This window comes from Pristis pectinata, chromosome 5, assembly GCF_009764475.1.
Source record: "Pristis pectinata isolate sPriPec2 chromosome 5, sPriPec2.1.pri, whole genome shotgun sequence".
Taxonomy (NCBI): Eukaryota; Metazoa; Chordata; class Chondrichthyes; order Rhinopristiformes; family Pristidae; genus Pristis; species Pristis pectinata.
In genome coordinates, this window is record NC_067409.1 from 79,368,200 (window position 1) to 79,512,378 (window position 144,179).

At 39.9% G+C, this 144,179-nt stretch overlaps 4 protein-coding genes across 10 annotated transcripts; 1 reads left to right on the forward strand and 3 right to left on the reverse strand.

Moving 5' to 3' along the window:
* Window positions 1-204: 204 nt before the first annotated feature.
* LOC127570223 (E3 ubiquitin-protein ligase NHLRC1-like) lies at window positions 205-3,478 on the reverse strand. The gene is made up of 2 exons (XM_052015527.1): window positions 1,485-3,478; window positions 205-267 (listed from the first exon to the last, which is right to left on the reverse strand). The coding sequence occupies exon 1, from the start codon at window positions 2,970-2,972 to the stop codon at window positions 1,782-1,784; it is 1,191 nt and encodes a 396-aa protein (XP_051871487.1). The 5' UTR covers window positions 2,973-3,478; the 3' UTR covers window positions 205-267; window positions 1,485-1,781.
* Window positions 3,479-3,566: 88 nt separating this feature from the next.
* LOC127570226 (probable thiopurine S-methyltransferase) lies at window positions 3,567-28,969 on the reverse strand. The gene is given in 10 exon segments (XM_052015530.1): window positions 3,567-6,395; window positions 7,342-7,386; window positions 10,583-10,668; window positions 11,513-11,587; window positions 12,428-12,448; window positions 12,450-12,478; window positions 14,097-14,229; window positions 18,204-18,296; window positions 21,925-22,069; window positions 28,799-28,969. Coding segments are annotated over 10 exon segments (906 nt in total). The 5' UTR covers window positions 28,950-28,969; the 3' UTR covers window positions 3,567-6,267.
* Window positions 28,507-97,994, forward strand: LOC127570222 (lysine-specific histone demethylase 2). Of its 6 annotated transcripts, none has more exons than XM_052015522.1 (21): window positions 28,507-28,727; window positions 37,792-37,895; window positions 38,628-38,749; window positions 41,430-41,519; window positions 43,894-44,005; window positions 44,631-44,747; window positions 49,507-49,545; window positions 52,878-53,091; window positions 58,086-58,270; window positions 60,929-61,105; window positions 61,385-61,459; window positions 67,137-67,271; window positions 68,123-68,294; window positions 69,654-69,781; window positions 70,767-70,898; window positions 71,754-71,828; window positions 72,615-72,731; window positions 78,530-78,643; window positions 85,545-85,667; window positions 94,918-95,070; window positions 96,378-97,994. In XM_052015522.1, the coding sequence occupies exons 1-21, from the start codon at window positions 28,667-28,669 to the stop codon at window positions 96,459-96,461; spliced, it is 2,529 nt and encodes an 842-aa protein (XP_051871482.1). In that variant the 5' UTR covers window positions 28,507-28,666; the 3' UTR covers window positions 96,462-97,994. The 6 variants fall into 6 exon arrangements, with proteins under 6 accessions (XP_051871482.1, XP_051871485.1, XP_051871481.1 ...); XM_052015525.1 differs by having other exon boundaries at window positions 28,510-28,731; window positions 78,518-78,643; XM_052015521.1 differs by having other exon boundaries at window positions 28,510-28,727; window positions 78,518-78,643.
* An 8-nt stretch (window positions 97,995-98,002) lies between these two features.
* On the reverse strand, window positions 98,003-118,373 carry dek (DEK proto-oncogene). Of its 2 annotated transcripts, none has more exons than XM_052015528.1 (11): window positions 118,217-118,373; window positions 111,968-112,102; window positions 111,772-111,885; window positions 110,269-110,378; window positions 109,552-109,646; window positions 107,351-107,471; window positions 105,568-105,741; window positions 103,562-103,703; window positions 101,369-101,517; window positions 99,647-99,715; window positions 98,003-98,643 (listed from the first exon to the last, which is right to left on the reverse strand). In XM_052015528.1, the coding sequence occupies exons 2-11, from the start codon at window positions 112,086-112,088 to the stop codon at window positions 98,632-98,634; spliced, it is 1,107 nt and encodes a 368-aa protein (XP_051871488.1). In that variant the 5' UTR covers window positions 112,089-112,102; window positions 118,217-118,373; the 3' UTR covers window positions 98,003-98,631. The 2 variants fall into 2 exon arrangements, with proteins under 2 accessions (XP_051871488.1, XP_051871489.1); XM_052015529.1 differs by having other exon boundaries at window positions 111,968-112,099; window positions 118,217-118,332.
* Between the last annotated feature and the right edge of the window lie 25,806 nt (window positions 118,374-144,179).

The window sequence follows — 144,179 nt, forward strand, 5'->3', positions numbered from 1 at the left end:
ATTGGCTAAACTGTCATCTGACAGGACTTTGCGCTTGCAGTTCAACCGAATGTCACTGTTGTCGTTCTGGATAGCATGTTCCCAGGAGTATCCACTGCTGTCCGGCAAAGCCGTCAATGTTCTGTTACCATTTGCAACCACTTACTTGTGTGAAATAGCATTTTCTGCAGTCACTGCCATGAAAACCAAATACAGATCAAGACTGAATATTGAGAATGACACGTGTATGTTTGTCCCACATACCACCACGTTTGGATAAACACTGCACTGCAAAACAGGCACAACCGTCACATTGAACTGAACACTGAAAGACACCACTGGTAATTATCAGTGATTGAAATAGTCATTATTTCAATAGGGCCCATGTGCAGTAATTTAAGTGTTGTATGCATGAATTATCGATTGTTTGATTTTGTGGGCTTTGGGGGTCGACCATCTAACAAGGACATGTTCTGGGGGTCTACAGCATGAAAAAGATTGAAAACCACTGGTCTAGAGAACTGATCTCTGGGTGAATACTTTCAGGTGTGGAGGAGATGATAAACCCACTAATCTGAATATAAAGTACAGGGTTATGGACACCTAGCCAATGGTTCACCCCAATTTCATTGTTCAGCTTTAAAGTTGTCCAAAATTCCCAACATAAGCTAAATAAACATTATGCCAACTGAAGCAGGGAAAAATGTTTGCCATCCAGTCACTACTTGGGACTCAATTGAGAGGTTCTCCAAAATCAAATATCTGAAGACATTGAACCAAACTCCGCCAATTGCAGTCTCCTAGGGGACGAGATACTCAAAAGACTGACATCATCTGTGGCAGTTTGGTTCAACTGACAGTGCTCTTGCCTTCAGATTAGGACACTGTGGCTGCAATACCCCAGTGTGAATCTGAGTGTATGACCTAGTTTGACATACAGGGAATGCTGCATTGTCTCAGACACACTCTTTCAAATGAGACTGCTCCACGGTCTGCCTGCACAAGATATTATGGAACTTTTCAAAGTGTTCTACTTATGTCCTTACCATTCACCACTCAAACCCCAAAACAGGAGTCTTCTTATTCATTTGTCTGCAAGTTCTAGGATCTTGATTTGGGTAAATTGGCTTGTATGCCTATACGGCAATGACTATGGTTGAGAAGTTATTAAATTGGCTTTACAGAAATTTGTATTCTGACAAATCCGTTCCTTCTTTGTTAAATGTAAACTTCAGTTGAGAAAAAATGGAGTAAATACAAGAATGTTCTAAGTAGCGACGATGTAAATAGATCATTCAAATTAACCTTTCGTTAGAAATACTGCATGCACAATAAGTAAGTCACTGGCGTTATAGCTGATATAGTAGAACAACGCTCGACTGGGCTTTACTTTATAACGTTCAAGTTCCCCACCCACCCCAACACTGACGCTAGACTCACACCAAAGTTATTTTATTTCTTTAAATGTGCAACTGCATGACATTCTCATAAATAATGCTGCTTACATCTCTGCAAAGTGTCAAGTCAAAACCTAGATTCCTTTGTTGTATCTTAAAGGTTTCTTGAATGGCATTACAGATAGATGCACCACAATTCAAATAAATTAAAGTGTTCCAGTTCATAAGAAAATTTTACAGCAGTCAAAATTCGGTTCGATAGCACCGGGCTGCAGATTCAGATTAGATTATTGTCATATGCACCAGGGTGTAACGAAATTCCTTGCTTACGTGAAGCTCCACAGAGTAAACGGTATACATGGTAATAATAAATACAACAATAAATACAGCGAAGGCGGGATATCGTCAGGGCAGCTCTCCAGCGGGAGGCGTGGGGAGATCGAGAGCGGCGTACACCTTCCACGTGTGGTCTCCGCCGTCCAGCACCATCAGCTCGCCGTCTGCGGTGCACGCCAGCCCCGCTGGGCGGATCAGCCCCCGGTCCACGAGGATGCTGTACACCTGGGCTCCAGGAACACCTATACGACCCACCGTGCCACCCAGCCCGTCGGCGATCAGCACGTTGCCCTCGCCGTCCACGGCGATGGCGGAGAGTCCGGCGGGGATGCGGGCGGCCGGGCTGAAGCCGGTGCTGTCAAGCTGGCGGATCAGTTGGCAGCGGCTGTTGAAGGTCTTGAGGCGAACGGCGGCGGATCCCGGCGGCAAAAGGTGCTCCACCACGTGGATGCAGCCGTGCCGCGGGCACACGGCCACCTCCCGGGGGCAGCGCAGCCCCTCGCACACGCTCTCGGTGCCCAGTAGTGCGCCGCCGGGCAGCCGCAGGCTCAGCAGCAGCAAGGAGCCTCGCCCAGCGTCCGTCAGCGCCACCTGGCCGGTGCCTGGACCAGCGGCCACCCCCCACGGGAGGCCGAAGCCGCCCCGGACGGCCGCCGGGCTCCGGCCGTCCCCCAGAGCGAACACTTTGAGCGACAAGTCGCCGCCGTCCGTCACCACCAGCAGCCGCCCACCGCCGGCCAGCGCCACGCCCAGCGGGTACACCAGGCCCGCGGTCTCGGCGTCCAGCCAGCGCCCGCCGCGATCCCACAGCCGCACCGGCCGGGAGCCGTCATTAGCCACCGCCAGCAGCCCGGAGCACACGGCCAGCGCCCTGGGGTTGAGTAACTGGCCCCAGCCCCCATATACTGCCGTCAGCCGGGGCTGTGAGAGGGAATATGGCCCGTTGCCGCCGCCACTCTCATGCTCCGGGCCCAGCAGCTCCGCGAGCTGCAGCAGGGGCAGGCAGTCGGCGACCAGCGACGGCGGCCCGCAGCGCCGACAGAACGGACACTGTAGTTCCCCGGCCCGGGCCAGTGCCCGGGCGCAATGGCGGCACACGGCGTGCCCGCACGGCAGCACGCAGGGTCGGTGCGCCGCACTGTCGCCGTAGTACTCGAAGCAGACTTTGCACTCTAGCACATTGACCCTGATGTCCCGCACCAGGCTGCGAGCGGTATGCAGGGACATTGGCTCGGTGAACGCCGCAGCCGGACTCTCCATCGGCGGCCCTCCCCATTCCCTGACGTCCTCGCATGGGCACGGATCCCACAGGGCAGACAGCGTTCAGCCTCTAGGAAAGGGACAGAGCGGTACCGTGACCGCGAATGGCAACCAAGCCATCCTCCTGTGTGATTTCGTCAACGAAACACAAGAAACAAAGTTGCATTGGAAAAATGATACAAAACAAAAAAAACCTGCAGATGCTAGAAATCCTTTCTCCCACTTGTTCCTGTCCCTGTGCTTAAAGGTTCTTATGATCAGACTCATTAATCCAGTGGCATGAGATTTCCTTTTTCTTTAATTCTTTTACCAAGGTTAGCAGACAGCATTTCCTGCACTCCTACTCTCACCCCTCTTTCTGCCCAGCTGGAGCAATGATACGGCTCCCCTCGAGATATCTTTCCACCCAACCAGCCTCCACGTTTGATGTATAATTTTCAGTTTTTGCTGCCATCTTTGGTGAGATGCCACCACGTGAGACTTGCAATGGTATATATAGATGGTCCTTGCTCATCAAGTTGACCATGGGAGCCAAGAAAATCCTACACACTTTGTACCTTGACTATTGAATAATAATGATTAAATGTACAATAATAATTGTTATACATTTTATTATCTCTATACTCCTAAGATCTACAATGTTATTAAATGTTATTAAATTCTGACTTGCATACATGTAGACTGTCTGGATATCAGTTTGCATTGATATAATTTTCAACCTCTCAATCTAAAAATGACCAGAAATTTCCAAAAGTGATTTTTAAATCATTACAATGCACTCTTCTGAATATCTGATTTTGATCAACTTAAAAAGTAGTGCAATGGTGATCTGTTGATTTAAGCTCTGGTTATGACATTCATCATGAGAACTCAATGGTTCTCAATCCATGCACGATTGATTTAAAGATACAAGGGTAAAAAAAAATGCATTGGAACAAAACTGTGCCTCTTGCCCCCTTGCACTTGGCTTATACTTGATCTGCACAACAACACAATTTACACCTCAGAGCCATATCCAGTGATACCATTACTTATGAAAAGCTTTAAAAAAAATGGAAGATTTTTGTTTATATTCACTCAGTGTCCACAGACTTCTGGCTGAGTGATTTTAAGATTTCTATTGATTATTCAAAGAAATGCTTCATGATACTTCTGAATGGCTTGGGTCTAATTTTAAGATCACATTCTGTTACCTACTCAAATTGAAATACATTATTTTAAAAACCTGAATTCTGCCATTCCCTACTTCTCCTGTGCAGGGGAACACAAGCCTAGTCTAAGAAACCAGTGTTCATAACCTAGTCCAGCATCACACTAAATTCTCAAGCACGTTTCTTTCTATGCACATAATTGTAGGTTCTTCCATTTTTCAATGAAAAGGCAGTAATCTAATAAACAGCACAGGTTAAAACATGGCAAGGAATTAGCAAAGTTTTTTAGAATTGTTTTTCCACTGGCATCTGATGGGACACTGGTAACACAGTTGTCAACATTTCATAGTTGTACACAGAGAAAAACTGCATTTAGAGCCAGAACTGGAAATAGGACGGATTTAGGGTGGTAATTTAAGGGGTGGAACTTTTTAAACAATGTGGAGTGTAGGAGCTATGGTGGGTCATAGGGGGGTACAGTCAGCTGATGATGAAAAGATGTACAATTTGGGAGGTATTGGGGCTTATAAATGGAAAGAGATGGGTGATGGTAACTTTAGGTCACAGAAGGAAGTTGAAACCATGAAAGGGACTGAAACACAAGGATAATAATATTAAATGAGATGTTGGGAAAGTGGAAGCCAACTTAAAGGAGGCAAGGTTATAGATGACTAGGATTTGGCAACAGATATTGGCATCAGAGTTGAAAATGAGCTTTTACAGATGGACCAGGATACTATTAGAATAGTCATGCTTGAAAGAGGACTTAAGCAGCAGATGAGTTTAGGTAATATCAGAAACATACAAATGGGTGGTCAGGGTGAAGAAGGTACAAGTGGAGACAAAAAATGTCGAGGTTATGAACAAGCTGGTTTAGAGACAGTGAGGGGGGTGGAATTGATATCAGTAAGAATTTGGGTCAACACTGAAGACCATGGCTTTGGTCTTCTGTGCTAGGGATAACTGACATCTGAATATTGAACAGTTTGATATTTAAGAAGAGGCAGCAGAGAAGTTTCAAAGCAGTGCTATAGAGGAAAAATTGTGTCATTGAGACATGGCAGTTGGCCTCATGTCATGATGTTTCCTAAAAGGCAGGAAGTAATTTAAACAGCAATGGCCATTCACACTTCAAGTAAGAGTACACAGTGCAGAAGGGATGCCAATGATGGAAATGTTCTGGGAATAACTCAATAAATGGTGTACATCAGCAATCCCATTGAGCAGGTAAATAAGAGGTGTGCCCTTGAAAACACCCTTGCTACAGTCAATCATACTGATGCTGCAGAGAAATGGAATGCAAGCACGGAAAGCTATTTAAGTATACGTGGTAGAGAGTAACACAAAGCTATGGTGATGGGGTTTGATGAGAATAGAGTGATTGAGGCTCAAATGGAACATGAACATCAAGACTGAATGGTTGTTTCTGTGCTGGAAATTTTATATATGGGATGTAATAATATTGCATGGAAAAAGTCAAAACTGATGCCTTTTCAATTCTGATTTGGATTTTTCTGGTACTTGATGCGGAAGTATCCCCACTTGTAGAGTTTCAAACACAATTATAGGAAGGAAGGGCACAGATCTGGGAAGCTGAAGTATAAGAAAACTTAGTTGGATTTGGGGTGAGGGTTTGCAAGGGTATAGAGGGTCAAGATTGGGTTAAGAGAAAGTGAGCAAAAGGTGTTTGAAAAGGAGGGTGATGGAGAACTATTTGCAATAATGAATGCAGTACTGCCTAAATCTATATTTGATGTGTGTAGACCCTTAAAAACAGAACAGAATATTTATACAAGTCCTGCTACAAAACGATTAACAGTCCGATGTTTTGATTACCTTAATTAGATTCACTTGCGTTTTGCAAAATTAATGATAAAGTTTATGTACCTTGTGTCCTTTCATGAAGAAAATACTGGAAAAAAACAGATCAGAATGCATACTATACATGGCAAAAGGAACAGTTAATATTTCAGGTTTAAAACTCTTCATCACAAGTTCAGAGTTCTAATGATAGGTGCTTGACTGAAAATGTTAACTCCTTTTCTCTTTCCACATGTGCTATCTGACCTGCTGAGTTTTCCCAACATTTTCTGGTTTCATTTCAGATTTCCAGCACCTGCTGTTTCCAAACCTTGCATGAAGGATCAGGACTGTGTATTGGTCTTCAGTGTAATTAGATAGATTTCTTGAATGAAGGAATCCAGTCCCCATGAAATCTGACGTTCAGTCAAAGCATCCAATGATTCTATCAACTGAATGTTGCATGATTGGCCTGTAAAGTACCCAAAAATAAGTACACAGAGCTAAATTCAAAGTGGCAGTTTTTTTTTTAAAACAAGGTTCAATTTGTTAAAATACAAATGTGAAAGGTTATTCACATGAAGTACCAGAAAACAACCTATAGATGAATAATTCAACAAAAGACTTGGAAAGAGATGCTGGGGCAGATGAGCAAAAGATTATTCGAAGAGTCAGGTTTTATGTAGAGTCCTAACAGGAAGAAAGAGGGAGGGGGGTGGAGTGGTCAAGGGAGGGAATTTCTGGGGTCTTGGCAGCTGACACCACAGCTACTAACACAGGAGTATAAAATTTAGGTACAATGGAGCATCAGAATTAAAGCAGCAAAGCAATCTTGGAGTGATGTAGGACAAAGGAAGATTATAAAGACAAAACACTATTAACATAAAACAAAATCTTAAAGATAGTGAGAACTGTGGATGTGAAACCTGCAAATAAAAGGTTTTAAATAACATAGACACAGTTATCAAGCATCTATTAAAATTATCTTAACCAGTTTTTCTCTTTGTTCTCATCTTCTATCAATTTATGAGGAAATAGAAGCAATTTCTTTCTACAATTAAGTTTCACTCCTGGCTGCACTGAAACAATATATAATAATGGACTAATAATGGAATAAGTAGTAATTGCAATCAAGGCAAAAGTACCAGAATTTCTTGGAAATGAGCTGTACTGGTGAAAATTGACTGCCTGACTGGGTGCTAGCTCAATCTATGCAGAATATGATGTAGTGCAAAGCCTTAAAGGTCTGTTACAGCACCAATTCTAGCAGTATTTTCCTGGGAGCATTTTAAAACCTATCATCCAGAATGATTTCCACAGGAATTATCACAATTTTACATCAATAATGTGTGAAACTACATGCATTTTAAGATTCTTTTATTTATGAAAATTCTTAATAAAGTAGATTAAAAACTCACCATACAGGTCCCCAATTTTATCTTTAGGGACAGAAAATGGTGGGCCTGCAAAAGCAAACCAACATTTCATTCTGTTATTGATTTAAAGTTAGTGACAAAAATGTTAATATATAAATAATTTACAGACCTGTACACAAATAAACAACCAACTTTCTTGGGCTGAAAAGATGTGGGTAAAAGAAATTCTCCAAGTACCATAGCAAAGCTCAACCTCTGGAGAGGAAGAGCTTTAAGAATTTTATTGTAATGAAGTTTTATTCCTTTTAATTCATTGGCGGGCAGTGCAAAGTGACTTCCAGAGCCATTATCAATCATTGATCAAGAATTAATTGACTTGTGTTGACATCCTTACATGTAGGCTGTTGGCTTCATTTTTTAAGTTTTCTTTCTCAAAGGCTTAGAAGTTGTAGACTGTATCTTTTTCGATTTGAAATCTCTTATCCTTTTTGTTTAGTAAGTGCACAGAGTCTAGAACTAACAACTGTCCCAGATGCAGTATTTTTACTTAATGTAATTCAGACTGACAACGCACAGAAGTTCTATAAGTTAAAGGAAAATGATGTCCCAGAATTTCCTTCCATTGAAGAGTCTGTTGTATTTGCTGCCAATCCACCCATTTAACTTTCACTGATCTCCCAGCAGCAACATTCTTGATGTCAGCTTCAATCTCAGTGAGAGGCCCTGCTTTGCAAAATGGCTTTCCATCTACAAATATAAGCCACACCCATTAAAAAATTGGGGAAAATTAAACTGATGGCTGGTTAAGCCACCTTCTCGCTTAGCTAGATGAGGGAATAGAAGCAATTCATTAGGCTCCAGTGGTATTGGACATTCAGAAAGTGAACAGCTATCAGAAACTTCAGAACTTGTGTATTCCAAATTTACTGACACTTATGTACTATACAACAGTAGTCTAATATTGCAATACACTGCAATATCACATACAATGACCACAGATATCCTGTTGAAAGGTGATCGATCTTATAAGCCCTAGGCTGACAACTACCCACAATGAGAGGTCATGTACTCAAACTGCCAATCCTCCCTCAACAATCCCCACAGATGTTACCTGAACTGCTAAGCACCCCCAGCATTTCTTGCTCTTACACCAGAACCAGCCAATTCTCACATAAATGCTAGTTCTGATGCGAGAATGAGGAAAGTCTGGTTATCTAAAACTCAGTATTGAGCCCCAAGGGCCAAGGCATGCCAACTCAGAAGATGTTGCTCCATGAACTTACAATGGACTTTGTTGGAACAACGTGAAAACTGGAAGAGTGCAGATAAATCCATGAGTGGACAGACTGAGACATTAGGACATTTCCTAGAGCATTGGGATCCACTACAATGGAAGTGGGGCCTGTACAAGTCTCAGCAGGGCTCAGACTAATAGTTACACAGAGCTTTTCTATTGCTATTGGAGTGAATATAGTTTAACAATGCAGAAAGAACCAGAGGACAAATTCAGAAGAGATAGAAGACAAGAACTGGAAATCAGAAAACTAACAAGTCTGACTGTGTTTAAATGTTATATACATCATTGCAAAGAGTTTATTATATTAGATGGATAACCTGATGGCACAAATAGACATGTGGAAATATGCTATTGTCATACTCATAGAATCAGAGGGATACAGCATGGAAACAAGTCCAACAACCCACTGAGCCCATGCCAACCATTAAGCACCCATATCTACACTAATTCCACCCTACCCCATTTTATCCTTCTGACATTCCCATCAACTTCCAGATTTTATCACTCATCTACACACTAGAGGGATTTTACAGTGGCCAATTAACCTACCAACTCACACATTTTTGGGATACAAAAGGAAACAGGAGATTTTGGAGGAAACCTGCACAATCATAAGGAAAACACACAGTCAACTTGAGGTCAGGATTCAACCTAGATCACTGGAGCTGCGAGGCTGCAACTATACCAGCTGCATCACCATGCCACCCTTAATTGTATAACAGTTATCACCAAGGCCCTAGCTAAATTACAATATTGCAGATGCTACAATATCAGGCCTCTACTGCCATAGACTGAATCATCAACTAGCTCATGCCTCTGGGATCTTTCACCTTCATCTCAGCTGCAGTCAGTATTTCTAACCTCCCTCCTACAGCTCACTCTGCACCCAAACAATCCCACACCCAAGACTCATCCAATTGTGCAGCAGACTCCACAAAACAAACAAGTCACATCGCAGGATTGGAGCAGTGCACCACGGGATGCATATAGGAAAAGACAAAAATAGTTACTTACATTAAACACTTCACATATATGATTGAATGGCATGAGTTATATGTTTGAAAAATGTATAAAAATATGCATGTACTTTCAGCTTCTTACTCTCTGATCCCACTCCAGAAGTAAATACATCCATTGACTTTTGCAAATTATCACAACAAATTTGTCACCATATCTGCAGCTCAGATGGAATATTTTGAAGTTCATTCAGCAAATTACATAGGACCTTAGTTATTACTGGAGGATACTATTGTGAAAGTCATTGATGGTTCAGCATTTGGTCCACCTGGTTTTGTTTCCCACATTCCCTTTAAACTCACTAGGCCCCGTTTCCCACACTCCTTTAAACTACTGGGACCCTGGTTCCTGAACTCCCTTTAAATTCATTAGGTCCTCCAATCTGTGCTCATTTTAAACTCCCTGGTACCCCATCCCCACACTCCATGTCAGCTCACAGTTCCACACTCCTATTAAACACACCAGGGTGTCATTCCCATCCTCTCTTTAAACTCATTGGGTCCCTTTTCCTGCGTACTTTGAAATTCACCAGAGCTTTGTTCCCAAGATCCCTTTAAACTCACCAGGGCTCCATTCACACACTCCTTTTAAACTCACTGCTTCTTTTAAACACTGGGCTATGTTCCCTTTAAACTCACACGGCCCCGTTTCCCAGAGTCACTTTCAAACTCACTGGGGTTCCATTTCCTGTGCTCCCTTTAAACTCACTTGGTTCACTTAAAAATTTATTACACTACTCTAACTTTTAATTCAAAAAAGTGAATTAAAAGTGCATTGGTGTATTAACAGGAGTATTAAAGTCCCAAGGGTGCCAGATTATCAGTTTTACTGTACTTTTCTAACTTTCTCCAGTGGGCTTAACTGTACTACAAGAAGTTTTTATTATTTTGTAGAAACCCATGTAAATGCATGTTATTCTTCATATCTTAAAACTCAACTAGAACAGGAGTAGAACAATAAATAACTTACCAATACTTTGGCTTTGGTTGAATGTGTAAGAATCAAGAAGGTAGCAGCATCCTTCAGCCATAAGTGTGATCATAAACTTGACATAACTAAAATAATTTTCAGAATGAGTTCAATGAATGCAATTTCATTTAGTAAATAGTCTTCCTTACTTAGTTTTTAATTCACTTTCAGATTTGCTTTGCTCTTTTATTGTTCAATGAAATTTTTTAAATTAATCATAGTATTTTCACATGCTGTACATTTAACTTTATTGCCTCGCTTAGTTGTTATACTGGGGCAGGAAAGGGAACATTATTCATGTTTAAGCATTGACTGTTCTATTGTGAAAGATGCCATCTTTTGGACAAGAACTGGCCTAAAACATCAACTTTGACTCTCTCCCACTGATCCTAATTTGCTATGTTTTGCCAGCATTTTCTACCTTCATTACAGATTTCCCACATCAATAGTATTTTGCTTGACCATTATATTATTCAGTATATTTTCATTTTTATTAAACAAGTATTTAAAAAATATACTATCTGTAATGTAATATACTGCATTCTGTGGGCTACTTAGTGCTAATAACGTATACCACAATACAAGAAGGATGGAAGTCTGCTCATCCAGCACCTACAATTTCTGATCTCAGTTATGGCTTGGAGATGCCAAATGCATTCCTTCAGAATACAGCCTTTAGAAGGCACTGCATATTTGCATTCTAAACCAAATGTAAATCAGGGGTTAATAGCTAATAGTTGAGGGAGCTAGCTAATCACAAACTCTCAGGTTCACTTAAGTGTGGGAGATCCATTATGCAATTACAAGCATGAATCATGTTCAAAAAACTAATTTTTTTCCCCCCACAAAAAATTGAAATAATGTTTTTTGTTTATTCCTGATGTTTCAACTGAATGCTAATTCTTCCTAAGACAGCAAAGAATTACTCACCGTTGTTGGTCAGGTGGGTTGATAGCTACCAAAGAATTACTGTCCCAGATCCCATCAAATTTTCCAGCAATCAAACTATACATCAGAAACAAAAATGCACAAGTGTTTGACAATCTTGGAACAGAACAAGCAGACAAAATGTGGCACTGACATTATAAAATCAATTTCTAACTATGCAAAAACAATAAATACTGTAGGACATGTACAATTAGTAGGACACTAAGGAATGTTGCTGAACAGCGAGACCAAGGGGTCAAAGTTCATAGTTCCCTGAAAGTGGCAACACAGGTTAATACCGTGGTGAAGTCAGCATATGACATATTGTCCTCATAGGACGGGGCATAGCATATAAGAGCTGGGATGTTATATTGCAACTTTATAAATGCTGGTTAGACCATACTTGGAGTATTATGTGCAGTTCAAGTTACCACATGATAGGAAAGATGTGATTACATAGGACAGAGTGTAGAGGAGATGCAGCACGATTTTGCTTGGATATGGGAACTTTAGTTATGGGGAAGAAATTGGATAGCATGGATTTGTTTTCCCTGGAGTGAGGAAGGCTGAGGGGTGACCTGATAGAAGTATATAAAATTATAAAGGGCACAGAGAGGGTAGTCAGAATCTATTTCCCATGGTAGGAGTATCAAGAGGGTATAGAGAGGAAGGAGTTTTAAAGGGAAATTTTTGTTTTTACACAGAGTGGTTGATATCTGCCAGAGGAGGCGGTGGAGTCAGATATGATCACTATGTTTAAGAGACACTTAGTCACTTGAATAGGCAAGGCATAGAAAGATAAGGACCTAAAGTGGGTAAATGGAATTAGTTTAGTAGGGCAAAAAGTTCAGCACAGATTGGTGGGTTGAAGGGCCCATCTCTATGCTAGACAACTCTATGAATCAATTTAGACCTCACCTTGAGAAATTAAATATATCAGTTATACAAGGAAATGCGTCCATCAGAACTCTGGAATAAAAACACAAAAGGAAATTAAGCTTTCTTCTCCCCCCAGCTGTATTTTGATCAGAAGAAGAGCCTGATAAGTATATGCCTTTCTTTGGGTGAAAATACTGACCTCCCCCACCCCACCCCCCCATTGTCAAAAAGAATTAAATACAAGGCTTAAATACAATAATTGGTGTAAATTATTCCCTTCTCTCTAGTCCCCTCACCTGTCTCCTACGCAGGTAATACACTCCTAAAGGATGACTTATTTCAAATTATTGGGCCATTTAAAATTGGCAGAATATGTCTAAAGACGGGGTTCCTTGGACCATAAGACATTTTAAAAAAATAAACTGTACAAAAATATAATTTTAGTATCTTACTCATCATAAGTATCAAAATTCTGCAAGTTAATACATCCCTTTACAACTAAATCATTCTGTATCTTGGTGGATGGAATGAAATAAAGTTATAAATCTTAATGTTAAATGTTGTAATATTACTAACAGTTCTCAACATAGTCCTACCGCACAGATTTCATGACGTACATGCCTTTATGTGGACTGAAATTTTTTTTTTATATAAAGAGTAATTACAGTATATTTTGTTTAGCTTTTTGCTACTTAACTAATGGAGTTTCCACTTTTAGCAGTGGATGTTGCAAAATGCATTGTCTTATCGCAGAAATAGTATCGCTGACAAATTGATACCAAAAGGTTATGAATTGTAATCCAGCAAAATCACACAGTTGCTACAAAGTCCATACATTATTGCTACAAACATTGTTAGTCATAAAATCCTGAAAGCTAAAACCAAACAAGTGTTAAACTAAAGCAAAAATAAAATAGTATGAAAACAGAAATACAATAAAATTAAGCAAGCAATGCTGTTTTTGTAAACAAAAGTACACGGAGTTCAGCTGCTTATTCCTCTCAAACAATGGGAACATACAACATGTTACAGAAATTAAGTTATACATTGCAATATTTGATTCAATCACAATCCCCCAAATTTAATCACTTTATATTTAGAGCAAACAGTGAAATTAAACAAATCAGCAGCCATGGTGGGGAAAAATAGTGGAGAAAGTTGGCAAAAACAAAAAAAAAATCTTCACATACGGCCAGACAGCCCTAGAAATACTGCAACTTCAGCCTACATTATACAATCCATATCTTGTTGCCACAGAGCTTATCTGATGTTGAAAACATAGCAACCAGTAGTACCGACCATCAGTCTTTGCCAACTATTTTATTTTGCTACCAGAGGTTCACAAGGCCACCTCACAAACCTCAGGCAAAAATGACACTGACTTTCTTCTTTGCAGCTGGAGCTTCATTGATCTTGATCTGAGATCCACTGTCAATTCTGAGGAATCTCAGTGAGTTCCTGCTCCATTGTTGACTTCCATGCAGGCACTAGCAGCAGAATGCTGCCAGGTAATAAATAACAGAGCTCACCCAGTAGTTCAGAACTTCTATATTTAATCTGATACCGACTTGCAGAAATGTTTAGCAACATAATATTACAAAAAAAATTAACAGATTATAGATCCATGTTATTACTTCCCTGAGATAAAATAACTAACCTTAATACATTTTTGGTAAGATGAAATATACAAGAAGAGAATTAACCTAACCTTAAATACTTCTGCACCTGGCATTTCTGGTACAGGCTCCCGAGTATAGGCCAGATTTTGCTCTGTGAAGAATTCTTCTATTGCTACTTCAGAAGCTTCCACACCAACAACATTGTGTCCTTGGTCATGAAGCCTAGAGACAATTAATGATATGAAGAGGCATGATATGAAGAGGCATAACTTTATCTAAAAAACCCAAACTTTATTTATGTACATAGTGTCCTCAAGAATCCACCAAAATACTTTTGAGGTGAAATCACAGATATGTGGGGTAAAATATCAGCTAATTTACAATAAGCAAAGATCTACAAAGAGCAATGAAGTGACAAGTTCATCTGTTTCACTGATAAAACAGAAATCAATAATTCTCTATTTAGTCTAATAAAAACATTGATTACAGATGCTTACTTTTGTTTCACAACAGGGCTCTATCATTCAAATTTCCTTGTATCCATTTGCATGCAGGTTTTGGCTCAGACACCTAACAACTCATGAAAGTCACATGTTGGAAATCTGAAATAAAAACAGAAAATGCTGGAAACAATTAGCAGGTCAGGCAGCATCTGTGGAAAGAAAAAGTTAACATTTCTGGTCTGAAACCCTTCATCAGAACTGCGAATGAGAGAAAGCAAGTTAGTTTTCAGTTGCAGAGAAGATGGTGGAATGTTGAGTAGAAAAAAATGAATATTTTTGATACACGAGACTAAATAATATGGAATAATAACAGACGGAATAATAACATATCACTGATTTCACCTCAAAATATAGCAACTGGAGTAGCAGTTAGAACATTAACTGTTTTCCTTTCCACAGATGTTGCCTGATCTCCTGAGTGTTTACAGCATTTTCTGTTTTTACTCCCATCAATTTATTTTGTTTTTATAATGCTCCTCTGAAGTGCCTTGGGGTAATTGATCTTAAATGCATTGTTATTGAGGCTTGAAAAAAATGTTAAGAGTCTAAGAGACTGTGTCTGGAACAATTTTCCTCCAGCCCCTCCTTTTATTTGATATTGCAGTTGCGCAATAAAATATGTTCAATGTCTGCAACCCTTAATTTACTTCCACAACAGAAATTAAACATCCATGGCAAAGGTTCCACCAAGGCTCAAATTTGGCTATCTTGTTATAAAGGGAGTAAAAATAACTCAGGAAGACTTTCATCTTCAATTAAACTCAGCAAATCCAATAAATAAAACAAACAATTTGGAGGATTATTTCATGTTATAGAATGCAATGCAGCAGATTACTGGAAAAGGTGTTATGGAACTAATGAGAAAACTTGATATTTTAGGTCATGTCTTATGTAATGAATTGAATTTGATTTGTAATCTCATGGCAAGTGATCCTGTAGGAAAAAGTGATCACAGTGCATAAAAAATTGCAGCTCACAAAGGGATTGATTCCATTGGAAACCAGAGTGTTAAACTTGAAAAAAAAAACAAGCAAATTCAAGGGTGATTTAGCATTTTTCTTAAATGTTGCCACTATATTAATAATGGCAATTTAAGAGCAATTCAATAATTCTCAACAAAATGTACAGTCCACTGAGAATTAAAAACTTGATGGGAAACATTATTAATCTGTGGTTAGCTGAAAAAGGTTAACACTTTAAGAAAAGAAAGAAATTGGGAATTACAGACCAGCTTAGATAAAATCTGATCTTGGCAAAATACTGGAAACTATTATTTAGGATATTACAACAGATCCTATAGAAAACTATTTTAACACTATGCACAGCCAAAATGGTTTGATAAAAGCAAAATCATGCTTGACTAATTCAGCAATTTTTTTTTCTGAGGATGTAACTAGCAGAGTTGATAAGAGGAGGAAAGAAGTCAATGGATGTAGTATGACTAGATTTCCATTTCACCTCCCTTCTTTAGAGTCTTGTTTGAGGAATATTTTCTTTATGTTTTCTAATTTCAATGTTCCTAAATCCTTCAACTAGTTCTTTTAATTATTTAATCTTCCCACATTCTCCTTTGTCATTCCCTCTCCTGTCGCATACTTACTGGATCTCTTGCTTTAATTTAATTTTTAATTCGTCGTCCCTCACAAGCATTCAGTTGATCTTTTCTCCCCCACAAAGTGTATTTCCATTCTCCCATCCTGCTCCACTCCTCACACTCTAAACTCTACTCTAAATGTTATCCATTCATTGTTTGCCAATACCATTGCTCATTCTATTTCCCCCATTCTCCTGGTCTTTATATTTGTGCCCTTCTCAATTATTACCTTAATTTCATATCAGGGCCATAAAAATAAAAAGAAATTGAAAGTAAAGATGGGAATGGGATTCCAGATATACTGCATCAAATGGTTTTCCATGCCTTGCCTTTCCTCTACTTTTACTTCCCTTCTACGGAGTGATTTATTGCTCATTACACATACTTGTCAGGCTTCTGACATACTGGGTTATTTCTTTATCCTCCTCACCCTAATCTTTTTACCAATTAATTTTAAAGCATTTGAAATCCCCATGAGCTTGATTTTTTTTTGAATATCTCATTTTTCACAAATATTTTCATCATCTCCCTCTTTCTTACACTAGCCCTTCTAGCTACATGATAATTTACATGCTTGATGTGTTTCTATGGCAACCTGCATAAAGCACAGGCAACTAATGCTGAAATTGTCAAGTTCCTGCTTTAAAATGTTATTGTCCAACCGGTAAATTGATTTATTGTCACATGTACCAAGATACAGTGAAAAATTTGTCTTGCATACCATTCATACAGATCAATTCATTACACCAATGCATTGAGGTAGAACAAGGTGAAACAATAACAGAGTGCAGAATAAAGTGTTACAGTTACAGAGAAAGTGCAGTGCAGTTAGACAATAAGGTGCAAGGTCATAACGAGGTGAATTGTGAGGCCAAAACTCCTGATCCTTATTCAAATGTTTTTAATGATATTGTTTGTTCTGATATGAATTTTGTCAACCAGATTTTTCCCCTTCCTTTCCAAATTCCTCTACAATTGCTAATGGAAATCTCTTATTCTGACACAGGATGGGAAATACACCATTCAAGGCTCTCATTTCTGAATGAAGTCTCTAAGCCCTTTATTATGGGATTCCCTATCATTACCTGCTCTTTCGCACCCATTCTACTTTAGACAGCATTCACAACCATGATAATTTCCTCTCTATAGCCTGTTTCCTTATTCTTGCAGGTAGCAAACACAAAATACTTGCTCATCAAGCTGAATTTCTGCAGGAACTCTTTCTCAATCTTTCCCCAGTTCTGCAGTTAGATCTGACAGTTAAAAATTCTCCTTTTTCTCAGCCAGTGCTTTCTTCTGGGATGTCATTGTGTCAACTGTTATTGTTTTACCTTGTAGTACCTCAATGCAGTGTTGTCTTGCATACCGCTCATATAAATCAATTCATTACAAGTTTTTCACTGTACCTTGGTACATGTGACAATAATAAACCAATTTACCAGTTGGGCAATAACATTTTAAAGCAGGAACTTGACAATTTCATAAAAAGCATTTCATAAATTCATCCCCTCTGATCTTTCAGAATATCCCTGCTTCACACTGTAGCTTAAACCAGAGTAATTGATGGCAGAAATATTTCCAGCACATGGGAATCTGGGATAGTCTCTGTCCAGTAACTACAAGAAACTGCATTCTCAGCATATCTTGGATCTTTATTAAATAGCAAGATATTAAGCCATAAAGTGCATAAGAAACTGAACTCTGATTTACCCACTAATCCTGGCTGCATAATATATTGGGGGTGGGGCTGGTGTTGCCATCACTACTTCTAAATTTCTTCAGTGTTCCACATTCAAATTGTGCTCAGATTCATCACTATATACAAATTTTCAGCTGCTGGTTCTCCTGCTTTGGATTTGTTGTTTCCTGCTCACATTTACACAATTTATTGAGCTTCCCAATTTAGCCTCTGCTACAAATTTAGACTTATTGGTTAGAATGGCAACATTTCCCAGTTTCAAACGAAGATCAACATTAGATCTCAAATGTTCCCCTCACTTCAGCCAGTCAGGGAACACTTCTGATTTTGTAACATATACCCTGGAATAACCAATGACCAAACAAGCTAAAATGTAATTCTTGAACATGAATTTACTCACCATTTTATATCTAATGATTTTCCACAAAGTGGAAGAAAAATGCTGATTTGCTTCCTTCCATTTAGAATGGCATCCAGGTGTTTTTGCAACAATCTACAAAAATACAATCAGTTAAGAAACAAATACCTACTGATAATTGCTTCCAATTCAGAACACAAAATAGAGCATTAATATTATATTTTAAAACACAGAGCTTAATAAAGCCATTCAAATTAAGAACTTGATGATCGGGTTCAGTGAATTCATACTTCCAGTCAATAAAATTCACCAAAGCATGATGGTCCTGAGGGTCTTGAGTTTGAAGAAAGACAGTATGCAAAGCAGGATTGGAAATGAGCAGTTAGAGGAAATCAGTGGAATCAAATAAAGCACAAGCAAAAAAAAGAGAAATAACATTTTCAACGATCAGGTGGCAATCCAATATTCTATTCTATTTAGGCTGAATTGAACACTCTGTTCAATTAATCATGAACTGAGTAAATAATTCTCCTTATATTTTTTTTCTTTTTGGAGCCTTAGATTGTATAAATCTCAATGAAAAAAAATCTTTTGTATAGCACCTTCATCATTGCAAAATATTTCATGGTGCTTTGCAGAAGCAAAGTATAGCATAAAGTGAAAGAAGTAGAGAGATTTAGGGAGTGGAACAACAGCCACCAATAATAGTTAGATTATGGGATGTGCAAAAGGCCATAAATGGAATGCTAAAATCTCAGAAAATGGTAGCCTACAGAATGACAATCTGGATAATGATTCCATATAAATACTCCAGTCAGGCAGGAAAAGGTTCATTATACATTTCTGACACAGTTTAAAACAAAACAAACAGTAATGTATTGCCATTGTGCAAGTTACCAACAGTCACAGCTCACCATGTCAAATCAATAACTGGTACACCTATCACATGGATGTTGTAGTAAGATGAAATACACAAAAATTTATTTTTCCTGATCATACTAATCAAATTTTGAGTGCACACTTGGTCAAGTCAATATGTTCATGAAGTTTTAATAATTTGTGGAACAAGGTTGTTTGCAACTATAGATTTTTCTACTAAATCTATTGAGTGTGATAATGAAGGTACTGATTCATTCTTGAACAAATTAACCAGATTTCTCACAGATTGGGATTGTGCGTATGCTCAAGAGAAGAGACTTTGAAACTATGGTTTCAAACTCTTTCATTGGCCCTTGTCAGAGTTTGCAGCAGACTAATTAGTAATGATTAACTCAAAAATCAATCATCAATTCCAGTATTGTTGTTTTGTATAATTATCAGGGTCGTAAATAGACAACTAGGAGGACCTTGGTCTTCCATTTTCTGGCAATTCCTATCTTGCTGCTATGAACCATACAATAAATAAAATCTTCAAGATGCACTTCTCTCCCTCCTCAATGAAGTCAACCAATAAGTACCAGAAATTCAAGGGCTACAGTAAAATAAAAGCTGCCCTTCATTCCAAAGATTAGATAGTGTTCAACTGCAGGTTAATCAATCATAGAAAGCTGGTGCATGTCAACTCTTAATCTGCTTCCAATTCACACAATACTTATAGGCTGCATTTTCAATCTTCCCTGGCCTCAGCATTCCACTCTCAACTGTGGCACCCATTTTAGGGGTGAGTATTCAAACAAGGTGAGCCACCCAAGTCTCCCCCATACCTCTGCTCCATTTTTCCAGAAAATATTATATTTAATCCAGACAATACAATATCTCACTGTATCACAATGTGACCATTAAGTCAGAACAACAGCCCTCATTTTATCATACTGCTGTATATTGCTCATATCTTCTGATAGTCAGGCCATTGAACTTTTTGGTCAAATAAATCCAATGGTAGATTAACAAGTATGTTTATTTTGCATGCTGTTTATCAATTTCTTAAATTCAGTCTCTTTCATGATGTTCTTTGCTAACGTGGAGCTGTTCGTAGAAGTTTCCATACCCACAAAAAGATGTACTCGCCTAAGAGTTGGTGCACTGTACATTCACAGTCATAGAATAAGGGGATTTGTCTGTGAAGAGAATGGGAAAGAGCAACCTAAATTCATTGGAGTTCAGAAGAATGAGAAGTGATCTTCTTAAGACATCTTCTGAGGGACTGACAGTGCAGTTGCAGGAAATAGTTTCCTCTAGCTTGGAGCCTAGAGCTACGGGGCACAGCCTCAGGCTAAAGGAAGAGTTATTTAGAAGAAGGTATTTATTTTAGCAACGGGTTGTAAATCTTAAGAATTCTCAAGTCAAGGGCTGTAATGCTGGAGTTACAGAACAAGTCAAGGTCAGGATCAAATAATTTTTGAACTGAGGGAATGTGGATATTAGGATCAGTGGAAAAATGCACAGGATCAACCATAGTCTTATTGAAAGACTGAGACGCAGGCCCTCAGGCATGTTATTTTGTATGTTCAAATCAAATATGCCACGTTATTCTTGTTAATCTCACTTTCTCAATGAGCAAACCACAAATGGTTAGAGATTCTGTTCAGGTCAAACTGTACTGGAAGCCAATGATCTTTTTCTAGCTAAGCTGCAAATTAAACTTACTATTATCTTTATGTGCAAGTTCCTGTAAACTGACCCGACTTTCCCTTCTCCACTGGCACTTCATGAATAAAGTTATTTCAACATAATCCCACCATTATCTTAAAAGTGTATTCTATGAAATAATTGCCAATAAATTGAATTTACTAAACCTGATACCAACAGTAAAATTAATCAAAACTGATTTCCAAATCAAGGAGTCAAAATCCTGAACTATTACTGTCCCAGTTGAAACAAACTGGAACACTGTTGGCCTGAAGCATATGTAGCAATATATAATAGCCCAGATATTCCTGAGAAACACCCATAGTTCCACATGAAGCCTTCCGGTGAGTAACAAACTGGTCCAGAATTTCCTGGGTGTGGCAAGTTCATGTGAATATCAAGGTCCCAATTTTTAATTGTTGAGGAAAGTAAAGGTAATATAGACATAGTGGGTTAGAGGACAGCAAATGGGAACAACTTGCCTGTGCCAGGAAATTCTGGACTGGATGCTTCCCTATTAATGGAATTCTTTTCTGTTGACTCTAATACCAGATTATTATTACTGCAGGCACAACTGTTCTTAATAACTCAATGCTAGCTTTCATAATTACCCAGAGAATTGTCTGCGTGGATACAATTTTTAAAATGCACAAATACTTGATATCAAGGCTAGAATTATTCCAGAGTATTTCCAGATGTTGAAATTAGTTTAATATTTCAAATCATGATAAAAATGTCAAAAAAGATTATAGTGAAATGAAAAATGATGATTAAGAACATGTGATGGCTATAGAATCATAAAGTACTTTAGGGACAATGTTCTACCCATAAATAGAATGTATCAAGAACAGAAACTCCTTTGCAGAAACGAGGACTAAGACGCATAATAAATGTAAAATAAACCCACTACAACACCCAATACCTGCTCATGCAGTAACAACAGATGGTATTTGGATAATTTTACTCTGTGAATGTATCAGTTCATCTTATGCCACCTTGCTCTCCTCATCCCTTGTGAATGGCTTTTAAGATAAACAACATAACCATGTCACGCAGGAACAACTGGCTAGACCTCAAAGAAGAACTTATCAAACTGCTAATAAATGCACATCATGTGGAAAATGAAAAATGAAATCCTTAATATGAAAACCTAATTTGAAAAACTTGTAGTCTGGAAATGAAAATACACTCTCACCTGTGAACCTCATCCTTATGAAAACCAATATGTTTCTTCTCCCAACGTGCAATCCAGTATTCCACAGTCAATTCAAGGTTTTCTAACTCTCCATATTTGTTCAACTTCATTCCCTTTGGTATATCTACTCCAGTACTCATGACTGCTTCAGGAAAACAAATATGATGATGATATCACACAAAAACCAGAATTTTATCTGAAGGGGAAAAAAAATCTTCATTTTAAGAAAGCAAAAATTTTATGAATTTTCACTGCTGCTTTCTTATTTCAATCAAAGAAATACTTGAAATTCAGGGGCAACACACAAAGGAACTGAAGGAACTCAGTGGATTTGTGGAGGGAAATGGACAGTCGACATTTCGGGTCAAGACCCTTCATCAGGACTGGAAAGAAAGAGGGGAGAGAGCCAGTAGAAAAAGGTGGGGGGGGGGGGGGGAAGGGGTGGAGCAAGAACTGGCAGATGAAAGGTAGATCCAAGTGAGAGGGCTGATAGGCAGGTGAGAGAGGGGGGAAAGTGGGAATGATACAAGAAGCTAGGAGGTGATAGGTGGAAGTAACAAAGGGTGGATGCAACAAAGGGTGGAAGCAGATGGAATCTAATAGGACAGTGGACCATGGAATACAGGGAAGGGGGTAAGGAGGAGAACTGGTGGGAGGAATGTGAGAGTGATGGGCAGAGCAAGAGGATGGGGAGGAGAAAGATGGGGTGATGGGAGCCAGTGGTATAAGGAAAAAAGGGACAGAGGGAAGTGGTTACTGGAAGTTAGAGAAATTGATGTTCTTAAATTTAGGGTTGTGATTAATTTTTAATAATGTTTGAAAGCTTTTGGATGTTTTTAAATATCAGAGTTTTAAACAAAATATATACAATTTCAGTTTTGATGTTACTTTCCCAAAAATTAGTGCTGCAAGTTAATTACTGTAACATATATAATTAACATGAATACAAGTAAATGGATTATTTTTAAATGTGTCAATCATACAGCAAGACAGAAACAAAGACAGCTTAGACTGAACATTTAAAATAAGCTGCTCAGACTGCCTCAAAATTGGATCTTAACCAAATATTTCCATATTTCATAATTGTTGTATTTTCTTACAACATAAGAGGTCACTCAGCCCATCAAGTCTATGTGAGTAATAACCTTTCAATTTAGAGGAATGGAGTTGACGACATAATATTGCTCTGTTTCTATTGAGAAATTTTAGTCCAGTTTTTTTTTCCCTGTTTTTTAAAAAATTTTTTCTTTAGCTTAGTTTGGTTTGATATATTGTTTATAATTTTTCTTATTGTTTTGGGGATTTTTTTCTTTTATATTTTATAATAAATCTTTTTATTTTATATTATATTCATTCACTAACAGATCGTTGGATTTACAGTTTTTTTATATACTTTATTGTTCTTTATGATTATCCACGTCACGATTGTTCTCCCGATCTCTTTGTATTACATGTATAAACATTGATACATTAATCTGTATTAATTTGAAAACTAATAAAAAGATTGAAAAAGAAAGAAGTAGTCTATGAGCTTTCAGGGCATATCCATCAATGCCACTTCCCTACTTATTTCCATGTTACCTATTCTCTCTCAGATAGTCCGAATCAGGCATTATAGAATTGTATAGCATGGAACCAGACTACTCGCCCAACTTGTCCACACTGACTAGTGGGCACCTTCCCTATTAATCCCATCTCTCAGCCCTTGGTCCATAGCTTTCTATGTTCAAGTGATTCAAATGTTCATCTACACATTTCTTAAATGCTGTCAGCAAACCAGCTTCAACCACTCTCTGTCAGTGCATTTCAGGTACTTACTACTCTCTGGGTGAAGAAGGTCCCCCTCATAGCCCCTCTTACCCCTTACCCTAAATATATGTCCTCTAGGTTTATCAGGCTCGCATAAGGGAAGAGCTTCCTGGTGCCTAGTTTTTCTATATCCCTCACAATTTTATACACCTCATCATGTCCACTTCCAACCTCCTCTGCTTCAGGGAGAACAGATTTAGCTTCTCCAGTTTTAACCTCCCTGCATCTGTATTCAATGACCCAACTAATAAAAGGCCATTATTCCATTTGCCTTCCCAACAAGCAGATCTATTATGTACACTGCCACCTTCAAGGATCTATGAACTTGTCGTGCAAGGTCCCTCTACTCCTCAATGTTTTCTAAGACCCTACCATTCACTGCATATGCCCTAGCCTCATTAGTACTGCCAAAATGCACCACCTCACATTTGTCTAGATTAAACTCCACCTGCCATTTTAAAATCCATTTCATCAACACACTGATATCCCTGCAGCCAAAGACTACCTTCCACCCTATCAACAACTTTGCCAATCTTCACGTCATCTGCAAACTGACTGATCTTGCCTCCCATATCCACATTCAAGTCATTCAAACAGCAAGGGTGCCAGCACCAATCCTTGTGGGACACCACTAGTTACAGGCATCCAATCACAAAAACAACCCTCTGTACCTGTGGAGTGACCAGCTCACTAAACATACTGCCTTCTACATTTTCTGCATACTGAATGCTCTTGCCACTCCATCCACAGCTCCACCTGCTCTAGGCAGTCTGCCAGGAGCTGCAGCTAGACACTTCCTGCAGGTATAGTCATCAAGGACACTGGAAATGTTGCCAATCTCCAACATCGTGCAGTGAAACATACCACTGCTCTAGCTTCCATAAGCTTTTGACTAAGACATTAAGATGGAGAAAAAGAAATCCTGACCTTGTCACTACCCACTCTGGTCACCAAAGCCCACACTTTAATCTCAGCAGCAGCACTTTGACCATGACAGATCCCCCCCCCCCCCCCCCCCCCCCCCCAAACTGGCCACTCCTGCTGGAGCTCACCTCCCTTTTATATGCTGCCAGTTAGAAAAAAAAACTTTCTTTACATGGACCCTGCCTTTTTGAATAGTTGCTTCTATACATCCTTCTTTCTGCCATGCCTGCCAGTAGATTAGAAAAAACAAGCTCTTACTGGATCCCTGCTTTTAAACAGTCATGGCTCCTCCTCCTTGCTGTTATGCCTGTTGGTAGGTTCGGCAGAGCTCACTCTCTTACCTGAACCCTATCTTTTTAAACTGACACAGCTGCCGCTCCTTCTTGCTGCTAGGCCTGCTGATAGGAAAAAAACCCACTCTCTTACTTGGACTTTTCCCTTTTAAACTGTTGCTGCTGCTCCTCCTCCTCGCCTGTTGCTGACATACACATCAACTTCCCAATGCTCCTGCTGCTCACATACACTGGTAGCCAACTAATCTACCAACCAGCACGTCTTTGGAAAGTGAGAGGAAACCAGAGTACTCAGGGGAAACCCATGTTGTCACTGGGCAAACATGAAAAATCCACAGAGAAAACATCCTAGAAACTGGATCGAACCTGTATCATTGGAGCTACCCAGCAATGCTGTGCATGCCATTGTGTTGCTTAGTCAAAGCTGATCACATTTAGAACCAGCAGCCTAGCAGATGCAGCAATGCAAGGAACACATGTCTGTGTGGTTTAACTCTTACCCACCAAGCAGTTGCATAACAGTTTCAATTCTGTGTTTCATGCAGAATCCCATTGTAATTGTGAAAATTTCATTTAATTGCTTGGGATACATGTCTAAATAGTGATTTTGTAATATTAAAAACTATATCAAAGAGCTAAGACAGATATCAGGCAGGGGAAAAGTTGAAGCCTATTTGCTGAGGCCACAAAAAAAGATTGGGAGGAGGGGAAAGAAAATGTGAAAGTAGGGTTTTATCTAAAAACAAAGGTCTCTCAGTCACAAAGATGCTGCAGTCGGGAAAGGTGATCTAGTGAGTCACCAGATGCCTCATTGGTTGCATATCACAGCAGTTTTGTTGCTGGCAAATGTCAGTTACCCCTTGTGGTATCTCATCTCGATCAACCTTCTTTCCTTCTGTGCGAGCTTACCACCAAGTGTAAACAAGCTAGTTGATAATGGATTACATGGTCACTGATGGTGGGAGGCATGAGAAATTGGGGTGTACAAGAGGCTGGAATTTGGTGGAATACAGAGCTGAGGGTTGTAGGATTGTAGATGGTTACAGGGTGATGGAGAGGAAACATGATGGGAGCCACAAGAAAAGCAATTTGAAACTGCAACATTAGTGGTTATAAGAGGTAAAACATTCAAAAATATTACTACAGTTTTATTGTTTAACAGTGTAATTAAAACAGTGATTATTTACAATTTTTTATCTCATGATGAACTTTGTTTTGACCAGTTGAATAAAAATAGTTGGATTTGTGAGAGCAACTCGTCAAATTGTCCTTTCAAAATTTTCTCCGTCCTCTATGCATGACTTGCATAGCCATTGGGCATGCTGAAAGTCATCTGTGTTGACTATTTCAATAGATTCCCAGCCAATCTCTCTTGTTCGACCCTCTAAACTTGAGTTCATCCAAAATTCTAATGTCTATATCTGAATCCAAGTTCAATTCTCTCAGCGTCGCAAGTGCTTGCTAGCTGACATCCTGATTAAACAACACAATCCTCCAGGGTATCTCCAGCTCTGGTTTCTTGATCCCTCTCAATTTGACTGTTCACCAATGGCACTATACCTGCAGCTGCTAAAGCTCCAAACTCAGGCTCTCAGTCCAAATCTCTTGGCCCTTTAATCCATCTTTTTTCCCTTACAGCATCCCACATTGTACTTCTCCATCAATAGCACACAACATAATGCAGTGGCAATAACTTTTTGACAATGCACCCGAGAGGCTGTTTGGGACTTTTAGCTTTGAGAAATGCACCATATAAATACAAGATATTTCCCTAAAAAAAAACCCTAAGTAAATATAAATGTGATCAAGATTTATAGAAATAGGCAAGTTAAATTTCTGGGAAAGTCAGCATTAATTTCCAGTTAGAAAAATATGGATTGATCAAGGACAGTCTGAATGGATTTATTAAATAAATCAGCCAAGTGTTAACAAGGAGGGATGAACAAACTGGTGATGTTGATATGGTTTATGTGAACTTGTATCAAGGTTTTTGACAGGATCACATAATGATAAGACTCAGCAATAGTCTTTGGGAACTGTGAGATTGGAAACGAGATAAAAAAATTAAGTTACTGTCAGAAGGCAAAGTGTATGTGTCAGTGGGTCTTTTATGATTGGTACAGTGGGGATCCTGAGTCAGGAACACAACCTCATTTAATGGAGCTACATAAAATTTTGTCTGGAGAGAATGGAAAAGACAGATTTCTCTTAGCGGAGAAGGCAATGACCAGATTTAAACTAGTTGGCGGAAGGATTGCAAGGATGATGAGAATTTTTATTTACACCTGGAGTTTGGTAAAACCAGAAGCCCTCAGCACATGAAGTGCAAGGAACTGCAAGGCTGCAAACACTAATCTGGAATGTGAAATTAAATGTAAGTTTTTGCTTCAAATTAAAAAAAAGTGCTGGAGGTTGTGGATAATGAAGAAGGTTGCTGTAGATTACAACAGGACATTGATAGGATGCAGACCTGAGAAGTGGCACATGGAGTTCAACACAGAAAAGTGTGAAGTGATACACTTTGGAAGATCGAACTTTAAGGCAGAATACAAGATTAACGGCAGGACTCTCAGCAGTGTGGAGGAACAAAGGGATCTTAGGGTCCAGGTCCATAGATCCCTCAAGGTTGCCGTGCAGGTTGATAGGATTATTAAGAAGGCATATGGTGTGTTGGCCTTCATTAGTTGGGGTATTGCGTTCAAGAGCTGCGATGCAGCTCTATAGAACTCTGGTTAGACCACACTTGGGGTATTGTGTTCAGTTCTGGTCACCTATTATGGGAAGGATGTGGAAGCTTTAGAGAGGGTGCAGAGGAGATTTACCAGGATGCTGCTTGGATTAGAGAGCATGTCTTACGAGGATAGGTTGAGTGAGCTAGGGCTTTTCTCTTTGGAGAGGAGGATGAGAGGTGACTTGATAGAGGTATACAAGATGATGAGAGGCATACATCAAGTGGACAATCAGAGACTTTTCCCCAGGGTAAAAATGGCTAACACAAGGGGACATCATTTTAAAGTGATTGGAGGAAGGTATAAAGGATGTTTTTTGTTACATAGGGAGTGGTGGATGCATGGAACACACTGCCGGCAGAGGTGTGCCTACCTGTAAGAGACAGGTAGGCACACGAATGACAGAAAAAGAGAGGGCTATGTGGGAGGAAAGGGTTGGATAGATCTTAAAGCAGGATAAAATGTTGGCACAACATCGTGGGCCGAAGGGCCTGTTTTGTACTGTAATGTTCTCTGTTAACTCAGCGGGCGAGGCAGCATCGATGGCGGGAAATGGACAGTTGACGTTTCAGGACCATTTCCCTCCAGCATTTTGGTTTTTTTCGCTCCAGATTCCAGCATCTGCAGTTTTTGTATCTCCAGTTTTTGCTTCAACCAGCACAAACATGAATTGCTCCTGCGCCACAAAACTTTATGAATCACAGCACCTCGAGGCAATCAAATGCCGGCTCCAAGTGGATACAGCGTTGCCTCTTCCAGGCTCCGTGCCAAGCAGTAGGCAAGTTCACCAAAGACCTTGAGCTACAACGTATCGCTGGGAGTTTCGAAGTGACGAGGCTGAACCGTAGGCAGACAGTACTGACAGCAGGAGGAGCACTGGCACCAAACTGAGCGGCTCAGGAGCAGTTTCAGTTAAGAAACCCGCAGAGAGTCAGTTTATTTTGGCAAGACATTGCGGGCGCCCCACATCGCTACGAAGTGTGCGTCATGCAGCCCGCCCCCCGAGCAGGGGCAGGCCATCAGAGGTCACGGGCGAAATCCCACCCAGGCAGGTGAAACCCGCACCCGCAACCTGAAACTCGCAGCGGGAAGCAACGGAAAATAGGAAATCAAACTCACTCGCTGTCCGTCTGACCGTCCGCCTCGCCTCGCCTCGCCTCGCCTCGCCGCCCCGCCCCACCCCAGGCAGCGAGCGCGCGACATCCGGCTGATTCAAATCGATCGTTAAATGAGGAGGGGGTGGGGGGGGGGAAGCGTGGAATGCGCGCATGCGCGCGAATCGCCCGAGCCTTCAGCTCGTGGGAGGAGTGGGAGGAGGGGGAGGGAGAGGGAGAGGGGGCGGGGCCTGGGCTGGGCTGGGCTGGGCTGGGCGAGGCGCGTTCCTGAACGTAGTATGTGTAAGAGTAAGAGTGACGCATGCGCACGGAGAGCGAGTCTGAGCTGGCGTGGCGGACGTGCGCGCGAACCTGATCTCGAGCTGGTTCGCGGCAGCGGGGGAGGGGGAACGAGGGGGCGCGCGCGCTGGCCGGGGACGAGAGCGCGAGCGCTAGGCAGGGATGCGCGCGCACGGATGAGCCAGCTGGGACCTGGAGAGGGAGACAGAACAGAGGGGGCGGAGCCGAGTGGTGATCGGCGGAGGGGACCGGAGGGAGAGAGGGACGGCAGGCAGGAGCCGCGCCACCATGTATTATTCAGACACAGGTGAGTGCCGAGTAGACGCCGTGAGTTCAGCTGCCCCCTTCTCGTCCATTTTAAGCGGGTGAGTGGCCGACAATTAAAACAAAATAGGGCAGCTGGGTTTCGCCCGCCGCCCGTTCCCTCTACCAACCTTGTAGTTACCGGGCCCATTGCCGGGGCCGGCCTCTTTGGCTGTCGTTCGCCCTCCCCTCTAGCACCGTCTGTGAGGATCTGTAATCACCGGCCTTGGGTTCAGGCATTAGAGTCCCTGAGCTGCCCTGTCTGAGCGCCGAGGAGGGTTGAAGCTACGCTGTTATCACCAACAAGGCAAGGTCAATGTTAACGAGGTGGGTGATTGCTTTTCTTGACATTGACCAGCCGTTCCTATTGTCTTGAATCGGCATTTGCTATAATTTAATGGAGACTTTCTCCATTGCTTTCTTCAAAGGTTATTTTCTTCTGGCGGTACTTTAATGTGGCGGCTGTAATCTGATCGTAATACTCCGCATACATGCTTTTGTTTTTGAGTCATTGTTGTGTGGAAGGTATTTAACAGCAACAATGGAAAGGTTTTGGGCAAAAAACCTCTTTGGTGGTGACAGATGCAAATACGGAGGAAACTGAAGACAACTCATCATAAATAATTGTCGTTAGTATTAGTGGGTAGGAAGTTACTTTTGACAATTGATTAATTTCGACGTAATAGCCTTTTCTCCCAAATTTAATGTATTGTACTTTTAGAGTCTTGGAAGAAATATAAAATCGTTTTAAGCGTTAGAAAGTTTAGTGTCCTGTCTGATGTTGTTATTCAGTTAATTTTTTTTCTGTAAACTAAGCGAATGATAGAAATCGTGGGAAATAATTGACATTTTGTTTTTTATTTATGCCGGTTTTGTTTAAAAATATCTGTAGAAACTACATGCATTAAGCTTCCCAATAATTGGGACAATTTAACCTTGCTCAATCAGGAAAATTAAGTTGTGTGCAGTAGAATAACACCATCTCTTGTATATCAACTTGTATCCCTTTTTGGCAATTGTGCTTTATTGGAAGGGTTTAATATATATTGCAGTATTGACTGTCAATTTTTGTAAAAAATTGATTTGTTGTTCCAGATATTTCTGGTGAGTTGCTTTTCTGTAATTATAAAATAGGGATCCTTGAATGAAGCTAAAGGAAGAGGAAATTGTGGAGGAATTATGTCATCCAAATACCTGTAAAGGCATGGATTTTGTGAAAGGATTAACAGCACCCATCATAGGTGCTCTGCATTATAATGAGATAAATTGGACAGCAAATACTAGCCACATCTGCGTCTGGTGAAGTTTAGAAATTGGGAAGTTCTGTCTGATTTACGCTATTCTTCCCATGTCCTTTGAACTTGAATATTTTAGTAAACAGAGTGAAGATGTAAAGTTGCAACATAGTTGCAAAGTATGCAAGTTAGTGTGTCTATATATTTTTTTAAATCCTTTTTTTCAAATTTCTACGGGCCTTCCCCATCTTTTAATACCTACACTACGTATCTAGTCTCTTGAAAATCCTCAGTTTTATCTGTTTCACTATTGGCAGCTGCAGCATCAGCAGCCATGGCCCTAACTCTGGAATTCCCTCACTAAATTTCTCCAGGACACCATTTTTTCCTTTCAAAACATTACCTATATTTGTCCATCTGACTTAATGTATTGCTGCTTTTGAATATTTTGTTTGATAAATCTCCATTAAAGAGCCTTGAGGCCTTTAATTTTTAGGACCATGCAAATACAAGGATAGTATTTATTGGCTATTAACCTATTGCCCTGAAATTTTACATTTCCTCGTTATTTTGCTTAGTCCATCATTTATGTTTTAAACATTTTGATTCATACCTACCTCTTTAGACTGCTTGTTTCACCTGAGAATTTTGCAATCTGATAGAAGAGCTACACTTTTTGTTCCACTCATAAGCCAATGATTTCCTCTGTGCACTGTGCAAAACAGAATGGCAAATAATCTTAAGTTGTCTCTCAAATCTACATGTTCAAGCACGATGAATGGCAGATGCCATTCCTTTGCCACATGCCACAAAATGGAGACTATTTGCAATAATCTCATAAAAGGTCAATTTCCCACACTTAACTCAATTTCACACCTTTTCTGCAAACTTAAATAATGCCACTGATGTGTGCATTAAATGCATTCACTGAGTGTGACTTTTTAAAATGAAACAATAATTTCCTTTCAGGATATACGTAACAACAAACCTTGAGCCAGAGCTTATAAAGATAAATCTTTTGGCAAAATATCTTAAGTTGAAACAACAAGGTGGGGTCATTTTTTGGATTAGTGGTGAAACAACAGTTCTTGTCCTGACAGTGGAGAAAGCTGCCCAAATAAATCTAGTGATTACTGACATGTGCTTCTCCATCTCTGATATTGGTTCCTTTCAGATATCAATTGGAAGGGATTCCTGGCATCCAGCAGCTCTGATGTCAAGCACGTTGAGCATCTTACAAACAGCAAACATTTTAAAATTACATTTTAATCATTTGAATGTTAAATCAAGATTGGAACTTGGGCATAATTGAGATAATCCATAAATTTTAAATTAATAATCATTATATTGAAATATTTACGAGAACCAAAATACTCATACCTACATATTTTTAGGGTCAGGGAAAATGCTGAATGATAAATATGATTTAGTGCACCACTAAAAATTTACTTCAACCACATGCAGCAAAGGTCAATGTACAACTGGTTCTCCTTGATTCCACCAGAGAGAAGGTAGATGAAAAAGCAATGCCTTTGAGGGAGGCCTGAATCACTGATAATAGCTTCAGGATTTTTATTTTTAAATTGTGTATACATATAAATCCTTAGACTTTTATCGCTTTCATGATGTAACAACAAGTTTAATATAACTATAACCACAAAATCTGTGGCAGTATTCATAAGAGTTCTGTTGGTCAGTTTAAAGAATGAGTGTACAATTTGTGAGCTCTTTAGAATTCTAACTAAAATTAGCTGCAGATAACAATCATTTAATTTTAGCTCCTTATAAATGGACTGTTTTGAAAAATGTCAATGTCAATAAATTTGCTGGATAGAAATTCAACCTGAATTGATTGCTAGTATGTTACACATTTAATGCAGTGGCAGTGCACTGTGCTATGCTTCCAAAATTTGATTCGGTTGTCTTCAATTGAATCAAATTTCAGAATTGGAATACAGTGCACACCCACTTTGCGTCTTTGTTTTGCATGAGAGGCTGTGGATGAATTTCTAAACTTAAAAGCTAAATTGCAATCCCAGCACCCATGCCCAGACTGACTTTGTCCAGATGTGCCAGGTCAATCTCATTGACTCAGTTGTCCTGGACTCCAGATGTGTGGACTGAATGGCAGCAGGGCTTCCAGTGTATTGTGAGAAAACCCTGCCTGTGAAATGCCCTTAAAGACTTTGACAGCTGACTGAATTCATGTTTATCAATTATTCCAACTGGTTGTAAATATCCAAATTTTTATTATTTGCCCAAAATTGTATGAAGCTCCAATTTATCTCTCAAGCTGCTGATGTGATTATAGCTTTGAGCTTAGGAAAAATAGCTAAGCTTTACTGAATTAACATAATTGAAGTGAAACCTATTTATTTCATGATGGTACAATTTTAGATTGTTGGAGGACAGCTGCAATAAAAATAGATGTACAAATCCTAACTCCTTGTGTAATTTTTTTAAACAGCTTGGTACACATTACAAGTTCTGAGTAGAGTACTTTTTAAACTTTAAAACAAGTTTCATTCTTCAATTGCATTTTTAAATTGCCTACGCAGGCAGTCCTGGGTTACATAAGGGTTCTACTCTTGAGAACGCTCTGTAAACTAATATTTCAGTAATTCAAAAACAATTTCAGTGGAAGTTGATTACATTTATTTATTGTCTTCCTCTGTGCAGTTACAATGGTACAGAATCAGAATATCCCAGATCCAATGGCTACTTTTGATGGCCTTAAAGTGTCAATGGATATTACATTGTTTGATGAAGTATTTTGTGTGTCAATAGAAGAGATTTCCATGTCAACTTCCTAAGCAAATCTCTTGTGTAGCCTCCTGCTGAGAACCAGCAGCTTCTGTTATCAAAGACAATGTATCTGTTTGATTACTGCAGGGAGGTTACATGTAAACAGTTTTTTTAAGACTGGTCAGTTTTTGAATTAACTAGTTGCTACCCCATTCCAAATTTCCGGAAGATGTTTGCATTTCTGTAAATAACTTCCTATCTAAGAAAAAACTTCTTTTAAAAACTTATGGGAAATTTGCATAAAGATGCATTTCCATAAATCAGGTCTTCCATAACCTGGGGAGCCCCTGTATCTGCTAGGGTGAAATGCAGCTGATTTTTGTATTATGGCTGATAGCAGCAACGTAGAGCTGCTGAATTTGTGGCAGTCTTTCTCGCACTAGGGAATGAAGAGTGGGGAGGTGATTGAAAGAAGAGGTAGAACTTCCAAAGGTATGTTGACCTGGAATTTTTACATAATGTTCCAGAGAATTACCATCCTTTTCTCATTATTTTGACTCTGCAGTAAGAAAAAAACCTTTTTTCATAGAACAATGCAATTACTAACACACTCAATTCAGCAACTAGTCTACTTATAACTTCCAGTTCATTTAATTTATTGGAAGAAGATGCATGTTTAATGATTAATCATAATTAGTTTACATATCTGACTTTTATTGTAAAGCATTTGTTATTTTAAATATTAAAATATTAAGTTTATAATTATACAGTTTTACTGGTGATGCACATGTTATTTGTTGTACATTTTTTAAAAAAAAACTTGGGTGCATGCAACTGAAAATATTCCCAAATTGCTGGTTGGCTTCCCTGATCTCAGTTTGTATTATTTGGACAGTTGTTCTTATGGAGGGAACAAAATTGACACACAGTTCCTATTACTTGGCTGTATATTAGCTTTGTTAGCATAATTGTGCCACAACTTTTATACTTTCTCACATGGTGTGGAGTGTACATTTAATTCCAAAATAAATTTGAGGATTTATCTCAAATAAATTAGAATTGCGCTAAGTTCTAGCCTTGCAATCTTTCAATCTTTCTGGCTGTTTGATCATATAAGTATTTAACTCGCCATTGGTGGCCATGCCTTCAACTATCTAAGCTCTCTAATTCCCTCCCCCTCCCCCAAGGAGCTCTTTCAACATTTTTGTCATCAACTCTAATATTCCTTGGGCCCTTTTTTTTTGTTAGATAATGCTTCTGTCCATCCACAGTAGATGCTTCACTATGTTGAAGTCTACAACACAAGGATGTTATATTTGTGAAACTTCTCAAACTTCAGCCAATATAAACAGGCAAAGGTTCTTCATCAATGAATTTTGTGCTTGAGCCTATTTTTCGTAGCTGTGTATTTGCTTACGATCTGATGAACTATGTTTAATTTTTTTTACCCTCTTCTCATGCAGGCAATTGAAGCAAATGATTAATTTGGTCCCTCTTTACAAAGATGCAGTCTGAAACTGTTGAGTGTTCACATTTATATTTTGGACTTGCAGCACCTTAACTCAATGATAGAGAAAAAAAATGCAGGTTTCCAAACTCATAACTGTTGAGCAGGAATCAGATTTTGGTGTTAGAGCACATAAAAGGCTCGCAGTCAATACCATAAAACTATATTGAAACCAAACAGAAGTGGTTCCTGCACTGTGGTGACGAATAGTTTGTGACACTTAAGAAAACTGCAACCCTTGTTTCTGTGATCAAATATACACATTCACTAGTGAGCACGATGATGATGAGTGGTTGAACATGATGTAAAACAATGGTTGTTTTCTTTATTGCTACGTGACAAGTATCAAGTTTGGAGTCTGCTGCAAATTACTGCATGTCTCTGAGATGACAACAACTCGTAATGTTAGATCAGTAATTTGGATGCATTCTTTTAAGCTCACTCACTGACAAGCTTGTATTCACTTAAAGGAATTGAATTGCTCTTATTCATTCTCATTCACGAACTCTTGCAATAACTTGCCTAGATTCCTGTTTTATTCTCTCACACTGGATCAGAAATTCTTTTGTGAAGCTCAATTTTTGTGCACTAGCTGAAATGATCAGGCCCCTTGTGCAAAGGTTGCTCCAAATTGCTGCAGTTTCTCTGTTTGAGCACAGTCCCAGAGGCTGTCAGGCATACAGGGTAATATCAAAAGGTGCTTAACGCATATTTTGATGTTGCTTGCATAGAAATCATTTGCTGATCTGCTGTCCATGAATGGAGTAGGCCAGCCATACAGAAAATGGTCTTAACTGGAGAGTTGCAGACCAGTGTTATCTGGAAAGTCTGAGTTTTTGATCTCATCACAGATAAGTCTTTTAGAACCTTGATGTTAGCAACCAAAGGAGAGGTTGCTGCAGGTATACTTTGGGCCCAAATTGTGCACTGACCCTCAGTTGCCCATCCCTTTCTCACACCATCCCCAGACTCTAAGTCGGACCCTCCCTTGGCCAGCAGTGTGAGATACTGTTATTGCCAGAATGCCTTGCACAAAACAGGCATGTGCAATAGACATCGCCCTGCACAATGCCAGTGTAATGTGCTTTTATAGCTGCTGCTGAACTTCTAGTTCAACCTCACTTGCTGTCTTTTTTTGAAAACAAAAACGTTGTTGATCATTTTAGAATAAATTGCCTGCTTGTGCAGTACTAAATGTTTATATAAAATGAAGACGGCCAAGTTTCTGGCAATGCCTGGTCTAATTACATGGTAAATGTAATTGTGGGTGAGGCATCTGATGGTTACTGTTGTATTCCAGGCTTTTAGATTGCCTTTGTGAGTGCCGTGATATAGACAAGAACTTTTTTTACAAGGCCCCGGAATTAGCCTGACATGTTTTTGACAGGGATGGAAGATTACGTGACTGTTTGGTGGAAGCATTTAAAATGGTGCTTATTTGCAGCATTACTGAATGTATGACATGCCCTTTATCCATTATCATTCAAAGATTCCATAAATCTACAGAAGTTATTCTGTTCTTCCTCTCAAAAACCCTTCTGGACCTCTTCACACTCTGTTGTCAAGCTGCTTGTCCAGCAGTAAACATGAGTGAGCTGTTTATTTTCCCAATGACAAACTGTTCCATAATCATTAATTCCCTTCCCTGGTCACCATCTCAAAATGAATCTGAAGCTTAGCAACCTTGCCAGCTGATTGATCCAGGGTTGAGCTTCTATTGTTACATTTAACTTAAGGCCATATATCTGAATTATTTTTATAATGTTTCTGTGCTGCCTCAAGATATGTTGTTGAAATATTTACCCATGCTTTTATTACTTTTGTTTGATTACTTTAATATTTTACTACCTGCCATTCAATTTTCTAGCTTCCATAAATCTGAGGTCATCCAAAAGTTGCTGATTAGATCCTGTACACTACACCCATCACTTGAGCTCATACGTTGGTCCTACGTTGTACATTGGTATTTGCCTATGTTGGTACTTTGCCTGCTAACCTTTCAGATTTAAATTATCAATCTCTGAAGTCCCTCCACATCCTTGTCACTCACTCCTATTAACTTCCTTCAGCACCATGACCCCTGAAGGCTCTGCATTCTTAAATCCTAACCTCAAGTAAACTCTGTAGACCATTTTCCTAATGATTCATGGCCTTGCCTTCTGATGGAGAATTCATAATCTTGGAATTTCCTAGTCTGTCTATATCTTTTTTTTATAAGATTTTTGACATTTGACCAAGTTCCTATTAGCTTGTAGTCATTTCTTTGAGTAACTTCTGTGAGGTGCTTTGGGATGTCGTATGGTTTACTGGTGTTCGGCCAGGTGGGATTGATGGCTTTGGAATAAAGTCCTTGCTGCCATTTTCAGATACTTATTACTCAAGAAGGTACTGTTAAGTGGTTTCCTGATTTTTAAATTGGAATCCTAATTAGGAGTTGGCAAAGTGGAGGCAAATCCTGTAAACCAGAGATATTTATTCAGTATGGTTACCTTTGTCCTTGCTGCAAATGCAATTGCACTTCAGTTTCAACAAATGCAAAATGTTGTAATGTCTCGCTGATGCCTTTGTGTAATGTTTTCTGAAAAATGGGAATAAATTCTGCTCTTCATGTATGACTACAATTTTTTTAAAAATCTTTTTTAAGTGTTTGATTTTCCTTTCAGTTTAATTATTACTTCAGTTCTTCTCCAGCAATGTTGCATAAAGTCTTTTTCCCCAAATTTCTTTGTTGAGTCACATCAAAAACATTTGAGGATTATTACACTTCAGCTTGCTTTGTAACCAGATTCAAAATGATAACACTCATTTAATAAACAATAATTGTACAATTGGTGAATGGAGGTTTGTGTCGTTCTATTTAGTTTTCTAAAGTATATTCAAGGATGAATATTTCATTTCATGTGTGTTTTGTATGTTGATTATTTGCAGATGCCTTGGGTGGCATAAGTGGGCGAATGCGAGCAAAGAAAAGGCCAGCTATTCTTGAAACTTCAATGGATAACAATCCCCCCTTGAGATCATCTGGAAGACAGGTGTTGTACAGAGCTATTGAAACCAATATCTGTTGCAGCTTTCAATTTAATTCATTCTGTTACCTCAGAGATTTTAAAAGATTTGAATTAAGGTGAATGCCAATTTGCCTTTTGTGTTAATACAACGCTACAAAGCTTTGTTTAAAAAGGTGATGTGCACAACTATAGGTGACTGCTATAACTTAAAAATTTTAGGGGATTTAACTACTAAAATTAATATTAAATTAAAGAATGTTTCAAGAATAAAGCAACCTCTGAAGAAATGAGGGAATAATGCATATTTTAAGTTGGAATATTTTGATGTGCAGTGCAAGATGATCACTGTGGTCCTGCAAGGCTGCAAATATCCTCTTAAGAATTTGTTGTATTTGCACAGAATTTTGCTTTGTTTTCTATTGAAGATACCATTTCCCATTGTTCTATTTGCAATCCCCAGCCTTGGGAAGATGCAAGATGGATGTCATTGCAGCTTTGCAGATGGATGTGAGCTGTAGTAAGTGATATGCCACTAATGGTACATATGGTTTACATTCCATATTATTTTAAAGATGGCTATAGAAAACTTAGCATTTGATGTATCTTAATACTTTTTGCATTGTACTCCAGATTGTAATAGTTAAATTTATCATTTTTTAAAATAATACCATGGTGAGTGATTTTGTGAAACTATTGTGATAATGCTGCAATCCATTAATATAAATTCATTTTGCCTTTATTGGGGATGTGATAAAGGTCAAAAAGAAAACTTTTGAAACTGAGGAAGAGGAAGAAGGTTGTGAAAAGAAATATAGGAAATGTGAAAAAGCTGGCTGCACTGCAACACACCCTGTTTGCTTCGCAAGTGCTGCAGAAAGGCAAGTCAAATTGATTCTATAAGTTTATCGCAAGGACACTTTGTTACTTATTATAATACAGAAAGAGGCCACGCAGCTCATGAGGTTCATATTGACTCCTAAAAGAGCAATCCCATTTGTCTCACATTACTTTCTTGTGTCCCTCTAAATTATTCTCTCCCATATGCCCATCAGCTTTTGATTCATTTGCCACTTAATTACACAAAGGGATAAATTAAGAGTAGTACCAGCAAGTTTTTGGGATGTGAGAAGAAGCCAGAATGCCCAATAGAAACTCACATGCAAACTCCACACAGACAGCACCGAGGATGAAAAGATACCAAGAATAATGAAGTAGTGGCATCACCCTCAAAAGTTTAAAAAAGATCTGTTGTATTGCTGCTCCTTGAATAGTAATATGCTGGTAACTCTAATTTAAAGGTTCAGGAAAAGGAATTTACAGATTTTGAACTTTTAATAAATGACAATTTATTATTTATGTCAGTGGAATTATGTTTTTATTTTAAACTAACAGAGATCAAATGCTATCATCTGATTACCTTACCAGGTGATAGTAAATCCAGGACTGGGGGGAAAAAAATTACAATTAGCATTATAAGTGTTGTTTGCATTTTCTGAGGGTGTTGTATGTTAAGGTAGGACTTATGGTTCTGTTACCTTTTTAAGTCATAAAGTGAAAATCTGAAATGTAAATTGAATTTTTAAAAGTTTCTTAGTAACCATTTTGAAAATTCCTTTCTTTGACGTAAACACGTTTTGTTTTCTTTGTTTACATCATGTGGAACTTCCATTCTTTGTGATTTTTGCTCTAAATATTGTTAAGTTGAAGACTGCTAAGAAATACTAAGTTCTTGTTGATTGAGTGGAAAGAATATTTTTTTTCTGCTAGCCTATTCTAAAACATTGTAGTTCCTGAATCAGTATCCAAGCCTTTGTCATCAAACCACCACAGTACCATGGAATACTTTCCACTTGCCTAGATGAGTGCAGAGTCAACATCACCTGAAAATCTTGCCACCATCCAGATCAAAGCAGCCGGCTTGATTGCTGCCCCATCCAGCATCTTCAACATATATTTCCTCCACTACTGGCACACAGTGGTTTCAGTATGTACCCTCAATAACAGGCACTGCAGTTACTCACCCAGGCTATTCAAACAGCTCTTCCTAAGCCATGACCTCTATCACTAAGGTGGTTAAGGTGAACACCACCATGTGCAAGTCCCTTCCCAAATTTCACACCATCCTGACATATGTTGCAGCTCCCTCATTGCTACTGGGTTTCAATCCTGGAAACCCCCATGGGCAGCATTCTGGGAGTACCTTTGCCAGAAAGACTGCAGCAGTTTGAGAAAGAGACTTGTTGTCACCACCTTCTCATGCCAGTTATAGATGGACAGTAAATGTTGGCCAAGTCGGTGTTGCCCATATCCCCCAAAAAATTAAAGAACTGGGCTTCGTGATGTATGAAGAGATTACAGCTTGCACCCCTCCCCCACCCCCCTCCGTAATTACACCATCAACATACACACTGGGGAAAGTTACAGAGTACAATTAACATACATTTTTGGGATGTGAGAGAAAACCCATGCAGTTGCAGATAAAATATGCAAATTCCACACAGACAGCACTGGAGTTCATGATTAAACCCAGGTCATTGGAACTGTGACGCAGCAGCTCCACTCGCTGCACCACCATGCCCCTCTAAAGTTCTTCAGTCATTCAGTAATGTTATTCCACTTCCTCCTCCTACAAATCAATATATTACTTTAATTTGCAGATACATGCTTAATTAAAACTCATTTGAAATGTGTGCTGGATCAAACTCAAAAGTTAACCATCCTTTTATGCAAATGTCTTAAGCCCTATCACAATTTTCATTTCCTTGCCACTCCACAGTCAGATTACTTGGTTATTCCAGCTGAACCAACCTGTTAACAATACTGGCAAAACTGCTTGGCTAAATGCTGAGCTTAAGATTGCTATTTTATCTTTTAACTATTGCCTAATTTATCCATGCCTTAACTTCACGATTTAACTTTCCTAATGTTCTCCTGGGTGGTCTCCAGTTTTCCACCTCCGTAAACATGCCGTGATGATCATGTCCAACACCTTACCAAGTTTTGTTCACCCATCTGTACTATGCATTGGCTCTTCATCTACCACTGGGGCTAATTTAAAATTCTTATCATTTTGCTCTTGACCCTCCTTACCTATATAGTCCATTCCACCCTACAACTGAGAACTTTGCTCTACTCTTTTGGGTGTGTTATTTCCCAGCTTCCTTTGTTACACATAGTCATATGTTCCTTCAGCTTGTTAGGCACCAAGTTCTGGAATTTCCTTCCTTTTTTTTAAGGCCTTCATTAAAATTTGACTTTCTTTTAAGCTTTTGTTCATAATCCCTTTTGTCTCCTTTGTAAGAGGCTATTGCCTTGGTGCCACTTTCAGTCTGATTATCTTCTGTTGAGTGCTTTGGTGTAATTTACTGCCTTAATGATTGTGTGTTGTTGAGTATTCTCCATTTGTAATGGTGTATTATTGGCATGCGGATAGGGATTTCTCCGTACATTTTATAATAGTATGAGATTATATTTGTCATCTAAAGTTTGCAAACTTTGAACATTTATTGGATTGGAAATTTGGAAATGTAACTGCTATATATCTTTTGGCATTTTTAGGTGTGCAAAAAATGGCTACACGTCACGCTGGTACCATTTATCTTGTGGGGAACATTTCTGCAATGAATGCTTTGACCATTGTTATCGCAGGTAAATTTCTGAAGGTTTTGTTTTATTTTGAATTATCTCTTTTTTTTGAAATGCTTATCATACCTTTGAGAGACTTTCAGGTAATCCTGTTTTTAAGTATCTTGAATGGAATGACAAAATGTTATATTTTTTCTCTTAACTATTCTGGTGGCACCCAGTTTCAAATTCAATGTTTTCCAAACACTCATTTGAAAATAGACATCTGTTCAGGCTACTTGCAGCTGTGCAAGGAACTTGGTGCAATATGCTGGACTTTCTTGGCAATAAAACAGAGCCTGATGTGGAACAAATAGAAATGTGAAATGTAAATGTATTTTCAAGATTTTAGGTGCTTCAATTATTGCAAAGCAAAACTCCATTTCCTACTGATAAACTAACATTTAATATATTGCATGTAATGTAAGAAATTCTAGAAACAGTCCATGGTCAGCTTTTTCCCATATTTTGGTGACGGATATTATTGTGAAGTGACATATTCCTGTAATTTTGACTGTTTGCTCTTCATATTTTTGTAATGTGGCAACAACAGAACCTGAAATCTGTTGAAATTTATTGATGGAACGTTTTGATAGTCTGGTAGTTTTTTTAAAAATCTGCTATGGTATTTCTGCTTTGTTTCACGGTGGTGCTTAACATTTTAAACAACTTTATGAATTGTGCTGCATGGTTGGAAAGATGTGTTACGTTTTCATTTGGGGGCTTGTGATAGGGTGATGTTTTTGCACAGTATATTTCATCTGTTAAGTATCATGAAGGACCTGTAATATGGTCTCCCCTCAATGGCAGTTCCTCCTCCTTTCCAGGCCACTGTGCAAAATGATAGCTCAGAGAAAGAAGAATCACTCATATGTTACATAGTCAGAAATTTTAATAAAGTGGTGATAAGGGGTTTTGTCTTTGATCTGTGCTAATGAGATGAGTTGACAATCAAAATTCCACAAATGGCATTAGGATTTCTTGACGTGGTGGGAAGTAGTAGCCAGGATTATTATTTCCAATTGCTGTTCAAGCGAGCATGTATGGATTTTGGACAAGGATGTTAACATACTCCTCAACGATGTTCACAGATGATTTGGTATGCTGTATTTGACTTTCAACCTGAGTTTCAAAATTTCTTACCGTGCATTTCTCTGTAGATGGACTATCTGTGCCTCTATTCCACATATTGGTGAACCCTGAAGACATTTGGCCATCTTCATACTTGATCACTACAATACATGACTTGTTACTTTTGTATCTTGTATCTTCAACAAGCTCATCCAAAATTCTTGTATTTTATGTCATCCATTTGTCCCATACCTCTGTCTATATTCTTTTCTTTTAAATCTTGTTGCGTAGTTGTAACACAGTTCTATATTTCTAACTTACATTATCCTTTGCTCCCATATTGCTTTGTCTCCAACCACCTCATGAATGTCCTTATCATATCACACCATTGGTAATTACCTGAAGTCTTCCCTATATTGTTGAATTCTTCCCTATAACCTTTGTGCCTGTTCCTTTATCTATCACATTTTAACCTTTTTTTCCATGAAAAGAAAGCTATTGTTAATCAAACCTTTGGCCACCACCCATTCCCCACCCCAACCTTTCTTCCTTTGTATAGGCACATTCTCTTCCTCATTCTGTGAAGCATCTTTGTATCTCATTTCCATGTTGAAGAAATTCATGGTGCTCAAGTGACATGGCTTGCATTTATATGTTGTAGAATGTTGCCACCTGTTATTTGACAAAATACATGAGTAATTCTACTTAAATTGGAGCCTTAGTTTTGTTTTCTTCATGTAGTGGTCACTGGATTAAGAAAACAAATTGGATGCTTGATTTGTAAAAATACAAGAATGTAGAGGATATCAGGTCTGATGCAGGGTTTCAACCTGAAATGTCCACTATCCCTTTTGCCTCCACGGATGCTGCTCGACCAGCTGATTTCCTTCAGCAGTTTGTTTTTTTTTGCTCCAGGTTCCAGCATCAGCACTCTCTTGTGTCTTCAAAGTGCAGTAAAATGCTGATAATCCAGCACCCATCTTTGGCAGTGTTGGATAGGCTGATTTTCTGGACATTGGATGTTACTCTATTATTGCCCCATCGTACTTTTGAATTCAATTTTTTTGCATTGATTGATTTTCGATTAATTGTAGTATGATTGATTTTCCAATGATCCTAGTGAGTTTAAAAGGAGCATGGGATACAAGGCCCTGGTGTGTTTGAAGGGAACATGGGGAAACAAGACTCTGGTGAGCTCCATGCTGAATCCTCTGGATTTCTGACCAATAGTGGGTTATCAGAATTTCACTGTATCCCATTCATATTTTCAACGACGTAGAAATTTTCCTAATGCATGTTGTTTTGTTTATTGTTACATTTTCCTTAGCCACAAAGATGGATATGAAAAATATGCTACCTGGAAAAGAATTTGGACCAGCAATGGTAAAAGTGAGCCAAGCCTGAAAGCATTCATGTCTGATCAGTTGGTTCCTTTCTGGGTAAGTTCAACAAATAAAAGCAAATATTCACATTTATATTCTGATTCCAAGATTGTACAAGGGTATACAAAAAAAATTACACACTTTTAACAATTTCATTGTAACCTAAGCCTGGGTAAAGCTGCAGAATTAATCCATGAAAGTGAGCTACTTTTGCTTGGGATAACTTCTGAAGCATATCCTTGGCTAAGTGAAAAAGATTGATCCATACCTTTATAATATTTTATTGCTGTAGAAATAAAGTTAAGATATCTCTTCCCATTGGAATTAAGAATTTCAGTTATAGAAAAATAAACAAATTAGTAATATTTGCATCACTTAATAGGGAGAAAGAGAAACCTAAGGGCATAGTTTTCCAGGACATCATAAGAGGGCTTTAGAACTTTTGGTTATTGCCAAATTTATTTGTTTAAATAGATTGAAGTCTATCACTGTACCAGCTATTGTGACTAGTCCATGGCCTTTTCTTTTCTCTTGTCCCCTAAAATGGAAGATTTCATACATTTGTAATGTTCAGTTGAGCTATTTAGTTGTGATGATGTTAAGCAAATTAATACCCTTAAATAAACTATACATTAATGTTTCTGTACCAATTAATGCCAATGTAATTGATTGTTTGTAACAGGTACAATGTACAAAACCTGATTGTGCAAAATGGCGTCAATTAACAAGGGATATCCAGATGACTGCAACATCAGCAAAAACATATCGTTGTGGCATGAAAACTCATACTACAGTTAAGGTGAAGAGTAATATGTGTCATTAAATATGTTGATAAACAGTATTTCAAAATCTATCTTGTAGCTGTATTGAAGTATCATACCATTTAGTAAGATACTCAGCTTTATTCAGAGCTTCATTTAGAAGTCAGAACCTTTTGAGTCCTTTCACTGAAATATCTAGGTGATTTTAAAAATGATGCCTACGTTCTATCCAGGAGTGTGTTTAATATATTGATCTCTTTGTCAGGCAAGGAACTTAGCATTTTGATTCCCAAGTTTGTTGTCTATTACATAAACATGCAAAATGTTGCTCTGCTCTTGCTATTTATGCATGTTTTCAGATTGGCTTTTTAATTCTTATAAGATTACATTTGAGTTCTCCATTCAACATCAACTGGCATTTGTTTGGTACATAAAATGTAGTAAAATACCTCAAGAACAGCATGACATACAGTTTAACACATAAAGAAATATTAGGACAGAAGACCAAAAACTTGATCAAAGGGATGGGTTTCAAGTGTATTAAGGGAGGAGAGAGACACTCTTGGGAACACTTCAGAGGTAAACAGACTTAAGAGTTCAGTTTACTGCATTCTTCCTCATGGTTAAGACCTTTTTAAAACTACCGATCTGCTGTGTTTTCTTTTTTTTTTTACACAGCCTTTTGAGTTTGAATGTCTTCTTTGTCCCGAGATGAGTAAATCTCAATACATTTCTCCATGTGTGGTTTGACCGAAGCACTGTACAATTTGACTGTAATATCACGGGAACTGGACATATTTAACATTTTGGCTGCTTTGATCATTGCTGTGAATTGCTTGAGCAATTTGGACATTGAGTTTGCTAAGACCCTTTTTGTTCCACCTGAAAATTAAATTTGTATTCCAATTCTGAGTCCAACTCAACCATGTTAATTGAAAACAGTGGTGGTCCAACACACTTCTCTGGACATTAAATTCAGAACTTACTTAATTTCATGTAATCTTTACAAACAATCAACTACTTTCTCACCTGTACCCTGTTTTCAGCCTGAATCTTCATTTTATTTAAACGTAATGAGTATCATTCACAACAATCTTTGTCAAACCCTTCCAGAAATCTAAGTAGATATGTAGTAGAACTTATCATAATCCATTTAGGCTGACATTTTCTTAAAAAAAAATTGAAGTGATTTAACCAAAATCCTGCCCCTATGCCAAATGATATATACAGTATCCTTTCTTAAAATATTACAACCGATTAATTCCATTATTTTCTTATTATGAAAGGAAAAGTCATTTATTTGGTTGCCTGAAGCTAATTTTTCTTTCTTATAAATGAATGTATGTTTTCCTATCCATTTCTGTTTTTCCGATACCCAGTCACGTATCCATTCTCGTGCATCTCAAATTTTCTTCTGTTTCATGGAAAAGTCTGTTCTGAGGAAAGGTCATTGATACAAAATGTTAACTGGTTTCTTTTTCCATTGATGCTGCTTGACTGGCTGAGTTTTTCCAGTGTTTCTGTTTTTGTTCTTAATGTTTACCTTTGGTAACTTAGTGGCTTTTAACACTTTTATCATATGAATAAGGTTTCCATCTTAATCATTAACTTGGCCTGGATTAACTTTTCAAACAGAGTGTTGCTCTTGCCTTGTGAGTGAGTAATTGCAGAAAGGACTTTGGAAGGACTAACTCCAAGGCAGAGTAGAGGCAGGATTCTGGGTAGTGTGGAGGAGCAGAGGGATCTGGGGGTTCATATCCACAGATTACTGAAAGTTGCCTCACAGGTGGATAGGGTAGTTAAGAAAGCTTATGGGGTGTTAACTTTCATAAATCGTGGGATCGAGTTTAAGAGCCGCGAGATAATGATGCAGCTCTACAAAACTCTGGTTAGACCACACTTGGAGTACTGTGTCCAATTCTGGTCGTCTCATTATAGGAAGGATGTGGAGGCGTTGGAAAGGGTGCAGAGGAGATTTACCAGGATGCTGCCTGGACTGGAGAGTATGGATTATGAGGAGAGACTAAGGGAGCTAGGGCTTTACTCATTGGAGAGAAGGAGGATGAGAGGAGACATGATAGTGGTATACAAAATATTAAGAGGAATAGATAGAGTGGACAGCCAGCGCCTCTTTCCCAGGGCACCGACGCTCAATACAAGAGGGCATGGCTTTAAGGTAATGGGTGGGAAGTTCAAGGGAGATGTCAGAGGGAGATTTTTCACCCAGAGAGTGGTTGGTGCATGGAATGCGCTGCCTGGGGTGGTGGCGGAGGCTGATATGTTGGTCAAGTTCAAGAGATTTAGATAAGCATATGAAGGAATTTAAAATATATGGGATATGTGGGAGGAAGGGGTTAGATAGTCTTAGGCGTGGTTTGAAGGTCAGCACAACATGGTGGGCCGAAGGGCCTGTATTGTGCTGTATTGTTCTATGAAAGTAGTTATTCAGGATTTTTGCTATTGTAGTTTGAGTTTCATGCTGGCTTCCACATTTTAATAACTGCCCTCTAGTATAGATGAAATAGCCTAAATATTTAATGAGATAAATTGAATGTATAAAATTGTAATCAATTTATATTTGCTTGAATTTTATGCTTTCTATAAATTCCATCTCTTGTTTTAAAATTGACAATTGAGTGGGTTCATCATTAAATGGGACATTGAGCTGTACATTGGTTGTTGGTTATCTTGGCTTATTACAAGTATCCTTGTGAGAAGGCATTGATTGTAGGCAGATGCTTGTCTACAGAGAGACTACATTCATTATAATGTTGTACTAGGATTGGATTGCCTGCCATTAATTTTGATTTGGATTGGTAAACAATGAGAGGGGGTGGGGGGAAAGATGATGGATGCGTATGGCTAATACACTGCATTTACCTTGTAATTTAACATCTCTATTTAACAGAGAGAGAAGATGGGGAGTCATAGACCAGTTGGTCTGATATCAGTTATCACCAAAATACCAGACTCCATTTTTAAGGGCATGGTAACTACGCTTTGGCAGAATGTAATGCAATTTGGTTCTAGTTAATGTGGTTTTTCAGGGTGTATCCTATCTGACACGTCTAATATTTTTCAAGGATCTAACGAGCTGGGTAGATAAAATGGATGCATAATATCTGTATTTTTAAAAGGCATTTGATAATGTATCATTTAAATGGGTTTTCCTTAAAATAAAGGTTCATGGATTAAAGATAAAACTTTAGCATGGCTAGAGGATTTAATAAAGGACAAAGCAGGGGACAAATTGAACATAGAACAGTAGCACAAGTACAGGCGCTTCAGCCCACAATGTTGTGCCAAACTAATTAATCTAATAATTAAATGCCTAACTAAACTAATCCTTTCCGTCTACATAATGTCCATATCCCTCCATTCCCTGCACATTCATATGCCTATCTAGGAGCCTCTTAAATGCCTCTATCATATCTGCCTCCTCCACCACCCCTGGCAGCGCTTCCCAGGCACCCACCACTCTGTTTTTTTTAAAAAAAATCTTGCCCAGCACATCTCTTTTAAACTTAACCCTTCTCACCTTAAATGTCCTCTAGTACTAGACATTTCGACCCTGGGATATAGATACCAGCTGTGTACTCTATTTATGCCTCTCAGCAACCTCTATCCGGTCTCCCCTCAGCCTCAATGCTCCATAGAAAACAATCCAAGTTTATCAAACCTCCTTTATAACATATGCCCTCTAATCCAGGCAGCATCCTGGTAAATCTCTTCTGTGCCCTCTCCAAAGCCTCCACATCCTTCCTATAATGGGGCAACCAGCATTGAATGCAATACTCCAGATGCAGCCCAACTAGAGTTTTATAAAGCTGCAACGTCATTTCCAGACTCTTGAACTCAATGCCTCAACTAATAAAGGCAAGCATGCCATATACCACCTTTACCACCCTATCGATCTGTGCAGCCACTTTCAGGGAGCTATGACTTGGACCCCAAGATTCCTCTGCACATCAACACTGTTAAGGGTTGACAGTAACTATCCATTAACAGTATATTGTCCCTTTACACTTGATTTCCCAAAGAGCAACACCTCACATTTGGCCAGATTCAACTCCACCTGCCATTTCTTTGCCCATATCTACAACTGATCTACTGTATATCTTACTGTATCCTTTGGTAATCTTCTACACTATCCCCAACAGCACCAATCTTTGTATCATCTGTGAACTTACTAACCCACCCATCTACATTTTCATGCAGCTCATTTATATATATCAGAAACAGCAGATCCATGTGGAACACCACTAGTCATGGACTTCCAGCCAGAATAAGTCCCATCGACCACTATCCTGTCTTCTATGGGCAAGTCAAATCTGAATCCAGATGGCCAATTCACGTGGATCCCATGCATCTTAATTTTCCAGATGAGCCTCCCATGAGGGAAGTAGATAAAATGAGTTCCTTTTTGGTTAGCAGATCACTCCCAATGGGTTGTCTCAGAGATGTGTACAGGCCCCTGGGGCATTTGGAATTTATTTTATGGTATTGTGCAACTCATCCAAGTTTGGTGGTAATACAGTGGTAGGTAGGAAGTTGAGGAGGATTTAGTCAGCAGAGGGATATGGATAAGTTGAGCAAATGGGCAAAAAGGTGAAGGATGGTGTGTAGGTTGGGGAAATGTTGTTGGAGAATATGGTGATCAAATGGGAATGTGGACATGAAGCACATGGTCACGTATCATTTTACTGAATGTCCAAGAAATCATTTATGCTACTTCTGGTTTTGTTTTTTGAATCCCTGTGTTCAAAGAGAAAATTTGTTGTCTTTTGTTTCCACCAGAGTGAAAATACAGATCCCTGCTCTTTGGCCGAAGATATGGTAAGTATTAATGACTGAACCCAGGAGCTTTGTATCACCAAGAAACAAACTACAACATGTTGCATTATATCGTGGTTTTAACACAGTGAAATTTGCCAAAGGTGCCTTGCAAGAGCATTAGCACTTAGAATTTGTCACTGAACCACAAAAAGACATTGGAACAGGCAACACATCTGTTGTCAACAGCTTTGTTAAAGTAATAGCTTTATAAAGAATGAAAGTAAGAATAGCAGAGTGTTTTAGGGAGGAAGTTCTAGATCTTTGTCTCTAAATAGATGAAAGCATGGCTTACTAATAATAGATTAAAATTGGAGATGTACACCAGATTTGGGAAGCACCATGATCATGAAGGGCTGTAAAAGGAAAGAAAACTCTAGGGATATGGAGAGTAAGGATTTGGAGAGATTTGAAGACAATGAGAATTTTGAAAATGAGTGCAAGACAAGGTGCTTATTTTGGTGAGTGAGGATAATGGAAGTGTGGGTGAGCAGAATTCAGTGAAGAAGGTCAGCAAAATTTTGGATAACTTTATATAGGATTGGAGATGTGAGGCTCTCCACAGAGCACTGGTATAATCAATAAAAACAGAAGATACTGGAAAAACTCAGGTGGTCAGACAGCATCTGTGGAAACACAATCATTTAATGTTTCAAGTCTGAAACCCTTCATCAGAACTGAGAAAGAGAAAAGCAAGTTAGTCTAAGTGGTAGAGAAGGTAGGGGGAGAGCAAAGAATGTCTGTTATAGGGTGAAATCACTGAGTGAACGGACAAAATGGACAGACAGAAATCTTGAGCACCTTTGGAAAGAGGAACATACAATATAACATAGAGCAGTACAGCACAGGAATACGCCCTTTGGCCTGTGACGTCTGTGCTGACCATGATGACAATTTAAACTAATCCCATCTGCCTATACATGGTGTATATTCTTCCATTCCCTGCCTGTTCATGTGCCTGTGTAAATGCCTCTTAAATATTGCTGTCGTATCTGCTTGCACCACTTTTCCTGGCTATCTGCCTTATCTATGCCTCTCATAATTTTATATGCTTGTGTCAGGTTGCCCCTTGGCCTTTGACGCTCAAGAGAAAACAGTCCAAGATTGTGCAATGTCTCCTTGTAGCTTATACTCTTCAATTCAGACAATATTGGAATTGGTTGAGTATTGCCATGTGTACCAAGATGCAGTGGGAAAGTTTAGTGGTGAACCTTTCCTGCACCCTCTCCTAAGCCTCCACATCCTTCCTGAAATGTGACCAGAACTGCACACAATACTCCAAATGTGGCCGAGCCTCTTAAATGTTCCTGACTTTTATACTCAACATCCTGACCAATGAAGGCAAGTATGTTGTATGCTGCCTTTACCACCCAATCTACTTTCTGGGAGGTATGGACCTGGATCCTAAGATCCCTCTGTACATCAATGCTGTTAGGGATTCTGCCATTTACTGCATATTTTCCTCTTGTATTTCACCTCCTAAAGTGCAACACATCACACTTGTCCAGATTAGGTTCGATCTTCCGTTTTTCTGCCCAAATTTCCAACTGATCTATATCCTGTTGATTCCTTTGATAACCTTCATCACTATCCACAATAACGCCAAATTAAACAGTTAATGTTTCCACTTGGCCTTACCTACTGAGTTTTTTGAGGATTTTCTGTTTTCCACTTCTTGTTTTGATTTTTATTTACTGTTAAATTCACTGCCACTTCTCTGCTAGGAAGGCTAACCTCAAAGTTCTCCTGTGCTTTCCAGCATGATTTCTGTCTGTCCTTTGTATCTTGTTCACCCTCAGTGGTTTCACCTTGTCACAGATGTTCCCTTTGTTCTACTCATTGCTTTCTCCCAAAACTAATTTTCTTTCTCAGTTCTGATGAAGGGTCTTCGATCTGAAACATTAATTGTACCTTTTTCCACAGATGCTGCCTAACCTAAGTTTTTCTAGAATTTTGTCATTTTTATTTCAGATTTCCAGCATCTGCAGTTATTTTTTTACATAAGAATACTCAAATCTTTTGGTAATGGGAATGATTAGACACTGATGAACTAAATTAGAGCAGAATTGATCATTAAGAACAGAATATGTTGATTACATCTAGATTTTATTGGGGATGATCACATCGCTTACCATGGAATGGTGGTGCATCTGATTTGAGAAACTTTTTAATGGTAAATCTGCAAAACGTTAATACAGACATTAGTTTTGTAACCTAATGACTTTTTTCACTTGCTGCCTTTCATGATCCTAAATGAACCTGCACACTGAACAAACTAAGAAAATTCTGGGCAGGGCTCAAAATGAAAGGTTTTACTTTTTGCTCCTCTGTTCTCTCTCTGTGAAATTCTTTCTTTCCTGGGCTACTACCGCACCAACTACTTCCCAGGCATTCCCATTGAGCCTGATACAAGCATGTGGACATCATATCAGGGAGCATTGGATGGGAGGATTGGTGCATGGATGGGATGATCCTTATGTGAGGAGGTGAGATTTGATAATGAATTGTGGAGGAGGGTGGGTGGATGGGTGGTATGGGCTGAGGGAATGCTGTTGTGCCCGATGTGATTGATGGGCGGAGATCAGTTAATGCAAATGTGAAGAAGGATTTTGGGCAAGAGATAAAAGTTTAGGAGGTTGTTTGTTGATATCCTTTGTTTGGCATAGGAGAGATGTTTGCTAATGAGAGCCAGTGGGTAAATAGCACGAATGAGCCTACTGAAACTGATTCCCTGAGAAGACCTTCATTTTAAAACAGAGCAAAAGAGTGCCCAACCACTGAACTGCTTTGGATCAGTGTGTCCTAATTTCTCCTAGCATTGCTTTAAGTGAATGTTGCACTGGAAATATCATCACTACATGCATGTCTGATGTGCAAAACTGTTGATTCACGCAAGTAAAACGTAAGGTGTGATTGAATCTAATAGTGCATTTAAACCTGAAAAATAAAATAATATTTCTGTACTTTGGGGAAATATTGACTTTCATACACAGTGTTGAAAAGGTCAATGTAATGTGATTCAATTTCTTGGCTCTCATGACAAAAATTCCATTGAAACAAAGAATCATTGTGCATGTCAGTCAAGTATGAGTAATGCAAATGTCAAGTTCTTGAGCTCTTTTGATGTTCCAGTCACTCTGTACTAAATTGCTCAAACTTAATAGTGTAAGTTCTACATTTAAATATTGGAAACTCTGTATAATAAATATATTTAAAGTAAATTCATGATTATTGTCTCTTGAACTTCTTCAAATAATGGATGTTTATGGCTCCATTACTTGTTTCCTAAAAGTTGATCCATCCATACAGACAAATGAAATCTCATAATTTTTCAGCGAGTGGGTGAAGTTGGAGATAGCAAGTGGTACTCCATGCTTATTGTGCCTCCACTACTGAAGGACAGCCCAGCTGCCCCCTTTCTTGGTGCTTACTATCCAGACTGTGTGGGCATGAGTCCCTCCTGTGTCAACACTAACCGTTTCCACAATGAGTACTCCAGCCTGAAGATGAATTCATCAGAGCATGGCAAAAGCAGTGTTCAGTCACCTGGTAAGTTGTTAATTAAACTAGATGCTGATAATGTAAGCCAAATCTTCTTTCATAGATCTTGACTTTGTGTGAATCATATCATAGAGTGGGAGCTGGGGCTTGGGATGAGAGGTGGGATTTTTCAAAAGAGGTGAGTCTCTGTGCTTCGTGTTCATTTTCAGTGAGCAGGACCCTTAAAGAGGCACACTGCATATTGTTAGTAATAATTAGCTAATTGGCAGCAGCCAATAAAAAGAAACTAGGGTTAAGTGGAGTGGCCATTTTGGAGTGACTCAGTGTTAGAGTGGGGGACTGAGGCTTTGGCTCAAGAGGCTTCGACTCAAGAGACTTCCATGAAAAGAGGCTGAGTATGTGACCTATGTGGGGGAGTGTGAGCAGCTCTTTAAAAAGAAGGGTTTCAGTAAGAAGGCACAGGTAAAAACAGGTAAGACCTTTATTTTGTTGTCTGTAAATCCTTAGTCAGTAAAGGCAGGATGGCAGTTAGGGTAGTGGAATGCTCCTCCTGTAAGATGTGGGGTATCAGGGAACCTCACAGTCTCCCTGATGACTACATCTACTGGAAGTGCACCCAGTTGCAGCTCCTGACTGACCAGGTTAAGGAAATGGAGCTGGAGTTGTATGTACTTAGGACCATCCGGGATGCTGAAAACCTCATAGATGAAACTTTTACTGAGGTGGTCACACCCAGGGTACAGGCTTCAGTTAGATGGGTGACTACCAAGAGAAGTAAGGGGTGTAAGCAATCAGTGCAGGGTTCCCCTGTGGCCATACCCCTCAGCAACAAGTATACCCCTTTGGATACTGGTGGTGGGGGTGGGGGGGGGATGACCTATCAGGGCACAGCAGCAACAGCCAGGTCAGTGGCACTGTGGCCAGCTCTGTGGCTCAGCAGGGAAAAGTAAAGTCAAGTAGAGCAATAGTGATAGGAGACTCGATAGTTAGGGGGTCAGGCAGGAGATTCTGTGGCCATGAAAGAGCCACCAGAATGGTGTGTTGCCTCCTAGGTGCTAGGGTCAAGGATGTCTCGGAGTGACTGCAGAATATCCTCAAGGGGGAGGGAGAGCAGCCAGAGGTACTAGTGTACGTTGGCACTAATGACATAGGTAGAAAAGGGGAAGAGATCCTGTGTGGTGAGTATAGGGAGTTAGGAAAGAGGATGAAGAGCAGGACCTCCAAGGTAGTAATCTCTGGATTACTCCTGGCGCCATGTCAGGGCAGGAATATGACTAATAGAACAGCTGAATGAATGGCTGAGGTACTGGTGCAGGGGATGAGATTTCAGGTTCTTGGATCACTGGAACCTCTTCTGGGGCAGGGGTGACCTGTACAAGAAGGACGGGTTGCACATCAATTGGAGGGGAATCAATATCCTAGCTGGGAGGTTCATTTGTGCTACTCAGGAGGGTTTAAACTAGTTTGGCAGGGGGATGGGAATCAGAGCACAGGGTCAGAAAGTGGAGGGATTGAGAGGAATGTAGATGTCAGGGCCAGAAAAAACAGGCAGGAACAAAGTAATAGTAATGATGGGATGGGCAGTTTGAAGTGTGTGTATATTTGAATGCTAGGAGTATTATGGATGAGGGTGATGAACTTAGAGCATGAATCAGTACATGGAACTATGATGTTGTGGCCATGACAGAGGCTTGGTTGAGAGAAGGACAAGAATGGGGTGCTCAATGTTCCAGGGTTTCGATCTTTTTGAAAAGATAGAGAGGGAGCTAAAAGGGAGTGGGTTGCACTACTAATCGGGGACAATATCACAGCTGCAATCAGAGGGCACATAATGGAGGGCTCGTCCACTGAGTCTATATGGGTAGAACTCAAAAATAAGAAAGGTGCAGTCACTGATAGGATTATACTACAGACCCCCCTGATGGCTACTGGGGCATTGAGGAACAGATGTGCAGGCAGATTCTGGAAAGGTGTAAAACTAATAGGGTTGTTGTCATGGTGGACTTCAACTTCCCTGATATAAACTGGGACTTCCTTAGTGTAAGATGTTTAGACGGGGCAGAATTTGTTAGGTACATCCAGGAGGGTTTCTTAAATCAATATGTCCAATGAGAGGAGGGGCCATTCTAGACCTAGTGTTGGGTAATGAGCCTAGGCAGGTGACTGACCTTTTGGTAGGAGAACAGTTATGGAACAGTGACCACAACTTCTTAAGTTTTAAGATAGTTATAGGTAAGGTTAAGTATGGACCTTGTGGGAGAGTATTAAATTGGAGCAGGGCAAATTACGGGAGCATTAGGCAGGAACTAGGGAGAATTAATTGGGAACAGCTGTTTTAGGGCAAGTCCACATCTGACATGTTGGAGGATGTTTAAAGACCAACTGCACAGAGTACAGGACAGATACGTTCCAGTAAGAAGGAAGGACAGGAATAGCAGGGTAAGAGAACCTTAGATGTTGAGAGAGGTGGTGAATTTAGTCAAGAAGAAAAAGGAAAAATATGTAAAGCTTAGAAAGCTAGGATCAAATGGAGCACTTGAGGATTATAAAAGAGGCCAGAAAGAAACTCAAGAAGGGAATTAGGAAAGCCAGGAGGGACCATGAAAAGTCTTTGGCGAGTAGGTTTAAAGAGTATCCCAGGCATTCTATTACATATGTCAAGAGCAAGAGGATAACTAGGGAGAGGGTAGGACCATTCAAGGATGAAGGAGGGAAGATGTGCTTGGAAGCGAAGGAGGTGGTGAGGTCCTTAATGAGTACTTTGCATCAGTATTTCCTAAGGAGAAGGATGTGGAGGATAGGAAGATCAGTGTGGAGCATGCTAATATGCTAGGGCATTTTGAGATAAAGGAGGTGGTAGTGTCAGGTCTCTCAAAGAGCATTAAGGTGGATGTCCCCAGGGCCTGATGGGATATACCCCAGGTTACTGAGAGAGGCAAGAGATGAGATTGCTGGGGCTTTAATCAATACTTCATATCCTCTCTAGCCACAGGCGAGGTCCCGGAGGATCAGCGAGTAGCTGATGTTATTCCATTATTCAGGAAGGGAAACTGATAATCCTGGTTACTATAGACCGGTGAGTCTCACATCAGTGGTAGGGAAGTTATTGGAGAGGATACTTAGGGATAGGATTTATGAGCATTTGGAAAACTATAACCTAATTAGGGACAGTCAGTATGGCTTTGTGCAGGGCAAGTCATGCCTTACTAACTTGATTGAGTTCTGTGATGACAGCGATTGATGAAGGTAGAGCACTGGGTGTTGTCTTCATGGATTTTTAGTAAGGTGTTCGACAACTTTTGTGATGTATATAAATGACTTGGATGAAAATGTACATGGGTGGGTTAGTAAATTTGCAGATGATACAAAGACAGGTGGTGTTGTGGATAGTGTAGAAGACTGGCAAAGGATACAGCAAGATATAGATCAGTTGCGGATATGGGCGGAGAAATGGCAGATGGAGATCGACCCGGCCAACTGTGAAGTGTTGCACCTTGGGAGATCGAATGTAAAGAAACAGACCCTTAACGGTTTTGATGAGCAGAGGGATCTCGGGGTCCAAGTTCATAGCTCTCTGAAAGTGGCTACACAGGTTGATAGGGTGGTAAAGAAGGCATATGGCATGCTTGCCTTCATTAGTTGAGGCATTGAGTTCAAGAGTCAGGAAGTTATGCTGCAGCTTCATAAAACTTTAGTTAGGCCGCATCTGGAATGTTGCATTCAGTTCTGGTCGCCCCATTATAGGAAGGATGTCAAGGCTTTGGAGAGGGTGCAGAAGAGATTTACCAAGATGCTGCCTGGATTAGAGGGCATGTGTTATGAGGATAGGCTGGAGAACCTTGGGTTGTTTTCTCTGGAGTGGTGGAGGCTGAGGAGAGATCTGGTAGAAGTTCTACCCAAATGGACCTAAGAGGTTTATAAGATTATGAGAGGCATAGATACAGTAGACAGCCAGTATCTTTTCCCCAGGGTTGAAATGTCTAATACCAGAGGGCATGCATTTAAGGTGAGAGGGGGGGAAAAGTTCAAAGGAGATGTGCAGACAAGTTTTAACACAGAGAGTAGTGGATGCTTGGAATGCATTGCCTGGGGTGGTGGTGGAGGCAAATACAATAGGGGCATTCAAGAAGCTCTTGAATAGGCACATGAATGTGAGGGAAGTGGTAGGATATGGACATTGTGTAGGCAGAGGGGATTAGTTTAGTTGGGTAGTTAATACTAATGTAATTGGTTTGGCACAAGATTGTGGGCCAAGTGGCCTGTTTCTGTGCTGTACTGTTCTACATTAGTTTCTGGTGCAGTGTTTGAAAACAGGCATTTTCAAAAAAAAAAGTGTAGAACTCTTTAGGTTTGGTGTGTCTTAACCCCATAACTCTCCCAAAATTCATCACCAATTGTTCTAATGTTGTAAATGTTTTCATTTTTGAGCTGCTATTGTGATTCAAGTTATTACGCTATATCTCCTCTTGGGGAGATGGAAGGGGGAATAATGTTATTTCAGCTTTCGAAACAGTTGGCTTTTGAATTCCATGATGACTGAAAGAACAAAGATAGGAAAAAGAGAGATGTCGAGAATTGAAAGAGTGCATTGGATATGTAATTTACAACACAAAGTAATAAATGGGAAACGGACAAAGCACGAGCATGTGTTGGAGAATAGTTAATAGATTGTGTAGGATTGAGAAGAGACAGTTATCTAGGACAGTTATCCCAAACAAATGTTTGTGCGAGGGATGTGATTGAAAATTAACGTTGATTGCATGAATGTATACTAATCTACATGTATTTTTTGATCTAATGTTTTATTAAGATGCATTGCATTCATTGATAATGGAAAACAATGTTAAGCAGATCTGCTAATCTGAATTTAATTATGAAACTCTTCATATTTTGAATCCTACTCCAAATTGTATTCAGTTTTGAAGTGTCTGTTGCCTGTTGTCTCTGATTATTCATTATAGCAGTGTAGGGAAAAAGAATTGTTTAAATTACACATGTACCTGATTAATAAATTGGACTAACTTTGAATTTGTTGTGGTCAGTTGCAGGAATGAGTCCTTACTTCCAACCTTTCTATCAACCCAATGAGTGTGGGAAGGCCCTTTGTGTGAGGCCAGATGTGATGGAACTGGATGAGTTGTATGAATTCCCTGAATATTCCCGGGATCCTACAATGTACTTAGCATTGCGAAATCTAATTTTGGCTCTTTGGAACATTAATTGCAAAGTAAGCCTTGTGTGAATAACATTGTTAGATTTCACTTTGTGAGCGCCTGCCCACCCACCCACCCCTTCCTTTCACTTTCTCTTGCTGTTTTTCTCACTCAATCCTTTATTTCCTGATGTTACCCATATGTCCTGAGGTATGGTTTCACAGATGAGACTCTCTTACACAAGGTTATGCTATACACGAGGCTTAGAACCATTGAATAAGAAGCACATTATCTTCAGGTCGCATTGTAAGTCATCTGTTGGAGCAGAAAAGGATTGTTCACATTTGTATCACTCGGAGATGTTACTTCTGGCCATTTGACGTTTTATTTCACATCCACTTCATTCAGTGCCATTTATGTCTAATTGTTACCCTCTGATTCTGAACAATGTGATGCACGTAGGGAGTTGCATAAACTACTTTCTAGACTGATTAAAAGAAGATAATATTAATAGACACACAAGGCATATAAACTAAAATTAGGTGAACTTGTTTTATTAATTTACTATGCGATAGCAATCTACATGAAGGGCAACGTGTTCTCCAGTTCCCTAACTGAGCAAATATCAAAGTATAATTACTAGTAGAGCCAAAGAAATCTACTCAGAAAATTGCTCTCTCTGTAGTTGTGTTTTGAATTTCAGTGTAGAAATTAGTTTTTGTATTAGTAAATATAATTCATGTCCCCTTTTGTAACCATCTGGCACTTCCTCAGAATATTAGTGAGTATCCGTATACCATTTAGATCATGTATTTCAAGATAAAGATGCAAACCTAAAAGAGGGCCACCACATCTGGCCAAAGACAGAAAAGTTCCTCTTTTTTTTGTTCTTTGGTTAATGTTGGGTTTTGTGACTGGAACAGCGAAAATGAGTTCTGTAGCTGGTAGATTCACTGAGTTTGTAATTTATATTCAAGAGTGTCTTTGAAGGCATCCGAACCACTGCAGGATGATCTTCAATTAGGTGTTAATATTTAAAATACTGTATAAATTGCAAACTTTTTTGTTTTCTCTGTTCCCCTTTGTTCTCTTGTGCTCAGTATCAGAAAGTCTGAAAATGGTTAATAATGTCATGTTCCTCCAGCATTTTGTGTGTGTTACTCCAGATTCCAGCATCTGCAAAATCTCTTGTGTCTAATAATGTCATGTAGTTTTGTTAAAAATATTTGAAAACACTAGCAGTTGAATATGTCCATTTGCTTCTTGGTCCCCACTTGATATTTGTTAACCGAGAAGGGAATTATATGGGTAACTGAGATTGCTTCAGTTGACAGTAATCAGCAATCATACTAATACTGATTTATGAATAAAGGAGGAAGGAAATGACACTGGTCTATTTTGGGGGGGTTAGTCTAAACAACAAAGTTGAATCCTTTTTCTTGCTAATAATAAGTCTGCATCTACATCTGTATTTTTCATTCTTTGTAAAATTGGGTACTGTGTTGGCTTGAAAAGCAAATGCAGATCTTGGAAATGAGAAACGAAACAGATGATGTTGACAGTCTTCAACCTGGAGTATTAACTCTTCTCTTTGCATGGAAACTGTCTGACTTGAGTGTTTTCCAGCATTTTCTGTTTTTATTTCTGATGCTAGATCATCTACCTGCAATGTTAACTCTTTTTTTCTCTGTCCATAGATGCTACCTGATGTTCTGAGTGCTTCCAGCTTTCTCTTTTATCTTGAATTTCCAGCAGCTGCTGTGTTCTGCATCACGCAGTTCCATGTGTTTTTAATTCTCTAACTGCTCTCATTGTTCTTCCTCCATTTACACTTCCTCAGACAGATCAGCTATGATTAACATGTATTAATTTCCCTCTTGCAGTTGGCACCAAGAGAAATTGTTTCAATTGGACAGTATTGGTTGCCATCCTATTGCAGACATTCCCTTTGTTTTCTCCACTGTCTTCACAGCTTAAAATACATTTTTTTTGTACTTTTCCAGTTCTGATGAAGGGTCATTGACCTGAAAAGTTAACTCTGTTTCTCTCTGCACTGATGCCTCCTAACCTGCTGAGTATCCCTAGCTTTTTCTGTGTTTGTACTACATTGGCTTATTCAGCAAGAATATTCAGTATTCATTGACTTCTGGTGATCAGCATTTTGTCTCATGTTTTCTCCCTAATTTTCTTGGCCAAATGATATCCATTTGGGGGGCGGGGAGATTGATTTATATTGAACCTCTTTAGTTTTTAGCACACTTGCCCTCATTTCTAACTTTGCCTCTTCAAATTGAAGAGTAGTGTTCCTTGTTTGTGCTGAATCCCAGATTGTGTTAAATATCACTTTCTTGTCACCATCCCTTGGGTGTCAGATTTATTCTTTGCATGTTACCTGTCTAAATTTATAAAATGCTTTTGAGCTGCCTTTGTGATTTCCCAGTGAATGCTTGTGAAATAATTGTATTACTTTCCTGACCTTCACTGAAAACCATTTGTATATTGCTTATTTATATTTGGTAGTGAAAACTTGACAGGGTTAATAATACTGTATTGAGGTTACAACTGCAATGATAGAAAAGTAAGCACAGATACTAAAGAATACAGAGAAATGGCTAGAAATTTGAATTCAGAAGAGCTGTTGATGAAATAATTTGATCAATTGATCAAGTAGCTTACTCCTATCTACTGTTTAACCTTGCTGCAATATAATTTCCTTTGTCTTTCATTTGCAGGAGGTTCTCACCCCTCAAAAATGTGCAAACCACATAGTTGTTCGAGGACTTGTTCGTATTCGTTGTGTGATGGAAGTGGAGAAGATCTTGCATTTTGTTACAAGAAAGGGCTTAGTTAATACTGGGGTCCTGACAATCAATCCTGACCATCCTCTCCTGCCCAGCTGTTACCATAAGGTTGGACTGTTCATGTCTTCTGTTCGGTCTTCATAGAGTTTTGTTTTAAACGTAAGATTAGGGATTGAAGGAAAATAGTCCATCTTCTGAGTTGATGTGGATTTTTCTAACTGATTAATACTAAGGCTTCAAATATCATTAAAAAATTATTTGCTGTTTGTCTCTGGATGCTAACTTACTGAGAGAATGTGTTCAATTTGACTGTTTGGGTATTTAAAGTTAAGAAGAATTGACAGCTGATTATCAGTTAAGGTGCATAATCTTTTTCTTTTTTTGCAGAAAAATGTTGTTGTTATTGGTGCTGGTGTTGCAGGCTTAGCAGCTGCACGACAGCTGCAGAACTTTGGAATTAAGGTAAAACAGCTTTTTAAAATTTCAATTAAATGTTGATCACAAATATATTGTTTTACCAACTGGCAAAATCATATTTCCGAAATAGGCCTACTTTGTGTTAATTAAACCAGGCTGTGTTTGGGGGGGGGGAAAAAATTTGGTGCATATGAAATCTTGAAGTTGCCTGCCTCAGTGGTCTGGCTTAACTTTCTACAGATGAAGCATTAAGTTTCTACATAAAGTATTAAGTTTTGACATTTGCACTGATACCTCCTTGAAAGTATTGATTTTCACTGAAATGCAGCTCAAGTTTGAGTATAGAAGAACATGTGGGGAGTACCACCAGTCATACTTAAGCTTGAAGTGACAACACAGGACTTCATCAATGTTAAAGAATGAAAGCAACGTGCAACAGGCATAACTAAGTAATCTCACAGTCATTGATTAAAGTTCTGCAGTCCTGCCACATTCAGTCATCAATGCTTTTGGACACTGCACTCGCAACAAATATTGAAACTATTTCAAAGAGCAGGCTGAAGTGTTTGCAGCCATCTTCGTCTAGAATTGTTGCATTGATAATCCAGATCAGCCACCTTGTGAAGACCACCATGGCAGAAGCCAATCCTCAGTCGGTTCAATTCACTCATGAAATACCTGAGAGCATTGGATCCAGAAGAAACTATGGGACCACAACAACAACTGAGCAATATCATTGTAAATAGATGCTGGGCTTTATCAGTGTTGATGTCAGGAATGTTCTTGAAGCTTTAATTGCTTAATTGTCCTCCACTATTTATGCCTGCAGTTAGCTAGATGTGGAGCTTGGGTGTAGTCATGCAGCAGCATTAGTTATGCCTTTTGTATGTTGCTTTCAGTACTTTGCACACATGTTCCATATTGCAGCTTCGTCAGTTTAGAACCTCATTTTTAAACATATTTGATACTGTTCCTGACATCCCCTTCTAACTCTTCAGTGTATCTGGATGCAAGGGAAAATGCGATCTTGTAGTTAGGGATCCTCTTGGAAAGGGTGATCATAGTATGATTGAATTTCTCATGCAAATGGAGGGTGCAATAGTTCAATCTAAAACCAGTGTACTATGCCTAAACAAGGGAGACTACAATGGAATGAGGAAGGAGTTGGCTAGCATAGACTGGAAACACAGGCTATGTGGTCGGACATTTGAGGAACAGCGGAAGACTTTCAAAGAGATTTTTCACGGTGCTCAACAAAAGTGTATTCCAGTTAAAAGCAAGGACAGTAAGGGTGGGGAGAGCCCGCCTTGGATAACTAAGGAAATAAAAGAAGGCATCAAGCTAAAATCTCATGCATACAAAGTCACCAAGAGTAGTGGGAAACTGGAAGATTGGGAAAACTTTTTAAAAAGCAACAAAGAACCACTAAGCAAGCAATAAGGAAAGGGAAGATAGATTATGAATGTAAACTAGCACAGAATATAAAAACAGACAGTAGAAGATTTTATAATATAAAGCGGCTAAAGTGAACGTAGGTCCCTTGGAAGATGAGAAGGGGGAATTAATATTGGGTAATGTGGAAATGCCCGAGGCCTTGAACGACTATTTTGTGTCAGTTATCACTGTGAAGGACACATCTAACGTGCCAAAGAGAGATGTTATAGATGCGATGGGTGGTGAGGACCTCAATACAATTGCTGTCACTAAAGAGGTAGTGATGAGCAGACTAGTGAGCCTAAATGTAGACAAGTCCCCTGGTCCTGATGGGATACATCCCAGCATACTGAAAGAAATGGCGTAAGTTATAGTAGAGGCATTTGTGATAATTTACCAAAATTCTCTGGACAGGTCCTAGCAGATTGGAAGACAGCGAATGTCATGCCACTGTTTAAAAAGGGATGTAAGCAAAAAGTAGGTAGCTATAGGTCAGTTAGCTTAACATCTGTAGTCAGGAAAATGCTTGAAGCTATCATTAAGGATGAAATAGGGAGACATCTGGATAGAAATGGTTCCATCAGGCAGACACAGCATGGATTCAGAAAGGGCAGGTCCTGTTTGACAAAGTTACTGGAGTTCTTTTGAGGATGTAATGAACACAGTGGATAGAGGGGAACAGGTGGATGTTGTATACTTGGATTTCCAGAAGGCATTCAATAAGGTGCTGCATAAAAGACTTATCCATAAGATAAGATATCATTAGTCACATGTACATCGAAACACAGTGAAATACATCTTTTGCATAGAGTGTTCTGGGGGCAGCCCACAAGTGTCGCCATGCTTCTGGTGCCAACATAGCATGCCCACAACTTCCTAACCCGTACGTCTCTAGAATGTGGGAGGAAACTGGAGCACCTGGAGGAAACCCACGCAGACACAGGGAGAAAGTACAAACTCCTTACAGACAGTGGCCGGAATTCAACCCGAGTTGCTCTTGCTGTAATAGCGTTAGGCTAACTGCTACACCAAGGATGGTTGGAGTTGGGGGTAATGTATTAGCATGGATGGACGATTGGTTAATTAATAGAAGGCAGAGAGTTGGTATAAGTGGGTGTTTCTCTGGTTGGCAATCAGTGGTGAGCAGGGTACTGCAGGGGTCGGTCCTGCAACTGTTCACGATATGCATTAATGATTTGGAAGAGGGGACCAAGGGTAGCGTATCTAAGTTTGCAGATGACACTAAATTGAGTGGAAAAGCAAATTCTGCAGAGAGAGATAGATAGGTTAAGTGAATGGGCAAGGGTCTGGCAGATGGAGTACAATGCTGGTAAATGTGAGATCATCCACTTTAGAAGGAAAAATAGAAGATCAGATTATTATTTAAATGGTGAAGGATTGCAGCATGCTGTGGTGCAGAGGGACTCGGGAAGGCTTTTGCATGAATCGCAAAAGGTTGGTTTGCAGGTGCAACAGGTTATCAAGAAGGAAAATGGAACTTTGGCCTTCATTGCTAGAGGAATTTAAGAGCAGGGAGGTTGTGCTGCAACTTTACAGGGTACTGGTGAGGCCACACCTGGAGTACTGCATGCGGTTCTGGTCTCCTTATTTGAGGAAAGATATACTGGCTTTGGAGGCGTGCAGAGGAGGTTCACCAGGTTGATTCCAGAGATGAGGGGGTTAGCTTATGAGGAAAGATTGAGTTGCCTCGGACTATACTCGCTGGAATTCAGAAGAATGAGAGGGGATCTTATAAAAACATATAAAATTATGAAAGGGATAGATACAATAGAGGCATGAAGGTTGTTTCCACTGGTAGGTGAGACTAGAACTAGGGACATGGCCTCAAGAACCAGGGGAACAGATTTAGGACAGAGATAAGGAGAAACTGCTTCCCAAAGAGTAGTGAATCTGTGAAATTCTCCACCCAGAGAAGCAGTAAAGGCTACCACATTAGATATATTTAAGACACAGATAGATTTTTGCATTGTAGGGGAATTAAGGGTTATGGGGTAAAGGCAGGTAAGTGGGTCTGAGTTCATGGCCAGATCGGCCATAATCTTATTGAATGGTGGAGCAGGCTCAATAGGGCAGATTGCCTACTCCTGCTCCTATTTCTTATGTTGACTGTGTAATAGTGATATGCTGGACAAGATAGTTATTAATTGTTATGGAATTCTATTTTGCTGCTGTTTATGGCCTTGGGGACTTGAATGCCCAGCATTGAACTCCCAGATATGTTCTATGTCTTTCCTTTCTAACATGATTATAGTGCTCAAAACATAATGTTGGGTGTCCTTATTGTGAAGATAACTTTCTATCTACAAAGATTGAGATGCTTGTTCCCTTCAGTACTGCTGTGGGCAGATGCATATGTGGCAGGCCAATTAGTGAGGATCAGTTAAAATAGGTTTATTCCTTGTCGGTTCAGCAACCACCTGCCACAGACTCAGTTTAGCTGTTACATAATTTATAATTTCACCTGGTTGGATGATACTTTTAATGATGGACTTGCATGTCCCTGTCCAAAATGCCCTTCCTAAAGTTAGTGTTAGTTCGGCAACTGAGGGTGGGTTGGTAGGTGGTAATCAGCAGCTGTGTTTGACCCAACATGTTTAGACTTCATTGAGATCTTCACTCCCAGGGATGCTTCTTTCTGACCTCCGTAACAGGATGCCTCACTCTGGTATTTCTGGTGAGGTGGGATATAGCGAGGGACGGTAATGTTGTTTGGAAGATGTGATTCTGTGAGTGTGGTTGTCAGGATGTTGTTTAACCAGTCTTTTTCAAATTAGATACAATTTTCCATACTTTTGCAAGGTTGACCAGGCTGGAAGTGACTGTCATGTCTGACTAATCTACTTCTATTACTATATTTTTAGAATTTGCCAGTTACTTAAGAGTAGCTTGCAGAAATTTCTGCAGTGGTCAGTGTGCATTTGTTCAGGCTGTGCTATGGGAATCAAAAGATTGTTTTCTCGCCTACTTATCATAATCAAATGAGCCAAAGAGAAGGAAGCAGCTATCCCTTTCCACCTATGGCACCAATAACTGCTCTATATAGAGTTCTTTCATGGAAAAAATAGGGAAGTGTTTGCTCTTTGGTAAGACCTTCCAAAATCAATTATAATCAAAGGTAAAACACTGTAGATGTTGGAAATTTGAAATGGATACAGAAGATATTTGAAACATCAGCAGGTCAGACAGCAATTCTGGAGAGAGGAACAAGAGTGAATATTTCAGATTGATGACAATTCATAATAAATTTTCTATCACTTTACCCAGCTGAGCTGTTAGTGAATTGAGATGCAACTTTAAAACACTATCACTCAGTAGATATTTTGGTAGACAAAAGGTACCAAATGTTAATAATTGATTATAAGCCTTCACTTTGGGATGGTTATGTAACATTAATCTGGCATTTTGTTGATGTATTATTTTTGTGCAAGAAAGTCGCAAACAAGTGTTGCTAATTAAAACAATGAATGGGAACCCAAATTTTCTACTGCAACCTAGGAGCAGCTTAGTCATTTATTGCTGCGACTGTTGAGGGACAACTGCTGGTAATGGGTTCAAAGACAGAACTTTTGGTTTATGTGGCCCTGTGACTCATTACTTTATCCACCTGAAATATTGGGAGTACTATACTCTTGGTGAAAAAAATATACTTATACATCACTTTATAAAAATATGTGACTAGTATTAAAGAATACTTCACGTGGTGCAGGCTGGTTAGGCTGCTATCTTTGCTGTATTTCTGAGGCTGGACGTTGAAACTAATATCTCTTTGCTTAATCATGGCTTTCAACTTTCTTTTTTAACACCTAGCCTTGGAAATGTTGCAAAGATGTCAGCCTTGATTAGGAAGCCAGTCACGTGGTGAGTTATTGAAAGAAATCTCATTGTCAATTTTAATAAATACTTGGGGGAAAATATTTTACAAGAGTTACTCCTTTTAACAATTGCTTTAGTAAAAATGCTTTTCTAGTTCCTGAAATATTGTTTAGTGTTTAGGTATTAAAATCAGAATCAGACTACCCAGCATATGATACATGACATATTCTTATGGTCATCTAATTTTGACTAACTTTTGCTCAGTCTGCAGTCTCTTTTTTTTGTTGGTCAGTTAAGTTGATTAACCACCTAATGATTAGAGTTAAGAGGACTTGAGTAGTTTTCAGATATCTGATGAATGACCACCAGTATTTGTAAAGTGAAAATATCAAGTGGTCAATGATTTTTTAGTTTCTTTTGATTTGTTTTTTTTTCTCCCCTCTTTTCACTTCAGGTGATGGTGCTAGAAGCCAGAGATCGGATTGGTGGACGTGTGTGGGATGACCACTCTCTTGGTGTGACAGTGGGAAAAGGAGCACAAATTGTTAACGGCTGCATTAACAATCCCATAGCACTAATGTGTGAGCAAGTGGGTTTCTATGTTATAGCAGTAATATTGAGACTACATTGTTCATTATGTGCTAAATGTATACAGTTTAAGAATTTTATACCATTACAACAAGCCTTCACTAAGTCACTATAAAGTGAAGGTTTTGAAATGTGGTTTAGTTTACTACCAGCCTTATAACAATTTTGTTACATTACACTAATGCCACCTCATTCTGCCCCCTCCGAAAGAAAATAAGCAAATGTGTGCTGGTTTAGGATCTTTTTAGGACTTTAAAATAAAAACTTTTGACAGTCAAATAAGTGGCATTATCTTTTTATTCTTTATACCATTGAATATTCCTATCAGGTTATGTGTATTAAAGTAGTTATTAAGTTAAAGATTAATCCTGGGACTACATATGAATGAGTCTGGATATTATATTGTTTGACTAGCCTCTTCCCCTTTCCCCTCCAAAGTTGTCATGTTGGCTATTTTGTGAATGAAATACAGCTTTAATTTCCTCCTCCTCCTTTTCTCCTGCACTCCCCTATCCACCTGCGCACTCCCCTATCCACCTGCACCCTCCCCTCCCCCCCCCCCCCACCCCCCAAACCAATCTCCATAGCACCTTGCCACTAATTCATGAACAGACAAAGAAACTGTCTGCAACTGGCAATATTCTGGCAAAACACTTTGCAATAACTAAACATTTCAATAACAATGGATTGTATTATTATGTAAACATATAAAATATATTCAACTGCTGTCATATTGTTAAAGATGATTGTTACATCACTTATCATATGAGCAGAAATTTTAATTGTTACATTACAAAGTAAAACTATTTTGTGTAAGCATTGTTCAACTCTTCTGAAATAATTTTTATGCAGCTTGGAAGCAAGATGCACAGACTGGGGGATAGATGTGACCTGATAGAAGAAGGTGGAAAGGTGGTTGACCCTGCCATTGACAAGTCCATTGACTTTCATTTCAATGCCATGCTGGATGTTGTGGCGGAGTGGAGGAAGGACAAGAAGCAATTTCAAGATGTTCCTCTTGGAGGTGTGTTACATCATCTAGGATTTCATTTAATGTAATTTGCATGCAAAGAACTTATTAGTATTAGGTCTTGGAAGGACCAGCAAAAGGAAAAGTAAGCATGTCATTATGCCATGCTATTTGCTTTGAAGTCATCTATTATTTAAGTTCATATAATCATTTAGTAAGTTTGACAAATTTTAGTTTGTATTGTAAAGGATGAAAAATGGAGAAGCCTAAAAATAATAATTATAAGAACATTTTTTCCTTATGTTATAAAGTGAAATAATTCACGTTAGACGTTTGTAACTGGCCTTTGTGTCTCAGCCCTTAGTTTGCACAAAATAATTTATATTTAAATTTAATTCTTCCTCGTACTGTAGGAAGTTGAACATTCTTCACTTGCATACCCAAGAACTTGTACTGTGCATTTGTTGCATCCTGCCTCCTATCATAAAGAATTCTGTTCCTCTGGCTTCATAATCCAAATGCAAAATCATGCAGATACTGAAAATTTAAAACAAATTATTTCTAACATTTTCTCGTTCTGCGGAAGTGGCTATTACCACTTCTATCTTGCAGGAACAAGGAGTAGCTGTTTTCTCAAGATTTTTGCAATGAACAAGAAATTATACAAGCTGATAGATGTGATGTGTAGTCTTCAGAACAGCAGATTTGGAGGGTGGAGAATCATTGGTCAGGGAATATATCCTCCCCTTGTATTTATTGAATATTTGGCACAAACGTCCTGCTTCTGTGCTGATTTCCTGACCTCTATCTTCCAGAACATAAATTCTTGTGACAGTCCTTGTTAAGGTAACCATGTTGTGCATCTCCTGCCAGTGGTGGTGATGCATGATTTGAATTAAGTTTAAGGTCTCTGCATATTGGGAAGATGAATATTGCTTTCTGAACTAGAGGCTTAAAGTTGGATAATGGCTTCATCAACGTCTTTTTCATGAAACATGTGCAACCCCCACCCCAACAACGGTGTACTGCAGTAATGTGAATGTTTGTGCCTACATATCTTTCCCTTCTCTCATGTCAGAACAGGAAACTTGACTGAAACATGGTCTGAACTCTTGCTTCTTTTCCCACTCAACATGATAATGTTGTGGTCTAATCATTCAAAATATTGATTTGAACTCCGAGTCATTTATTGCCAAGCATAAGTACTTGTTGTTCTTAAACCGTTTTCTCCAAGTTGAATGGAAAATGTTGAGTTTCGTTGTTATTCAGATTTTGGGGCAAGAAAAACAAGCATTCCGTTTGTTGTTTATGCACTGGTCTGGTCACTGGAAATAGCTTACTGTTGTATTCCAAATTAACCCCGTGAAGGAATCTGAGATGTGTTGTGACTAATGGCAAGTTTTCTGCATGCAGAAAAGATTGAAGAGATCTACAAAACTTTTAGCCAAGAATCTGGCGTCCAGTTCAGTGATATAGAAGCCAAAGTGCTACAGTTTCATCTTGGTAATCTTGAATATGCCTGTGGTAGTAATTTGCAACAGGTAAGAAACTAACTGTTACAAATATTCTAAATATTGTCAAAAAATATGATCTGTATTGAATAATGCTGATCTTAGGGAAGGCATTGTTTTGTTATTTGACATGAAAGCTAATGTAATTCTGATGTCTCCCTTAAAACTGGAAGATTATTTAATGTTAACTAGATATTAGGAGAGTTGTTACACTGACCAGCAAACAAGTTGTGGGCATATGGTTCTAGTATTTGCAGTGATCATTGAGAATATTGATATATTTAGGAGGAAAGAATGTTAACCCTGAGAGCAAGTGGATCATTCTTTAGAGTGTTGGAATCATGGGGAGCTGTACCTACTTCAGTAACGGTAGCTGGTTTGCTTAAATCTTATTTGGACTATTGAATATGACGTGGATAAAGTGGCAATAGCATATTTGAACATTGAGAGTAGTTGGAAAGGAGGAAGAGAAGCATTAGGATTGAATAAGATTAGAGATTTGCTGCAAGACTGGAATCTGGTAACATTTGGAATAACCGAACTGTATATCACCTTCAGTAGCAGACTGCATCCCCTTTTCTATAATTTCAGTTACCAGCACTGTGCCAGGAGATGGTTTTGTTTGTTGTTTAGAACAGAGCTTCATGTCTTTGGCTCAACAAATATAAAGCAAAAAGATAAGTGATTCATTCAATCAAGCTTTATCATCGTGCTGGGAAAGTTGCTGGGGACTATTTATCTGTTTGCAGGAAGACCTAATTGAGTTACAAGACATTTTCTAAGGTTTTTATTATGTCTAACGTGTGTCTTTGAAGAGCTTGGAGCAATTTTCTCGATCATGACACTCCTTGCATTGAGGATTAAGTAGGGAGAGAGTTATTAATTGCTTGCTTGTCAAAGGTTAAGGAAAAGGCATTGATACTAGAGCTATGTTACCACTTTCTCTCATTAAGATGCAGTTAGATGTACCAATATCTTTCTACTTGTAATTACTTGTTTTTATTTTGTACTGTAGGTGTCTGCTCGTTCCTGGGACCACAATGAGTTTTTTGCCCAATTTGCAGGTGATCATACACTCTTCACATCAGGTTACTCGTCTGTCATCAATAAACTAGGTGATGGTCTGGACATACGACTCAATACACCAGTAAGTTTAGGATCATATATAGAGTCTTTGTTTTTTAAAAGAAAAATTGAGCCTGAAAAATCTAGAGCAATGCAATGCAGTAATGATGCTAACAACATGATGTACATACTAAATACATGATTGCTTACTCTTCTTTGGTGTTGGTTTCATCAGAGTTGTTCCTTGCTCTGTTAAAATATAATAAAAGAATATTATTAACATTCATAAGAGCAAGTAATTTTTAAATGTCAACAATGGCTGATCTCTACAACTTGAGTGGGTAGAATGTCCCAGGTCATGCTGTGAAATTTTACTTTGGATCTTTTATTTAGTGATTAATAAGACTAAGACTTGTGTAATGTTGAAAGATCAAAAGTTGCTTCAATTTAAAATTGTTATCTCAGTGCAATTGAATTGGTGTCTTAGTATGTATATCCATGTTAGCTTTCCTTTTTAGTTGTGCAAATGCTTGTTGATATTCTCCCAGAATGTTTCCAACAGCTTGGCCATCAACGATAATGTGAATGGCCAGAATTATCCACTTTAAAATAAGGTTGTAATTTTTCACCTCTCCAGTCCCCTTGATGAGAGGGAGGATTAAACAGCTTCATGTTTTTAACGCTGGCATGTAATTCAACTGCATTAGATCAAACAAAAAACAACAGCATTAAAAGAACTGAACTGTTTACTAATTATAGGGGTAGGTGATGCAACACAGGATGTTAAACTTAGATTTTTTTTTACTTTTATTCGTATGTTTTTTTGCTTTGGTACTTCAAGATCAAAGTTGATTTTAAAATATCTCTCATTTCAAGTGGAAGCAAATAAGCATTTCAGTTGATTATAAAAGTCTGTTAATTTTTTTTATTTTCATAGGTAGTGTCCATTGACTACTCGGGTGATGATATTTGTATTGGAACAGCTAACGGAACATTATGGACAACACAGAAGGTAAATTTCCCAGCATATTATATAATGAAGTTCTGTGCATGCCTTAACATAAATATGGAAACATGTATTACTACTGTGGTAGTGGAGAAACTTTGAATAATGTATGGAAAGAGGGAAAATACATCTGTTATAAAATTTCAGTAGTCCATAGAATGTTATTTCACCACGTTAGAGGCAAATAAATAATCATCCTAACTTGTATCCTTGGAAATGAATCAGTGGGGTGGCATGGTATTGTGTAATGATGCTGGTCTAGAAGGCCAAGGCATGTTTCGGCATCCTTCCACTCAGTAGCCTTCTGAGCCACTTGGCTTGAATCTAACCAGGCTCTGGTGCAACTGCTTCTCATAAATTCCCCTCCTGAATTCATTTGTGATTGTATTGCATTTGTAGCCCTCGTGTTTGGTTTCCCCCGAAGTGGAAAACATCACCTTATCAAAATTGTAAAGATCTCTGAGTGTAAAGAAAGAACACCAGGCAGATCAATTTTTGATTTTAGAGGAAGAAAGCAAGGTACACATTTTGGTAGCAAACCTGAGGCTTGAGAATTCTCTACCTTTTGAGTTTCATCCCAAACACCATTTAGTTTTTGAGGAGTTTATTTGAGATTTGCTTCTCAGAATACACATCAGACCTCAGACCAAAGTGTGGTTTGTGCAAGTGGTTTGAAAAGGAATATTAATCTTTGAAATCAGAATCTTTCAATCTGTTAGAATGTGTCTTAAATGCCTTTTAATGGCATACTGTGTTCCAAGCAATTCATTGATAATTGTTGGTCTCTTGCAGGTTTTGGTTACTGTTCCTTTAACTTTACTTCAGAAAAACACTATTCAATTTTATCCACATCTATCTGAAAGGAAAATTAAAGCCATCAACAGTCTCGGCCAAGGGGTAATTGAAAAGGTAATTACAGTCTGATTAAATCTGGTATTGTTGCCAAGTTAGACAGATTACTTCTGTGCAGATAAACAAATGGGAAAAAATTTGACATTTAATTAAGCTGAAACTAAGCTGAGTGTTTTCAGTTACTTAAAAGCTCAGCTTACTGTTTAATCAAATTCAGTTTAACTAAGAAATAACTGAAGAAAGTGTGAACTTGGAACTAATTGCAAGCTATTTCCTTGCTTTTGTGAATTGTAATGTTGAGGTATAATTTTTGACTGGTTTGACTGTGTTTATATGTAATTAGAGAAGACATCATAAGGCCCATCATTGTTACATTCAGAAGTTATCTGTCCATTTGAGGACTGTTGTCTTGCCATCTTGTTTGGCTGACACTGAAGCTACCAGGTGGTAGGCTTGCACTTTTAAGTTGTCAATTGAGCTGTTTCAATTTCTGCTTTCTTTTTCCTGAGAAAGTGGAGAAACCGATTTACAATATTCCTGGTGGGAGAAAGTCCTACAGAGTTTCTGAGCCATGGTTGAATGATAGCCCTGCATTCAACCATAGATGTAACCTGGACTGGTATTGCAGCCTGAAGGGTTAAGGATTGAGAACTGGGAAATGGGCTGACTCCAAATAGTGCACTCTTGTTTGGTGTGAATATGATTGGCTGAAGGATCTATTGTATAGTAAATTCTGTAATACCTCTTGGATAACTGAGTGTGTAGGAACCGCTGCCAGTTGCATGAATGAAAGCTTAGAGTTCTACATTCAGTGGCTGAAACCACTGTTCTAGGAGCTGATTAACCTATAGCTGCAGTGTGTGCAGGAGAACAGAAAATGGATAAAACTCCAGCAGGGAAGGAAGAAGCTGGTAGTGTAGGAATCCTCTGGGCCTGTGACACTTTCAAATTGTTTTTCAGTACTTAATATCAATGAGTGCAGGAGCATCTTTGAGTTCATTCTGGAATACTTCAGTAACATTGTCGCAGCTAACTCCACACACTAGGTTTGGCAGGGAGGGGCAACTGTAGAAATGCAGTGATCGAAGAGGATTTGATAGAGATGTCTTTTACAGCTGTTGCCTTTAATTGATATGGCGTGTTGCTGCTCTAATATAATAGTGTTCTACAGCATGGAAACAGATCCTTTAGCCCAACTGCCCCATGTTGACCAAGATGCCCCATCCACATTAGTCCTATTTGCCAGTGTTTGGCTCAATCTTCTAAATCTTTCTAATTCATGTACCTGTCCAACTGTCTTTTAAAAGCTGTTATTGTACCTCCCTCAACCACTTCCTCTGGCAGTTCATACCACAGATACCACCCTTTGTTTTTAAAAAAAAATGTTGCCCTTCAAGTTCCTATTAAATCTTCCACCTCACCTTAAATCTATGCCCTCTAGTTCTTGATTCCCCAACCTTAGATAGGGTGAATGTACTGTCTTTTATCCATGTCCCCTCATGATTTTATACACCTCTAAGATCACTTCAGTCTCCTACACTCCAAGGAATAAAGTCCTAGCCTGTCCAACCTCTCCCTATAACTCAGTCCAAGTCCTGGCAACATCCTTGTAAATCTTTGCTTTTTGCAGCTTAATAGCATCTTTCCTATAGCAGGGCAATCAAAACTGAACACAAAACTCCAAGTGCAGCCTCACCAGTGTCCTGTACAACCATACCATCACCTCCCAACTTTTATACTCAATGCCCTGACTTATGAAAGCCAGTGTGCCAAAAGCCGCCTTCACCACCCTGTCGACCTGTGACTTCACTTTCTGTGAACCATGTACTTGAACTCCAAGGTCCCTCTGTCCTACAGCACTCCCCAGTAACTTGACTACCATAGATATTAGACTTATTGGTCTATAGTTCCCAGGTTTTTTTGTCACCTTCTTAAATAAAGGCAAACATTTGCTACCCTCCAGTCTACTGGCACCACACCTGTGGCTAGCAAAGATGCTAATATCTCAGCCAGGGCTCCAACAATTTCTTCTCTACCCTCCCACATTGTTCTTGGATAGACCTGGTCAGGCCCTGGATATTTGTCTACCTTCATACCTTTCAGACATCCAGCACCACCTCTATTGTAATGCAGACTATTCCCAAGCCCTCCCCATTTACTTTTCCTAGTTCAGAAGTCTTCATGTCTTTCTCTACAGTAAAAACAGTGGAGAAATATTCATTAAGGACCTTGCCCATCTCCTGTGGTTCCACAAAAAGATGCCCTCTTTGGTCTTTGAGGGGCCCTATTCTCTCTCTAGTTACTCTTTTTCTTTTAATATACTTAAAATCTCCTTTGGATTTTCCTTAATCTTCTCTGCCAGAGCTATCTCATGCTCCCTTTTTGCCCTCATGATTTCTTTCTTGAGTACACTCCTGCATCCCCTATTCTCCAAGGATTTGGTTGATCCCAGCTTCCTGTACCTGACCTATGCCACCTCTTTCCTGACCAGGGCTTCAATAGCCATCATCCAGGATTCTCCTACTCCTACCAGCTTTGCCCTTCACTCTAACAGGAACATGCAGACCTTGAGCTCTCACTATCTCACCTTTAAAAGCCTCCCACTTGCCTGTTGACCCTTTGCCCACAAACAACCTACTCCAATCAATCTTTGCAAGCTCCTGTCTTGTACTGTCAAAATTTGCTTTGCCCCAGTTTAGAACTTGAACCTGTGAACCAGTTCTGTCCCTTTCCATAACTATTTAAAAACTAAGAACTATGGTCACTGGTCCTAAAGTGCTCCCTCACTGTCACCCAAGTCACTTGCCCCACTCTATTACCCAAGAGGGGGTTGAGCTTTGCTTTTTCCCTAGTAGTGCCTTCTATGTATTGCCCAAGGAAACCTTCTTGAATGCACTGAACAAATTCCACCCCATCTAAGCCGTTAATAGTATGGCAGTCCTAGTCTATGTTAGGAAAGTTAAAATCCCCTCCTATGACAACCCTATTCTTCCAACTCCACAATCTCCCTGAATATTTGTTATTCTAATTACTGTTGACTGTTCTGGGGCCTGTAGTACAATTCCAACAATGTGATCATCCCCTTATTTCTCACCTCCACCCATAAAGCCTCACTGGATGATCATTCAGTAATTTCATCTGACTACTGCTATGAAATCTCCCTTAAGCAAAAATGCAATACCCCCTCCTCTTTCCTCTGCCTTTATCCCACCTAGAGCACCTGTGCCCCAGAACATTAAGCTGCCAGTGCTGTCCCTCCCTTAGCCATGTTTCCATAATGGCTATTATGTCCTAGTCCCACATAGCTATCCAAGCCCTTAAATTCATCTGCCTTACCCGTCAGACCTCTTGTATTGAAATAAATGCATTTAATCCAATAGGCTTTCCTCACTTCCCACCATTCCCCTGTCTGTCATGCATATTCAACTTGGTGTCACTGACTTCTGCATCACTTTCCAGCCTCTCATTTGCCTCCCTGATGCATGGGATCCCACCCCACTGCCAATCTAGTTTAAACCCACTCTAGTAGCACTAGCAAATCTGCCTGCCAGGATATTGGTCCCCCTCCAGTTCGGGTGTCACCTGCTTCACGTACAGGTCACCTCTGCCCCAGAAGAGATCCCAATGGTCCAAAATTTTGAATCCCTGCCCCCATACCACTTTTTTTCCAGCCACACATTCATTTGACATATCCTCCTATTCTTACCCTCACTAGCACATGGTACTGGAAGTAATCCAGAGATTACTACCCTCAACGTCCTGCTTTTTAACTTCCTCATATTCACTCTGCAGGACCTCACTCCTTTCTCTACCTATGTCATTTGAGCCAACATACACAACAACTTCTGGCTGCTCGTCCTCCCCCTTGAGAATGTTCTGCAGCTGCTCAGAGACTTCCTAGACCCTGGACACACCATTTCCAGAGTCCTTTCTGTGGCCACAGAGTTTCCTGTCCACCCCCTAACTATGGAATCCCTTATCACTAGAGTCCTGTCTGCCTTCACCCTTCCCTGCTGAGCCTCCAAAACAGTCCTGGTGCCACAGACCTGTATTTGTTTTCAAGGGAAATGGTTACAGGGGAATCCTGCACACTCTTCCTACTCCCTTTTCTTTTCTTTGTGGTTACTCAACTAGTTTCTGCCTGTATGTTTGGTGTGACCACCTCCTTTCTAATGATACTCTCAGTATCTCAGGTGATCCTAAGTGCATCCAGCTCCAACTACAGGTCCTTTACCTGGTCAGTCAGGAGCTGCAGCTGGAAACTTCCTGCAAATGTAGTCCTTAGGGACACTGGAAGTCTCCCTGATCTCCCACATTCTGCAGGAGGAGCATACCACTGCCATCCTGAATGCTACAAGACTGAAAAGGAAATTCAAAGAACCTTACCGGCACCTCTGCTCACCAAAGCCTCTTTACTGACCCACTCAAACACTGGCTGCTCTGCTAGAGCTTGCTTTCCTTTTATTGGCTGATGTGTCTCACAATTAGCCAATCAGAAGTGCTTTTCGGCAAAGTTCTTTTTGCCAATCAGAAAGGGTCCTTTTTAAGTTTCCCACTGCTACTCTGCCTCCCGGCTCTCAGAACTTCAATTAGAGTGAAGGATGTTCAGTAACAGAAGTAAAGAATGTTCTGAGTATTGTAAGGGAACAGCCACAAGTTATCCACATGAGAACCAATGACGTAGGAAAGAGAAGGATTGTGCATTGAGAATTTCAGGAAGTGAGGAAAGTTAAAGAGGATCCCAAATGTTGTGACATCCTGACTACACAATGCCATAGGTTAGTGAGTACAAGAATAGTATGATAAACTTCCCCAGGTTAACCTGATTTAAGACTCTTTGTTCCTCTGGTGCATGATCTAATGTGTTCAAGGTGGGCAGGGCTGTACTTCAAGAAGTAATTCAAACCTGAGATCCAAACATTTTCGGACACTAAAGGAGTGGAAGGAATTGAGAATTGGGTGGGTAAGTAGTCTTGAGTACTGGACCAGTCATGATCTTGCTGACTATCAGAACGAGCTTGAGTGCTGGTATGGCCCAGTCCTACTTTATAGAGTCAGAGTAATACAACACAGAAGCAGGCCCTTTGGCCCAACTGGTCCATATCGACCACAGCATCCTCCCTGCTAGTCCCAGTAACCCTCCAAGCCCGTCCCCTCCATGTACTTATCCATGGTCATTAGTTTTTCCCCCCACCATATTTGATCTGATTTAATTATATTTTCATAAGAAAGTGAACTCAAACTTTGCAGGGGGCTTAAGCTAGTTTTCAAGGGATGGGAACTAGAATGGGGCATTAGAGGAAACATGGTGCATAGAGAGAACTGTTGAGAAGTAAATAGCTTTGAAGTGAAGAATAGTTGAGGAATAGGAAAGATATAAAATGGGCAAAATGGAGGCAGTCTATGATGGGCTTGGACACATGGAAGTAAATGCCTGTGGCATGATAAGTACAGTTAACATAAGGTCGCAAGTACCTATTGCTTAATTGGACCAACAGATAGCTTAAAGAATGGGAGAATCAACATCTTGATGTTTAAAAAAAATTGTAGTGTGAAAAGACATTATTGAATGTGACACTGGTTGTGGCAGACAGCTTTGCAAAGAATGCATTGAGATGTTTTCATAATAATTCTCTTTAATCCGCATTCTAATTGAGCCACTGAGTGAAGACATGTAGAATTGTGTACTTTTAGAACAGTGTTCAGTTTGGATTTTGTACTAAAATACATTTATGATCCGTGATTGTTTTGTTGAAAGTTAAATCGTCTCCCTTCCTAAAAATGAGTTACAGTCATTCTGAAAGTGTTTAGTCCTCTAAACTCATGCACTTTTGATCATTTAGATTGCCTTACAGTTTCCATATAAATTCTGGGAGAAGAAAATACAGGGAGCAGACTTCTTCGGTCATATTCCTCCCAGTCCTGACAAACGTGGACTTTTTGGTGTATTCTATGATATGGATCCACAAGTAAGTGAATTAGTCTTGCTTCTAATGATTAATTGTGTTTAATGTATTGGCTAATCACTTAAACCTACATATAAGAAGAAAATAAAAATTACAGCATTGATAATGTAAATAATAAGGGAAAGAAAACCAAATATAAATTGTAACCTTTTGAAAGAAAATTGATTTCCTCTCAATTTTTAAGCAAACATAATGTAACTGGCCCACCAAACCTAATTAGTGGGCAAGATAATATTGCAGAAAAGATAACATAGATGGTGTAGCATTGTCAGTGACTAAATCTTATTGATGAATTCTGAACTGACAGTGAGAGTGAAATAGCTGATGTATACAGGAATTTTGCTTATTGTGGTGACTCACCGTCTAGTTGGGCGAACCGGCTCGGCAGTCGGGTCGAGCGGCGTCGGAGCGACGAGGCCCAAGATGGCGGCGGGCCTCGTCTTTCCGAGCGACGGGGAGAACCTGCGCGCGGGAAAGTCCTGATGACGTAGGACTTACGTCATTGCCGGTTGCTTTGGGCGGGAAGATTCTCCCTTAAAGGGCCCGCGCAAGGCGGGAAAATAAACCAGTTCTGTTTGGCAATCCTCCGAGTAGAGTCTTGTTTTATTCCGCGGTAGCAACCGCTACATTGGTGACCCCGACGGTCCAAACGGCTTTTGGACCCGCGAAATGGACGACAGCGCAGCAGCCAACGCAGTGGCCCTCAAGCTGCCCACCTTTTGGACACTTCGGCCCAGCGTCTGGTTTACACAGGCTGAAGTGCAATTCCACCTTCGGCAGATCACCTCCGACTCCACGAAGTACTACCATGTGGTTAGCTCTCTGGACCAGGAGACAGCCGCCCAGGTTGGAGACTTCATCCAGTCGCCTCCGGAGGAAGATAAGTACCCGGCTTTCAAAGACCTTTTGATCCGGACCTTCGGCCTCTCCTGTCGTGAGCGCCCCGCCCGCCTGCTTCATCTGGATGGCCCGGGGGACAGATCCCCATCCGCCCTAATGAATGAGATGCTGGCATTGGCCGAGGGACACAAGCCATGCCTGATGTTCGAACAGGCCTTCCTCGAACAGCTCCCCGATGACATCCACTTGTTGTTAGCTGACGCCGACTTCAGCAACCCCCGTGAGGTGGCCGCCCGGGCAGATGTCCTGTGGAGGGCCAAGCGCGAGAGCGGTTCGTCCGTCAGTCAAATCACCAGGCCGCGAGCCCAACGCCCGCCTCGCCCGGCCCCAGCAACCGAGCAGCCACGCCCCAGGAACGCAGACGACGACACGGGTGACCAGCTGTGCTTCTACCACCAGAGGTGGGGTGCGGAGGCCCGTCGATGCCGCCCACCCTGCAAGTTTCAGGGAAACGCCAGGGCCAGCCGCCGCTGATGGCTACGGTGGCTGGCCGCCGACAGAGCCTCCTCTTCGTTCAGGACAAGAAATCTGGACAGCGTTTCCTCGTTGATACTGGAGCGGAGGTCAGTATTTTGCCCCCGACAGGCCGCGACACTCGTGACAGGCCACCAGGTCCTCTACTCAATGCCGCCAACGGTACAACGATACGGTCTTTTGGCACCCGTACGCTTCAATTACACTTTGGCGGCAGCCGTTTTACCTGGACCTTTACCCTTGCCATCGTCGCCCGACCACTCCTAGGAGCTGATTTCCTTCGGGCCCACAACCTGTTAGTCGACCTGCGAAGGAAGCGGTTAGTCCACTCTAGCACTCTCCGGACCTATCCCCTGGGAGAAATCAGCCCACCAGCCCCGCGCCTGGACTCCATTTCCCTTTCTGGCGACGATTTCGCCAAGCTCCTAGCCGAATTCCCATCAATTTTGGCACCTTTGTTTACAAATTCTACGCCCACACACGGGGTATGACACCACATCATTACCACAGGGCCACCCCTTCATGCCCGAGCACGACGATTACCTCCAGACAAGCTCCGCCTGGCAAAGGAAGAGTTCCGTCACATGGAGGAGCTGGGGATTGTTCGCAGGTCAGACAGCCCCTGGGCCTCCCCCCTGCACATGGTCCCCAAAGCCACCGGAGGGTGGAGGCCCTGCGACGACTACCGCAGGCTGAATGACGCCACCACCCCGGACCGCTATCCCATCCCTCACATCCAGGACTTCGCAGCGAACTTACACGGGGCCCGCATCTTTTCCAAAGTGGACCTCGTTAGGGGATACCACCAAATCCCGGTCCATCCGGATGACGTCCCCAAAACTGCGATTATCACCCCATTCGGCCTGTTCGAATTCCTTCGGATGCCGTTCGGCCTTAAGAACGCCGCGCAGACCTTCCAGCGGCTGATGGACGCGGTAGGCCGAGACCTGGACTTCGTGTTCATTTACTTGGACGACATACTGATCGCCAGCCGTAACCGCCAGGAACACCTTTCCCACCTCCGCCAGCTGTATTCCCGCCTCCGCGATTTCGGCCTCACGATCAACCCGTCCAAGTGCCAATTCGGACTTGACTCTATCGATTTCCTCGGCCACAAAATCACCAGCGATGGGGCAACACCCCTACCCGCCAAGGTGGATGCTATCCGCCATTTTCCCTGCCCCAACACAGTCAAAGACCTACAGGAATTCCTTGGGATGGTCAACTTTTACCATCGTTTCATCCCTGCAGCAGCCCGTATCATGCGCCCTCTGTTCTCACTGCTGGCTGGTAAGGGCAAGGACATCACCTGGACTGACGAGGCTGCGGCTGCTTTCGTTAAGGCCAAAGACGCCCTGGCAGACGCCACGATGCTGGTACACCCCAGGACTGACGTCCTGACTGCCCTCACGGTAGACGCGTCCAACACCGCGGTGGGTGGGGTACTGGAACAGCTACTCGAAGGCCGCTGGCAACCCTTGGCATTTTTCAGCAAGCCCCTTAGACCGCCCGAACTGAAGTACAGCGCTTTTGATCGGGAACTTCTAGCGCTGTATCTGGCGGTCCGGTATTTCTGATACTTTCTAGAAGGCAGGCCTTTCACCGCTTTCACCGATCATAAGCCTCTGTCCTTTGCCTTCTCCAAAGTCTCTGATCCCTGGTCAGCTCGTCAGCAGAGACATTTATCCTACCTTTCCGAGTTCACAACTGACATCCAACATGTCTCCGGAAAGGATAATGTCGTTGCTGATGCACTTTCCAGACCAACCATCCACAACCTATCCTTGGGTGTCGACTACACGGCCCTAGCTGACGCACAGCAAGCCGACGACGAACTGCCCAGCTACAGAACCGCAGTCTCGGGTCTGCAGCTCTGAGATTTCTTGGTTGGTCCAGGTCAGCGGACCCTACTTTGCGACGTTGCGACTGGTCAGCCCCGCCCTATAGTCCCTGCAGCCTGGCGGAGACGCGTTTTTGACTCGGTACATGGGTTGGCGCACCCGTCCATCAGATCTACTGTCCGACTGGTCGCCAGCAAGTTTGTCTGGCATGGCCTGCGCAAGCAGGTCAGTGAGTGGGCCAGGACTTGTCCGCACTGCCAGACGTCAAAAATCCAGCGACGCACCAAGGTCCCACCACAGCAGTTCGAGCCTACCCGTAGGAGGTTCGACCACATACACGTCGACCTCGTGGGCCCTCTGCCGGTTTCAAGAGGAGCCCGGTACCTCCTTACCATCATGGACCGGTTCACGAGGTGGCCTGAGGCAACCCCCCTGACTGACATCACAACTGATTGCTGCGCCCGGGCGCTGCTCACAACTTGGGTCTCACGTTTTGGCATTCCGGCCCACATCACTTCAGACAGAGGCACCCAATTCACTTCCAGTCTCTGGGCTGCATTAGCGAACCTGCTAGGGACGCAGCTGCACACCACCACGGCCTACCATCCTCAATCAAACGGGTTGGTGGAACGTTTTCACCGCCATCTGAAATCGGCCTTGATGGCCCGCCTGAAGGGTCCTAACTGGGTTGACGAGCTGCCTTGGGTCCTGCTCGGCATACGCACTGCCCCCAAAGAAGACCTCCGCACTTCGTCAGCTGAGCTTGTATACGGGGCGCCACTAGTTGTCCCCGGGGATTTCATACCTGCCCTTCGGGACCAAGGGGAACAACTCCCAGCAGTCCTACAAAGACTGCGCGAGAAGCTTGGCGCCTTGGCCCCGATTCCCACCTCACGGCACAGTCAAGCCCCATCCTGCCAGCCCAAGGAACTACGGGACTGTAAGTTTGTTTTCGTTCACAGGGGCACACCTCGGGCGCCATTGCAACGACCATATGAGGGACCGTTCCGAGTCATACGGAATAACGGATCCACCTTTATTTTGGACATTGGAGGCAGGGAACAGGTTTTCACGGCGGACCGCCTCAAACCGGCCCACTTGGATCTGCAACAGCCTGTTGAGGTTGCCACGCTGCGACGCAGAGGCCGCCCCCCTAAGCGGCAGCTGGCACAGCCCACGGACCTTGGGGACTGTCTCGCCGGTTCTGGGGGGTGGTTGTGTGGCGACTCACCGTCTAGTCGGGCGAACCGGCTCGGCAGTCGGGTCGAGCGGCGTCGGAGCGACGAGGCCCAAGATGGCGGCGGGCCTCGTCTTTCCGAGCGACGGGGAGAACCCGCGCGCGGGAAAGTCCTGATGACGTAGGACTTACGTCATTGCCGGTTGTTTTGGGCGGGAAGATTCTCCCTTAAAGGGCCCACGCAAGGTGGAAAAATAAACCAGTTCTGTTTGGCAATCCTCCGAGTAGAGTCTTGTTTTATTCCGCGGTAGCAACCGCTACATTATATTCATTTCGGTACAGGGAGGGATGTAGTTCCTTTTTTGCATAATTGTCAAATATAAGAATTAATAATTACAACATGAGTCATAAAAAAATGTAACTCTTAATGCTATTACTTTGTGATTTATTTGCCATGATATAATCGATTCCCAAATTTATCCTTGTATCTTACCGCCAAGTGATTGAGATTTATTTTAGAGATTTTTCAGCTCCAGAATTGGTGTAGCTAGTAAAGTTGCTGCCTCAATTCCAACGACCCGGATTCGATCCTGATATTCAATCACGACATTTGGTATATGTGCTTGGCTGAGGAGCCAATGGTACCAAGCTACCATCCACAGGATCATGACTGAACGCCCCCAATTCGGAATCTTGCCTAACTGCATTCTTCCCTGTGACCATGTGTGTTTTCTGTGGGTGCACTGGTTTCCCAAAAATGTGTGGTTTGGTAGGTTAATTGGCAACTATGAATTTCCCTTACTGTGTAGTGATAGAATCTGGGGAACTTGGTGAGAATGTAGGGAGAGTAAAAGGAGCTGGATAAGATTGGTATAATAATGGTTGGTATAAACTTGGTGGGTGAAGGGACTGTTTCATGCTGTATCTCTCTACAAGGCCACTGATGAAGAGGTCCCTGTTCACTTTTCACTCAAGTCTCTTCCACCCTTTATCAAGGTTGTCTCTCCGATTGGAGGCCTGTGAATCAGAGATTGGTGCTGGGTCCATTGTTGTTTATCATGTATAGTAATGACTTAGATGATAATGTGGTAAACTGGATCAGCAAATTTGCAGATGACACCAGGATTGGGGACATAGTGGACAGCGAGGAAGGCTATCAGTGATCTGGACCAGCTGGGGAAATGGGCTGAAAAATGGCAGATAGAATTTAATGGAGACAAGTGTGAGGTGATGCACTTTGGGAGGATAAACCAGGGTAAGACCTACACAGTGAATGCTAGGGGACTGAGGTGTGCAGTGGAACTAAGGGACCTGGGAATACAGATCCATACTTCCTTGAAAGTGGCGTCATAGGTAGATAGGGTCATAAAGAGAACTTCTGGCACTTTGGCCTTCATAAATCAAAGCATTTAGTACATGAGTTGGGATGTTATGTTGAAGTTGTATAAGACATTGGTGAGGCCAAATTTAGAGTATTGTGTGCAGTTCTGGTCACCTACTGACAGGAAACATATCAATAAACTTGAAAGAGTGCAGAGAAAATTCACATGGATGTTACCGGGACTTGAGGACCTGAGTTATAGGAATAAGTTGAATAGATTAGGACTTTATTCTCTGGAGCGCAAGAGAATGAGGGGAGATCTTATATAAGTATACAAAATTGTGAGGCATATAGATGGGGTGAATGCATGCAGGCTTTTTCCCCTCAGGATAGGTGAGACTAGAACTAGAGGTCATAGGTTTAAGGTGAAAGGTGAAATATTTAAAGGGAATCAGAGGGGGAACTACTTAACTCAGAGGGTGGTGCGAGTGTGGATTGAGCTGCCAGCGGAAGTGGTAGATGCGGGTTGAATTGTAACATTTAAGAAAAGTTCGGATAGGTGCATGAATGAGAGAGGTATAGAGGGCTATGGTCCGGGTGCAGGTAGATGGGACGAGGCAGCATGGACTAGATGGGCTGAAGGGCCTGCTTCTGTACTGTATTGCTCTATGACTCTATAAGGTCGAGGAAGCTGGAAACATACTGCAAGTTTTCCAGGCAGCTTTAACCAAGGGTTATTTTCCTGTAAAGCCTTCTGTATTTCTACTTGTGGGATATTGCAGCCTGGGTGATGTGTGGTAGAGAAATTCTGCCTTGATTTCTAGACAGTCAGCTCATAGCCAAAGTATAGCGTGAGGATTAGAATCAGTCTCAGCAAGTATTCTGGTCTTAAGGGATTCAATATTATGCTAGATGCAAATAATATGCACATCAGTCCAAAAAGTTTGTGTAACTTAAGTGGTGTAATTTCACCTGTTTTCGACTCTTCTGGGCCTGATAATTGCGAATAAATATCTGAATGCATTGGTTAAATGGGGTTTATGAGAGTACAAATTAGGCCATGAAAATGGAATAAATTTTCAGTGCTGTCTGAATTCTTCTGTTCTTCAAGAATCCATTCTTTTGGAATTACTTTCCTTTGTTAGCATATTGTGAATTATTTTTGCATTTATTCCAATTAAACTTTTTCAGGGCAAACATTGTGTCCTGATGTCAGTGATCAGTGGAGATGCAGTGGCTGTAATACGGGATATGCAAGAGGAACAAGTGACTGAACTATGCATGAATGTCCTCAGAGAACTTTTTAAAGAACAGGTGAGGAATGCAAATTTCAAATAACTTTTTCACCAATAATCAAGTACACAAACTTTCTCTGGGGTAAATTGTTAATGCCTGGATAGTGCCTAAAGTGTGTGAGCCAAATCTCTACTTGTGTTCTCATTATAGCATTCTGCACCCCAACCTTTCTCCACACCTCTGCAACCTAATTCCACCCCCCCCCCCCAAAATAACTTGGTGCATTCATAAAGAAAATATCACAATTGCATTGTACCCAGTTTGCTAGAATAAAGGAAAGGCAGTATTACATCACTGATGCCATGTGCAGTGGGGTTAGATATGTTAACAGTGGATTCCCTTTTCACTATAGTTAGAACTTTAGTTCATAGACAGTCTATCAGTCAAGCTCACTTCCATTCCATTTCTGTGGGCTCTGTAAATGACCCTGCAGATTCTGGCACATGTGGGGTAGGTGTGCTGAACAGTGTTGTGTGGGATGTTGTCTGCTCCTTCTGCTTGCACCCAGCCTCTGCATGTTCACATAATAGAGATTTGAGCAGGTCAACAGCTTCCTGCAGTTGTTGAGGACGTTGCATTTTTTTTTCCCCATAGGAGACTTTGTAGTGTTTTCTTCTTAAAGGAAATCTGTTGCTATAAACTGTCTGATCAGAAATGGTATGGATTAAGCACCACTTAGAAAGTCTTTATTTGATTGATATAAGCATGTGAGGATCTCTGCCGAGAGTCTCTCGTATTGTTAGGGTATGTTGAATTTTATGTACAATTGAGGCAGAGACGATGATTGTCAGTTAATTGTTGCTTAACAGATAGAGAACAAAGTGGGTAAAATGTGAGTCCTTGGATTTGTGGGCTGTGACTTGCGATTACATAAAGATCACTGGGCAACAACTATTCACAATCTATATCAATGATTTGACTGAAAGGTCAAAATGTATTGTTTCCAAGTTTGTCAATGACACAAAACTAAATACGAATGTACATAGTGATAAGGATGCAAAGAGGCTTCAAACTGAGGAATCGACAGCAACGTAGTAGATGTGGGGGAAAAATGTGAGGTCATTCACATGTGAAGAAAAGAGAGACTGGGAAATGTTTATGTTCAAAGGAGTCAGCGTGTCCTTGCACACGAGTCACTGAAGTTAGCATGCAGCTGCCGCAGGCAGTTAGGAGGGTAAATGGTTTGTTGGTCTTTATTGCTAGAGGAATTGAGTGCAATAGTAAAGTATAATTATATTGGGCCTTGATGTAACCTCTCCTGGACTTTTATGTATAATTTTGGTGGTCTTTCCTAGAAAAGAATATACTTCCTATAAAAGGGGTGCAGCAAAGTTTCATCGATCTGTTTCCTGGAATGGCAAATCTATTATATGAGGAGAGATTGAGTAGGTTAGGCCTCTTTCTTTGGAGTTTGGAAGAACGAGATGTGACCTTGTTGAAACAATCTTAGAGGACTCCTAAGGTGAGATATGGCAAGGATGTAGGAATCGTAGTCTGAACATGAGGTAGGACCAAAATGAGAAGAAATTTCTTCATTCTGAGTGAGAAATCTTTGGAATTGCCTTCTCCGGAGGGCTGAGGAAGCTCTGTCAATGATTGCATTCAAAGCAGTTTGATAGATTTCTGGATATTAAAGAAATCAAGGTTTATGTGGAGAATGTAGGAAAATATTGTTGAGGTAGAATATCAGCCATGTCACATTGAATGGAGGAGCAGACTGGGGAGCTGCACTGCCTTCTCCTTTCTTGTGTCTTTCAATGTTTTTGAAAGAAATTCTGCTTTTCCATACTTTAAACAAAGTAATTGACACTTTCTCACTTGCATTTCACCTTGTTGGGTCCTTCCCTCAATCTGCAAGCAGGATTTTCCAGATAGATTCTTTGTTTTGGCATGTTCTTTTTTCACAGAAATTAATTTTGTTTCTCAGCTAGGAGCTGAAGACAGAAGTGTCAGAGTGGGAATGGGATGGAAAAATAAAATATGAGATTGCCATCATTAACCGAATAAAAGTATTCCGCAAAGCAGTCATCCAATCTTAGAATACCATTCAGCCCACAATGTTACTATTTAATAACACTTCACAAGATCACAAGACAAGGGAGCAGAAGCAGGCCATTCGGCCCATCGAGTCTGCTCCAAGGAAAGGGAAATAGAAATGGGGAATGGGGGAATAAAAAAAAACTTCTAATCCCAATTTCCGGCTTTATCCCCATATCCCTTGATATCCTGACTATTTAGATATCTATCTATCTCCTCCTTGAACGCCCCCACTGATCTGGCCTCCACTGCTGTACGTGGCAAGGAGTTCCACAAATTCACCACCCTCTGGCTAAAGAAATTTTTCCTCATCTCTGTTTTGAAACTGTACCCTCTAATTCTAAGATTGTGCCCTCTGGTCCTGGACTCACCCACCAAGGGAAACAGCCTAGCCACATTTACTCTGTCCTTTCCTATCAATATTTTAAATGTCGCTATGAGGTCCCCTCTCATTCTTCTGTACTCCAGCGAGTACAGTCCAAGAGCCGACAAACGCTCCTCATACGTAAGCCCTTTCATTCCTGGAATCATCCTCGTAAATCTCCTCTGAACCCTCTCCAACGTCAACACATCCTTCCTAAGATGTGGGGCCCAAAACTGCGCACAATATTCCAAATGAGGCCTCACTAGTGCCCCGTAGAGCCTCATCAACACTTCCTTACTTTTATACACTATACCTCTCGAAATGAATGCCAACATAGCACTCGCTTTCTTTACCACCGATCCGACCTGGTGGTTAACCCTTAAGGTATCCTGCACGAGTACCCCCAAGTCCCTTTGTACTTCCGTGCTTTGGATTTTCTCTCCTCCTAGATAATAATCTGCCCGCTTATTTCTGCTTCCAAAGTGTACAACTGCACATTTCTCTACATTGAATCTCGTCTGCTATTTCCTTGCCCATTCTCCTAAACTGTCTAGGTCCCTCTGCAACCTTCCTATCTCTTCAATACTCCCTACTCCTCCCCCTATCTTGGTGTCATCCGCAAACTTAGCCATGAAACCATTTATTCCATCATCCAAATCGTTAATGTACAAGGTAAAAAGGAGCGGTCCCAACACCGACCCCTGCGGCACACCACTAGTAACTGGTAACCAACCAGAACGAGATCCTTTTATTTCCACTCTTTGCTTCCTGTCAACCAGCCAATGCTCCACCCATTCTGTTATCCTACCCGTAATTCCATGACCTCTCATCTTATTAATCAGTCTCTTGTGAGGCACCTTATCAAAGGCCTTTTGAAAGTCTAAATACACAACATCTACTGCATCTCCCTTATCTACCCTACCTGTGATTTCTTCAAAAAACTCCAATAGGTTGGTCAGGCAGGATCTTCCCTTCACAAAACCATGTTGGCTAGGACCTATCTTGCCTTGCGCCTCTAGGTATTCCGTAACCCCATCCTTGAGGATAGATTCCAATAACTTTCCCACCACTGACGTCAGACTAATAGGTCTGTAATTTCCTTTATGCTGCCTCCCACCTTTCTTATACAATGGAACTACATTTGCGACCCTCCAGTCCTCCGGAACCACGCCGGAATCTATCGATTTCTGGAAAATTATCGCCAATGCCTCCGCTATCTCTAAAGCCACCTCCTTCAGAACCTGTGGATGCATCTCATCCTGTCCGGGAGACTTATCAGTCTTTAGCCCATTTAGTTTTCCTAGCACCTTCTCCCTAGTAATCTTAACTGAACTCAATTCCATTTCGTGAGACTCCTGACTAACCGGCACATTGCTGATGTCCTCCACGGTGAAGACCGATGCAAAATATTCATTCAATTCCTCTGCCATCTCTCTGTCGTCCATTATAATAGCTCCTGCACCGTTATCAACTGGTCCTATATCAACCCGTGTCTCTCTTTTACACCTTATGTATTTAAAAAAAACTCTTGGTATCCTTTCGAATGTTATCCGCCAACTTCCTTTCATAATTCATCTTTTCTTTCCTAATGACCTTCTTAGTTTCTCTCTGCAGGTTTTTAAAAGCTTCCCAGTCTTCTGTTTTCCCACTAATTTTTGCTTCTTTGTACGCCGCCCCTTTTGCTTTTAGTTAAGCCTTCACCTCTCTCGTTATCCACATTTGTGCCTTTTTTCCATTCAAAACCTTTTTTCTTGGAATATATCTATCCTGCAATTTCCTTATTTCCTGTAGAAATTCCTTCCATTTCTCCTCTGCCGTCCCTCCAGCCAGCTTACTCTTCCAATCAATTAGGGCCAACTCCTCTCTCATGCCATTGTAATTTCCTTTGTTCCACTGAAATATCGATACACCAATCATCAGCTTCTCCTTCTCAAACTTGAAACTGAACTCAATCATATTGTGATCACTGGTTCCCAGTGGTTCCTTTACCTTTAGTTCCCTAATCACCTCCGGTTCATTACACAGCACCCAATCCAAAACAGCCGATCCCCTGGTGGGATCTTCAACAAGTTGCTCTAGAAAAACATCCCTTAGACATTCCACAAACTCCCTCTCCTGAGTACTACCGCCATTCTGGATTTCCCAGTCCACCTTCATGTTAAAATCCCCCATAATTATCTTCACATTGTCTTAACATTGTCACAAAATTAATATTCAGTTTAACATTTTCAGTTAAATCCTTTTCCCCTCCACAGATATAACTGTACCTTCCTGTTTCAAATTGTTTCTGAATCATTTTAGTCCACCTGCCAGGTTTTGAAGCAATTGTACCTTGTCAACTTTAGTCTGCACCTTAGCACAGATTTACCTTCTGTTCTCTCCACCTTCTCATATTTTTGGTTCTGATTAAGGGTCCTTGATGGTAAATGTTGAATCAGTTTCTCTCCCCATTGATGCTGCTTGACCTACTGAGTGCTTCCAGTTTTCTGATTTTATTTGATTTTCAGCACCTGCAATTGTCTTGCTCCAACTGGAATCTAGTTATACCATGCAAAACAGTTTCGTCCTGACCTTGCTCTGGTCCCTTCCCTCCTGCAATGCAGGAGGGTTTTGCTAATGCACATAGGTAGCATGGAGCCCAGTTTTATGGAGTGCTAATGAATGAAACTTGGAATTTTGGTACAGTGGGAGGAACAGGTACTTTTGTGGTTTCTGCTTAAAGAGCTAATCTGATAATTAGAGACAGCAGGGAAGCTCAGACCCACGAAAAGCACATCCTGTCCCCTGTGGGAACTCCAGAACATTTACTGTGACCAACCAAAGGTACGGGAAGTGTCATCAGCTGGAGCGCTTGAGCTCTGGATTTTGGAGCTTGAGCAACAGCTGATTCACTGAATGTCTTGAAGATGCTGTGTTTCGTGAAATGGTCACCTTGCACCTTGGGAGTGTGGTCAGGGATTGGGTCACTGCCAGACAGACATAAAAAGAACAATCAGATGGCTTGGGAGATGTTGAAAGTTATCCTGCTCTATAATAAGGCATCTGTGTGGAAAGTTGATGAAGGGTTCATCAAAGGGTTCAACTGGGTAGTACAACCAGAGCTAAGACCATGGGAGGCTCAGGTACAGGGAGGGAGGAGCAGTCAATAGTTGTTGGGGGTTTCTTTAGTTAGGGGCACAGACATGCTTTTCTGCAGTACAGACATAATTCCAGGGTTGTCTGTTGCGTCACTGGTGCTTGTGTCGACATATCTGCAAACCTGCAGCGTAGTCTGGAGGGGGAGAATGAACAGTCAGAAATTGGTACAAAAAAAAACCCAATGACATGGGTGGATAAAAGGGAAGTTCTGCAGGTAGACTTTGAAGAGTTTAAGTAGGATTTCAGCTAATAATTCCAGATTACTCCTGGAACCACGTGCTGGTGAGTATAGAAATAGGATAGGTAAATAAATTGCTAGAGAGATGATGTTGAAGGGAGTGTTTCAGATTCCTGGGGCAACGGGATCAATTATGGGGAAGGTGCAATCTTTACAGGCCAGGGGAATTGCACCTCATAGAGACTGGGTTCAATATCCTGGCAAATTGGTTTGCTGGTGCTCGTTGGGGTGGGGGGTTAAATTTAGCAGAGTGGGGATGGGAAGGTGAACTTAAATTCAGAAGGGAGAAAAGCAGAACTAGAAATGGAAGGTAGAAAATTAGTGAGGGAGCTTAAAAGCAGGTTAGAAAATAAAAATAAATCTGTGACCTTGTTTAACAGAATATACTTGCAAGAAGTATAGGAAATCATGCAGCTAAATTGAGGGCACCAACACCCATGGAAGAATCAGAATCAAGTTTATTATCACTGACTTGTATGTTGTGAAATGTGTTGTTTTGTGGCAGCAGTACAGTGCAAAGACAAAAATTACTGTAAATTACAAAATAAATAGTGAAAAAGGAATAATGAAGTAGTGTTCATGGAGCATTCAGAAATCTGATGGCAGAGGGGAAGAAGCTGTTCCTCAATCATTGATTGTGGGTATTCAGGCTCCTGTACCTCCTCCCCAACGGTAGTAACGAGAAGAGGGCAAGCCCTGGATGGTGAGGGTCCTTAGTGATGGATGCTGCCTTCTTGAGGCAATGCCTCCTGAAGATGTCCTTGATGGTGGGGAGGGCTGTGCCTGTGATGGAGCTGGCTGACTCTACAACCCTTTGCAGCCTCTTGCAATCCTGTGCATTGGAGCCTTCATACCAGGCTGTGATACAACCTGTCAGGATACTCTCCACTGTACATCTATAGAAATTTGCAAGTCTTTGACATATTAAATCTCCTCAAACTCCTAGTGATGCTGGCGTGCCTTCTTTGTGATTGTATCAACGTGTTTGATTATATTAGCTATTATTAAATGTAGCTTAATGGGGTAGGTCTGGAAGGCAACATTCCTGATATGTGGTTTTTGGATAGGATAGAAAAGGAGGGAGGTCGCAATGTTATTTAATGAAGTAATCTCAGCTTTGTGAAGAGATGATTTATCAGAAGGATTATCAAATGAGGCTATATGTGTTGAACTAAATAACAAAAAAAACATATTTGCATTGGGAGCACACTATGAAAGATATAGGAAATAGAGGAGTAAATTTGTAGGCAAATTTCAGGGGTGTTCAAAAGCTCAAAGGTGCTAATAGTGAGAGGTTTGAATTGCCCAAATATTAACTGGTCTACAAAGTCTGTTGGTCTAGTGGAAAAGATGTACAGCGCACTGAATTCCAATAAGTAGCAAGCCCAATAGAAGCATTTTAACATGCACTTAAATAGACAAGGCCTGGAAGGAAACAGTCCTATTGCAGGCAAATGGGATTAGTGGAGATGGGCAAAAAAGTTGGAATGGACATGGTAGGCCAAAGGCCTGTTTCTATATTGTACAACTCTTGAGGGGTGGCAATTCTGCGTTTAGCTTCGGGAATGAAATTGGACAGGTGGATGTAGCATTGTTGGAAGAGCATTTTTGTGGTGGAGATCATAATTGGGTTAATTTATTATAATTGTGGAGTAAAGGTTCTAAATTAGAATATAGTCAATTTTACAAAACACATGATTTGGTAAAGGTGGAGTGGAAACAGCTACTCTAGGATAAACCAGTCTCTGAGCAGCAGGAGATGCATATGAAGGAGATTCAAGTTCTGAGTTCTTGCAAAGAGAGGGTGATACTACCAAATTTGGAACTCCCTGGATGATGAGATGTAGAGAATATGAAGAATCAAGAAAGGGAAGTTTGTTGGACATTGAGAGCTTAATATTGCAATTGTAGGAGGGAAATTACAAAAGCAAAGAGTATGGGGAAAAAAAATGTGTACAAGAAAATCAACATCTTGAGGTTTTGTGTGTCCATAAAGGATAACCAAGGCATGAGTAGGACCAATTAGGGATATACAAAACTCTGTGAAGGTGGAAGATGTGGACAAGGTTCTGAATAAGTATTTTGTGAATGTCTTTATGAAAACAGGATTGGTGCTGATGCTGTATTAAGACTTTGAAATATTGAATGGGATCAGTGTAGTGGGTGGGGGGGAAATGAACCATCTTAAAGTGGATAAATAGGCACAGATGAAATGTATCACAGGCTATTGAAAGAAGCAAGCTGAGGCACTGACAATTTTTTAATCATCTGTGGCTTCAGGAGTGGTATGAGAGTGTTGGAAGACTGCTAGCATTGCACCTTTGCTTCAAAAGGGGAAAGAAAGGATAAACCATTTTATTACCACTACTTAATTTGACAGTAGTGCTGAGCAAATTATTGAATTCCATTCTGACAGTGTGAATCTTCATTTAGAAAAGCACAGTTTAACCATGGAAAGTCAGCAGAGATTTGGAAGGGTGATAGAGGCAGAGCTGCTCATCAAGGTGGGAATAGAGAAAGTTAGATCTTTGAGTGATGGTATGTAGTGGTTAGCAATGGGGAAGTGTAAGGAAAAGAGGGATTTGAAAACGTGTGATAATTTTAGAATATAGGTATTACCAGATCTCAACTAGTAATAGATTAGCAAATGTAGGTGATGGATGACCAGAACTTTGTGCAAATTAGTATATGACCAGTTCTGGGTGGGGGTAAACCAACCTTACAGCCTTTCCCCAAAAATGGAGTTTACATGTTACAGAACTGATAAAGGTACAGGAAAATTTGAGTGAACTAAGACATGAGAATTGCTTTTAAAAATGAAACAAGGGAAAGATCCACAAGAAGTGATTGTCTTCTAATTTTATTATTACTGTCAGTTGATCACATTATTGGAACCAGTGCTGATTCTAATTAAAATGATCCTGGAGCTTATCTGGTATGGCAATATAAATTGAGTGCTATTCAAAAGCTCAGATGTTGTACCCAAATTATAGCTGTGTATTTAGTTATACCAATCCTATTTGTCCAAAATATGGAAGTGGTTCATTCAAATTCACTCCACAAAAGGCTTTAAAAATAAGTTTCTTTTTGAAATTCCAACTTTTGATGTATTTGAGTATGAACAACAAATTTTGTATTTAATTGCTGAAAAATCATAAGAGAGCAGACAATGTTCAAATGCACCATGGAATTGGGGTGACATGGTGAAGGAGCAGTTGGTGCTATTGCCTTAGTTCCAGGGACTTGGGAGTCAGGTTAAATCTTGACTTTGAGTCCTCCTGTTTCTTCCCACACCCCGAAGACTTGCTGTTCAGTTAGTTGACTACTGTAAGGTATCCTTTGCAGGTTAATGGCAAAATAGATGGACATACATAAGAAATTAATTGCAGGGAGAATGGGATGAATCCAATTGTTCCCCTGGAAGGCAGCATAGACCCAATGTTGCAAGAACATGCAACTATTAATTGTACATTTATTAACCATCCCCACAGGAAGTTCCAGATCCAATCAGATACTTTGTTACACAGTGGAACAAGGACCCTTGGACACAAATGGCTTACAGCTTTATAAAGGCAGGCGGAAGTGGTGAAGCTTATGATATAATTGCTGAAGATATACAAGGAAAAGTTTTTTTTGCTGGTGAGGTAAGTAGATTCAGCATGGGATTGGTTTTTTTAAAAATGTATAATTGCTCATTTCCAGTTGCTCTGAGAAGGTGTCTAAAAATTGATTCATGAAGGAAGATGTTAAATAAATCCACTTACCTATTTTGTTTCCTTGTGATTTATTATCACTAAGATACAAACCCCATGTGCTTAACAAATATCAAAAGTGACCAATTCAGATGATCAAGGACATCAAAAAGTTACAGAAAAATGAATATTAGCTATCAATTTTGTTATGCTAACAAAACGTTTCTCCCAAGGAACTTCTACATTCCATACAATTACTAACTTGCTGATTGACTATAAAATCCAAATACTCAGAATTGGTGTACAAAATCTTCCACTTGTGATGTATGTTAACCAGGCAATGTTCAAAATTAAAATCAGGCCATGGAAAAAGGCAATCTTTAATTTTCCAGACATATGAAGATTAGAGACTTGTTCCTTGTATACCACCAGACATGTATTTAGTCTATTCTAGATCAACCATGTTACTATATTCCTTAGCACATAAAATTGTCCTTTAAAAGTAACAATGGTCTTCAGCAAACAAATTAAAAAGGTACTGTTAAACTAGTTCAGTAATAACCAGATAGTAGAACCATTAAGCAAAATGGTGGTAAATTTGATTTAATTTTTTTCCTCCAAAACACCTTTAAATATTTAAACTTGTATATTGTATTGTCAATCTTAATTTCAATGCACTGGATATAATATCAATACTATAACCCAGCAAGTGAAAAATCTAGATTCATTTAACCAAAGTATATGGACTATTTTCCCTCTGTTTATGCTTAACATGTAACCATTTTCTTAAGTGCATTCCCCAAATATCAGCATTGAGCAATCTATGGCAGCTGATCATTTTGTTTTAAAGCTATGCATATCTGAAGTGTAACACCTTAAGATCGATCTACCTAGGTTCAATGGTGTAATCATTTCCTTAAACTGTACATAAAACCTTAGATGCAGCAAGCACTCAGTATTGTCACTGAAAAGAATTCTCATCAAATCAAAACTGAGAACTTTAAGGATCATTGTACCTAATTTTTCCTTTGTCTGTACAATTTCTCTTCAGATGCTCCTTTATCTAGTTATTAGTTCTGATTTTGATGACTAGCTTTTTGAAATAATTGATGTTTAGAAATATGCCAATGGCTATATGAAGGGCTGGTCTTGCCCTGAAGTACAAACTTCACTCCTGATTGTTTTTGATCACTATTAGTTTAAAAGTTTACCAGAATACTAATATAGAAATCCTGATTTTAAATTTTTTTTTAAAACAGGCAACAAATCGACACTTTCCACAAACTGTTACAGGGGCGTACCTCAGTGGAGTCAGAGAAGCTAGTAAAATTGCTGCATTGTAAAAGATGTTTTGTATATGGGATTGATTGAAAATGCTGTATGTGGAAGGTACTGCTCTTGTTTAAAAAAAATGCTGCTAAATTCTGTAATGGTAAGTTCCTGTGCTTTAACTTCAAGGATGAAGAGTTGCAGACCAAGAATGAAAACTGATTAAAACATTCAAATAGAGTACAAAAATTGGTTAAATTTTCAGCAACTATTTACATTATAAATAAAGGCAATAAACCCACAACTTAGAACCTTTTAACCAAGTCATGAAACATAAGCATCAGTTCAAAAGAATACAAAAAATACTGAATAGCTTTCATAACACTTAAATGTTAATGAGATTGTATGGCTAAAGAGAAGCCAGGATTTGTAAAATTTGAACTATTCAGTTATTTTTGCAGAATTACTAATATTGGATTCTAGCAATCCATTAATAGTTGCTGCAAGGGTAACCAAAAGGTTTGGAAATATAACAAGGATTGCTTTTTTTTTTGCAGCAAATCTAATTTCTATCCTGGTGTCAATGATTTTCTTGAAACTTTAGTTAATTGTTTGCAGTGATAAGCAAAACAATGTGCACTTATAACCAGGATATAATTAGCTCAGTCAAGTAAACAGTGTGCAAAATGTTCAGTTTGGATAATCATTAGTGTTTTTAAAATGGTGCTAGGCAGCAGTTTTGTTACTTCAGAAACTGAGCTAACATCTTCACATCTATGCTTTACAACAGGAAAATGAAGATGCAACTTGCATTTTACAGTCCAAAATCCATCTAGTTACTGTTGTTAAAACTCATGTCAGTTTAAAAATGTGCAAATAACACTGCCTTTTACTTCTAGTCAACTTGAGTGCTATTAATCTATTGCTTGTAAAATGTACTGAGATGACAAGTACAATTCTTTCACTGCCAAAACTAAATCTTTGATTTTATTTATAGTGAGATTTTGTAGATCTACAAATGTAAGGCTTGTATATATTGATGTAAATGTTTCATTTTGGTGGAATTGCCTCCTTTGTGTCTATACTATCTACAAATGGTTGAGCTATAATGCCAGTTTGCCTTTGGGGTAATTTAAACTATAAACAATCTCAGGTACTGCATTCTCAGCCTTCCTCATTCCACCAGTTAATTACTAGATTGAAAACTCATTTGTAATTTGAAATTACCTCACAAACTTGTTCTTCAGCAACCTGATCCAAAATTTCAGTTTTAGCATGCTATACTGTACCACTGCAATATTGTATGCAATATCTGACCTATAATTCTGGTTTGCATAATGGTAACAAAGCTTTCCTAAATTGAAGCTGTTTGTTTTCCAGTACAAAATTCCTAGTTTTGTTCTGAAGTTGCTCAATTCTGATTAGATTAAAACACCAATGCTGAATATCAAGAATTGATATTAAGAGGACTCCCATTGTATCAGGTAAATTTAACTATTCTGAACAGGTGTATAATGATCGAATGAGTTCGCAACAAGATGGATGTTCTTTCCATTTGGAAAGATTCTGTAAGTTGGTCATACTCTTTATAAAAGAATTTAAAAGAAGTCTGAACTGTCTCCTTGCATTTTTTTATTTCATCTTCAAGCTGGGGCATGTAATAGTCAAAACAAGTTCTACAAAGAACTCAAATTACAGATGTACATATTCTGCATCTCTAAAACCTTCCCCTTTTACAAAATTAAAACCATAGCCTTGCTTTGAAAACATTTAAATACAGAAAGATCAAATCAAAGGCAAAGATAAAAATTAAATTGCTTTAACAGTACATGCAACTGTGTTCCAACTTCAAGCTCAGGAAGAGCAGCTACTTTTCCAATTCATTCAGCTAGACTCTAGCTAGTGAGAAATAACACATGCTTAACCATAAGGAACTTATTGGGTAATTTATTCACAACTCATTCAAATTTACAGTTCATAAACAGGTTTAAAAAAACTAGTACACTGCTAGAAAATTTAACAGATAAAAGTTCAAGTCTTAAAAGGCAGATCTATAGCTAAAGAAGCCAAATCTAGTTTGAAAGATGGTCGATTGATATTGGCATAAGATAGTCTACATCAATCCCCGCTTAAAGAAATGCATTCTTATTTGTGCTGGTGTAATTCAATTTCTCAATCGACAGGGAATATGGTAGCAATGCCATCTTATCACTTTGCTGATTTCTTTGAACCAGGACCATTTCATCATGAAATCCACTGAAAAGTAAAATTTAGAATATCATTGACAGCATCAATTTAGTCACCCAACAATGGCATGGATGTGCATGCCTGTACACTCCCCCCCCCCCCCCCCCGCCCCCAATTATTTGACACTAATGGAGAGCCCCTAATAGCATTAAAAGCATTCCATTACCACTGCTTTGAGGGATCTTTGATTTATACAAGGCTTAAATGAGCCAATTAATTAAACATTCTCCCTTATCCTCATGCCGTTTCTCCCCATTCTTCTTATTGTTATCATCAAAGAGTTATGTTCAGAGCCATCATCTGGCATAAATTTGACTGTAATATGCAAGCCCTTGCTCTTACATGGATCTTCAAGAACATGCAAGCATCATTATTACCCATTAGACCCCTTTACTCCTCATTCCCATCAAACTACTACCCATCTCAAACCATGCTAACTAGAAAGTACAGCAGAGCATCACACCAGTTCTTCCCATGTTCCAAAGATACATTTGTGGAGTTTATGCATATTGCAATTTATTCCTTAGTGTAGGTAAATGGCAAAAAAGAGTCCAGAGTTGATGGGTATGGGAGAGCAAGTTACAGGGCTGAAGGAAAATAATTGATTAGAGGGGGAATGATACTGATGGAGCTGATCTCCAGGGAGCAATTTATGGACTAGACTTGATGAGACAAATAGCATCCTCCGTATTAAGTATTTTTAAGAAAACACACTGCATTAATAGTACAAAATCAATATACTGTAGATGCTAGAACTAGTAGAATAATTCCCTACTTTTTCCTAGGTTCTGTTTAAAAAAAATATCAACCTAAAATGTTAACTGTTTTCTCCCTATAGGTCTGCCTGATTTCTTGAGCATTTTAACGTCTTATTTTGATTTCCAGTATTGACTATTTTGATTTTAGACTTAATTTTACTTTGATCAGTTCCTTACAACTTTCTCCCTGCAACCCAACTTTAAAGTTTTGATTTACAAATCAAGATTAAATACTTGGAATAATGAATACCTACCGCTTTCACAGTGTTCTTGACAAAATCTTTTTTGTCAGAGAGGTCATAGTCTGGATAGACAGCAAACACCTAAAGGAAATTAAACTAATGATAAAGAACAATACTAGAAGCTTTATTACAGGAAATAAAACACTTTTTTTAGAAAAGGAATTCAATATATTGAGGTGAGGGTACTATTCAGCTACTTGCAATTTAGTGAACATGCACTGAACCTGCCTTGTTTATGCATGATTATTTCTCCTGCCCAGATCAAATCACAGTATCAATTTCCATATAGTTTTAGCAAATGGAAAAAAATATGCACAGATTTGCCCTGTGGTTCTTGCCTACACACTGCTTGGTTGCTCCCTGGGAACCACAGTAGTTCCTTATTAAATCTAGGTATTGCTCCATCACCAAATATGTATCTGTGTACCAATGTACAAGGGCAGGTGTGGGTCACTCTCTCCTCAAATATTCTCTGCCACTTAATCAAATCATGGTTGATTAACTTTGCATTAAAAGGTTTCACAGACTTCTGCCACCATTCATGATCTTCAGAAAATTTACCTCATCTGTTTTAAACACCAATTCTTAGTTCTAGGTTCTCTAACTTCTACGCAAGGCTACCTACTCCTGCCCATGTAGATATACATAACATTGTACATTACGTACATGTTTAGTGATGGGAGCAATACTTAGATTTAATAAGGAACCTCACCAATGCCCTTTATAACTGGAGTATAACCTCACTATTTTTGTATTCAATTCCTGAGCAATAACAAGACTGTTTCCCCAATTTCTTGCTGTACCTGCATTCTAGACTTTTGCAAATCATAACCCACCTGCTGTATCTCTTTGTAGTCTCCTCATGACTTCATCACAACTTATCTGTTGGTCTTAAGCAAATTTAGCAACCATACCTTTGTTCCTTTCATCCAAACATTTATACAAAAATGTAAAAAGCAGAGACTCCAGCACCAATCTGTGGCACACCATTAGTTAAATCTTTCCAACTAGACAAAGCCGCATTTCTGCCTACTGTTTCCTGTTGGTCAGCTAGTGTTCTGTCAATGCCTACATCAGGAGTTTTTATTTTCCACAATAACCTTTGATGCAGCACCTTAGTAAATACCTTTGGGAAATCTTAGTACACCTACCAGTAAACCCCTACCCCACCCTCATTCCCACCATGCATTGCTTCCTCAAAGCAGCCCAACAAAATTAGTGGGCAAGTAGGATTGTCCTCCAAGCCAGTATAGGCCAAAGTGGCCTCTATGTTGTAAGGAAATAAGAAAAATTCAACAAAGTTTTATTCCTCAAGTCCCCTGTTATAACTTTCTTATATTCTATAGCTTCATGCTATGACACTTTTCTTTGAATAACAGAGTTACATTTGCTATTTTCCAATCTAATGGAAACTTCTTAATCTAGGGAATTTTGGAAGATTAAAAACCGTTGGATTAACTTTCTCACTAGCCACTTACTTTACTACCTTAGAATCAAGTCCACCAGGACTTAAAAAACACAACAATTTCCTCAGTATCATTGTAATTTTCCCATTTTCTTCCCATCCCTCTTTCAATTTCTGAGATGTTACTATTCTGAAATTCCAAGTGTTCTGTTATAATTTTAGAAAACACTCCAATCTTTCTTTAATACTAATCTAAACATTCTTGCAATAATGAACTAACAAATTCAGACCATTCAAACGAGTTGCATAAGCACTAAAGAAACATCCACCTTTTTGCAGATTTGTTTCATTGTGACTTCTTCCAAATTTGCATCAGCCAACAAGTTCATGACTGTTTTCTTTATTTCTTCATCTGTAGGTGGTTTCTTCAGTTTCTTAATCAATGGTTCATCATCTGAACCATCTTCCGATTCACTTTCTGATGAACAGTAACAAGATGTAATGAAGTTTCAAACAAGTCTCTAAACACAATAATACTTTAGATTGATAAAATATTGCTAAACATAACTGCACTTGCTGTACATCTGCCAGGCAACTTATCTTCCAGTATTGGGCAAAATTAACAAGATTCAAAATTTTGAGAAGGCTTTGGAATGTGGGATGGGGCAGAAGGGCACATGATGCAGGGGAGCTTATGACTGGATTCACTAGCAGAATTGATTGCACTCAAAAGGTGTCATGTCAGGCCATCCTAGTATTTAAGTACAAACCATAATGCATATGGAAAATATGAGTACAAGGAGAGAAAATGAACACCAGATTAGCCAAAAATGCACTATTAGGTTTCTGTAAAATGGATCTTTTTAAATACCATGTGCAGAGTGTCAAAACATCTCCTTTAGAATGTCAATCATTTTCTTTCTTCATGCCAATATCTTTTACAACATTCACCAGCTGAGATTGACAAAGCTCCCCTTTTTCATTATTACAATAGCAAACTGAGATTTGCTATTCTCACTGTATAACTGACCACTGAAAAGCTAAGATTACTTCAAAGAACTACTTCAGCAAGCTACATCTCTCTAAATGCAAATATTATGCTAAGAACTATATGCAACCCGAGTTTGAATTTCCAGTCTGTATTCAAATGGACATCTCTAATAGTAATCAAGTTATGACAGCACAATAGTTTGTGTACACAGACTTGGTGTTCAATTTTTATATGCAAAGTTACTTAAGAGAGCACAATACCTATCCAAAAATATTGCTCCTGAACAGATTAAAAGAATGGAACAATTTTACTCCACTCCATGTCAGTCATATTAAGGAATATAGCAGGTCATGAATTTGATTTCAAAGTTTTTACATCAATAGAAGATCTTTCCTAAGTAAACTTGAATATTCCATTTTCTGCACCATTGGGATAGTGGAAAAGTGCACAATCCTGTGCATTACAACTTCAGGCTGATAGTATCAATTCTTACCAAAGGGGCATTACAGAAAATTTACACCATAACTGTCTTCTAAAATATGACAATATTCAAATGCATGTAATTTTAAAAAGGCAACTGATAAGATCAGTAAAAGCATTTCATCTCCACACTGTTCTCAATTTTGTGGTTCTGTTACTGGAACCAGGATCCTTGGGTACAGCACAATGTCCATACAATGATGCCTCAAATCTCTATTTAAATATGATAACCCCAGGAAAATGCTGCAAATCTTATCCTAACACAAGCAAAGAAAAAAATTTATTCCCCTAACATTTTGGCCTTTGTTAAAATGCAACTTAAGAAAAATGTTTACTAACTCATGCCTAGCTTCTCAGTCAAAGCTACCTTTATAATGCCATTTCCCAAATGTAGGGAACAAAATTACATGAAATAGGAACCAAGTGGTACAGGAAGTTATAATACTGTCCTTACAAATTGCATGTCATCCTTGGAGATGAAAAACCTGTCATCTGCAAGCATACTAGGCAGTTTCTTTTCAGTTCTTAGTGGAAGCACTGTTCATCATTAAGCAAACAAATGCAATGAATCCAAGGAAAATTATACAATTGGTATACTTATTGGTATATTTATTGGTACAGGACATATCCTCTTTCAGGTCAGGACTACTTTGCATCTAAACTACCATAAGCCTGGTGCCAGCACCGAATGCAAACTAGGGAGAATGCAAACTGTGCTACTAAGTCTCAATAACATTCAGTTAAGAGAATTCTTTGTTTAGCTTCTGTATTAAATTTTATCAGTTTTAGAAAAAGATTTTTTTTTTTGAATAGTTTAGAGGAATAAAAGATGGACAGAGGAGCATAAAAACAAAAATCAATGACTGAAGGTAGTCAGAGCAATTATACAAAACTGCACATCTTACCTTAGTAATTTAAACTTATTTTGAGGATGCGAGTAAAACAAAGCAAGGGAATTTTTCCCAAACAAGCTAACAGTCCCCTCTCAAACATAATGTATCTGTTAATCGGTCATTTGTTAATCTCACAAATGAGTTACTTAAGTACTTACCCTTCTTGGCAGGAGCTGCAGGTTTTTTTGCAGTGCTACTGTCAGCCTTTTTCACGTTTGTTATTTTAGTATTTTGTCCCTTCTTGCCTTTAGGCACAGCTTTTGTTGTGGCTTTCTCTTTTTTTGTCACTTTCTTTGGTGGCTGGAGAAAAAAAAGACATTCTCAACACTCCCAAAATATTCAATGCCACTCTGTGGTATGCTTTAGGGTTACAACAAAGTGATTTCCAAAAACTGTATGAAGCCAAGGAACCCGTCCCAATTAAAGACGACCAATCATTGCTCAAAATCAACGGAATTATAGAAGACTGCAAAAAAAAAATTCAGATTATAGATGTCCCTTAATCAACATTAATTAGAGAAATTAACTACTTTCAGTAAACAGCGATACAATTCTAACACAACATACTATGTAGAATGCAATGCAATTCAAATACCATCTTATTTATTCCTTATGTAAATTATGAATCAAGGTCATCCAGTAATTGTTCCAGTGGTTTTTTTTAAGTATCAAAATTAAAGGAAAAATTAGTATTACCATGTGAACGAGGCTGGATTGAGAGGGAATGCGGAGAAGCAAGATGGGGTCTCGGGGGTGGGGGGTGGGGTTAAAAATGTGGAAAGCATAGTATGGGAATGTGTTTTGTGGATGACTGTGTGGATAGACATCTGTACGTGGGTAGAATGCAAAAAAGTAAATGCCCACACCAGAGCATGAAGTTCTCCAAATTCCTTTGGACCAAGACATTGTTCTGTCATGACTATGTGGTAACTAGTATGTTGCAACCATTACATTAAAAGAATTCATGCACAGGCTTCTTCTACACTGTGTTGGCAAGTCATCCTTGACCCTGAACAACTGCTTAGGGATAAATAAGGAATTCCACTAGACCTAGTCCCAATTACTTCATTTAACAGCTTGAAATCTTCTTTCCACTAACTTGCCCAAAAGTCACTTTATGTAGTATCATTTCTATAAAGTTGCAATGCCGATTATTTGACAAGATCTAACATCAATCTATTTGGCTTTCACATCTTGTAACTGTACCCTCAGGTCTTGATTTATCAAGTTAATAGTCTGGATTTGCTTTCTATATGGTTTATCATGATCACCTACTGTTCAGTACACTGTTAGCATGATTATACACCTTAAAACTTTACTTCAGATTTATAATTGTGTTTACTCTCCCAAAGCAATCTTGATTTGTCTAACTGCTTCCAATCACCTAATAATTGCCCATTCTTCTTGATAACTGAAAAGGACAAATCAATAGGACTGAAGAATCACCAACATTTAGTAATGAACGACTTTTAACCATAGAAAGAAAACTGCAGACAATTCAATTTTCCCATGAAATCTATTAAAATGGAACCACATCAATATGTCATCACTTGGACTTCACCAGACACCATGTTTAAATTTTCATTTGTGTGTAACTGACACCATGGCATTAGATTACAGGTCACCTGCACTGTAGGAATAAAAGCTTCATAAAACTTTCTCTCTGATGTCCATATACTTGAAATCCCTTGAGTAAGGAATGAAGTGCAGTGCACCCAGATTCAGCGTGATTTGCACCTTCTAGGTCAGTGAATCAATAACTGGCAGATATAAATACTAATGAGTAGAAAATATTTTTGATGTTGACAATTGTAGCAACAAGAACCTGATCATCAGTTATTAAATGGACTATCAAAATTACCGGGACAGAGATCCAAGAATTATGTAGTGAATACCAAATGAAAACAGACATTGCATGTAATACATCTCCAAATCACAGATTTCTGTTTACCCTCTTCCCACTAACCCTTCAAAAGCACCCAAGACAGTTCATGACTTTATAGCCCAAAGTCCCTATGAAATTCCAACTGGACTCTGCGTCTACTCTCAATCAAGTCCTCTCTCACTCTTACAATTACAGACCAGTATAGACCTTAAAAATAACTAGTTAATTCCTGAAAAGGAAAAAAAATCTACAGCACTTTCAAGAATGATAATTACAAACCTCTGCTGCTTCTTCCATATCACTTTCATGTGAAGATTTTTCCTGTTCTTTCTTTTCTTCCTCACTGCTGGATTCATCTGTAAGAATCTCTTCTAAAGCCTTGGATTTCTTCTTGGACCCTGAACTTTCTTTCTTTCCACCCTTTTGACGCTTTTTCTTAGGCTTTGGTAGTGACTGCAAATATAGTTAAATACAAAATAAATCTGTTAAAGGATTAATTGAATCATCATACCTGCGATCTGCAAAGTAGTTTGACTAACTAGTTGTTAAGGCATGTATTAATTTTATTCAATTATGCTGCCTATTTGTTCTGGTTCAGAGATTTTGCTTGTGATTACATAAATGGATTTTAGCAGAAACTTGAAGTAAACCTAATTATAAGCACATTTTTGATGTCTTTATCTTTGCTTATAAATAAATATCAAGTTATCAGAGTCACATAACAAGGAAACAGGCCTTTCAGCCCATCATACCCATTCTGCCCTTCAAACACCCATCTATATTGATCCCATTTACCAACAATTGGTCCATAGCCTTCTATGTCTCAGTGATTCAAGTACTTGCCTAGGTCCTTCTCAAAATGTTGTGAGAGTACCTATCCCTACCACCCCCTCATGCAATACATTCCAGATTCTAACCAGGCAAAAAAAAATTCCTCACATCTCCTCCAAAATTCTTACTTCAAATCTCAAGTCCTCTAATTTTTGACCTATGAGGAAATGTTCCTACTATCTATCTATCCCATCTATACCCTTCAGTTCTGCACACTTCTGTCAGGTCCTCCTTCAGCCATCTCCACTCCATGCTATCCAGCCTCTCCGAAATGAAACACTCCATTCCAGGCAACATCCTGGAAAATCTCCTCTGCAACCCCTCCAGTGCAATCATGCCCATCCTCTAATCCAGAAACCAGAAATGCGCACTGGTTAGAGCACAGCTGGAATCCTATATTTCATAAGGTTATACCACAACTTCTCTGCTCTGGCTAATGAAGTCAACTATCTTGTATGCTTTCTTCACCACCTTACTTACCTGCACGGTTGCCTTAATGGATCCATGGACTTGTACACTAAGGCCGCTTAATACTCCCTAGGGCCCAATCATTCATTGTGCATGTCCTACTGATCACTTATCAGGATTAAATTCCACCTGCCATTGCTCTGCCCAACTGATCAATATCATCCTGTAGTCTAGAATTATCCACCTAACACCACCATCAATTTTCATCCTAACTACAAACTTACTAACCTTACCTCCTGCATTAGCATCCAAATCATTAATACAACGAGGGTCCAGCACCGACCCCTGTGGTACACCACTGGTCATAAGCTTCCAATCACTAAAACAATCCTCCAGTGTTTTCCATTACCAAACCAATTTAGATCCAGTTTGCCTTGGATCCCATGGGCTAAGTTTTTGGACCAATTTCCCATCTAGAACTTTGTCAAAGGCTTTATTAAAGTCCATGTAGACTCAGTGCCCTCATTAATACATTTAACCATCTCTTCAAAATATCCAATCAAATTGGTCAGATAGGATCTTTCCCCAAATAAAACCAAGCTGACTATTTTTGATTAATCCCCAATTTTCCAAATGTAGATTAATCCCATCCCTTTCCTAATAATTTCCATACTACATACATCAGACTTAATAGCTAATCCCTGCTGCCCTTCTTGAACTGTTTAGCTGTTGCAATTAAAATGATATCCTGTTACTGAGGTGTAAATTGCATAGTGAGTTTTGCCTTATTCCAAACAAGCAACTCAGATTTCACCACATCTACCTTCCCAGATGCTTTGGGTCTCATCAAGAAGTTCAAAATTTTTGATACAATTTCATCTTTAGTGCCCTTTCTTTCCAGATCCAGGACAGTACAAATCACCTTCAATACTGAAATTGGATTCCTAAAATTATGGGGAACAAACAGAAAATATCAATAGAACAGTACAAACATTAAAAAGCATACATGTTTTCATAAAAACAGAGCATCTTCAAGTACCTTAATGTAGCATCTTGTCCCATTGTCAGAGGTGAAGGTTTTGTCAGTGACTTATAGGCAGTCATTGAGCCATGGACCCTTCTTGCCTATACTTTGTCTGGATGTGGAAGGCCAGATGAGCTGACCTGCCACATTCGACAATCATCCTGCAAGGCAAAGCTGGCTCCAAAGGGCAATTACCTCTGATAAAGACATTTAAAATCTTTTTAAACTAATTCTGGGCACATTTTTATAAAGTCGTTCATGAAATATGGTGACAAGGCATTTGAAATAAAAGTATGCTGCTTGTAAGGCTTTACACTAAAACAAGAAAAAAATGACTTTGCTCTGATCTTGGAACTTTGATGCTCAATTAGCAGATTTTCTGGATTATTGGATGTTACCTGCTAATACCCAAGCATACTTAAAAAAAAATTCTTACATGTTACACAGTGGTATAATAAATTTTCCAGTGAATCCAATGAGTTGAAATGGAGCAAGAAAGATGCAAGCACCCCAGCTCTAGCTGCAAATTTTAACCACATTCCTGATCCCTGGTATTCAAACATCAACCTTGGCTCTGGCTGCGCACCTTGCCCGAATCAAAACCCCAGCTACACTCCCTGCTTGCACTGCGGACCTCTGGTTCACATTCCAAACTAGCGAGTGAGCCAGAAGCCAGACCATCAGGATTTCCAAACAATCAGATACCAGACAATCAATTTTTAATCTAATCAATATTTCAAATGTAATTTCAAATTTTGTAACGATGCCTTTAGTGCCTTCATCCAAACAATTTACATAAACTGCAAGAAATCGCAGCACTGATTCCTATAGCACACCCAACTAGAAAAACTGTTTATGTCTGCTCCATTTCCTGTTAGATCAATGGTCTTCTACCGACACTAATGTTACCTCCTACTCCAGGAGCTTTGATTTGTGGAAAAAACTATGATGTGGCACCTATCAAATGCCTTCTGGAAATTCTAGTTCATCTACTGATTCTCTTTTTTCCCCTCCACAACACACATCACTTCTGCAAAGAACTCCAGTAAATTGATCAAACAGGATTTCCCTTTCAAAAAAAAACATGGTGACTGTCAGAATATTATGACTATTTTTTGGTCTGCAGTTTCCTGCTTGGTCTCCCTATCTTTTTTAAATAATAGTTATATTTGCTATTTTCTAATTTGATGAAATCTTCCCCAAATCTCAGAAATTTTGGAAAATTGAAACCAATGCATCAACCATCTCAGCTAGTTGCGCTCCTAAGAAACCTTGCATTATAGAAAATCACATTATAAAAATAATTGTGTCAATGAGAAAAAGGGGTTGGGAGGTAGAGTTTCAGACACGCAATTAAAGTCATTTTTCCTGCAGGATTTGAGATGTTTTAAATAACTATAAATTTATTTTGTTACTTCAAGCTAAAAATACTAAATTCCATGTAACATTGTTTAACAGAGTATGGAAGTATGGAACAGAGGATAGAAGCAATTACATCAATTTCCAATGGCCTCCCATGGTCAAACTAGTAGCCTGTGTTCCTAAGAGACAATGGTGTCTGATTACTGTGAGGAGGTTACACATAAATAAATCATCCACATCCCCCAAACACAAGACTTCACCCCCCTCCCCCCAAGCAGTTTTTTGTCCTGCTTGTCAATTTCCAAAATCTCTCTTAAGTGGTTCTCCAGTTCCTAATCTAAATCGCATTACAACCAATTCGGCCCATGTAATGTAAATAGTGCTTCCATAGCCATCAATTGCATTGTACCCAATTTGTGTCATGGAAACACGCATTAAGGAAGAACTATATTTCCATATTACTTGCACCCAAACGACAAATTTAATTCAGACTAAGTACATGTCCAATTACTTTAATCCTAATTATTTTCTGGGATCAAGGTAACTGCGTTTTCAAATATTCTTATCCAGAGTACTCCATTTTGAAATTTCTCCTCTTAATAGTACGCAATGGGAAAATTGAATATTTGGTCACTCACTTTTTCAATACCTCTTCTTTTTTCTTGTGCTGGTCACTACCACTTTCAAATGAGAATCCAGTGAAGAGACGAATGTTTTTCTTCAATGTGGGAAGCTGAAAAGCATCAAGGATGAAAAACTCATTAATAAAATTTAAAATAAATTTCAGAACATACTGACTAGATTAGGGTATACAAAAAAAAGCATCATACCTCCCCATTGTAAAAATGATATATTTAAGTACTTGCATTTAATGAGTAACTCAGTGAAGAAATAGAATATACAGATTTTAATACTTGATCTGGACTTCATGAGCACTGACCTTAACTCTATTGCAATCAGGAGAGGACTAAAATCCCTTTTGGAAGTGTGTGCGTGTCAGTTTATGCAAAGAGCAGACCACATTGACTGTAATGTTGTGGGTCATCTCTGAACATCACTACTTATGGGTTATATACATACATAACACCAGCTCATGATTTGTGCTTCTGAAGGAATGCCCCCCTCCAGGGTCACCAGAAAATTCCACGGACAAAATAAAAATCTTTATTTTGGTCTAGTGCAAAGGCTGCATCTCAATTGAGTTCCCATGCAGAAAAACAATTTTAAGCATGGGACTCTTCATAAAATAAGCTATTAAACTGTTTTCATTTTTTGTTAAGAAGAGTCTTGGAGTCATACAGCATGGAAACAGTCTATTAAAATGATCGATCTCAAACAGATTTTCAGCATCTTACCGAACCTGGCCTATTGTATAAGATTTTGTGCAGAGTTTTGAGATCTTCAGCCTTAGTTTTGCCCATGAAATACTGTATCCTCTCAATTTCTCCCAGCCTTGTGCCTCTACCTATCAAAACAATATCATAATTCATTAATGTTTTACACCATTTTAATATTACACACAATTGCTCCAAGACAAATTTCCATGAGTTATCCAATCAAGATTTTAAAAAATACCTCAACTGGTTAAGTTAAAGAGAATCTAGGTTATGTACACCTTTATCTTCAACAACTTAAATCTTCCAAAGCTTGCTAAATTAGATAATCAACTAAGATAGTAGGGAGGGCTTCTAAAATAGAATTACATTAAATTTACACTACAGAATCAGGACCAACAGGTCCATCTTCCACATAAAACATCTTTCCAGTACATTACCTAACCAAATTAGCACATCATTAGCATATCAAGCATCTCAGCAACATACCAAAAGAAGACATCAGGAGATAGGAGCAGGGAGGGAAAAAATGACTGGGGTTCCTTTCTTCATGCAATCTGGTGACTCCAGCTGAAATCATCCTGTGAACACTGGATGAGGATCAGTTTTGGATGTGTGCCACACTTGGTTGACCAACATGATCATCTTCATAATTTATAAGAATCACTTCTGGGTTCTTTGGCTTCCTCGCACATTCCAAGGATGTGCAGGTTGATAGATTAATTGGACATTGAAGTGCACAAGTTAGTGGTAACATCTGGGAGGAGTTGATCAGAGAATTAAAAATAACTTGGATCAGTGTAGGATTAGTGTAAATGGATGGTCGATACAGACTGGTGGGCCAAAGGGCCTCTTTCCATGCTGCATCTCTCTATGGCTCTATAACTGACATTTGAATGAGATACACAAGTGGGCAACTTGCTTTCAGTTCTGTTCCCCAGCAAATATTCAAAATTTTTAAGGCAGCAGAAATCTTACATCTGTAAAACATGTTGAACACATCCAGGTGAGTTGGAGTTCCTGTACAAATACAAACTTGAAAGTTGGACAATTAAAAGTCCATTGACATTAATTTTTTTTTAAAAAACAAACCCTCCTTTAAGAGCCTGGTCAAAATAAATTCAATCATCCATTACTTATATAAAAAAACCCTGCATAGATTTAGTGAGAAGAGAACTAACCAACCAATGGCTTTCATGATACATTCTTTCCTTAGGCATTTCAAAGACTTTGTTAATTGTATATCAACTTACTTTTCCTTTAAAATTCAGCTTTTGCAGTAAAAATATGATGGAATATGGTCCTCTCCTTCCATGGCACATGCTTCACCCAAGAACAGAGTGCCACGAGACAAAAACTTCACAGCAAATCATCCCCATTCCTTCCACAGACCTTATGAGTTCTTTGCGATCTATCCAAACCACTCAAGTTTTGCCACATTTTTGTTTCCCCCACACACAAAACAAAAATCAATTACGACATTAAAACCTAGCAATTATGACCACAAAACTTTAGAATGTTTACCTTCAGGAATACTAAATGTCTCTTTTGCAGATGGTGTCACTTGTAAAGTCAGTCTTTCCACCTTTTTCTTTTCCCTTTTTCCCTCTACGATAGGGCTTCTTTCCAGTAATCCAACTGCAACATTAAATTGGTATCCTTGTAAATGATGTTAGACTTAAATTTTTTTAAATTAAAAAGGAACTGATTTGTACTCTACCTCTTTCCTCCTCTTCCTCTTCACTTTCCAGTTTTTCTTCTTCTATTTTTGTGGAAGACTTGTCAGGCTTATTTCTCTTCTTTGTTCCTTCAGCCTTTCCCCCTTTCTCAGGTGTAGCCATCTTTACAACTACTTCTATGACAGAATATCAATTAAAAAGAACATGCTCATTAGTAATTACATAGCTGATATTAGCATTTTGATAAAAATGCATTAGGACTAGAAAACAATCTGCTTAAAATAATGCAACCCCAAGCTCCCTAATAACTAGGTTGATTTTTAAAAAACCTATTTACAGAGCAGGAACATTAGTAGGCCGTATAACCGATCTGATATCCTGCCCAATACCCACTGTCCTTCAAGACCGAGTTAGATTCTTTATGAGTCAGCATTCACTGCATTCTGGAGTACAGAATTCCAGAACTGTTTACACTAGGCCATATCTAGCTGGTGTGGGACCATGCACAACATGTCTTTAAAGGCTTTCCACCACCTGAGCTTGAACATAGTGTGCTGTAACTCACCAGGTATGCAAGCTGAAGAGAGGCCTAAATAGTGATCTATAGGCAGTGTAGAGAAGATGTGGGATAATTTCCTTTCTTTTGTACTATGTAGACCTGTAAGGCTCCAAGTTTAAAAAAAAGCCTTGTAAACATATGCATGTAATCTTCCAAGTCCTGGTTCCTGCATTCCCATGAAGATTAAGGTTATATCTAACAGGGAATAGTTTAAAAGTATGGAATGATAACAGGGGCACATATCCATCAAGAAATCCTCTAATATTAGGACCTTTTACAAAGTAACAACTTATATTTACACAGATCTGTAATCACAAACAATATTTCAAAGCTAATCAGGACAGATAACCCAAGATTTCATCAATGTAGATTGTAGGAACATCTTAAAAGGAGAAGTAGAGGCAGACAAACTCGGAGGGAATTTCATAGTTTAAGGTCCTGTCAGGTAAAAAAAAACAATTAACATGGGTAATACACAAGCAGTCAAAACTGGGAGGAGCAAACAGACCTACAAGGGCTGAAGCACAATAACAATGCTCCCCAAACTATAGCACATATCGAACACATCCGATCTTAGGCCAAAAAAAAGGGAGAAATTCTGTAATGGGAGATTTATGGCTGGCAGTCAGGTTTCTCAAACCTTGGAAGGTGCATATGCTGCTGGATGTGGCAGGAGTGACCAAGTAGCATCCTCTTGAGTAGCCCATGGGTGGTCCACAAATCCAAAGGGCAGTCCGTAATCAACTGGGCAGGAGAGATGGATGAGACTGTAGTGGCCCTTATATATCAAGATTAGGACAATGAACAAAGTTGGTGCTGAAGACAAACATTTTGAGTTGGGACCAACACTCAGCTGCAGATATCTCACTGTAAGTCAGCAAGCAATCTGGCTGCTGAGGCAATGGAGAAATTATGAGCAGAGACTGAAGAAAAGAGGGGCATCAAAATGCATTTTTACACAATCTGTCACCAAATACCTGCCTATGAATGTAGAGGAGGTCAAACAGAGATCTTGCTGGACTCCCAAAATACTTTGGAGCACAACAGCTAAGGTAGAGGAAATAATTGCTCAGCATCATTACAGAAGATTCACAGGAAAATATTCTTAGAAAAATATTGAATTAGGTGAATGCATTTGGGCTGTGACAGGAAATCAGTAATGGAACCAGTGCTGATGGTTTCAAAAAGTCTAGTTTCATTAACAATGCAACTTTCACATTCGCCTAAGCAAGACCTAATTGATGACCCAAACTTCAGATGATCTGTGAAAACTAACAGCCATCTTCTGACAAAGGTGGTCAGCCATTTCACCTGACCTTCTGCAGCACAATCCCTAAGCACCAATATACTAGACACCCTATTTACCCAAAACTATAATCAACACTAGCTGGTTATGTTGTATACAGGCTAGATATTCTTTTATAGTCCATTTCCTGACCTATCAAATTCCTTCAAGAAAATTATGCGTGGGGTGTAAATGAATAATCACCCAGATAGCAGCATCTGAAGCAAAAGTGAAACAGCCTGTCCTGTTAGAACTCCTGACACCTTACACTACTATGAAACTGTGCCAGACACAAGGACTAGCTACAGGATGCAGTAATGGCATAAACTCACACAAGCTGGTGTTGTCAACACAATAAAGCCCCATCCCCAAGAACAAAAGCAGCAATACATTGAAAACAACTGCACCACAATTAAAATCCCAGAATTCTGCACCCATTCCTATCACAGAATAAAAACAGAAAATGCTAGAACACTCAGATCAGACAGCATCTGTGGAAAGAGAAACAGAGTTAAGGTATCAGGTCGAAGACAGTTTGTTGTAACTTCTTGAAACAGCAACATTACAAGGACTGAAATAGTTTAAAGTTGCATTCACACAAGCACAATAAAAGTCTTGCATAATATCACTGAGAATCTTGGAAGACTTGGCCTTGGACTTTCCTTCTTGTGCTCATTTATTTTGCACTACCCAAATTTAGTTTTTAGTTCATGGTTTAGCTTTATTTAAGCAATTGAACACCAACAGAAAAGCAAAAGAACTAAAGGTGTTGGAAATCTGAAATGAAAATAAAATGTTAGAAAACTTCATCAGGTCAGGAAGCATCTGTACAGAGAAAGGAAATAAAAATCTTGTTACCACTTCAGCTCCATGACCTGTCATTAGAACAGAAAAGTTGTAGTTGCAGGGAACAAAGGATCTGAACCTTAGGAAGGTCAAAAGACAGACTTAGCATTGTAAAAGGCAGCAAGAGCGGCCATTGCTGAAGATGGAAGAATGAACTAGAGGACCACAGAGGAACAGGTCCCTTTGGGATGTTGATAAGTGGAGAGAGAAATGTGACCATAATGACATTACACTGAAGACAGAAGTCCCAAAGATAAACTGTTGAATGTGGACATGGCAAACACTTTCCTTATTCTGAATGACAGAATGCTGGAATGCTAAGAATGGGTTTCCTCCCACATTCCAAAGACACACGGGTTAGGAAGTTGTGGGCATGCTATGTTGGCGCCAGAAGCGTGGCGACACCTGCGAGCTGCCCCCAGAACACTCTACGCAAAAGATGCATTTCACTGTGTTTCGATGTACATGTGACTGATAAAGATATCTTATCTTATCTAAGATACAAGATTTCATTCCACTTTCTCTGACTCTGTTACACCTATTCTGATGATTACATCTTCTGCATCAATGCTTCCAAAATGTCTTCCTTTTTCTTTAACAGTGAAGTTTCTCCTTCACCAGTTAAGGATATAGATGACAGCTTTTCCATTTTCCCTACACTTCGGTCTCAAGTTCCCTCAACCAGAGCAAGGAAAGCATTCCTCTCTCCCTCATCTTCCAATCTCCACGTCCAATAGATTATCCCCCAAAACTGCTTCCACTGGTCACTTTTTCACCTTTCTAGCATTCTGGTGCAGGAAATGGTACAGGTGTGGTCACAGCCCTATTAAATACGGTAGAATTAGTTCCAGTGTTTTTCTTTCTCGTTCCTTCTTGTGTTTTCATTAATATACTGCTATTTCTTTTTTATTTCTTATTTACATCTCCTCCAGGCAGATCAATATGTGATTATTTCACGTTCACCACATCCTCTCAGCAAGCACACTCACAACTTGTGTTCAGTCTCTCTTGATCCCTATCATTGATATTCTATTTCTTCTCTCCACCCTTTGCCATCTCTGCAATTTAGAAATCAAACACATTTTAAGTTTTAGTCCGGATGAAACGTCATTAACCTGATATGTTAATCCTGTTTTGTTCTCATCAGATGCAGTTGTATACTTACACTGAAACAAAAAAAACAGAAAATATATTGCATTTCAATTGCCTTTAAGGAATGATCATTTACAAATTTACTACCAAAGTCAGGTAAAATATGCATTCATTAAAGATTTATCCTAGTCAGATACATTTTAAAAAAATCACACCAGGCAACTGTACTACAGATTTGCATTGCTACTTTGTTGGCATCCAGTCTAATCACCTGGTACTTATCAATCAACCAGAATCGGAGGAAAGGTTGAAGAGTACAACCAGTGGCAATACTTAAGAGTTCAAAGTTGTGAGTCTAAAACCCACTCAAGGACAAAACATAGGCAACAGTTCCAGACTAAAACTAGAAGGAATGATGCAGAAATGTGGCCTTTAAGCAAAACATTAAAATTGCATTTCAGTCTGCTTTGCACATGGATGCAAAAAAAATCCTAGAAAAGCTGGAGAGTTCTCCTGTGCCTCAACCAATAGTCACGTCTGCAGGAAAAATTAGTAATGATCTCTTTGCCGTTTGTGGAACCTTACTGTGCAGAAGTTATCTACCAAGGTCCGACAGCAGTAACTACAGTTCAGACTTAAATGGTTTTAAGTGCTTCAGAACATATTCAGCCGCAAAAGACTCTATAATGATTTCTTTCAAATCATCAGTCTTGCACCAATGACATAATAGAACAAGTGGTTAGTGCCGTTGTACAACACACCACAGATAATAAAGTAAACATTGTGCCATTTGGTCTCCTTTCTTGATCTGCACTCCTCTTACCAGTTGTGCAGTGCATCTGATCTTACAGGCCAAGTTTAAAGAACACATGTATTACCCTTTAGTCAGCCAAGAATGTTAACATTACAGGCTCTGCATTTTGTTTTTAAATAACTTGCTAAGAATATGTCTAATATCTCAATTAGCATGGACCAGAAGCCACCGAATACAAACTATTTCCACAGCTCTCCTTAGCAAGTTTTAAAACCAGCATGCGATATTATAGCAAAATGCAATAAAACCTCTGAAATTGAATTTGTAAACCTTTGCGGTCATGCCAGATGTCACTTTCCTCACATATTATCATAGCATTAAGTTTCTATGCTTGAATAATGACCAGAAAATGAAAACCCACAAAAAGCAGAAGCGAGCATTACTGAATGGAATGTGATCATGAAAACCATCTCCCCTCATTTGAACTTCAAATCATACATACAGAAGGTGGGATTGGAAGAATATCTAGTGATTGAAAAATCTAAATATTTATTCTAATTGTGGTCAGGATGCGTTTCCTTTCTTGAAGGAAAATAAAAATGTTCCCATTTACTGTGCTCTCAAGGAGCCCAAAAATACGATGGTATTAGTCCAACAGTTCAATCAAGACAGCACTGGAATTTACTTTCAAGTGTTAGCATGTTCAGAGAATGCCAATTACTATTTAAAAAAAACATTAACAAGCAGAATATTGATATAATATGTACCATGTTTTGTAACAATTTAATTTTCCACTCTTCCCTGAGGAATAAAGCTCGAGTTTTACATCCGGTGCTTCTTGTAGATATTAACTCCTTCAGTACCATACTCAAAGACTTCATTGCACGGCAATTTATAATGGCAGGAAATACGAGAACGAGAAAAAAAATGCAGCACTTCGCGCAGAGAAACAACAGCAGCCAGAGGGAGAAATGGAGAGAATGAGCTCAGTGGGTTTGCCTTACGAGGAGGGATTATATTCACGAGGCTTGCATTCTATAGAGTTTGGAAGGCAAGGTAATCACATTGAAACCTACAACATTCTTACAGGACCGGACAGGGTATACGCACGGTGGCCATTTCGCCTCGCTTAGATGTTCTGAGACAGTCACGACTTAGACGAGGAGAAACTTCCTCCCTTAAACAATGAGTGATCTTTGGAATTCTCTTCCCCGGTAGACTGTGGAGGACCAACCACAGTCCATTCAAAGTAAAGTCAACAGATTATGGACTATTAAGAGAAGCAAGGATAATGCAGGAAAATGGAGCAAAGTTGGATCAGCCGTGATCTTGACGAATGGAGGACGGGCTCGGAGGGCTGAATCCCTACTTCTTTACCGTGGCTTTTTACCAGCGTTGTAACTTAATGCACGACGGCCTTGAAAGATGCCCTGTTTATAACTGATGCAGGAGGAAGTAACTGTGGGCAAAGCCTAGCGAGGAGGCGCGGCTACCCAGCGCCAGCTTGATCCACCTCCCTGCGAGGGAATGCAGACGGCATTATTTCCCCCCTCCCTCCTCCTCCCGAGAAAGGGGACCGGCCAGAGCCCGTTCCCAGAGCGGGTGGAAATCCACCCGCAACGGCCTGCTCCGGAAGGCCGCAGCGCCCTGACTCCTTCTCGCCCCCGGCAGGACTTTTCTCTCTCGCCAACTCCCCCAGCCTGCCGAAGGACGGGAGCCGGGAGCCAGAAGACACAAGATGTCGCGGGGCTTACCTGCGCTCCACGGGGGCGAGGCGGGCCCGCAACCACCAAGTGCTTTCCCTCCGGGGCAGCAGGCAGTGAAAGAGCGCGCCACCAGCAGCTCGATTCAAAATGGCAGTTGTGGCGCACGCGGCAAAGCAGCAGCCAATCCAAACGGGGAAGGAGGCGGTGTGCCGAGGCGCTCTTAGCAACTGGGCGGGAGCGGCGAGACAGCGCGGCGCTGACGGTACCTGGGCCCGCTAGTATCAACTCAATGGGCCGAATTGCCTCCTTCTAGGTCACAGCAATTCTGTAGAACAAAAATTATATATGTTTTTAGAGTTTTAACATGTTGTTTGCACAACAGGAAACGCTGCAAATACTCAGCGGCATCTGGTATTGATATTGGTCTATTATTGTCACATGTACCGAGGTACAGTGAAAAACTTGTCGTGCGTACCAATCGTACAGGTCAATTCATTACACAATGCAGCTACATTGGGTTAGTACAGATGGGGAGAAAAGTGGCGGTTTGTGTCAGAACGTAGGGTCTTCAACTCTACATGCTGTTTCTCTCTCTCTCTCCACATGCTGGTTCCAGCATTTTCTGTTTTTATTTCAGATATCTGCAGCTTGGATGTAAGGAAGACATCTGCTAAAACCTTCGTCCATCCTTTTTTCATCAGTCAAGTCCAGTTTATTGTCACATGCACAAGGAAGGTGAGGTACAATGAAAAACTTACTTGCAACAGCATCATAGGCACATAAATACAGACTACTTACAGAATATAAATTATACGAGACAGTGAAAAGAGAGAGAGAAAAAGACTGGGTCTTTTTTGTGCATTAAGGTCTTGTTTTTGCACAATCAGAGACAAGTTTATGATAGTGCAAGAGGTGGTCCGCAACGTTCCACTGCTGAGGTAGGGTTAGGGTTGTGCAGTTCGGTTCAAGAACCTGATGGTTGTGGCAAAGTAGCTGTTCCTGAGCCCGCTGACCCTGGCAACAACATCAGAACCTGGATCTGAGGTTCCATGTGTAATATGTATAACACTTGGCTCCACCTCTTGAGCCTCTGTTTGTCATGTTGCCAATCAAGTGGTAAATGAGTTGAAATGTAATTCTGTTAAATGATGGGGATGTGCAAAATCTTCAGTGGCCACTATAAACTCTATACCCTTGTCATTCATCATCTCTTCCTACAGCCACTGTTTGAAACTGTGTCAGACTGTTTTCAATCATGGTACTCCAGCTGTTGAGCTGAGTTTCCAACCTCATTTACTGTTTATCACCAAGGCAGCTTATTTTCTATAAAAGCCTGCACCCTGGTTTTTATTCCAAAATTCTCCACGTTGCATCCTCTGTATATTGGAGCTCGTTCATAACTCTGCTGTCTTTTTCGCCATAAGTTCCATTCACCTGTAACCCCAAGTCTGTTGATTTCATTGATCTTCTATTCAGTTATGTCTCAGATTTAAAAACCAACCCTTGTGCTCAAATCCCAATATGGTCTAGCCCTCCCTAGATCTATGACCTCTGCCACCCCCATTGACTCATGTAAGATGAGTAAGTAACATAGAATAAGAATCCCAAAATAAACTGGCAGGCAGGAGTAAAATGGGTACATCAAACAATTTTTTAATCTAAATTTTTCCCTTAATTCAATATGTAAATGTCCACTGATAAGGAGACCACTGCTGATTTTAGTAATGGGAAATGAACCATAACCAAAGAAGTAAATGTAGAGGAACATCCAAGCAATAACAATTATAGAGCAGTGGTATGAAGGATTATAGAGCCAATATATTTACCTACTAAAGATTTAGTAGGTAAATATATTGAAATTAAAAAGTTAGTAAAGTGCAGACGTATCTTTATTAATGAGTTCTTTTAAGATGTAACATTAATAGATACAAAAGAGTATTAAAGGCAAATAGCAGTAAGTGGTGTTCCACAGTATTGATGTTCACTATTAAATTTAAATCTTACTTACAGTGTGGTAACAGGCCCTTTCGGCCCAATGAGTCCGCACCGCCCATTTTAAACCCAAATTAACCTACCCGTACGCCTTTGCAATGTGGGAGGAAACCGGAGCACCCGGAGGAAACCCACACAGACACGGGAGAACGTACAAACTCCTTACAGACAGTGACAGGAATCGAACCCCGATCACTGGCGCTGTAATAGCGTCGTGCTAACCACTACTCTACCGTGCCGCTAAACATCTGACTAAACAACTATGTAACTATCTAACTATGTAACTAAACAAATTTGGCTTGGGATTTGGAGGTACAATTTCAAATTTATGGATCCAAAGGACTGTGACAAAACACATGACGATATTAAAAATCTTGCAGATTGTGTGTGCACTTGACAAAAAATTTCAACATGAACAAAAAATATATATTTTGGCTGAAGGAGTAAGGAATCAACATATTTACTTGGCAATTAAGCATCTAAATTGGGTGTAGGAACAGAGAGATCTGGAGGTATAGATATGCAAATCACCAGTTTAATAAGATCACAAAGAAAACATATTTAGAAGGACAGAACTGAAAAACAGAAGTTATGTAAAACTTGTGTAAAATTTTGGCTAGACCAGACTTAAAGTACTGTGAACAGTTCTGGTATAATGGATACAGGGCACATAAAGGAGAATGTCACATAATGGAGCTTACATCTATGACGAAAAATTGAATAAGCTGCAACTCTTCTTCAGAAAAGAAACTGATGGGTGTTCTGACAGAAGTCTTTAGGATTATGCAATGGTTTGATAAGGCTGGCATTGATAAGACCAAGACTTGGGCCATAAATATAAAATAATCACCAATAAATTCAATAGGGAATTCTGGAGAAATTTCTGTACCCAAAGAAAGATTGGAATTTGAGATGTATCACAATGAATAGCTGAGGTGAATAACATAAGTGCATTTGAGGAAACTAGATGAATTCATGGGAGATAAATAGAAAGATAAATTGGTCAGGTTAGATGGGTTTTGGAGTGCAACAATGGTATGATCCTTTTTGGCCAAATGAGCCATTTTCATCCTATAAGCAATTAGTACATAGAACAGTACAGCACAGGAACAGGCCCTACAGTCCACGATGTTGTGCCGAACTAATTAAACTAGTAATTAAATGCCTAACTAAACTAATCCCTTCTGCCTACACAATTTCCACATCTCTCCATTCTCTGCGCATTCATGTGCCTATCTAAGAGCCTCTTAAACACCTCTATCTAATTTGCCTCCACCACCACCCCCGGCAGTGTATTCCACACACACACCACTCTCTGTGTAAAGAAAACTTGCCCCGCTGTTGTGAGAAATCCACATGGCTGTCACATGACAGTAACGACACTGACCCCCGCTGACCAGAGGACAGCATTGCTCCTCTGATTGGAAGTGATACTACTGTCAATCAAGGTGCGGCTCCACCCACCCCTCAGGTGTGGGAGTACCTTTTGCCTCTGAACTTGCCTGACCACTCTCAACTTGCCTGACCGGTACCCTTTGTCTCTGAACCTGCCTGACCATTGGCTGTGGCAGGAACCTTTGTCTTTGACTCCCACACCATTGGCTTGTTTAAATCACAACAGTGAGGCTTCACCCAGCCTCCTAGCACAATAAAAAGGGCTGCATCCACTAGCCCTTCCTCCTTTGACGACCCCAGGAGTAGTGAGACAACGCTGCAGAGATCACTGGTAAGAGTGCATCACCACGTGGTCTGGGAGCGTCCCACTCAGACCCCGGGTAGTATTAGAGCCAATGCTAGTGTGGGACAGGCATTGAAGTGTTATATCCTGAAGCTGTACATTGTTATTGTGTGCTTGGTTGTATCAGTGTGTGTGTGTGAGTGTATTTTACCCCTGTTGCGATCCCCTCTCATGTTCGTGGTATCCTGCATGTGAGTGAGTGTGTGTCTGTTCCCATCCATTCTGTCCTGCGTTTGCCTTTGTGATTAAACTAGTTTTGGTCTACAAAGCTCATGTCCAGAGTCCTTGATCCTTAAGACAACAAAGAACGATTTCACACAACACCTGCACATCTCCTTTGAACTTACCCCCCTCACACCTTAATTAGTAATAGTTCATAATACAATCCTCCAAAATTTGTGTGATCTTGCAATTCCAGTCTCTTTTTCAAACCTGACTTTCACTGCTATGCCATTGTCTTCAATTGCCTGAGCTTTATGCTTTGGAATTCTGTCCCTAAACATCTCTGCCCTGTAAAATAGACAACCCCAAGCTTTTTTAATCACCCATCTTAATATGTTTTTACATAGTTTGGTGTCAAATTTGCATTGATAACCCTTCCATACAGTACCTTGGGACATTTTACTATGTTAAGGATGTAATTAAAATGCATTTTAGCATAGTAAACTGAGAGATCAAACATCAGACGTATGTGCATTATTCCACTGAATTTAATACAACCCACTTTTGGAAACAGAATACAACAAAGAGTCACTACTGTTTAGCACAAGCACTGGAGAACACATTTCTATACACAGGGTTTTATGAGACAGTGAGGGACAGGTTTGTCTGAGTACAAACAAATCAAAGAATTTTGGAAAAAGAAGTACTTTAACCCCTGAGATTAGGGAGGGTGTTAAATCTGCTGAAACAATAGGCAGTTTAGAAATTTGCAAATCTAAATTTAAACCCATCAGTGTCTGGGTTTAATTCAAATGTGAAGGCAGGGACTAGAAATCCCTTGCAGGAGATGCCATCTGGCAATTTAATTTTGTTAATTGCTTCTCAAGAGTAGCTTTAACCCCAATTTTGGGAATTAACACAGGATTTCTCAAGCTCACCAGAACTGACCAATTAGAGCAGAGGGACAATGGATAAGGAACTGACAGTATAAAGAATACAATTTCACAATTAATTTTCTGGATGATTCCATGAAAGATTTTCTTCACAGATGTTCTGTTCGTTTTTTCCTTGACAAAGATTGGAGCAAACTTTGAGAGGATTAATGCTAAACTTTCTGTTCAGTATTTACACTTTTGGATCTGCCTACTTCCTCACTAGAGTCAACAAGTTTTCATTCCCAATTGAAGATGGGTTCTGATTTTTCCAGCAATACTGTGGGACCAAAGCAAGAAAAATGATCTCTACCCTCCAGTATGCTTAAGAGACATGGGGAACTTACCAAATGTACATCAAAGTACTGCAGAATTATGCCTCTGTAAAATCCTCTGAATTCACTGGCGGCACAGGTGAACCAATGTCAGCAACTGGTCGTAGGCCAACTTCATGTACATCAAGGTTCTGGTCGCACTAATCCAGTTTTGATGAGCAGGTCATGTTTCTTGACAGCAGACTCTTGAACCAGACTCTATCACATCAAATGATTTCCAGAAGGGTGGAGAAAACCTTTCTAGGATAATTTAAAACCTTGATTGAATGTAACATCGTCACAGACTCATGGGAACCCCAGGCACTTCACTGCTCAAAGTGGTAGAGAGGCATCTGGGAAGGCAGCAGGTATTTAGAATAGTGCAGCAGGAGTATGTGGAGACTGAGCATGAGAAACGAAGGATTGTGCAGAAACCCAGTCAATACACTCACCTGGTCAAGCCATACCTGTCCTTCCTGTGGCAGATTCTGTGGATCCTGCATCAGTCACCTCAGACCGTAGTGGAAGCAAGCCATCCTCGGATCTGAGGGACTACTTAAGAGGAAGGGTTTCAAAAATGATGGGGCCGGCTGTGCATATTAGTAAGGATTGGGCACAGATGCTAAGGAAAACAGGCGCTTCAGTTGAGGAGGAGGATGTGGTGAAGGATATAATGTGAAAGATATAATGCTTTTAGCAGCTGTGGAATTCCTACCCTGGTTACTTTTGTTCAGCCACTATGTTGGTGCAGGTTAGTAATTAGGTGAAGAAGTAAATTTTACCTGGATGTTGAGGTAGTAATTGTACAGCAAGGATACGAGAACTAGGAAAGCAGCTCATTTGGAATTAGGGTTGGAGCACCACCTGGTGTCTAACATTTGCTGCTGTTGCTATCAAATGAAGCTGCCATTAAGATATATGGCCTTTGACATCCCTGCTATAAAAATGTTTCTGTTACCTCTGAACATTAACAAAACTACCATCTGTAAAATTTGACAGCAACTGAGGCATTTTTATGCATTCATCATTTAATACAAAAGTCCCAAAGTTAGTGTCAATAACTCAGTCCTCCAATAGGTTGGGTTAATGTTGAAATTAACAGGGAGGTGAACAAGATAGCATGAACTGTAGTAATTGTGCAATGATTATGAAGTCAACTTGCTGAAAGATTTTGGTTTGGATCTGAGGGGCCACAAAGAATGTACAGAGAGATTTTAATGGAATAAGATCATCAAGAACGTATATGGGAGAGCCAGCCAGCAGATGTTAAAAGCTTGTCAATTTAACAGGCTCAAACTTGAGAAGTTATGATGGTAAATAGAGATATAGATGAAATTTTAAAGTTGGGTAATTGAGAAATTAGTAATTAATTACATAAATTTTTATTTGTCTATTTTTTGGAATTGGGAATTGTTAGCAAGGTCAGAATTTACTGCCCATCCCCAAATTGCCCTTGAGAAAGTGGTGCCTTCTTGAACTGGAGGTGAAGGTACTTGCACAATGCTGTTGGGGAGGGAGTTTACAGGATTTAGACCCACTGATGATGAGGGACTAGTGACTTATTTCCAAATTGGAACAGTGTGCAACTTGGAGAGAACTTGCAGGTGGTGGTGTCCCCATGTGCCCAATGTTCTTATCCTTTTTAGTCGTATAAGTAATGGTTTTGGGAGGTGCTGTCAGAGTGCTTGAGGAGAATAACTGCAGGGGACCCTGTAGCTGTACACATGGCAGGCACAGTGTAGGTGGGAATGAATACTTAGGGGACTGATGGGGTGCTAATCAATTAGGCTGCTTTGTCCTGGATGGTTTCAAGTTTCTTGGGAGTTAATGGATCTGAACTTAACCAGGCAAGTGGTGAGTATTCCATTACACTCCAGACTTGTGCCTTTAGATGGGTGTCAGTAGCTAAGTTGCTTGTTACAGAATGTCTTGCCTCTGACCTGCTCTTGTAGCCACAATGTTTATGTGGCTGTTCCAGTGGAGTTTCTGGTCCCTTGTGATCCCCAAGATGTTGATTGTAATCCTATTGATTGCAATCCTATAACAATTGTAAACCTATTGAATGTCAAAGGTAGTTGGATAGATCATCTCTTGTTGGATTTTTTAACCTTTTATCACATGAATATTCCTTGCCACTTATTAACTTATACCTGAATGTTGTCTAGGTGTTGCTGCATGTAGGCATGGGCTGCTTCATTTGCTGAGGAGTTGTGAAAGGAATTGAACATTGTGCGATAATCTACAAATGCCCCTGCTTTTGACCTTTTGATGGAAGGAAGGTCAATAATGAAGCAGCTGAAAATGGATGGACCAAGGACACTGCTCTGAGGAACTCCTGCAGTGATGCCCTGGGGCTGAGATGATTGACCTCTACAAGCTCAACTAACTTTCGTGTGAAGGTATGACTTCAACCATTAAAATGTTTTTCACCTCAATGCCTGTTGAGTTCAGTTTCACCAGGGCTCATTGATGTCACATTCAGTCAAATTCTGCCTTAGTGTTTAGAGTAACATACACAAAATGCTGGACGAACTCAGCAGGTCAGGCAGCATGTGCAGAATCTCTTGTGTCTTAGTGCTGAGGGTAGTCACTCTCATATCTCTGGAATCCAGCTCTTTGTTCCATTATGAGCTGTGGAGCCAAATATCCTGGTAAAAACCAAACTGGGCATTGGTGAATAGGTTATTAGTGAGTAGCTGCTGTTTGATAGCACTGTCAATGATACCTCCATCTCATGGCTGATGACTGACAGTAGAGTGAATGGGCAGTAATTTGATGGATTGGATTTGTCCAGCTTTTTGTGAACAAGATATACATGGCAATCTTTCACATTGTTAGGTAGTTGTCAATGTTGTAACTGTACAGAAAAGATTGGATAAAGGTGCAGCTAGTTCTGGAGTGCAGATCTTCATTACTACAGCCAGACGTTATCTGATTCCAGAGTCTTTGTTGTATGGAGAGCACTCAGCCATTTCTTGACATCACCTAGCATGAAACAAATTGGTGAAGACTGGCTTCTGTGTTGATTAGAAAACAAATGGAACTTAATGGGTGCTTGAGAGAGAGAAGAGTTTTCAGGAGAAAGAGAAGGGAAATGGAACTGATGAGATTGCTCTACTAGAAACTGGTATTGACTCAATGGGCTAAATATCCTCTTTCTGTGGCATAACAATTCTATTATTCTATGTATCTGCTATTATAAACAAAGTAATGACTTAGTCATAGTTTTAATTATACTGTTAAACAATAACTGAATTCCAACATTTCTGTAATTTTTATTTCATTTTCAAACTTATTTCAGAGAACAAAGTGTAGAGTGCTTAGTTTATTATTTTTGATTATGTATTTTCACTGTAAAAAGGTACGTGAAAGAAACAGTACTTTTCAAGAGCTGCCAATTAATTACAATTGAGGCTTCTGGGGGTGTGGTAAATTACCTCATAATCGCTGTGGTGTACTACTTGTTTGATAAACAGTAATTATCTAGCTAGTCCAGGGATCATGTTGACTCAGACATCCAGTAGTCACTACAACTGAATGTTTCCAGCATGTCAGTTATTATTTCAATGTGTCAGGCTGTATCCATGGAGAAAGAAACAGAGCTGATTTTTTAAGATTAATAGGCTTTTATTAGTACCAATAGATGTGATAAGAGAAGAGAATTTCTCTGCTCTTCATTTTTTCCTATTAATTTTCTTCTTTCCTTCTTCTTGCCTTTAAACACCATTCATTTCTGGCTGCCGAGAGACACAAGAGGAGCATTAAAGCAGGCAGGGAATTAACAGGGGGTTCAAGATCCACCTGAATTACTTTCTCATGATGAAATGTGAGCTTGTTGAGTTTAAGGAGAAAAGTGTGACAATGATTTCTCCCAGAAGTACTTTACTTCCACAGATCTGTCATCCTCCAATATTTATCTCCCTACACTCTGCTAGATTTTGACAGCTATTTTCTTCTGTTAACATGGTGGCAATGGCCTTAAAATTGATTCTGTTAGCCTTATTGATGTCCTCGGGACTATTTCTAAAAGGAACTGTGCCCAGGTGTCCAAAGTTCCCACGTGATTCAGGAATAGGCCTCTTTAATATAGAAATTGAGGCTTGATGATAGAAGTAAGGCCCTGATATGAATTTTAGTTTGATGCTAACGTGCTGTATACACTTTGACCAGCTCCATGAATAATGGAACTGAAGGGGCCCACCAAAGCTAAGTGTCCAGCCAATGTTGTTGGACCCAGAGAGTAGAATCCTTCCTCGGGGACTCATGAAAATAATCATTGCGATCCTCCCACAACTCCTGACAATTTGTTGGTGGCAACTCCTGTTTCATTTGAAGACTTGACTCCAGAAACCTGGGCCAGGTCCCCAGTTTGGTGACATAAAGCTCACCCACTGAATTGAAATGTGGCTAAAGTCTTAACATAATATAACAACTTCACTGCAATCTGCTGATCCATCACCCACAAACAAACAAAAAGCTCATATCATACACCACAGTGATCCAAATAAATAACAGCCTGGATGACCTGAGCTGGAAAGCCCCAATCCTGGGACTTTGTTACAAATGTAAATTGTACAGCTGATGGTTTCAAGGATCAACCCACCACTTTCCCAAGCTTCTGATCCATTTTTCATTCTTTGGAATCATGCGATCTATCTTGTAATATTTTGTTTATTATTGCTACCCCATTTCATGACCTATTCACTTATGACCACATTAACTCCAGAAAACCTATCAAAGTGCTAAACTTCTTCAAACCTGGGATGGTGACTCCTGACCCACCACACCACATTAATCTCTCCTGTGGCTTCAGCCCAGACCACTACCTTATGAGAAGGATGGCCCTGCAAAATGAACATGGCTACCTAAACTCTTTTCTTGAACAAGAGACGGTGCCAGAAGTGTGTTATCAGACAATTTACTCCATACCATGATAGCCAGTGAAGCAAATTGTATTGAAACTACATTGGTTTTTACATTGTCTGACTTTGAAAATGCTCTTTGATCACCTTTGGGTATGCTTGGACTTCAAAAATTATAACAAATAACAAAGCAAATAGTAAAATAAGTATAAGTAGACAATTAAATTCAATTTCAATAATACTATCACTTAGGATCATCAATGCACATCCATATTTGTGTACTGTGATTCACACAGTGCTGTTATCTCAAGCTTAGCAAGGGTGTTCCTGGGTTATATGCAACTTCAATGATTATTGGAAACATTAGTGAAAGACACAGAACACTTTGAAGTGCCTTCTTGTTCTGTGCCAATGGCAGCTGGCTGATCTCCAATACAAGGAAAGGGATTGGCTTTACATGCTGGTTCCACAGTAGAATTTCAAACCGAATCTGCATAACAAGATGCCCAGATACAAGATGACTTGCTGTGATCGTGTCCTGCTATCTCAGTAACGGAACCAGAAAATCTCGTCTGAGATGACATTCCTCTGCAGTGCCTTGCAGGCAAAAAGTAAACATAGTAAGCCCCAATGAAAATTCAGAGCTCATGTAGTTAATACAAATTAGGACAGGTATCAATATAGTTGATATTGTGGGTTTATTAAAAATACTGAAGTATGTTGATAATCTACTAGGGAAAATTGAATTGCAGATGAAAACAGGAACTGTATGAAGTGTGTACAGAAGCAACTGCAGATATTCCAAAACCTAACAATTAATTATTTTAAAATTTCTTTTAGTTTCTTTTTCAGAAGGTAAATGCAATGATACAGATTGAATGTTAATTTACTTTTAATATCCTACTGTTTGTTTCAGTTTTTGTTAATTTTTACCTTTCCAATGTTTTTTCTAAGCACTTCAACTTTTCCACAATTGTAAAAAAAAATTGTTTCCCATGGACATTCTCCCAGTCTTATTCCTGTTAAGTGGGCTTAATAACTTGTTCAGACTAGATCAATGGTGCTCATTGGTTATCCCTGTCCTAATAACTCACATTTAGGGATATATTAGTCATATATAACATATAATATTTGGTTATATGATAGCATGGCATACAGCTTTGATCACTCTTGTGTTCTGAATCAGATATTACATCAAGTAGATAAAACATCTGATCCAGATGGCTTACACACTATACTGCTGAGAGAGGTGGGAGTGGGGGGCGGGCAATAATTTTCCAAGCTTTCCTAGATATTGGGGAGTTGCCAGAGGATCGGAAGATGGCAAATATGACACAATTATTCAAGAAAAGAGATAAGGACATTCCTAATAACTCTTGGCTGGTCAGTTTAGCGTCACTGGTGGACAAGATTTTAGGAATGACAATCAAGAAAAGAAAATAATTGACACTTCGAGAAGTTTGAGCTAATTAAGGAGAGCCAGCATGTATCAGTAAATGGTGGATTTTGATAGGCTAACCTCAGTGAATATTCTGTTGAAGCAACAGAGAAGGTTGATGAAAGGAATGCAATGGATGTTGTGTAAATGTATCTTAAAAATTGTGTGACATAGTACCAAGTGAAAGGCTGGTTAACGAAATTGGGGCTTTATGGATCTGAAGTGAGTGACCGCTTGGATAAAGTAATTGGCTTATGGACAGAAAATACCGAGCCATGGTAAATGTCCAGGTGAAGGGTCGACTAATCACTTTCCTCTACAGATGCTGCCTAAGCTGCTGAGTTCCTCCAGCAGTTTGTTTTTTGAGCCACAGTAAATTGTTGTTTTACAGACTGCAGGGTGGCAAATAGTCGTGTAAATGCATGCTTTGGATATCACCATTCTGACGAAGGGTCTTTGACCTGAAACGTTAACTCTGTTTCTCTTCCCACAGATGCAGCCTGACCTGCTGAGTATTTCCAGCATTTACTGTTTTTATATCAGAATTAGATACAAAAATTTCAAAATTTTTTTCAAAATCTGCCATTGATGTCAAACTTGGAGGGAGATTAGATTTGAGGATAGGTTGGAGAAGCTGGAGTTATTCTTGGAGCAAAGGACTTTGAGGGAAGATTTGATGCAGGTGCACAGGATTATGGCTGTTTTAGATAAGGTGGACAAAGAAAAGCTGATGATACAAGGACTAGAGGATAGATTTAAGGTTTTGGGTAAGAAATAAAGGTGGGATATAAAGAAGAATGTTGTTATGGAGTAACACACAAAAAGCTGGAGGAACTCAGCGGGTCATGTAGCAGCTCTGGAGGGAAATGGATAGATGATGTTTCGGGTTGAGACCCTTCATCTGGAGTGGTAATGACCACAAAGGTTGCCTATGACCATGGTGGAAGGAGAACAATCAATGATTTCTAATTGAAACTACATGGGCACCTAGAGAAATAAATTTGTAAGGCCAGGAGGATGGAGCAAAGTTATTGGTCAGTTGGATTGCTCTATAAGTTGGCCTCTGTACTATATTAATTATGACTAATGCAAAAGTCCTTTCTAAATATTAAAAAGACATATGAAATAAAAATCATTAAACTACCTTGTGTTATTGAAAGCAATTTAGCATGCATAATAACAGCTGTAAAGAAAACTTGCTTCAGGTAAATTCTAAGAGAAGTTCAGGTTAATTCTGCTCCCATTGCAGCAGAGAATGGGATAATGAGTAAGCTGCTCAGAGTGTGTAATGATAGGAAGCATTCCTGTCCCCCTCAGCTTTAATAGAGAGTTCCTTTAAAAAAATTATGAATACCTTTTTAACTGCTTCTTTGGACTGCTCCAGTTTCCTCTCACATTCCAAAGACGTACAGGTTAGGAAGTTGTGGGCATGCTATGTTGGCACCGGAAGCATGGCGACACTTGCGAGCTGCCCCAGAACACTCTACCCAAAAGTTGCATTTCACTGTGTGTTTCGAAGTACGTGTGACTAATAAAGAAATCTTAATGTTAATCTTAAAACCCAGGAACTCTAACATCTGTAAGAACAGGGACAGCAGGTGTAAGGAAACATCATAACTTCTAACTCCTAAATCACAAACTAGCACAACTTAGACATTTATTACTGTTCCTTCATTCTCACCAAGTCAAAATCCTGAAACTCCTCCACCAAATAGCTTAGGAAAATAGTTCATTACTTTTTCAAAGGCATTAAAGAATGAGCTAGTGGCCTAGCTACGAAAATTCATTAAAAAATGGACATAATGCTATGGAGTAACTTTCTGCCCATGCCATATGTGACAAATTTTACCCTCAATTGGGCATGCTTTTTAATGAAAAAGGTCGGAAAGATTTTTTGCCCAGATGCATTATTATAGGGAGGTCTTGTCATTAATAGCATACCATTACCAAATGGCAACATGGCATCAATGTTTGTTACTAATGAAATTCTGTCAGCAGGGCAGAGTTCTACAGAGCTGGCCCTTAATTTCATCATTTTGAAGGCTGCCTGTAGAAGCAAAATGGAAAGTCTTTCCCTGCAGTTATACTTGGCATAACTCTAGCAGGTAGAGAGTTTGAAAATTGGATGCAGGTGTTGAGATCTTTAGGGCAGAGGGAAGAAGGTTGTTAAAGAAAATTTATAAACCTCCCAACAGAAAATCTAATTGATGCCAGGGCAATTGTACTGCTGAGTAATCTAAAAGTTAAAATAAATGCATTCAACTGCCCCGAAGATAGTGGAGATGCAAGGGTTTCTGGTTAACGAGAATTATTTCCCTGCCTACCCATGCATCCCTATGAAACTTTATGTAACACCCCGCATACATCATATAATTCATCTATATATAATTTATTGTATAGTTTCCTAATACAGTGTGTATCTCCTCAATGTATTATGCAACTGCCTGATGTAAGGCTTGAAATGAGATTGCATAGCACTGTTTATTTCATATATATCTGCTCAAAAACATGATAAAAGAATTTGATACAGTAACCAGAGGGAAACTATTAGCTCCGGTAGGGGATTTATAGAGCAATTGGGCAGACCCTAACATTAGAATAACACCATTCATGGCCAATGTCAGCAGGTATTCCTCAACACAAAGGGTGGAAATTCAGAACTCCCTTGCCCAAAATTTTGTTGATGCTGGGTCAACTGAAAATTTCAAAACTGATGTTGATAGGTTTTTATTGATAAGGGCTTCTCTGTGGATTGTCACCTTGTCATGGTGGAGAAGCTTGTGTGGTCCTGAGATCCCGAGAGCGATGCCATCTGGAGCTCTGCTCCTGGTAGGGTCACCCATGGCAGTAAGGTCGATGATGAGGTCCCTGACAAAGAACAATCCAACCAAGACCCCAACGGCGGAACAGGCGGACGAAGTTATTTCGAACTCAATGGCTATGAAGGCGGACGAAGGCTGCAGTAAATCCATCAGCTCTAATTGTCGTGGTTTCCATGCCATTGGAATCAGTTGGTTGATTTGTGAAGTATCGTGTGCTTTTTGTAGTGCAACATCAAGTACACATTAAACAAATACACGCGCAGACGTCTTCACTCTGTGGGCTTAATTTTCAGAGCCAAGATTGGACTCCATAAGTAGATCAACAGAATGAAGACCATCATCCTCGACCTTGAGGGATAGCCACGATGACGATTGATAAGGGGTACCAACTGATATGAAATAATGTCAGGTAAATGGAATCACGATATAGATCAGTCACAATCTAAATAAATTCCTGGAAAAGCTCAAGGGGCCGAATAGCCTACTTCCATGCTCTCATCTAATTAAGGCTAACTATTGGAAATAATCTACACCCACTGCTAGAGCCAATAGATGACATCAAAGTTGCATCTGAATTCTGCCCAAGCAGAAAACTATGCTCCAGGGTGTTCATCTTCAGGAGCTACATAACAACCAAAGCATTCATCATCTTTGTAGCCACTTCCTTTATGTCCAAAGAATGTAGACCATCAATTCTAGGGGACTTGTCAGCTTTTAAGCCCCCATCAGTTTGCTTAGTACTTCTTTTCTAGTGACGGAGAATAAGTTCCTCCCGCCCTCCCTATAGCCCCTTTGATTATCTATTATTGTTGGGATGTTTTTATTGTCTTCTACATGATCCAAAATAATTATTTAGAGTCCCTGCCACTTCTCTATTTCCCATTATTATTTTCTCAGTCTTGCCCTCTAAAGGAACCAACATTTACTGTGGCTACTATTAATGTGTACCTGTGGAAGCTGTTACTATCTATTTTTATATTATTTGCTAGTTTACTTTTATACTGTATTGTCCTAATTTTTATAATTCTTTTAGTTATCTTTTGCTGGTTTCTAAAAAGTTCCAATCCCTTCCTGAGCACTTATCTTTGCAACTTTGTATGCCATTTCTTTCAAATAAACTAGTTTCTTTCGTCTAATTTTTCACTTCCTTAGTTAGACATGAATGGTGCATCTTTCAGGTACAGCCTTTCATTCTTATTGGAATGTACCTTTTCTGAGATTTATGAAATATCTTGTTAAATGTCTACACTGCTGGCCTACTGTGTAACTCTTTAAACTATTTTCCCAGTCCATTTTAGCCAACTTGGTTTTCATACAATTGCTTTTAAGTTTAGGACACCAATTTTAGATCCAAGTTTCTTGCCTCAAACTGAATTTGAAATTCTTCAATGCTGTTGTTACCTTTTCATCTCTTCTTGATTTATACTCTGTTCTATAGTATAGCTGCTATTATAGCCTATGTCCTCACAGCCTGTAACTGATAGCCTGTAACTTCATACCTTTACTCTTTCTTATCTCCACCCAAACTGATCCTACACCTTAACCTTCTGAGTGAATAAAATTTCTCACCACTGCATTGATCTTATCCTTTATTAACAGAGCTACCCCACCTACTTTCTGCCTGTCCTTCCATAATGTCAAATACTCTGAATATTCAGTTCCTAACCTTGGTCCCTTTGCAACCATGTCTTTATAATGCCTATAAGATCACACCCATTTATTTCTATTTGTGCCACTGACACATCTATCAGGTACAAATGCTGCATGCATTTAGGTAAGGAGCCTTTAATTTTATCTTATTATTTTTTCCTTACCATGATTCTATATGCTGGTGCATTCTCGTGCACTGCTCCTTCCAGATACGCTCCAGCTATTGTTACTTGTCATTGCTCTCCATTTTTTTTTCATTTCTCTTTTTCTTTCTGAAGTGCCTTCCTGAACCCTTACCTACTATTTCCAGCTTTACCTTTTCTCCCTTCTGACTCCATCCTCAGGTTCCCACTGCCAAGCTGGTTGAAGCCCGCTGCTACATCATGAGCAAGCCCATGCCATGAGGATATTGGTCCCGTTCCTGTTGAGATTCAACCCACCTGGCTTGAAGAACTCCTATATCTCCCAGAAATGATCCCAGTCCCCAAGGAATCTGAAGACACAAGAGACCGCAGATGCTGGAATCTGGAGCAAGAAACAATCTGCCGGAGGAACTCTGGGTGGAACAGCATCTATGGGGGGGGGGGGGGAGGGAGAAAGGAATTGTTGATGTCTCAGGTCGAAACCCTGCATCAGGACTCAAGGTTTTGATCCAAAATGTTGACAATTCCTTCCCCCTCCCACAGATGCTGCTCGACCTGCTAAGTTCCTCCAGCAGATCATTTGTTGCCTAAGGAATCTGAAACCTTCCCCCTTGCATGATCTGTACAGCTATGCATTTAACTGCTCCCTTTTTCTGTACTCACTAGTATGCGGTATGTAACAATTTGGAAATTACTGCATTTGAGGTTCTGGTTTTTAACCTATTTCCTAGCTCCCTAAGAACTGTTTGCTGGACCTCAGCTCTCTTTCTACTAAATGGGTGTCAAAGATAAGGAATGTATTTACAATCAGCTTCAGCCAGAGCTACCAAGAGGGAGGGTGATTCGCTTTTACTTCCTTATGAGATTCTCACCATCATAGATGTTCAGCCAGTTCAATTCATGTGATACAAAGGAGAAACAAAGGACTGCAGATGCTGGAATCCAGATGAAAAACACGATGATGCTGGAGGAACTCAGCAGGCCAGGCAGCATCCGTGGAGAAAAGCAGGCAGTCAACATTTAGGGTCAGGACCCTTCTTCAGAAAAAATTGTTTTTCATCAATTCATGTGATATATAGAAATGGCTCAGAGCACTGAGTACAGTAAAGGCTGTGGGATCTGATAATATCCCAGATTAGCACTGAAGACTCGCACTTGTCCAGCAATGCTGTAGAGTCACTGGCATCCAGCAGTGAAGAGATGGAAGACTGTCCAGATATGTCCTGTATATTAAAAAAATTGCAGATCAGATCCACAGTCCTTAATTGCTTTCAAAAAAAATGTTTACTCTCAATTATCAGCACAATGAGGATGGAAGGTGTCAGTGCAATTATCAAGCAATACTTACTCACTAATAATCCTCAAACCAATCTTCAGTTTGGATTTCACCAGGACTACAAAGCTCCACACCCCATCAGTGCTTGTGCCAAATCCCAGGGCCTGACCGAGTCCATCCTCGGACTTTGTGGGAGGCTAGAGGAGATATTGCGGAGGCCCCTGCAGAGATATTTGCTTCATCATTAGCCACTGGTGAAGTTCCAGAGGACTGGAAGGTGACTAATGGTGTTCCATTGCTTAAGAAAGGTAGCAAGGACAAACCAGGGGACCACAGGCTGGTCAGCATGACATCAGTAGTGGGGAAGTTACAGGAGGGAATTCTGAGGAACAAGATTTACCAGCATTTGGATAGACAGCATCTGATTAGGAGGAGTCAGCATGGCTTTGTTCATGGAAAGTTGTGCTTGATCAACCTTTTAGAGTTTTTTGAAGAGGTAATCAAAATGTTAGCGGTTACAGTAGTGGGGGATGTTGTCTATATGGACTTTAGCAAGGCCTTCAACAAGGTCCTGCATGGTAGGCTGGTCTGGAAGGTTAGGTTCCATGGAACTCAGGGAGAGCTAGTTAGGTGGAGGTAAGAAGCAGAGGGTGGTGGTTGAAGGTTGTTTCTCGGAATGGAGGCCAGTGACTAGTGGTGTGTCACAGGGGTTTGTGTTGGGACCCTTGTTATTTGGTATTTATATCAATGATTTGGATGTGAATACACAAGGCTTGATTAGTAAGTTTGCGGATGACACGAAATTAGGAGGTGTTGATAGTGAAGAAGGTTATTATAGATTACAGGGCGATCTTGATCAGTTAGGGAAGTGAGCTGAGGAGTGGCAAATGGATTTCCATACAGATAAGTGTGAGATGAAGCATTTCGGAAAATCAATCCAGTGTAGGACACTAGGGAGTGTGATGGAACAGAGGGACCCAGGAGTATAAGTGCATAGTTCATTGAAAGTGGCATCACAGGTAAACAGGGTAGTGAAAAATGCATTTAGCTTGCTGGCCTTCATCAGTCAGGGCATTGAGTATAGGAGTTGGGACATTATGTTGCAGTTGTATAAGTCATTGGTGAAGCCACACTTGGAGTACTGTGTACAGTTTTGGTCACTCTGTTATAGGAAAGATGTGGTTAAACTGGAAAGAGTGCAGAAAAGATTTATGAGGATGTTGCCAGGACTAGAGGGCCTGAGTTGCAGGGAGAGGTTGTCCAGGCTAGGTCTTTATTCCTTGGAGTGTAGGAGAATGAGGGGTGACATAAAAGAGGTTTATAAAATAATGAGGGGCATAGATATAGTGGATGGTAGCAGTCTTTTCCCCAGGGTAGGGGAGTCCAAAACTAGGGGGCATAGATTTAGGGTGAGAGGGGAAAGATTTAAAAGGGACTTGAGAGGCAACTTTTTCACACAGAGGATGGTGAGTATATGGAACGGGCTACAAGAGGAAGTGGTTGAGGTAGGTACAATAATATCATTTAACAAGCACTTGGATAGGTACATGCAGAGGCTTAGAGGGATACGGGCCAGGTGGAGGAAATTGGGGCTAGGTGGGTGGGCACCATGATCATCATGGACTTGTTGGGCCAAAGTGTCTGTATCTGTGCTGTATTGCTCTATGACTCTATGAGGTGAGGGAGACTGTCCTTGACATCAAGGCGGCATTTGACTGAGTGTGGCATCAAAGACCCCTGGTAAAAATGAAGTCATTAAGGGGAAAATGAGGGCATTAATGGGGACTTTGCACAAAGAAAGATGATTGAAGTTATTAGAGGTCAATCTCCCAGGAGCTCACTGTAGTACTTTCACAGGGTTGTGCCCTAGGTTCAACAATCTTTAGCTGCTTCATCGGTGACCTTCCATCATATGACGGGAATGTTCACAGATGAGTCAGCAATGTTCAATTGAAAATGAAACAGTCCATATTTGCATGTGAACAGATGTAGACAACATTAAGTCATGGGCTGATAAGTTGTAAGTAGCATTCAATGGCATACAAATGCCAGACAATAACTATTTCCAACATGAGAGAGAGAGAGAGAGAGAGAGAGAGAGAGAGAGAGAGAGAGAAAACGAACAAAGAACTTAAAAGTTGCTAAATGCAGAACTGTAGAATATACCCAGCAGGTTAGGCTGAATGGAATGGACTGCATTCCATTCTCCTATTTCCTCTGGCTTATTTGGTCCAATGATAAGACTTTTTACATAGTTGCCATCATCCTGGATACTTGCTGATGGAACCCTTGACCACGTTTCATCCAATTCCCACAGCTCTGCTCTCACCCCTTTCTTCCAGGACTGAGTAAGGGCAGACTTTCTTTGGTCTTCACCTTCTATCCCACCAGCCTCCACATTCAATGGGTCATCCTTCACAATTTCCACCAGCTTCAATGAGATTCTACCTCCCTTCCTTTTCAGCATTTCAAAGGGACCATTCCCTTCTCAACTCCCTCATCAGCTCTTCCATTCCCATTGACTACTCTCCATCCTGTGGCACTTTCCCACGCAACCACCTGTCCTTTTACCACTTCCTTTCCCACCAGATCTAAACAGTTCTTCCAAGTGAAGCAGTAATGCACTTGCACTTCTTCCAATTTAGTGTACTACATTTGATGTTAATAATGTATCTCCTCTACATTAGAGAAACCAGATACAAATTGGGTAACCATTTTGTAGAGTGCCTGCATTCAGTGTGCAGGACAACTCAGATCTCTCTGTTGCCAGGCACTCTAATTCTCCATCCCATTTCCAGTCCGACCTGCTGGACACGTCCAGCAGACCTGCATCTCGCAACGTTTAAATTCCTTTGCTTGTGTTTTCTCTCCATAACTGCCCTCATTTCATTGCTTTTGTTCATTTTCTCTCTCTCTAACTGCCCTATTCACCCATAAATCAAATGTCCTCCACAACTTGTTCCCATGGCAAACCTGGCGTCATCCTATTAGAGATAAATCCTTTATCCTGTCCACCCTATGTGCAACCAAAAACTAACTATTCATTTTCTCCCCCATTCTTATAGCTGGTCTATGGCCTGAAGCATTAACTCTGATTCTCCTTCCACAGATGCTGCCTGACTAGCTGAGAGTTTCCAGTATTTTCTGTTTTTATTTCATATTTCCATAATCTGCAATGTTTTTTTATTTTCAGATGTTGCTCTCTGTTTTGTGGAACCAAACTAGATGATTGCTATTTATGTATTTATTATTTTTGTTAAAGCTTTATTGACAATAAAAACTTCAAATCATCAACTGCAAATATTTGTATTTATGTGACAGATCTAACACAGACAAATGCCCCAAATGTTTGATACTGTTATCTGACAAAGTATAACACTGAGCAACATAAAGAGATATAACACAACTGAATAAAAGCTAGCATTTTTTTCTTCTGTTATAATTCATCAGCTTCAATTTACAACTCTCCCAGACAGATCTGCTATGATCAATAAACCTTCAAACTCTCTCAACCAACTCTGCCAGTACTTGTGTCAGAGATATCCCCATTGTTTGCTTTACCCTCCCCTTTCTGTCCAATTTAAAGATATTTGATTTCTAACTTTTCTGAGTTCTGAAGCATTAATTATGTTTCTTTCCCCACAGATCCTGCCTGACCTGATTATTTCTGGTATTTCTTCTTGTTTTTATTGTCAGAAACAGACAGTACAGTACATAAATGAAAGCAACGTAGACCTGAGTTATGTTTGTTTTCAGTTACCATTTTTATAAGAAGTTGCACAAACTTGGATTATTTTCTCTAGACCACTGTAGGCTGAGGAGTGATTTGATAGAAGTTTATAAAACGATGAGAGGTATAGATTAGGTAGATACAATTTTGATGTTTAAGAGGCATTTAGGCAGGCACATGAACATGCTGGGAATGGAGGGATCTGAATCACATGCAGGGAGATGGGATTAATTTAATTTGGCATCATGGTCGGCACAGAAATCTTGGGCCAAAGGGCCTGTTCCTGTGCTGTACTGTTCTATATTAATGCTGAGATTTAGAATGAAGTTCTGCTGCATGGGGACTGACTTGCACTGACTTCCACTTGCCCACCTAGATAGGCTCTTGATTAAGCAATAACTCATTTTAAAATCTTTATTATTGTTTTTAAATATCTTGGTATTCTTCCCTATCCCTGGCTCTATCATCTCCCCCAGCCCACCACCCTCCCAGATACCTGCACGATTTCTCCAATTTTTGCCCCTCGACCATTTCCAAACTTTATTGCTACACTGAATGAAAATAGATATAAAAAAAGCTGCAGATGCTGGAAATCTGAAACAGAAACAGAAAGTGCAGGAGAAAATCAATGTTGGCACAACATTGTGGGCCGAAGGACCTGTACTGTGCTGTAGTGTTCTATGTTCTAACCATCTACCCTCAATGGCATCACTGTCGCTGAGTTCTCCAACCATTAACATCTTGGGGTGGTCACCATAGGCATGAAGCCTTTCCACCAGCTGCAAAGCACACTTCGGGAGCATAATGGAACATCTTCCATTTGTCTGAATGAGAGCAGTTTCAACATTAAAGAAGCTCAACACCATCCAGGACAAAGTAGCTCAATTCATTGGCACCCAGTTTATCTCCATAAATCTTCATTCCCTCTACCACTGGTGCACTGTGGCTGCAGTGAGTACCATCTTATAACTTAAATTTACATACTCCCCTAAGCCACTCTGATGGTACCTTCCAAACCAATAACTTCCATCATCAAGAAGAACAAGAATAACATGCACATGGGAATCTGTGGGTTCTTCTCCAAGTCGCATACCATCTGGCTTGGAACCCTATCATTTGTCTTTCATCGTCACTGGGTGTAAATCCTGGAACTCTCTACTCAACGGCACTGTGGGTGCACCTTCACTTGAAAGGCTCTAGTCATTCAAGGCAGCATGCAACCCTCTTCCCAAGAGTAATTATGGATGGGCAGAAAGCAATGACCTTGTCAATGATGCCCACATGCCACAAACGAATAAAAATAGTTTCTTCTCCTAGCCCTTGCTTTGCCGTTTTGGTCAAAGATTCAGGTTTGGGTCCTTCTCAGTGGAGATCCTGATGTAGATGGACTGGATACCATGGTGAAAATTTCCCACTTCTCCTTCCTTTCAGTGCATCTTAACATTTTTTTTGAATTACTAACTTATTCCAGTTCTGATGAGAGGTCATTAACCTAAAACATTAGCTCTGTTTTTCTCTTGTGCTGAATGATTCCAGCATTTTTTCTCTCTTTCAGACCTTTAGCATATGCAGTGTATTTGCTTTAATATTATTGTTTCTGCCAAGCTAGGAGAAGCATCAGAACCTATCACAAATGGACCCAATAAAGGAGGCAGTTCCCTATGGTTTGTTTAAAAAATATTGTGCAGAGCTCTGTTGTAAAAATGAGTTTACAGTCATTAAATCAATCTTCCAATTGTACCTGGCAAATTTCTACCTGTTCATGCCTCAGTAAATTAGTGAGTTTGCTACCATTGTTATCAGGGAAACCTCAGCAAGAGCAGGCCTATCAGAGGGCAAGAAGAGAATTAAGTTAAATTTTTATTGGTTCCTTGGTGTTCAGAAAAAAGAAAAGATGGATTTCTAAAACTTTGTGCCTCCTTTGCCCGAACTCCCTCCTTCTTCCAAACTGTGCTTTCTCCACCCCCATTAATATAAGGAGTTAATTTAGGCCACGCCTAAATTCCCAATCCCACTTGCCAAACTCCAATTTACTGCTGCTGCATCTGGGAAGGGTCAACCCTTGGCTACCTTAAGGAGGCCAGAAGTTGAAATTCATTCAGAGTAGGCCCACTGCCCTTAGGGTGAGTTAAAATTGTGGTGGCAAAGTTGGTAAAGAAACTAACACTTAGGGTGGACTTCAGGTGGTGCCTAGGGTCACCATCAATAATTTCAGTACAAGGCAAAAGCAGCACTATGACAATTGGCAGCCATGCTATGCTATTCAGTGGAAAAGAAGTGAGGATTTGCAATAACATAGCATCTTTCATGATATGAGGATGTTTCAAAGTAACTCACAGTCAGTTAGTTACTTCTTGAAATGCACTGATGTTGTAATGTAGGAAAAGCAGCAAGCCTTTGTACATATCAACATCCCACAAACTTTAAGATGATCCCACAATCTGTTTTAGGCTTGGTTACAGTATGTTCTGACGAAGTGTCTTAGACTGATAATGTTAACTTTGATTCCCTTTCCACGGATGCTGCCTAACCTGCTGAGTGTTGTAGCACTTTTTACTTATAATTCTGGCATCTGTGGTTTCTTTATATTTTCCATCTGTTTTAGGCATTGGTTGAGAGGTTAACATTGGCCAGGACAGACATATGAAAGTGTTGGCCATGCTGAACACCAGATGTTACCTCTTAGACCAATCCATAAGCTTAAATACTTAAATATTGCAGTGAATCAGAGACATTAACAGATGAGGGCAGTAGCAGGAGATGCAACACCTGTTCTTTCATTTCTTTCCTTCCCAGCATCCTGGGACCCAAAAAACAGTTGTTCCAAGTGAAGCAGTGGTTCACTTGCACTTCCAATCTAGAGTACTGTATTCAGTGTCCACAATGTGGCTTCCACTACATGGGAGAAATCAAATGCAGACTGGTGATCACTTTGCAGAGTACATGCATTCAATCCACAGCTTCCTGTTGCCTATACCTTTAATTCAACATCCAATTCCCACTCTGACCTTCCTGTCTGTGGCCCCCTGCCCTGTTACAATGAGGCCCAATGCAAATTTTATGAACAACTTCTTATCTTCCTTCTGGGCCTATTGCAGCTTCCAGACTCAATAACTACATCTCTTGCTTTAGGTAACACTCTGTTTCTTTCTGTCTGTATCAGAACTAGCCATTTTTGCCTCATTGTTTTCGCTCAGTTTTTCTTTTTCTATTAGTATAGTCTGGTCAACTGGGCATGTCCCACAGCCTCATTGTTAACAAAACATTTCACAGTCAAAGAACCATAACGTGCTCCTATCTGCTATTTTAACTGCCCCCATAAATGCACTTGTTCTCACCCTATCAGTGACTTTCCCTTTGTACTACCATCCCTTCCACACCTTCTCTGCTATTGAAAACTAAGCTGTTTATCTCTTTTTCCCAGTTCTGATGAAGGGTCCCAGAACTGGGATGATAACTTTTTCTCCTTCCACATAAGCTGCCTGGCCCGCTTAGTGTTTTCAGCATTTAGTTGTTTATTTAAAGGCAGTAGTCACCTTTAACTGTACTGTCCTTGCTGAGCCAGTACAAGTTATCCTCAGTTATTGGCAGGTAGCTGTTAACTGCTAGCCGAGTGGTTACTTAATTGGTCTGGCAACTAGAAACCAAGACCATTGACCAGGATTTTGAGACCCACCTTTGCAGCTGGGGTATTAAATCCAAAGTACTGTAATTAAGTCATTCTTGAGTGAAAAGCTAGAATCAGTATTGGTAATCATGAAATTACCAGATTGTCATCAAATCCTGACTTGTTCTATGCTTGCCTTTGGAGGATGTCCACATCTTATGAAAGAGTAAAACATGCAGATATGATAATGTATTGAGAATGTGCTTTGTTTCAATCACAAGGTTCAGCACGACCATGACTAGGAATTTTATCATCTGACACAAAATTGTAATTCCTGTTAGAACAAGCAGATTTACCAGAAATTGTATCTAAAACTCATCTGATTTTTGTTGCAGGCAAACAAGGCCTTATCTGAAAGATAATGTAAGGACTTTTGATATGACTCCTTACATGAAAGTGAGGTTTTAATGGCTGCCTAGTGACTACATTGATCTTCATGCCTGTAGCTACTGTTGTTTTTATTTTGTCTGCCCTTTCAGAGAAACTCCATCAACTGAAGGCCCAAAGAGTTGCATTATGCAAACTAGATTATCATCACTTAATGTGCTATCATGATACTGTGCCAATAATAATAGGCATGTTCTTCCTGTAGGTTTATGTTTCACAGGGTAAATTTAAGTTGTTGTTTAGTTGTTGCTTAGGTTATGAATGGACTTGTTGCTCAAGGTATTTAATGGAATTCTACCTTCAAACTGGGTCTACAGTGCTTGCTGGGGAAATCTGTCTATTCTATTCCAGCACATGAAGTATGAGACATGCATTTAAGGTCAATATAATTGATCACTAACAGATCTGTGCATCTGAGTAGACAGTGACTAAGCACTTCAAAGTGCTATTAAGAATTGCTATATATTAATGGACTATTATGTGTTATGTCTCTCACAAACTGGCTTCTCAATGATGAGGTGTTGGAACAGATATTTTGTTGCCCCCAAATCATTTGACTCCTGCCCCAGGGCCACCATGTTTACTCCAGCATGCCTCCTGTGCAGTCTTCCACTGGGAGCCAGCTGACTGCAAGAGAAGAGCTCCCTCAGTGCAAGTTGCACTCACAGAATGAGGTTGAGAGCTTGTAAGTCCCTGTTCCCAGGCGCACCAGGTGTCAAAGTTGCCAGTAAATGCTTGTGAACACCATTGACACAGTCACAATAAGGATAAAACAGGTCAACAAGATAAGAGGTAAGGACAGTGTAGTAGACATGGTCACTGAGACTTCACAAAAGAGTCATTCAAAAGAGGCTTCTCTGCAAGAGCAAAATAACAGGAATTAGTGGCAACCTGCTTC

What these genes read in the sequence shown, in the direction of transcription:
- LOC127570222 (XM_052015521.1), top strand. Translation starts at nt 28,667, where the DNA reads ATGCAGCCCGCCCCCCGAGCAGGGGCAGGCCATCAGAGGTCACGGGCG. An exon ending in CATTATGGACAACACAGAAG is followed by an intron (nt 71,829 to 72,614) that starts GTAAATTTCCCA and finishes GGTCTCTTGCAG; the next exon opens with GTTTTGGTTACTGTTCCTTT. An exon ending in GAGAACTTTTTAAAGAACAG is followed by an intron (nt 85,668 to 94,917) that starts GTGAGGAATGCA and finishes CCATCCCCACAG; the next exon opens with GAAGTTCCAGATCCAATCAG.
- dek (XM_052015528.1), bottom strand. Translation starts at nt 112,088, where the DNA reads ATGGCTACACCTGAGAAAGGGGGAAAGGCTGAAGGAACAAAGAAGAGA. An exon ending in AAAGAAGAGGTATTGAAAAA is followed by an intron (nt 107,472 to 109,551) that starts GTGAGTGACCAA and finishes CCATAATTTTAG; the next exon opens with GAATCCAATTTCAGTATTGA. An exon ending in TGAAACAAATCTGCAAAAAG is followed by an intron (nt 99,716 to 101,368) that starts GTGGATGTTTCT and finishes AATTTCCTTTAG; the next exon opens with GTGTTTGCTGTCTATCCAGA.
- LOC127570223 (XM_052015527.1), bottom strand. Translation starts at nt 2,972, where the DNA reads ATGGAGAGTCCGGCTGCGGCGTTCACCGAGCCAATGTCCCTGCATACC.